This window comes from Lathamus discolor, chromosome 11 (assembly GCF_037157495.1).
Source record: "Lathamus discolor isolate bLatDis1 chromosome 11, bLatDis1.hap1, whole genome shotgun sequence".
Classification (NCBI taxonomy): domain Eukaryota; kingdom Metazoa; phylum Chordata; class Aves; order Psittaciformes; family Psittacidae; genus Lathamus; species Lathamus discolor.
Genome location: NC_088894.1, coordinates 10569064 through 10684629, shown reverse-complemented (window position 1 = coordinate 10684629; position 115566 = coordinate 10569064). Strand labels below are relative to the sequence as shown.

The following is a 115566-nucleotide window of genomic DNA, read 5'->3' as shown; positions in this document are numbered from 1 at the left end:
AGCTACCTAAATGTACTTGATACTTTTCTGATTTTTTTGAGCTTCTGGTTGATTTTTTTTTGGGGGGGGGGGAGGGGTGGGGGGGTGTTATTACATTTTTACCCTGTGATCACTGTTATCTCCACTAGATGGACCTCGTGAGATGGTAAACTTTTTTGTTCCTGGTCTAACTGATTTATCAGTATATGAGACAGTATATTTTTTTTTCTCCTAACTGTACAAAGTTTTAAAAAGTACACTGCAAGCCTGAGTTCTTTTCTCATAGTGAATGCTTATTGGAAAAACTAAAACAACTGCTAATCTTAGTGAGGACCTGTGATAAAATACACCTATGAAAGTTTACTGGCCTCCTGTCACTCTTCATCCAGCCCTGTTACCTTCTAAAAGCTTTGAGCAGGTACAAACAAATTTAAGCAGTGTTGCAAGGGAGCATTCACAAAGGCAACATTCAGCATTGGGAAATGTTTTTTTGTTTTGTTTTGCTTTGTTTTGGTTTTTTTTTTTTTTTGCATGTGGTCTGAAAACAACTCAGAGCTGCCCAGCAGCAAGCTGAGAGTGACCCCTGTGACTCCACAGTAGTCACAACCTGCTGGCTCTTACCAGACTGAAACCTGGGATGCTGGTGGTGGAAAGACAGCTGAGAACCTGGGGAAGAAGTAAAGCTTCTTGCCGCGTAATTACGAGATGGTTAAGTCATGTTAGTAATACCGTAGCCACTGTTAGACATTTCTAAAGCTGCTCCAAGTTACCCTAAAAATCTTTTTTCTGTCATATTTTTCAACATCCCTTTAATGTGTTTTATGCAGCTTTTTTATTACCAGTGAAAGCGCACATCACTGCTAAACAGGAGTGTTACTTTCATGGATTGTTAGCCAAGGCTGTAGTTAACAGCAGGTCATCTCCTGTTCTCAAACTAAGTGGTCATTCTGCTGAAGAAACTTTTCTATCCTTTCTGTTTACCCTTTTTGTATATTACACCTGGACTATCACTATGTTGTTGTATAGAATGAATAGTATTAATAATAAAATTATTGATCAATATAAATAACAGTATGTTATTAGTTACAGTGTTACATGAAACTGTGAAAAGCCAGCAAGTTATAAAATTGCAATAAATAGGGAAAAAAATATCCTTGGGTAATTCAGGTCTTCAACTGATAGTCACATAAGTCAAACATAAAAAGTTGTACAAAACTGCAGGTAGCTACAGCAAAGCCAGTGAGCTTCATTGGGCCTGGGCACCACACCTCTCAAGGTTCTTCTGTTTCTGACTTACATTTTAAGTGTTGCACCGTATGTACTTACCTTCTATTCTTAAATTTTAGTTTAGCCAAAAATGAGCTCTGTATTTACCTTACTCCATCCCAACACTGAGCAGCAGAAGAGAATGGAAAATTAGTGCATCCACTGTTTGCACTGATTCGTTCACCTCACAGTGATTTAGGAGTACTTTATACAAACAATTTTACATTGCTTGTTTTCTGTTATTTTCATGCTTTATGGAGATCATCTCAAGGAAGCTACAAGATCAAGAGCACCTTCTTCAAGTCTTTAATACTAAGCAACTTCCTAAAAGGATGTAATTTAAGACTCTTGCAGAGAAATTTTTGTCCTGTGAGTGGATGTGCCATTTTGTTGCTGTCTCAGCAGGCATGCTTTCCAGCTAGCACTTTTTTTTTTTCCCCTAAGCTTTTCCTTTTAGTAATATTTTGAGTAGAATTCTCAGATGCTCCAAGGTGCTGAGCATTAATGGAATGTCTGGCTTTACTTTCTCCCTCAAACAGTTCTGTTAGCCTTCTTACTGGTATCTAGTGACTTTTTTCTTACTGTCAAGAAAGCATAAGATTTGTTTGCCAAACATCAGAGCACATTGTTATGTATCTATCTATGCTTGTCCAGTTTACTGACTTTGAATAACAGTGACCTTAACTGTTGTTCTTTAGAGGACCAGAACCTCAACTAGTGTAAAATGACAGTCATATTCTGCTGGTTAGTATCTGGTCCAAAACACCAATTCCAGAAGATAGAAAACCTCAGCTTAATATCATCGGTTTGTAAAGATTCTGTCGTGATAAAAAAGCAATATGATCTGGTGTGTAATAACAGTGATCTCCTCCCTTCAAAGCTGTCCCTGGGGAAAAAAAAGCTTTAGGAACTACGTTCATTTCCTGCAATAAGTAGTCATTTAATTAAAGAACAAAAGTAACAGGAATCAAAAATGCTTGCAGCTGTGATTCTGTTAGACATTATATAAAAAAAGAATGAAATTATAATACATTAAATTAGTTTTTAGATCATGAACTTAAGTGTTTTACAAACTAATTGTGGTAAGTTCAAAATGTCTTGTCAACATAATACTGAATGACAGTGTGTCATGTCCATTTATGTCAGAGGCCTTGGAATGGTAAAGCCTGTACATGCACAACATCTCCTCTTCCAAGATAGACTGCAAAACAGTTTAAAACAAGTGTTGAAGGAGAGTAGTAGTTCTTTCAAGTAGCTTTACTTCAGTCTTTTTCAGCAGATCATCCCACTCCACAGGCCATCTCTCTTCTGACTTCAGAGCAGAGTACAGCTCTGGTGCTTCTTTCTGTCCGTAAGTGCTGCAGACTTCAGCTGCAGAGTCCTCCTTCCACATAAACATCAAGGTAGCCTGAACTGAACTTTAGGGAAAGACTTATATATTCCCTGATGTGAGTTCAGCAGCAATATCAAAAAGTAAAGACAGATTCTTCTCAGAAGAAAATTTCTATGGCCTGTGAAATCTAGGAGAAATAAGAGAGACATTTCAAACCACTTTGAATTTTCTAATATTGTATAATTTTAAAAAGATTTAAAAGATGTTTGAAGGTACAGTAACAGTACTGAAGAACAGCAACTTTAATTCTTAACATTCACCAGCACAGTTCCACAAGTGTGCCATGACTGTAGTGCAGTTACAGTCCTTAGGGCCCAGTCTGACTAGTTCGCAGGGAGTGCAAATGCAAATATAGGTATGGAGTTGATTTTGGTTTCTTTCCTTTTAGGAATTCAGCCACAGTTTGTCATTGGCAGAAATATTCTTTACTGTGCAGTGACTTTGTTATTTTCTAACAGGTAAGCAATGTTGAGCTGATGCTTTGGAAAATACAAAGGACATACGGTTGGTTTAATGTACGACGATATTAAAAGTCTGTCTGGAATAAATACACTCTTGTGCTTGTTCTTTGGTTGAGGTATGTAACTGAAGTCCCAATGATTTGTAATGCCTTAGCACTGATTGTAAAGTGTGAGCTTGTTTACTTCTAATATCCTGAACAAATTTTGAAATGTATCTTTACAACCTATTTAAATTCCGGAGGTACCTTCAGTGGGAGAATAGAATCATAGAATTGTAGAATAGTTAGGGTTGGAAAGGACCTCAAGATCATCTAGTTCCAACCCCCCTGCCATAGGCAGGGACACCTCACACTAAACCATGTCACCCAAGGCTTCATCCAACCTGGCCTTGAACACTGCCAGGGAGGGAGTACTCAACCCCCCCAGGCAACCCATTCCAGTGCTTCACCACCCTAACAGGAAAGAATTTCCTCCTTATATCCAATCTAAACTTCCCCTGTTTAAGTTTGAACCCGTTACCCCTTGTCCTGTCACTACAGTCCCTGACGAAGAGTCCCTCCCCAGCATCCCTACAGGCCCCCTTCAGGTACTGGAAGGCTGCTATGAGGTCCCCACGCAGCCTTCTCTTCTCCAGGCTGAACAGCCCCAATGTTCTCAGTCTCTCTTTGTACGGGAGGTGCTCCAGTCCCCTGATCATCCTCGTGGCCTCCTCTGGACTTGTTCCAGGAGTTCCATGTCCTTTTTATGTTGAGGACACCAGAACTGCACACAGTACTCCAGGTTTCAAACTTAAACTGCAGCCCTCCCGTTTCCTGCTCTCCGCCCATGTTTAATCCTGTCAATGCAGTGATGACTGTAATGTTAAAAGAACCCTGACAACTGCATGAACAGTCTAGAATTATACAGCTACAGCATGTAGATCAATGACCATCTTTTCACTGAGCATCCAAAGCTTACTAGAGCTGGAATTTGTTGCATTCAGAACTAAGTATGGCACCGTGGGCCCAGGCGTGGCTGAAGGGAGCCTTCCAGAACACCGGACTGCACATCAAGTTCCCTAGTATAGTGTTAAGCAACTTACTTTATCAGCAAGCACACCTGAGGATGCTTACAGCCATGGCAAGAGTACACTGTGCTCCCAGCAGCTCCAAAAACTGTGTTTTAAGGGCAATTGGACTTGCTCAAGGGATGTAATGGAAATTGTAGGAACCAACTGATTGCTGTTTCAATTTTCCTTTAAAAGGTCTTTTTGCAAGTAATGATGCCTGTGGAATCAGCCTCTCACATTTTTTCTCCACTTAGAAAAGGGAGACAAATGTTTTCATGCATGTTTAAGCATGGTGCCTGTCAGCAGTGCTGGCACATGAAGCAAGCACTGCAGTGACTAGGTTCATGTTGGCCTGACCGCTTGGACAGTGACAGGACTCAAAACCAGTCCTCTCTCCTGCGCTGTCCACTGCTATTAAGTATGCTTGAGGGGGCTGCCATCCTTGCAGTAGCAACTGGACCAGCATGCAAGGGATATTAAATCCATTAGAACAAATCCCACTGGAATTAATTGTTACTTCCAGCCATTATGTATGTCTTGTTACAGTGTGTAGAATTTGATATCTCTTAACAGGGAAGTTGCAGTGTGTATGATAATGAGGTTGCAGACTCCAGTACGTTTATGTCAAAAACCTTTCTATAGCATATTGTTTGTCTGTTTAAAAAATCCTTTTTTTTTTCCTTCGTACATTTAATTTTTTGTCATAGCTTTTGAATCTTCAATGCAAGGAATGCAAGCTGAGTGATGTTCTGGAGAAGCTCTGGGGGCTTCTCAGTACGTGCTAATCAAAGCAAAACTAAAATAGAGAAGCCAGGTTCAGAGCAGGAAAAGAAATATTTCCATTTTTATTTTAAAACAAAGCTTCCTTTGCATAGTCTTCCCCCACATCCAGCATATAAGAGCTTTGGGACTCAAGCAGACGGGGTTTAGCAGGCAATGGAAATAAATAGCTGGAAAACTGACCTTGTCAAGTGTTTGCTTGATGCATGTACCTCCATTTCATTACTTTTGTATTCATTTAGCTCTTTCCTAATTGCTGCCTAGGAATTGCAAATAGAAGAAAGTTAACAATTTTGTGAAGTGTGGTAAAATACCAGACTTGCAGAGCAGAACAGGAGTTTTTTAAGGCAGAACTAATAGGTCTTGGGTATAGCAAAGGAAGATGTCATTTTAATTATGTCAGTACCTTATCTGCTGCTGATAGTCTTGTCCATGGTTTATCTGCTCGCCTGTCATAGTCCTGTGCTTTTGCCACTTCCACATAATCACTGAATCGAATCAGGATCTTTCTGTCTCTTAGTTCATCAACTGTAGGTCTCTGGTTAAGCTGTATTAAGTAGTTTTGTAAAACAAACAGTGTTAATAACAAACATCTCAACAAAATGTGCACTGTTTTCTGCTTCCTGTCTTAGCTTAGTGTACTAAGTCCCAACCCTTGGAAATTCCAGGGAAATACTCAGTCCTTCGGAGAACTGTTAAAAGAGTAATAATGGTTTCAATGGAGTTGTGGGCTACAGCACAGTGGTTTTATAGTGAATAAAAGAGGAAAATATCTTGCCCTTGATTTTGATAAAGTGTATTTACAATATGTAAACGAATCGTGATGAATTTATTATGGTCTATGTATAACGCTGTAGGGGGTTTCTACTACAGTCAGCAGCAGAACGTGTGAGGTTTTCAGGACTGGATCCATTGTCAGAATTTTGATTTGGCTTTTCCAAGTTAACAGCATATTTGGCTTATCATTCCAGTAGGGATTCCTAAGAAGAGAATAGCAGATCTAGTTCTGATTCTGGGAATACCTTAAATGCAAAGAGAAATCTATTGTGGGAGCACACCTGGTGCTCAGTAGGGAGTCAGCTCTGCTTCTGATTGCTGCAGAAAGTGAAGTAGTCCTTTCCCAGCAGTATAGCTGCAAAATACCCAGTGTGCAAGCAAACATCCCTTTTCTGACTTAAACTTTATATGTAAATATTCTACTAAGTCTCGTGTAGCTGAGATAAGGTAAATACTTTTATAATTCATATTACCCAATGCTCAGACATTGCTGAGGAGGATGTCTGTTAAGGGAGGCTTTGTGCAGTAATGGCCTCTATGACTGGTTGATGCTATATCAGTTTTGGTAAGTTTCTAAAAACAACGGGAAGGTATCGCAAGATCTTACCTTTCTTGTCAGTCTCTGTTTGATTTCTCTCCTTTCTTCCTGTTCTGTTTGATCATTTCGTTCTGTGAAGAATATAAAAAACAGAGATGACTTTCCACGTGAGGAGGCTGGTATTTTCTAAAGTTCCAGGCAATAAAAAACGAAAGCACAGAAATATTAGTAGGTGATTCTTAGTTGTGTGTTTTGTTAGTTCAGTACATCTCTTTGGCTCTCTGTCAGAATATCTACTAACCTCTGTAGTGACAACATCCTGATGCCAGTATCAGCTTTTCCTAAAGTCAGCTCCAGTAAGATTTAATAAAACAACAGCAGCCGCACCAACTCCAGCTATATATACTTTAGAAGGAAAATCAAAATATTTCATAGTTAATCACAATTTTTTCCTTCTCCATATTGCTGGGGCCACTCATTGCTGTTACATGCTGAAAAGATTTATTGCAGCAGCTCCAGGGAAAGTGTGTTCTTTCCTGTATAACCTCATTCTGAGGTGACACCTATAGATGGTTGCGCTGTCACAGTAGTTATCTCGTGCTTGCATGCTTTTTCTCTTTGCTAATTGGGATGTGCCACTGACATTAAAACCTCTTTATCCTCGCGCCGTTTGCTTTTGTAGCATCGTTCCACTCTAACCTAAGGCAGACTGCTTTGTGTGTTGTGCCTATTAACATTCAGGCCATGATAACTCCTCCACCCAGGGTCTAAAAATAGACCAGAGTGCTGTAACACTGTGTGAAATATATCCTTTGCCTTAGGAAACGACTTAATGGCATCTCTATTTCTAGTACTATCTGTTACTAAATTAAGGTGTGAGTCTGTGACCTGAAAAAAGCTGAAGACCTAGAGAAAAATGTAGCCATTGTGGGATTCTCTAGATATGACTGTGACTGTGTAGATGTATACACCACTTGCATGAGATATTTCCAGTGTTAAAGCACACATATGATTTTTAATACGCCTTGAAAAAACACTAGAACTGCAGATGAGTTTCCAAAATGATATTTTTAGTAATGAAGGATTTTTCTGCCTTGTTTTTAGACTCAAGTGCAATTGTAAGTATCTATTTCAAATAACACAGCAGTGCATAGCTACAACTGGCTATAGTAGAAATGTAAATCAAATGAATCTAAAATGCTATAATGTGCTGTATTACAATTTGGTGGCAAGGCACACAAATGTAAAAGAGAATAGGATAGCTGAAATGAGTGCTTTGTCAGGGATGAGCAGCTATTGAAGTCTGGAATGTTTAAAAAGAGAACAGGCTTTAAAAAGTAGAGTGTATTTTACGATGCAAGAAATTACTAATATGCTTCATTCAGGTTTAATTCACCCCTTTTAAAACAGATATTCTTATCTATATATTTTATTCAGAGAACTTTCTGTGGTGTAGGTCATTTTTAAGGTTTGACTGTAATACGCCCTACAAGCAAACCTACAAGGACACATTTCTGATAAAAAATGCTTTTCCAAATAGAGTAAACATGTTTTAGTGACCTAATTTGATGAGAGATGCACCCAGGTTCAGTGCTTATACCCAGCTCCAAGAAGTAATAATAAGAAAAATAGTTCTTTTAGAAAAAAATAACCCCAAATTTGATAGGAAATGCTAGCGAGGGCATTATAAAATTTGGGTGTTATTACAGAGGCAAACCAGAGAGGTTTTTCCCATCAATATAATTCTGCCTGTGCTCGGAGGGCTGGTTTTGTAAATCTCGGTGGAGAGAGGCTCCCAGTCACGACATGTCATGTGCAGTGCTGTAACTCATTTTGCTGCTCTCTGAGTTACCCAGGGAACTCTTGGCTGTTCATGGCACTAAACCAGTTGCTGCTGTTAAGAAGGAACCAACGACTGTACAGTGTGAGTTACGAGATGCTGTCTTTATCCATGTGAACACAAGCTTTCTGATGAATGCAGGACAAACACATGTGACTACCTGGGCCATGACAGTTCATGTGCTTTTCATGTTTGTGGTAAACCAGTGGTAGTTAAAGGACTTAGAAGATCCGCAACATTGTAGGAAAGCAGTGGCTTTAAGTTTGCTTTTTAAGTATTACTTTTATCTGCAAAACATCTTCCTGAGGGAGATAAGAAGTCACTTCTTTTAATCTTCCCTTTAATCTTACTGTGTTTTAGAATAACACAGTAATTGCACTCAGGCACTTGGCAATGTGCTGCTTATTTGACAGAGTTGTTCAAATGTGAATTATTAGTCCTTACAACAGCTTTGGTGTACCATTGTTTCTGTTAGCAGTATGTATGGGGAACATCAAAGATGTTAGGAAACTAAGAACACAACTGTACAAACTTTTACAACCTGGAGGAGGTTGCAGTGATTTAACTGAAGGGCATTTCTACCCTACTTGCAATAAAAGGAAACTATTAATTTCTAAATTCACTCAAAACTGAGACTAGAGTTGTTGCATCTGTCCAGCCTTTTAAGATGACAGCTGACGTAAGTAAGTGATGGCTGTAGCTCTTTACAAGATCTTTCTATATAGTAGAAGGGGTAAATAAAATAGAAGTGTTTCTGATCTCAGCTGAACCTATGTAAAGCCTGAGCCTGGACTGAAGTCAGTAAATGTGCTCCATGCTGGGAGCTCTTTAAATGAGATACAAATCTAAACCAGCATGTTTAGCTGGCATTCAGGAAATATCTTTAATTCTGCTTTATCTTCTTTCTCTTTATCTCTCTCTCTAAGCTCATTATATGAATGTATTCAAACTTTTTTTATTATTAAATCTGGTCAGTGTAACCCAGATTAAGGATGTAACCAGCACACTTCCAAAAGTAAACAGACAGGAACAGATTTTTTCAGTGGAGATCAGCTCTTCCTTAGTCAGGAAAAAGCCCAAAGAAACAGGATTTCAGAGATCTTGGGTACTGACTTTTGAAAATCTGGCCCCACGTATTTCAGAATCTTGGGTTACTGCTGTTTCTTGTCTCTTGTGGTAGATGACAGATGAAGCTAGGCCAAGTTCCATTCACATTTGCAAAACATCTATCCTTTTTCCCATCTATCTGTGCACACATGAGACATCTAATTTTACCATATGCATTGTATGCATTGGAACAGTGCTGAAAATACCAATAGGTACACTGTGGAGCTCCTTTGTGTTAAAACTGAAATGAAATCTCCAATAACTTCAGTGGCAAGAGCATAAGGCTTTTACTATGAACTACCAAGAAAGTTCTGAGACACTAAATTTTAGGTGACAAAATGTGGATAACTTTTTTCCTAGTGAATTACAATCACATGAAATATGAATCAAATAGCACAGGCAGTACTGCTTGTAAGGCAAACTTATGTGGGTCTATGTTTTGTGCTTGTTTAATGAGAAACAAACTATTTACATTATTCTGGTTTTCATCTTTCAACGCTAAATAGACCATGAAAATAACAGAAGCAAGATAGTTTTCCTTTAAGCAGATGGTCTCCCCCTTCCTCCTGTCTGAGACCCATAATGGAGAAAATGCCAAAGCTCTCCCTCACCTTCTCCTCACAAGATTCCCAGCACTTGTGAGGAAAGGGATAATGCTCACCACTTGTTCGATCCCCAAGCCAGAACACAGATCTTTAGGAAGAGTTGCAAATTTCTGCCTTGTGTTTGAGAGATGTAGAGAACATTCCCCTGTGGCAGTATCTGTACAGGCCTGGAACTGTCCCTCTACTAATATCTCAGACTGAGTTGTCTTTGGGAAGCTCTCTAATGATATGAACAAATGTTAGGAGACGCGCACCTCTGCAGGGATGCTTTCCATATTCACTTCAGCCTTGGGGGTATTCACTGTACAGTTTGCCATGACTGTCCATGTCTTAAAAAACTGTCAGTCCAATTCCCTTTGTACTGTGTGACAGTAGGATTGTATTCCCCTCTCAGACATCCTCAACAGTGTAATCAGAAAGAAAATGGCTTGAAAGGCTACATTTGAACCAGTCACTCTTTTCTGTACTAAATTGCATGCCTTTATCAAGTTGTAAATTCTGAATCCTGCAGTATTTGAAACCCAGGACATGTGAAAACCTGAAACTTTTAGGTACAGAAAGTAATCCTAGTCAATTAATTTGTCTATTTAAAAATACTATGTTCTAGAAATGCAGCCACTGGTTCCAGCAAACACATATAAAATACTTTAGGAAAAAAAATAATACTCACGTTTAAGTATATTTCTTCTTTCTAGCTCCTCAACAGCAGGTCTTTGGCTGAGTCGCCTGCGGAAAAACACCAAAATCACATTTTGTACCATGCCTGTCCTTTGGAAAGTCTGCAGTATTCTGAGTTCTGGTTAGTGTATTCCTCAGGGAGGGGACTACAAAATCCCTCTCCAGTACTCAGGAAGGAAAAAAAAGCATAAGAGTCCTGACACCAGAATGCTTTCTTGTGTTATTTTCCCAAATGTCAGCAATGCAGGTAGAAGTTCTCCTCTAGTTTGCTCTGCTGTCAGTGAAGCGCTTCCTCAGAATGTGCATCCTTTTCACCATACTTTCCAGACAGTCAGTTGGAACCAGTTAAATTCACTCTTGAGAGGGTATTTAAGGTGGTTATCAAATGAGTTTCACAGTGATCTTCTGTAGCTATCACTGCCTCTCCCTTTTAATCTCAGGTAGCAGTGGGCTTCTTTTTTCCTAGTAACACCAGTGGTGCATCCTGACAAAATGCAGACTTGCCAGAATAAAGCTTTCCTGTGGTTTCCTGAGTACACATCTGACAGACCAATCCAGCAGCTCTCCTCCTGCTTGCTGAATAAAAATTCGTGTGCTGCTCACAGCCTCATGCTGTCTGAACGGAATGTCTTATGCAGTTTCACCTCCCCTTTTCAGTAGTGCTGCTTCAGGATTGAGTCTTCAAATCATATGACCAGTGCCACGGCGATTTTATTCTGCATACTAAATGAGACTTCCCCATGAGACACTGCTAATATCTGCAGAGAATCTCAGGTAATTGAACCCCTCCCTTTGGCAGACACACACACACACATGCTGCATTTGCCATCTTTCATGTAATAATCCAGCAAGCAGATCGGAAAGAGTTTATGATGCTTTCTGGCCCGCATCCTGGCAACGTTAAGGATTCTCATCCTCTCGCCTCCAGCAGATGTTGCCAAGCCAGAGATGGAGTTACAAAGAAATACTCAGGCAGGGACCACACTGCAAACCCCTGCTGCAGTAGTCAACCTTCTACTGAGTAAAGGAAATAAAGGAATGATTATAAGGTAATGCTATAACAAGATCTACATTTTACCTACACGGAGACACTGTTACCAGACTAAAAAAAACCATAAAAGCACCTGATTCTAATTTCTCCTTGTTCTGTAAGCCTTACCACATATATTCATTCAAAATAACTGTCTTTATTATCAGACCAACAGCCCAAATTATAAATGCAACTCCTTGCCCTTTTTAAATCAAGTTCCCTGAGATCCCTGGGAAAGCTTTCAGCTTTGGCAACAGGAAAGCATCACAACTGCTATACCAGATTCACACCAACAGAAAACTTACATGATGAGTTCTTGTGCTTAGAAACACCCACAGCCTAACTCTCGTTCTTCCTACCTAACATTTTGGATCACTTAAAGGTTTTCTTCTGGTCTCTGGATTTCTCTTTGGAGTAATGAGTCGGATACTCCAGCAGTGGATGTTGCAATAATCCAAAGTGAAACAAGAATGATACTAAAATGCCGTACTAAAGGCTTTAAACATGTATTTTCAATTCCTGTTGCCCTTGGACTGCTTCACTCATTCCCCTTTATGCCTCAGAAATGATACAAGTCTCTCTAGGTTTTGTCTGAAAGAGATTAACATGCATTTTATAATATAAATCAGAGAAGAATGACTTACTGGGAGAGCTTATCTGCAAATGAAAGGTCCACCCGACCTGCTGCTCACATGCCTCTCTCTCATACCATTCTTAATTACAGCCCTTCCATGTGAGATTTATAGATTCTCCCAGAATCTGTACATTAGACTTCAGAGACCCCTTTTAAACTGGGGGATTAAAAGCCTATAAGAAGTGATTAACGCAATATGAGAATGCCTATGTATATGAATGCTCTTTGCATATATATATATAGCTATAATATGTATGATGGTTAATTGTTTAAAACCTTGTTTCCCTTCTGGCTTTGATAAATACATGGTAGGTGCCCAGAGACAATATATGTCTGTGCACATCCTCAGCTTTACCCACAACAGAAGGAAAAGGTGCAGATACACACAGGCATATAAATACACACAGAGGACACTGGGGTTTTTCCCTAAGTTTTTCAGACATAGGGACCACACTTCCAAGGTTTTTGTCATAATCGTGAAACCAGATGCGGAATTTCTTCAGAACACATTTGTAACACGATCCGGAAGCTGGGAGCAGAGTCAGGATCAAACAACGGGAAGCGGCACCACTACTGACACTGTTGCTACCAAGGTGTTTCTGTTCACAAGAAGCCCCTCTGGCTCCAGAACCCTATTTGGTTCGCTTTCTCTGCTGTGAGAGCTGTGCTGCATGGTGGCTGGGCTCTGGGCAAAGGGCAAAGGGCACAGGTTGGTGAAGGACTCGTGGCCTCCACTGATGGCTGCTGGTGGTAGTGAGGGGAAGCAGCAGTGAGCAGAAGAGAGCCGGGGCAGGGGGGCACATCCCTGATAAGTAAATCAGGACATGAGAGGCCCTTTTGCAGGAGGGTCTCTCGCATGTCTGGAGAGCAGCGTGCCCGCTTGCAGAGCGTGCTGCCTCACCTGACTGTCCATCACAGCAAGAAGCCACTTGCTGCTGAGTGTTCAGTGTGGGAGCAGAGCCTGTCCTGCCCGAGCTGCTTTGGGTGGACGGAGGAAGGTGCTTCATCCCCCACGGGGGGTCAGCAGCCCTCAGCTTCCTCACAGGGGGACTCACAGTCCCCCTTGCCACCGCCAGCTTCCCTCAGGACGCCTGCAGGTGGGCTTGAAGCGACATAAAGACAGACCCGTCTCTGAGGGCTCCGGTCAGGTCAGTGGCTGAGCACAGCACAGGGGAAAGCGGCCCTGTCAAAAACGCCTGTGCCTCCTGAAGGGAGCTTGTGCATAAGAAGCTGTTTCAGGTGACTTCGTGCTTCTGCTTAGATGAGCTGTTTTCCGGGCACCACGGAGCTCTGCATGCTCTCCTGCATCTCTGTTTTGGATGTTTATTCTCTGAAGCTGTTAAACATGAACTCCCACCCGTGACAGAACCAGAGAGCACCCTGTGTGCATCGAGCTCAGTGTGTTCCCTCAGGAGGCGGCCGTCCGGCCCTGCAGAGGCAGCGCCATGGCCTCAGGAAGCGCGGCCTGGGGAAACCGGGGCTGCCCTCCTCACACTCTTGTTGGGGAGCACCGGCCGGGAAGCAGGGCCTGAGACACTGAGGCTCCAGGGAGGGGATGCTCAGCTCTCCTGTGCTTAAAGGAAACAAACTCCAGCTGAAGAATGATTATCGGCAGATTGCATGGCAGCAGGGGAGTTGGTGTGTGATCCCAGAGGATGAACCAGGCACCTGGTGTGAAGGAGCCTTTGTGAAAGCTAAAACATGAGCCCTCCATGGGCTGTGGGTGATCTCCGCAAGCTTCGCACAGGGAGGATTCTGTGTTTCAGAGCTGCAGGCCCTTCTGAAGCAGAGTCCTGGCTCCCTTCCTGTGGGTTCACAAAGCTCCTGTAGCTGAAGGTGGGTGGTGGCAGTGCTTGAAGGTCTGAGGTGGGCATGAGGCTCCAGCGCTGCCTGGATGTGGACATGGACATGGACAGGTGAGTGCTGTGCTTTCCATTTCTGTTCCTTTTTTCATCTAGAATCAGTCCAGTATGGGACTTAACCTCGGTAAAGTGACTGTACGCTCAGCTGGGAAGACTAACATAGTGCACAACTTCTGTTGTGTCACAGCAGTGGTTTCCTTTTAGTTGACTTTAATTTTTGGTATCTATTTCTTGCTTTGAGAAAAACATCCAGTTAATGCTGTTGTGTTCTTGGGTGATATGAAAATCTGGGTTTGGGTATTTTTGTACTATCTGCTGAGGTAGGAGTGTGCTTTCTGAGCACCTCTGCAAGGACAGCCATTTCTGAAAGGGTCTTGAAAACTCTGAAGTAACTTAAAGGCAAGTCCCACCTCTGTCTGGATTCCCTGTGGTGTAAATGCATGGACTGTGATTGATATTGCCAGGGTCTCATGTTAAGTGTATCCGCTCCAGGAATTCACTTCCCCATTAGCTTAAACCAAGAGATGCCAACAGCAGAAGTAAGCGGAGCTGGACTGGCAGCACCTCAGCCCAGGGAGAGGGACTCGGGGAAACCAAGCAGAAATTGAGGCACCATTGTGGCTTTCCTGTAAATAGCGTTTGGTACAGTTCAGAGAGAGTTTGCTGTACATGTGTCAGTGATGCCCCAAGACTTCATAGAGACCGAAGTCTGAATGTTTTCTCACAATGCTAAAGCAGTTGCCGTACATTGGTGGGGATGATACAACACTAACAGCTATTTTTAAGTTCAGAAAAATAAGATTTTGTGTTAATGTTATTCTGTGCAAAGCAAGCAAAAATTTTCAAGCGCAACATGTTCTTCAGCTGTTTGCAGTTTGGGGAGTGTGCTGGGGGTATTTTCAGATTACATTTAGAATGTTTTCTCCAGTAATTTGGGTTCAGAAAGACAACTGGATAAACTTACATGCTGCCATCTTTCAGAAGCCAAAGGCTTTGCCTGCTCCCGTGTCCTCTGCAGTGTTAGTCTGAGGGTTGGAGGCACAGGTCGCTGCAGGGTAGCTCAGTCACTCGTGGTTCGCCCCAAGAACACCCTGCAGGTATAGCCATGTGCGCTCTTGGTCTTGGAGTACTCCAGGTGCTGACCGTCTGCACATGGCCTCAAGGTTATTTTCTCCGTGCAGTGTGCACATGGGTATGCTGTGATGTGCACAGGGGCTCCATGCTGCCTCTGAGAGGGGCAATAAATCTATGTGTGTCTGGCGGTTTCCCTTGATGTACACGTGTGGTGTATAACTGTAGCAAAACAGGCTCCCTGGGGAATAATAAGTGCTGCTCCTACCAGCCCCATGGGTGGGGAGGTTTCTGCTGCCTGGTCTGGTGGAGCAAGCTGCAGCCCTCTGCCAGGAGGGCCTGGTTTGAGGTCCTGCTAACTAACATGTTTGACACCTGCACAAGTACACATGCCAGAGTCAGCTTCAAGGGGGAAACCACTAATTGCTCATCCCTCTGGAGCAAGGGCACATGCTGATGAGCCCAATGACTCTCACATGTGCCTGTGACTCCTGATCAATGGATCAATATTGACTTCACGCAGCCAGATTGTCTCCTTCACTTTTGAGGGAATTAATACTGTGGACCAGCATTACACCAAGGTTGATAGCACTAGGCTGTTACAGGTGACTCTGAGCCCTCAGCAGTCTGAGGATTTGCATGTCACCAGGATCTCAGGGTCTGCTATCAGACAGGCAATGCATCAATATGTCCTGCAAGCTAAGACGCTGCCAAGTTCTCTGTCCTCATAGTTCACCTTAGCAGTGTCTGCTTTGTCTGTCATGGGAACTGCATCTCAGCAAAGCCACAGCAAGCTGTGGGCTTGCAGGTATGGGCACAGAACAGCTGATGAGACACAAATTTGGAACAGCTCACCTATATGTATATGAGGCTAGGCTGATTTCCCACACCTCAGTCAGTCCTTCCTTTCAAGCTCCTCTTACCAGCCTGCAGTCTCACCTGCCTCCAGACTCTAGCTAGTGCTCAGCAGAATCCAGTGCAGAAAAGCTCATATTCTTGGTTCATGGGGTTTCTTATCTGTCCCCAAAATGTGTTCGTTTCCCAAATATTGCATAGATTCTGTTGCACAGTATCTGTATATATGATTGTCATAAAACTGGGTTTCTTATGTATTTGTAGCTGAAGCCAAAATACAGACTTTGGAGTCCTGTTTCTGCTTTTACTTAGTTAGATCCATGTGATTCTGATAATCTTCTGTGAAGAGAGGGATAGACTGGGTAGACTTGGACACGTGCATGTGCCTGTGGACTCTGGACTGACAAGTGAGCAATCAATCCGGCTTTCAGTAAATGAGCTGTAGCCAGCAGCAATTTCATTGATTGACTCTTGTGACAGGTAGTTTTGCAGTTAGAGTTGGGAAGGGGGTGAGGAGGATTCCTTTCACAGGAGAGCTCCAGTCTACACAAGGGGAGGAGAAATGGGAGTGCCTTGTGCTTGCTTCTCATAAACCAGCTTGTGTCGGCTGCCTGTCAGGAGGCAAAGCCTCTGTCTCTTAAATTGGCATTTCTATTACCAGAACATCATGTTCAATTCAACAAGAAGTTTATTTTCATCCTTCCTATAAGTAGCTGTGATGAGGACATGTGCCAGGGCTTTGAGTCACCCCCATGCTGCACTGTGGCAGTGCAGTACTGCTGGCAATGTACAATTATGGGTAGTAGTAAATTCTTGGTAGGAAGGACTTGCCTTTTACAGTCCATGCAAAATTAGAAGGCAGACACTGAGACACAAACCTGTTTTACCCCAAGGTAATTCTGGAGCATGTAAAAAGTGGTAGCTGAGTGATGTGCCAGCATTTCCCATAACAGGGAAGGAGTAGTTGCTGCCATTCTTTGATAGAGCAGTATGACAAAGGGGAGATAGTATGGTAGCTTTCGTGAGTTGCATGCAAAAACTTTTACTTTCATTGCCCAATATTTGTGTCTATGTTCCTCCATAGTCTATTTCTTGCATGCAGTTATGGAAACTGTCTTTGGGTGTCCAGTAAAAGATGCTGGATAAAGGCAGATGATATGTATGTTGCCTTAATTACATATCTTACTCATTTGTTTGGCCTTTAGTTCTGGCTGGATTTTCAAGGCTGGAAATCAGCAAGAGTTTCAGTTAATTATGTTGTCACTCATTTTCCAGGCAATTACAGTTGTCCATCATTATAATTTCTGTGATATAAGCCCTGCAATGAGGAGTTCAGATTTCAGCTGGAATAAATACTACATACTTGCCCAGGGTGACCCTTGTATCATAACCCACTGTCCATGAATGACCTACATCCTTGTGACAGGTTTGCTATTGCAGAGTGTTACTTGGCGATAATAACTGTGTGGGCTGAAATACACCAACAGAGCTAGGATCTAATTATGTGAGAGGATTCAGATGGAGAAGGCTTTACAGTAATGACTGTTTTCACCACCTGTGAAAGCCCTGCTGCATTTGACCTTTGGTTTCATAGTTTTCTCTATGTGTGAGGAAGAAAGGCCAGACACAGCTGGAGAGCAGAGCCTGCCTCTCAGTTCAAAGGCCTGCTGCAAATCTCAGTGAAGATACTGAGCATCCTTCCATCACCTTCAGGAGGCTTTTGCTTTCATATCTCTCTCAACATGCAGTTAAGAGCTCTTGTAAGATGTTGTGGTGCATTCCAGGACTGACATAACATAAGGGTTTCCCTTTTCAGTTGAGCTATTAGTTAATATACACCAGCTAACGTGTCTATATTAGAGTGTAAATGTAATAGCTGCTTACTTCAGAACAGGAGCTTTCTGCTCTCCCTTACATCTACTCCCCCACTCTGTGGTTTAACAGAGCTGTTACATAGTGGATCTCTCCTGTTTGTAGGCGAATTACAATATTTAGTCATTAGCGTGACAAAAGTACAATCAATTATTCAACCAAAGACAATGCTCTTTTGGTAGCGGTGTCAGCATGAGCAGCTCTACTATTTGCTCTTGCTTCTGCTTTGCCTTGCAGCTGGGCAAAGATCTGGTTTGGGGAATACATTCAAGCTAAAAATAGCTCAGCAAGAAAAACTGCTGAAAGAACATGTTCTTCAGATAACAGCACAAGTAGCGCAGGCTCCCAGTGCAGCTCCTCTGCTGAAGCCTGATGCGGGCTCAAGGCTGTGTATTAAAATATATGTTGAAAGGTCTCTTAGGTGAAACCATGTGCTGGTTATGACCTGGGTCACACTGTGCAGGCCACTGAAAATGGTTAATAATGTTTCATTACAAAGTAATAGATTATAATTTTATTATTTTTTTATTAATCTCTGAAGCAGGAGTAAAACTGGAGCCCTGTGCTCCCACAGGAAAAAACCCAGCAATGTTACATAGCTCTGGTTCGGGCAAATTGAGAACATTGTGGTCTTGATGCGTCAGGACAAGCAAACAGGAGGAATCATATCATTCCCATGGTTTTAATTCTATCCTATTGTGTATGTATTACCATTATATTATTTTAAATAAAGACATCTGCCACTGCTGAAATGATAGTAAAATCAACTCTGATAGAAACTGCTTCAGCAACAGCAGGGACTCTGCTAATTGACTAGCAGTCAATCTAGTCAAACTAGTAGACCAGAAGCAAACCTTTGCTCAGTGGTGGGGACTGCCACTTTACTGAGATGATACTCCTAGTGAAACAGTTGCATACTCCTGGGTAATGATATGTACAAGAAGAAACAAAAAAGAAGTTAGGTTTTAGCTTCACTGTACAAATGATGCTAATACAGTGCCTGTGTTTGATCTCCTGCAGGGAGCTGAGGCTGGCTTCCCAGCCAGCTCTGACCCTGTGAGAAATAAAGTGTCTGTAGGCTCATGACTCAACTTCCCGAGCAGCCAGGAACACAATTTCAGCCACTGCAGTCAGAGAGAACAGGGACAGGAGGACAGAAAGACATGCCAGTTGGACTGTAGCACTAGCTGCATTTCAGAGTCCCTCAAACAGAGATGCAGTACATGGATGGAAGCATCCAAAATGTCCCTGTTGCACAGCTAGCATTAAGATCCTGCAATACCATCCACTTAACCTATAAACAGTTGCTCCTACTAACAGATGCCACTGCAGTTGTACAACTGTGGGATTTGGGTCACTGGAAGAAACCACAGCTGGATTTGCAGAGAGCAGACAAAGAAATACTGATATGCATAGCTTGTCAGCCTGCCTCTGCTGGCTATATGTAAATTTTCCTCCACCCTCTCATTTAAAACAAAATAATTTGGGAATGGCTGTTCTTGCTCTGGATACAAACTGCTGAGAGTTTCCCCATGAGATGTGAGCTCTGGAGAAGTTACTTCTCTATTCCCTGTAACCTGTATTGGTATATAAAGGACCCTTTGGCAATCTGTGCAGTTACAAATAAACACCTGCTGTTTATTTGCATAAAGCATAGCAAGGATTTACCCCAGAGCTGGTGGTATCAAGCTGTGTGAGCCTACTAACCCAGCAGCATCAAACCCTAGCAGGAGAGGGCATGCTGCTGCACTTTGCAGACTGGTTGGAATGTCAGGCTTCATGCCAAAGGACAGCTTCTTAATTACTGAAGTCAGTCAAGGAAAGTGGAGCGCTTTCGTGGCTTTGTGTAATCCCTAACGAAAAAAAGAATCTAAATGACAGTGATTCCTAAAGTTGCAAATTCTTCTGGGATTGACAGTCCTGGCTGGGACCATATGTATGACTGCACACCTGCTATCAAATTGCAGGAATCTCTCTGGGAGCACTCTTCCTGGCAGCGCAAGTACTCTCTAGTTCTTGCCTGTCACTCACCCACACAGCATCTCCAAAAGGATGGGATATCCCTGCCTTCAGATAACATATCACCATCTGTTGTACTATTTTCTGTTTCTCTTGTGCATGCTATTGTTAGCCCTGTATTTTTCAGCACACAGCTAGACCAACAGTTTGCCCTCGTGCTGTCATTAACCAAGGCTGGCCAGGCTTTGCCCACAGCATGTTCTGAATCCTGCTTCTTTACTGCTTTCCTATTTAATTTTTTTAATCTTTTGGGTTATTTGTTGATTTTCAATGCAAAGAGAGTTCCTGCTATCAGCATTCAGAGTGAAATGAGAGATTTCACTGCCAACTTGGAAATGTGGCCCAGCACCATGCAGAAGTGCGAGTCTGCTGGTCACAACAGGGATAATCATCTGTGGTTTAGTTGTTTCACCAGCAGATCTCTGCAGGGGTGGTCTATACAGTTATCCCTATTGTTCAGAATAGGAAAATGTGGCAAAGTGTCTTGGCTGAAAAACCAGGCTTGCAGACACACCAGGGATTTATTAATTTCCCACCTCAAATAGTATTTCAGTGATTATGTTTTCCTTTGGTTTTAAATTGGGCTGGGAGAGGAGTATGATTTGTCACTTGATGCCACAAAGTGTGACACTGAGCGTTACCAACAGGCTGACCTACATGGAAATGCAGAGGGAATTTGAATTCAAAAACATCCTTGTATTCTGTTTAATCTTCCCCAAAGCTTTCTGTGACCCTCCTTAGTTCCATTTAGGATCCCGTGTTTAGTTCTGATGATGTAAATCCAAATAAGAGTTTGCTGGCAAATTTCAGTCAGGACAGAAAATTCTGACCTTTTGAAATCTGGGTTGAATAAACATAAGAATTTAATTACATAACATTTGCTGTTGACCTGAGCATTTGCTTTTGATATTACTGCTATGATTTGTTGTGGTACAACATACATTGTCTTTTACTGTCAAAGTGCAAGGCTGTGAAAACCTTTGTGAGCTCTCCATATTCTTGAGAAAGGATTCAATATTAAGGAGACGTGTGTCTCCTTAGAGTTGCTTTCTGACTGCTGGGATAAGAGTAATCCAAGCAGAGCAGTGTAAGGTGGGAGTAACTTCAAGGCTAGAACAGCCCTTAACTCTCTGCAGATGAGCTCCATCATACATTGCTTTTCTAAGCTTCGGAGCATTTTTTTTTCACCTCAGTTGTTGCACAGCAAGTTGCAGGTAATCCTGCATTTGAATGCTGGGGCTCCAGTCCACCAGCTAGTCCCTGCTAAACTGAGCTTCCCACTCTAATCATCCCTGTAGACCTAAGCTTGATATTTCCACATGCCTCTTGTTCACCATTATCTTTTTCCTGTACATTGTAAACAAGCTGCAAAAGTTTTCTTTAAACTTCATTGTGTGATGACTGTAAATATAACTTTACCACATTAGTAGTGGTTTGATCAACCTCTACTTAAGGAGGAGGATTTTTCCCCTGTTGGGTGGTATTTGGAAGTGCCGTAGCCACTCCCTGTGAGAATTACAGTACAAGGCTCAGTGTAGCCTGGCCAGAATATGGCCTTTGCAGACCCCCTCAAATGAGCCTGATCCCTTTGCAATAGACCAGCTGTTACCTGGAGATACTGTTGGGACATCCTGGCTTTTTAGTTGCTTTTAACATGATTTCCGAAAAACTAATGAAGTATTAATTCATTCAGAATTTAATTTGCTTAATGAGTATGATCATCTCAAGCAAATGACAATGGTTGCTCATCTGTGAGTCATGTAGTCTTGATTTCTGAGGGCTTTCTTCAACAGTGGTGCAGTGATGGTTTTATCCTGGTGTTTGCTCTTGGCCTAGTGGCATTTTACATAATTTTAACAAAATACCTGTCACATCTTTGTACAACAACAAACTAACTAGACTGAAGTAACCTGTTTCTAATGTGATTTAAGACTCAGATTTTACCAATACACTGGTTCTTTGAGAAGGTGTGTTACCTATTTGCCTTGATACACTTCTCTGCATAAGTGGACTTTGAACAGAAGGAGGTCTCCAGCCTCCAGAGGTGTCTGTATTTTTCCTTATTTCACTGCATAAATGCTCGAGCATGGCTTGATAAATCTGGAAGTCCTTTTTTGTCTTTTGATCTGTTACATGTGATAACTAAAGAAAAAGATAATAAATGAGAATGATTTCCAGGGTTAAAAAACCCCATTGTATAGTCTGGAGAGGTCAAAGAAGTGTGCTGACCACTGAAGGAAACTTGCCCTGCTCTGTTGGACCCAAGCAGCTTCCAAGCTACACAAATAACAGGAAAACCCCCACAAGACCTGATTATAGAACTGCAGCTTGCCAGGTGGGCACAGGCAACAGAATCACAAACGTATATCAATAATTAAAATGTAGTCCTAGCTAAGACTGTACAATAGCTATTAAACAGTGTTTGATTAAAACCAATGCCCTCCTGTTCTGACCATTTTTTCTTTCCTTCCCCTCCCTATTTTCTAAATATTTATTTCCTTCATTTTGCACCCCCTCTTGCATTCTCTAAGGTTATTTCAGCAAGGTAGAAACTGTGCTAGACTGACCCAGTTTTCCTCTATGAAAGCAGCAATCCCAAGGCTCTGATTCCTGGGAGGAATTAAGATCTTGAATGAACCAGGCTACAGAAGTTGTTCTCAGAGCCACAGGAAGAAACTGTAGTAACCCAAACAGTATTTGGAGCACCAGCAACTGCACTGTATGAATTGCAGTTTCTTTGGATCACATGTGATGAGCCAGTTCTTGGAAGAGAGTCCAAAAACATGCTCAGGTTCTTTATGCAAAGATGACTCCTGACAACACTACCCCATAAATCAGTGATAACATATTACTATGGTGCTCGCCATACGCCTCGAGATATGGCAAATGCAGATGTGACACCACACAATAGGAAAGGTTTTGTCTCTTCCCTTTCTCAGACTAAAAGCCACACTAGAAATTTTGTGGGAGAAGTGAATTCTGTCTACTCAAGTGCTCTGCTGACAATTCCCAGCAAGAGTTACAGTGAAACTCCTATATACCCAGTCTGCATATAAATTTGGCTAGGTTTAAAAGCGAGGGAAAGAACCAACCCAACACCAAAACTCCCCCTCTCTCTTTTTTGTTCTTATATGCTTTCACGTGGCAAGTCAGAAACTGGGTATGTTAAAACTGACAGACTTTCAGCTGAAGTAATTTCTGGCTGAGATTTTGCTCATACTAGTTCATAGCATTTTGGATGTACAGTGTCCATCCTGTCTTGCTTCTGTTTCAACTACAGTGAAGTAAGTGCTTGGCTTTAAGTGCATAAAACTTGCTTCCTGAATTTCATTAACAGGTCTAAACCAACACGAAAAAGTCAAATAATCTCAGTACCACAGTGACTATCCCCACAAATAGGAAGTGCTGCTACCATGAGTGCCTGAATCCCTGCTCAACACTGGGGTTATCGGGAGCTCACAACTGCTGCAGTGCCTTGTTCTGGTCAGGGTTTTGTCATAAAGCAGCACAAAGGGTTGTGACAGCCAGAGCAGCTTTACTGTGGTCCGTATCAATTCAGCTGCGCAAATTAAATTAAAGCAATTTGTTCCTGTAATTACTTGTGCTACAGATCCAAAGTAGCTTAAGGACCTGAATCACAATCCAGAGTAAGGTGAGGCATTACAGAGCATTATTGGCTTTCTGCAGATTTCCAGGTTGATTTATGGATGCTTGTCACTGGGCAGGGCTTGGGCTCAGCTTTTTAAGGCATTTGTAGGTGCCTCAGTTCTGAGAGAGGATTTGAGCCTGAACACATGCTGCTACTGGGAGGTGGTTTGGCAGGGCAAAACAAGTACAATTTGCTTCCCAAAAATGTTTTTTCCTTATTTAGTGATACCTGCTTTAGCAGTTTTCCTGTAAGTTTATTCACACAATTATGCTCCCTTGTGGCACCTTACAGCTTTCCGAACCCTGATGCTGTTTTCTATTTCTCTTTTCATATGTGCCACTTATCCCAGAAGATTTATTCCAGGAATTGACTCTGTGTCCCAGAAAAGGCCCTCCATATTCCTTTCTCTGTTTACACCTGCTGCTCTGCTCATCCCTTCCCTGCTGTGCATGACCTGCTGCCCTTGCCTTTGCTGTGCCTGGAAAACATGTTTGATTATGAATTCATGGCACTGGAGCCAGAGAAGTAGAACAGAGTTGTACAAAGACTTGGTGTTTTCCCAGAAGACAATCTCTCATCAGCTCTGCTCTGGACATGTGAAACTTCTACTTGTCCCCAGGCAGTTGTATCTGCCTTCTGCAATGGCACTTCCTGTGTTTGCACAAAGTGAATGCCCAATGTTTAACAGGAGATGCTCTCTGAATCCTCAGTGATACAAACCTGCACTGAGAGCAGCTTTGAGTCATGTGCATGTTGTTGAAATCCAAAGCCAACACACAGGACTAAGTCCTCCCTGTTGCAGTCTTTTATAAGTGAATTAGTGTGTTCAAAAAATCTTGCCAAACATGTTGTGGGCTGGTCCGAGACAGCAAATTGCTCTTTCTGGTTGAGCTGCAGATCATGGCTCTTCCCAGAGCTGCTGGGGTGCTCCATAATTAATTGTGCATGCACTGTGCTTCATTACTGAAGTAACAAGCAACTCTGGTTAAAGAGCTGCTGCCTGGAGGGTCTGTTACAACCAGGGTTTGTTACTTGCTGACAGGGATTCATTTTGGTGAACTTCATTCTATTTTGCAAGTGTAATACCTAAAGGGGAACAAAGGCTCTTCAGTCCTTAAGGGACAAGGTGGTCAAGGTAAAGCAAATTGAGATGTACTTGAACCTCTTTTAATACAAGTATTTGAGCTGTGCTGCAGCTCCCTTGGGCCTGAAAAGCCACGTAAACAGGAGGCTAAACTGATTAATTGCTTGGAGACATTAGCATAACTCGAGCTTTCTCTCTTTCCCCTCAATTTTTATCCTTGAAGACTGTCTCAGAGTACCTCTGGCAGCAGACACTAAATCTCAGCATCCTTAACTGGAAGACCAATACTGTTTGTCAGAGGGTACAAAACAGGGTTTCCAACAGTGTGTTGCTGCCTGACACCAAGGAATAGGGAGTAATAATGCCTGTGGAATCCAGACATCTAAATCCTGGAGGCAACTCTAAAAAATCGCAGCTATCACTTGAACCTCCCTCATTTTTCTAATCTTTCCCCCATCCCCTGCAATGTTTTTCTTTACTGTAGCCTGAAAAGCTGAGTCCATAACAGAAAAGGGACAAAAGATTAAGAAAATCCCAAATGCTCACACAGCACCAGGTTTCAAATGCACTTGGGCACTGTGCAAGCTGTTAATAAAATCTCACTGCCACATGAAAGTCTCCCACAGCAGCCCCCAGCCAGCCCTGCTGCCAGCATCTCCTCTTTCTGCTAGCACAGAGCAGGGAGAGCGGGAGACTCCCCTGGCTTGCGCACACCCCCATGAAATTAAATGCTAGCTCTATATATAGCTCCTGCCTCATGCAGGAGCTGAGGCTTTCACACACTCCCTTGCTGCACTTGCCAGGGTTATTTTTAGCATTAGTGACAAGGTTACCTGGATTATTCTGCCAAATCAGAATGAAATGCCTTGAATTGTATGCAGATAACATCAGAGATGACAGCTGATCTTTTCTTTGCGCCTGTCCCTGCCTTTCTGGCTCTGCAATAAATCTGTGCCAAATATTCCCAGCCTTGTGAAATCAGGGCAGTTCCCTGACTTCTAGTTCAGAAAAGTGGGAGTTTAAGCACAGTCAGAGCTTCATCAAAAAACCTTGATAATCTCCAGGTGAATATAGGCTTATCTCTAAACTGGGCTCACTTCAGTATCTACTTGATTTCTGCATTAGGGCTACTAGTAGTTTGTAGACATGCCTTCCCCCCTTTCTTGGTCAAAATCAAATCATATATTCCTCAAAGTTCAGTGGATTCAGTCCAGTTTCCCACTGAATCTCTCAGTCTGGAGGGCTGATGCCTTTTCAGTACAAAGCTGGACTGAGACATTTCCGTGAAGATGTGGTACTGGACGCGCTGTTCTTGAACCACGGCACAGCTTTTGTTTCGTTGATAGGTAGAATTTTCCTTTACGGCTGCTCAGTGTTGAGCTGTCACGCTTTCTGCTTTTAGGCTGCAAAATCTGAAGTGCTGTTTGCTTGGTATTGTTCAGTCTCTACTGTGAACTTCACGCTCTGTTACATGAGGCCAGGGTGCAGCCCAGGGTCTAATCTGGGTGTGCATTTAGCTACATCTGCAGTTTCTAGATAAGCCAACTCAAAATGCCTTTCCAAGAACCTTAGAGTAGCACTAGAACTACAGATTTCCAGATGTGGTAAAGTACTGAATAAGATACCTCCTTTTCACTTTACATTGCCAAGATACCTTTCCCCAGCATGATCCACTTACTCATGCCAACATTCTCAGTGTGGTAAAGATCAGTTTTAGGTAGTCGAGCTTTGGTTCCACCCTGTGTCCACAAAAGCATCATTCTTCCTGTCTGACGCCTTTGATGCCCACATTGCTGTACCTGAATTGCTCTCTCTGTAATCTTTTAAGTGCTGCTTAATGCATCGTGTCTACTTATGCAAATATCCAAGGAGGTGAAAAAGAACATGAAGTGAAAATTACAAGTGTAGTCTTTTCCGGGAATTCATGTTTTCATTGAAACACTAAGTAACAGTGGAGTGCCTTTAACTGTGGCTATACAAGGCATACTAGAGAAGCACCAGCCACCCAGGCAGTTCAAACATGAACTTTCTAAGCAGTCAGATACCAAATTTAATTAAACAACCTTTTCCTGTGTCACTCTTCAGTCTAGCAACTATTTTACTCCCCCAAGTTCCAGCTTCTAGAACAAAGTAAGCCTATAAGGCAGAAAACGGGTATTGCAAATAATCGTACTTGCAAATGTCTCTTCTGCCTCTTGACACAAAGAGCTCTCAATTCATGGAATTCCGTTGAGGGCTTGTTATCTGTGCACCCAGCACATACTAATGGGAACCAAGACCTGTTGAGAGCCCTGTTGCCTAATGCACAGTAGAATATTGCCAGTGTACACTATGCCTGGGGCACTGGGGAAGTGTGAATTAGTAAGAGAAACACTACTGGAAAGGCAAATCTGAGGAAAATGCTATCTTGCCATTTTGGATGGAGGAGGAGGGAGACATACTTGTTTCCATGGCAACAAGTGGGAGACTGAATTGGCTGGGAGCAGGAAATAGGGAAATACACTTTTCAAAAGCAGCAATGCACGTAAATGAATACTTGAATCTGTACCCACACTGCTGGCAGTCACTGGTAAATCTGAAGTCAGTGGACTTGCACTGCTGAAATGTAGAATCTGGCTCAAAAGATAAAACAGAATTCCTCAATCTCTCTTTTGTGATGTAATGAACGGGAAAGTGAAGAAAAATAAGGATTTTAGCCTTGACTGCATAAACACTTGTCAGCACAATAGCAGAAAGCTGGTTTTCCCAGCAGGTTCACAATTGCCATTGCAACATATTACAGCCAGAGCCATTTAAAAATACAACACTTTTGAGAAAACGTTGGGTTTTTTGTCTCTCCATTTTTGAAGTTACCTAGATACTATATGTATACTTTGCATATTACATATATGTATATATATGTATATATATGTATACTTTGCACATTATATACGTCAGCACAGCTTTCCCTCCAGAGTATATATACGTCAGCACAGCTTTCCCTCCAGAGTATAGGACTGTGGGACTGGGGCAATTTGCTAGTGAGCTTTCAAATATGTACAAATGTACCGAGAAATATTGATCTTGAAAACAACTGCCTATGTACTTGTCCTATGTACTTGCCATTCTCATGCAGCCAGCTGTTGAATTGCTACTCGCTAATCTGCCTGGACATTATTCTTTTGTGCTAAAGTACAGGTCTCTAGCATGATGATACATGGGGATTCAGAACCAAGCCAGCAAGTCCCATGGCTGTTATCAGTGTTACCAGTGCAGCAGCAGCAGCAATGTTCTCTTGTCTGCATAGGTAGTTGCAAAATCATCCAGAAAACAGACATTTCTATTGGATCCCATTTCCCAACCAGTACCTCACACTAGAACATTTAGGATTCCTTAGTGGTAGACTTCCAACTTGTCACAAAGAGATTTTGCTGCACAAGAATCAGTAAAATGAATGAATTTTAAGAGCATAAAATCTCATCCAAGAGTTTCTCTCTTTCCAGAGGGGTTATGTTTCAATGCTACTGCCAGTTTGTGCTCTGAGTGGGAACTCTGGGGTTGTCTGGATTTTGTGGAGTGAGACCTTGTCAGTCCCAATCAGAAACTCCAGAGGGATGTCACTAGGGCTTTGAGTCCTTGGCCTTTACCAGTACTCGCTTTTACTTTTTGTCTCTTTGGACACTTACTTTTACTGGTATAAATATTTTTCTGCATGCATCCACCACCTGAGCTTGTTTGCATGATCATGTTCTATTCTGTTGGATGATTTAAGAGCTGAGCTGAGCTCTGCCAATGCACATATGTGCTGGAAGTTGTATGGGAAATTGCTTCCAATCTGTTTTGCCATTCCTGGCTATTCTAGCAATCTCTGCACCGTCTGTTCCCCGAGATGCACTGAATCTCCCACAATCTGGGAGGAAGTTGCTAAATGAAAGCCTGTCTTCCTCTGCTTGGAACAAAGATGGCTTTTAGCCATCCTGTAGATATCACCAGTGAGACTAATGGCCTGTACCAAAGATTGCTTCATAGGGCCACAGCAGACACTACTAAGGCTTCTTTCACTGTATTTACCCATAGAGAATACATTTCTCAGCTTCTAGTAATGACCAACACTTTCCCTCACCAGCAGAGCAGTTCCCTTTTTAAGTCCTGGTACTAACACTTGACTTTACACATGCCTCCTTTAAAATAATTATTTAGGATTCTTGGTAAGCAAGAGAAATTGTAAATGAAAAGGCTAAAGCCCATAATTATGCTACTTGAAGCTGGTTTTAGCTGTGATTCCATTAGACATTCACACTAAGAGAAGTCAGACTGTATTGAAGAGAGATGTGACCTAGGCAGCTCAGTAATACAAGGTAGGCTGGATATATCAGTGAATACTCTGTGATGACTGAACTTGATTTTAAGGATGTAGTTGGGTGGAAACCATTTTTTGTATATTTTAGAAACATAAAATTAAGCTCCTGACCTATGAAGACATTTCAGGAGCAACTGACTGGCCATAATATTGGCATTCACAATATTGAAGTGCAGCTTGAAATATTTCCCTGACATGAATACAGAAAGTTTGCAAGGTCAAGATGGCCAAGGCCATGGTCAAGGTCTATTGCGTTTTCCTTCCTAAGACAATGGGTATTGATGTGGCATATCAATGATTTACTCTGCTTGTACTTCCTTGGAATATAATGGAAATCATAATGTGATATTCTCTACTTGTATGGGAAATACATGGGATTTTGTGACAGGGACTATCATCTCCTCTGTCTTGGGCAGTCACTGGCACAATGCACTGTTCTCCTTTGGGTATTAAGTACTACCATGCTGCAAAGAATAAACAGCAGTCACTGAGACTGGAGGAATGTGATTACTCATCTCCAGTGTTGCAAGGGCATTGTGAAGTGCACCCAAAATCCTGTCTGTGTTCACTCAGCAGTTCATTTCTTAGCTGAGGGCAAGTGTGCCTATGGCAGTGGTGTTTTCCTCCATAAACTCTGGCCTATTTGCTTTGATCCATATGCATACTTCTCATTCCCTGTCCCCTGCGGTAAAGTTTAATCAAATGCACACACATGAATGGAGCTAGTCTAAATATCAATAAATGTTTCTTTCAGGAGAGGCTTGAGTATTTAATATTTAATAAGCCTTGGAAATGAACTTTTATTCATGTTTCTCAATTTGATGGCAAGCATTTTGGCGGTGAGCAGTGCTCACTGTCCCAGTGTGGGCAAGCATGGCACAGATTATTTAACAAACCACTTTATCTCATCTAAAATATTCATGTCTGCAGATATCCAAATGTAACTCTCAAAAAAAACCACCACAAGCAAAACCCAAATGGTGCAGTCTGAGCCTCACAGTTACCTTAAGTCTTTGCTTTAGGCTACACGCCACAGTAATGGTCTTCTCTCTTGGCTCTCCCCTGTTGCCCTGGTTACTGATCAAAACCAACCGATCCCTGCTGTCCCTGCTGCTGGCCTTGCACAAGCACCTTGCTTGTATGAGGGCAGTGCTGCTGAACCTGCTTCTTCACTAAAGCAGAAATGTAGCTGCCATTGTGTACAGCAGCTTTCCTTTGTTCAAATAAATATGCAGCTATAACAATTGCCTTTATCCTCAAATACACCTAGCTCTGACAAAGCAAAATCAGGTTAATGAATAATTCCATTCTTATTTTTGTTAAAGCATCAGACTTTCTGGAGGACCTCAAAATCTTGATTACATCATAGAATCATAGAATAAACTAGGTTGGAAAAGACCTTTAAATTCATCAAGTCTATCCTTTACCACTATCCTTATCCACTGCCAAGGCCACCACTAACCTATGTTTTTTGAACGCTTCCTGGAATGGTGGTTCCCCAGCTGCCCTGGGCAGCCTGTTCCAAAGCCTGATCATCCTCTTGGGGAAGAAATTTTTCCTAATATCCAACCTAAATCTCCCCTGGTGCAGCTTTAGGCCGTTGCCTCTTGTCCTATCTCTTATTACTTGGGAGAAGAGACTGACCTTCACCTCATGACGACCTCCTTTCAGGTAGTTGTAGAGAGCAATAAGGTCTCCCCTGAACCTTGTCTTCTCCAGACTAAACACCCCAGTTCCCTCAGCTGTTCGTCATAAGACTTGCTCTCAAGAGCCTTCACCAGCTCCATTGCCCTTTGTTGCTGTGGAGCTACAAGTAGATATGGCAGAATTCTGTCTCCCACATTAACTTCTGAAGGGAATCATGACTGAAGAGGTACTTAAGATTTCTTTTTTTTTTTTTTTTAAAGTGGTTGATGTGCAGGAAATGGACTTGGGGGTGGGTGACAGTGTTTCATCTGGCAGTACCCACAGGATGCTTCATTGTAAAGGGAAGTTCCCCCCTCTTCTTAGAAGACTTACTTCGAGAGCTTCATTTCAATTTGTTGCCGGATTTCCTGTCTTTCCTCATCTGTCCTCCTTGGGAAAATATTCCTGTCTTCCAGCTCCTGCTTACTTGGTCTGTTTCGTAGTTTTACTGCCAGCAGTTCTTTCTTGCATTTTCTTGGCAAAGTACCTGGGACATGCATTGAAAAGAAAGTAATTAGAAAGACAGCTCCTGGAGAGGAGAGGTGAACATTAACAGAGCAGAAAACCTACAGAGCGATAGTGGTCTGTATGTCAGTGTGAAATGAGGAGCTCTGCAGGGCTCAGACACAAAACTGTGTACAAGTCCAGAAGGATCATATTCCTCTACTGCCATTATTATCCATTAGAAGCAAGCAGTGTTCTCAGGTGAAAATCTTTTGCAGCTGAGACATGACTCACATTGCTAGTTTAGAAGAGGCTGTGCCTCTTGCCTCAGTCCTCTGAGCATCACCATAGCCCAGAGCAATCCCTGTTTCCTGAACCTGTTAGTGGCTCCTTCACAGGAGGACTGAATCGCTCAGTGGCAGAAGTGGCTGGGACATGTACATCTTCCTCTCTGGGTCACAAGGTGTAACAAGGGATAGGTAATGGTAACTAAAACAAAGTTGTTGTGTGGCGTGTGTGTATATATGCACACAGGCATATCTATGTAAAAATATATACAGAGATATATATGAAGTATCATTCTGGTTTTCTGGCATTAGAAATTAGAGGATCAGAACTGTGACCAGACACTGTGTGTCACTCTAACACTAAATACAAGCCATGATGCATGTCTATATCCTGTCCAGTGTAACAGTGTGTCATAACAGAATTTCATCTATCAATCAGTATTGTTCTGTTGGCATTAGGCCTTTTCCTCTGAATGGAGCAGGGGCAAATATTGCAAGGAACGACAGAAAAAGGCCAGGTTTTATGATAACTTGCAGAATGCTGGCAACTTTATTAGATATTAGGCAGTAAGAGATACAAATGGTTACTGTGATTGCATGACTGGTTGTGCTTACTGTAAAAAATACAGCACATACTTTCCATCAAACCAGATAACCGGAAACACTGCCATTACAAAAACATGTTCATAGGAGAATATGCAGCAACTGTTTTGGGTAGGAGCCTATTGCTCCTCAGTGTGCTGGATGTTGAGTCCTTGATGCTGCCTCTCTGATGACAATAGAAATATCCTTTCACTCTTACTAGAGGGAATTGTGTTTGAGTTTTGGTGTTTCTGTATCTCTGGCAGAACTCTTTAGACTTCAGCAGGCTAAATAAATGAAAATTGGACTCCTGAGCTTAGAAAACCATTTTTCCATGTGTTAGGGAAGGTATGCAATAGAATAGAACACCATCTTTATTTTCAAATGCATACTGAAAGTCTGAGGCGATGTCGTATTGATAAACATCAAGTTTGCTTGTGATGGAGTGGGGAGGGGAAGAAAAGGGAAGTGATACTAAAACCAGTGAGCTGCTGAGTCATACTGGTAGGCCTGCAGTCTTCCAGCAATCGTGTCACAGGGAGGTTATAAGCAAGTAAATTTCCACAAGGTCCCTGCACACCTCCCGTGCTGTGCTGGCTTTTCTGCTGTCCAGTCCAGGGCTTCAGTGGAGTCTGAAAATCATCTTTGCAGAGCAGCATCAGGCAGATGGGGTTTAGGGTATTGTCAGGGTACACAGGATCTACAGTTAAGCCTTTGTATTTGCTTCGTCTTGTGAGGGCAGTGTGTAATAAGAGGTTATTTTGTTTTGGTTCTTTTTTACTTTAAAGGGTTTTAATTTAATGCTTCACCTTTTCTAGAAAAGGTCATGTAATTTTTAAAGAAAATTATATTTAATTGGTATTTTTGTTTGGCATTTGAGATAGGATTAAAGTCTATTTTTGAAGAATGCTCTGGAGGTTGGCAAGATTCTAAATCCTAAATAGATTCTCATTCCCAAATATTGTAGTTGTATTTGCTAGGGATCTGTACACCTACATTATTACTATTACTATTGCTGCAATTGTTTTTATTATTATCATCACTGTTGATCTCAAATTTCTTTATGCAGGGGGAAAGAGTCTACACCATACCTATGCATGTATCTTGGGAGGACTGGGGAAGAAAGTAGTTACAGTGTCCTTGTGTGAGCAGGAGCAAGTCTGTTAGCAGTTGCAGTGGTTTAAAATTAAACTTTTTAGAAACCAATCTCAGCTCAAAACCCCACTTAAAGTATAAAGCTGCACCCTCATTTATCACCTTCCTCTAATGCTTTCAAAGTCTGTTGCAAACATTAATTAAATTAAACCACGCAGCCCTCTGTGTAGTAGTAGGTATACATTTAACAGATGGGTAAAGAAGTTAAATGATTTGGCTGATGCCGCACACAGCCTTCTGCTAACTGAATATATGACTCCATCAGAAACATTTGGCTCATGAAGCCACAGACTTGGGATTCTGTCAAGGTTTTTCAAGCCTCCACCACACTGGAAGTGGGTGCAGAGTGGGTGCTTGCATTGCTAGATCCATACAGCTCAGAAACCAACCTTCTGGAAACGATCTGAAACACCTGGGGCTGGCAAACTCCCAGGTATCTCTGAACATGTTCTCATTTTCACCTGGAAATTTTAATGGGTTGGTAAGAGGAATTTGGCCATGTCAGGAGATTGCTGCAGAGAAGGCTGCACATGTACATTAAGCCCAGTGGCTCCAGAGCATGATAGTCTTACCACCCATGTGCTGGCCGTCTGCATAGTGCATTTGCAGACAGTTCAGTGCATCTTGGCTGCACTGAAAGCAGTAGATGTGCACATGCATATGTATGTGTCCAGACCTGCTTAGAAAGAATAAGGGAGCTCTACATGTGTAGTAAACACTTTTTGTTTGGAGATGCACCTTAAACAGTTATTCTCCCATCCACTGATGACAGTGAAGGTATGAGCATGCAGGACTATCCCTATTCCCTTCAGGCTGCTATAAAATTTCTTGCCATACCATACCTGATTATACCTGATTCTTGCCATACCATATTATACCTGATCTTTGAATAGTGGGAGAATCCCAGTGATTATTTGCTCACATGAGGTCAGAGCTCATTTTCTACTGTCCCTCATCTATGAGATGAAGGCCAGCTGAACCCAATGTTCTGCAGTTAAAAGACTGGGCCTTTTTTTAAGTCAGGTTTTGAAGCTGATGTGGAGGCACTGGCTAAAGCTAGCTCAGTGTATGCCCTAGAGGCTTCTGTTTCAAAGTGAGAGGGAACAATGAAAGACTTTGCTTGAGACAAAGCAAAATAAAGCTGCTCTTCAGAGTCTTGACTGCTCCCAGGCTGCTCTGCTGCATTTAGAAAGAGTCTACTACTTTGTGAAATTAAAAACACAAATCATATCTGAAAACATCTCAACTTTAACCCAAATCCTGCTGCGGTATTAGAGGAGTGGAGAGCATATAACTGACTCGGGATAAGCTGAGCTCACTTCATCCAGATGTCTGGATTTCTAAAAGGCTTATGCTATAACCACTCCCATGGTCCATATGCACCGGGCACTGATTAATCTTTAGGGTATTTCACCAAATAAAAATGCAAGAGATCTGGATTAAACTGATCTACAAGTCTAAGGAGCCATTCCCCAGGCCTGAGCAATTGGGTTAATTGCTGAAAAATGCCCCACAAAGCGAAAGTAGGGGATGATGTTCTCCCCCATCAGGAAGACATGCTGGGAACCACTGTGTAATTCATCTGGTTTCATCTTGATGAGCCCAATGATGGCCACTTCTGTTATTCCACCTGCTGCAGAAACCCAAATCTGAGGTTTCAGAATTAATAAACTAGTAAATAAACCAAAACCAGAGAATAAAGAGGGGAAAAAAGCCACAAACTAATTTTCCCCAGCCCATTTTCAGCACTCAGAGGTAAATTCCTTCCTGATAACAATCTCAGTAGAAAGTGAACTTGCAAATACCCTTGTTTAACTGTTCTTTTCCTAAGAGTTGTTTTTCCTAGTCAGAAAGGCACATTTAGTGCTGGTCTGCCCCATGACCAAACTATCTCAGCAGGATCTTGCCTGTGGCTCGTTTCATGGTTTATGGCAGCTCAGCCTGGTCACCAATAAATGTTATGAAAATTCACACCTTTTTCATGCTTGGTTTGCAGGTTCCTGTCTAAAGTTCCTGGTTTAATTCAGTTGAGTTATGACATTGAATTTCCTGTACGTTTACTGTTCTTTCTACCAAGCAACAGGCAAAACCTAATACAGCATGCTGATGGGAAAACCTTGCTTGCAAGTAGTTATCAGTTGTGGGCTACATGCTAGTTATGTTATTTTTTTAAGCTTGTGCACAAGACTACTGTCTTGGCTGGTGTTTTTAGAGGTTTCAGAGAATGATTTATTGAGGAAGGTGCTAGTGGAAAGCCAAGGTACAATTCCTCACTTCTTCCAGAGTTAGCTGTACCAATCTCCCTATAACCACAGGGCTGTTGCACTGTTCTGCATCGCAGTGGCAATGGCAAAGTTGATGACATACTAACGCAGGACACTATTTGTAAAGCAACTTTGGATTAATGGGTAGTTTCACCTCCTGACTTGCAAGCCAGCCCAGATTTTTTTGACCTAGAAAGAATGTGGATCTTTTCAGGGAATTATTCTGGTGCTACCCCTTTCACTTGTCACTAGCTCTCATTCCTCTCTGAAATGTAAACGGGTACCTTTGAACGAATGCTGGCGCAAGCAGTGCCACCCAGTGTCAAGATGGGAAATATCTTGCTTATGTCCAAGCTTGTGAGTAAATGGGCAGTGACCACACCCCCAGAGCTGTTGGGGGACTTCCATGGCTCAAGCAGCTGCGTTGCCCAGCTTGCCCGGTACCCATCCACAGACATCAAATAGTGAAACTTTGTGTGGCCTGCGGTTTTGTCATGTGCCTACAATGTGCCTGAACTTAAACACCGGTAGAGCAAGCACCAGGCTTGTACAGAGAATTAGGTGTTCTGTAAATGCACATTTATAACCTGCAAGAACAAGACAGTCCACAATGATCTTCAGCCATGTAAAGTAAACGATCTTACTGATAAAGCTCAAGCCTTGTAATGACTTGGGTAAGTTAAGGGGGTGTATGGAACAGTCATCTTCACACAGAGGCTGAAGTTTAGGTGTTGAAAGACTTGAATGGCAAAAAGTGAGACAAATGACAAGGAAAAAGCCTGCATAGCAACAGGCAAAGAAATGAAAGAAAATTCTTCCTAAAACTTAGTTTTGCTGAAGCTGGAAAGTGTTTTGCATGGAAAAAGGCATTGCGTTAATATGTGTCCTCTTTATGAAATGATAAACCACTTTTGTTTGCTCTCTTTGCCCCAGTGTACATCTGCAGGTAAATACTAATACGTACATAATCATTGCACTAAAAAAAATTACTGAGGAGAGCTGATTATTTTACTAAAGCCCACTTAAATAAGTGCTCAGGATTATATAGTACATTCCACATATGTCTCAAGAAAGGATAAAAGGACCAAATAGGGAATAACTTTCTCCTTTAAGATCTTTTCTCTGGATGTTTGTCCCTTCTACATTCACTGTGTCTTCTTTTTTGCTGTACCATCACTGCAGTGGAATAATAGTTGTAAAATGGGATGTTTCTAAACCATCCACAGCATTGGCACCAGCTGTACAGAAAGCTTTGCCTACTGATGGTGAGATGAGTCTGCAAGTGCTGCCATTCATATATAGTAGTAGAAAGGGACGTAACTGAAGGGGTGGAGCATACTGATATGTTGACGTGACTCTAAATGTCAGCTTAGTGTGCAGTACATACTGAGACAAACATGATCACAATCACCATGATTCACATTTAACTTCAGCTTTTCAGCAGGATTCCTTGACAAAGGTGATGTGACAATAGAGGAATTTACACTGCTCAGTATTTTCTGTGGCATGCTGCCTTGTTTAGAATATTCTGTTAGGCTGAAATAGTCTAATATGACTATTAATTATAATCTAATATAAGAAGTGACTTTCCTTACCAGAAATAATGGAGTCATTCAAAACTTCCTCATCCTGATAAAAAACAGAGTCTTCCTTGAGCTCTGAGTTCACGATCATGTTTTCTTTGTTCTCATCCGACTCTTTCACTGAGTTCCGCTTATTTTCTGAATCACTGCTGTAACTCAGGGAGTTCTCCTTTTCTTTGTTGCGCTCAATGCTAGATGTTCTGGATGGACGGACATCCACTCTTTTTTTTGGAGAGCCTTTGCTTTCTCTTCCATGGAAGCTGTGGGTGGAAGGTGCACAACCCATTTTTATTGCCATGGTAGGAATTTATCATTACATGAGAATGAGCAGAATGTCTTGTAAGTTAAAAGGCCAGGGCAGAGAATTCAACATGGGACAACATGGATGGCATTCTCAAAACTCTGTTGAGAATGGCTCCTGCAGATCTAGTTTCCTGTCTCTATCATAAAAATAAGGTACGGAAAGGTGCTAGTTAATTTCTTTGATATATAGCCACATGCTATACTGTACTGATTTTAAAAAGCCACACAGCACATCTTTCTAATGTAAAACATGCATGGCATGAAATATTACTGGTCTGTTAAGATCATGACAAAGGTTTAATGGGGCCTGGACATAATATTGTATGAATCTGTTCCCCATGGACATAGGTGTTATGGAATTAAGAAATATTACCAACATAACTCCAAAGCTGGAATGGAAAAGGTTATCTCTGTTCTCCTCTAATATACAGGAGGGCTTCTAAGGAAACCAGACAAAGGGCTCAACGTACTCCCACACAAGCATTTGTATTAAAAATGGATACCGTATGTGCTCATATATAAGCCAAGAGACATATACTGAAATAGTAGCATTTGCCACATGCAAAATGCTCATATTTAGAGCAGGATGTGTGTTACCTACTCTAATTTGCTATCTTGTGGGGAGATTTTCTTTTGCAATAGGTCAAGGATTATCAAATTATTCTAGCTGTTTGAAAACCTACTTCCATGTCACAGTAACCTTCTTATAAAGGAAGAACATGTTTTGGACGTAACTACCAAGTTAAGCACTTGGATCAGGGGTGGATGTTCAAAGTAGTGACATCAAGAGGAAGGCAAACTCAAGCTGTAGGAGTAAATAAAATGCTAATAATAGGGTAGGAACATTTACCAAGAAAAATGATTTAGTGGAATGGCTCTTCTCATGCACCCCTATAGCCAAGAGGCTGTAGGTACCTGTCCTGCCGGTGTTTGGTGGCCAGAGCCCTGTGGAGTTCTTCAATGACTCTGCTGGGAGGTAAAGGCAGGTGGACGGCAGCCAGGTGAGGGGAACCAGTTGGTGTTGTTACCTGTCCTCTGACATGGGGATCTGAACTTTTCTGGCCAGAGGGGTGGAAGAGGGCAGCTTGTCCTGAGATTTGGGAGGAACCAACAATGACATAATTCTTCAGGATGGTAGAAGGAGGAGATTTCATGGCAGGGTCATCTATTTCACTTCCTGCTGTCAAAACACAAGAGGGTAAGAGGCTGTGCAATGCTTGTTATTTTTTGGCACACATAGTTTGCACTTAAATTAATTTGTTGTGTTGAACAGATGAAATGGTCGTGTTTGTTCCAGCTAGGAGGTAACTGGTTAAGCTAAGTAACTCTCCCAATTCAAAAGGCTCATACAACACAGATCCAGATCTTTCATCTAGCAAAACAGGTGTCTCCCCCATTTCCTGTCCTTCCCACTTTATCAGATTCTCCCTTTCCCCAGCCCACCACTGAATTTTTGAGTGCCTGCACTGTTCCTCCTAGTCACCAATGGCTTGTGCTGCAGTAGGTTCCCAGTCTAGCACTTTCACTGCTGGACTCTGGCAAGACTGTATTAAAATTTATGCACTGTGGTTCTCAGTCAGGACAAAATGTACCAGTGTCTATTATCTGCTTCTCTGACTGCTGCACATCTTGGACCGCTGGCTTTCACATGCCAGCTGAGGAAATGCCAAAAGCATTATCATATGAGGATAATGTTTGCATAACAAAACTTGGCAAATGAAATCTGAAGGAAAGATATGGTATTGAGCACTAAGATGAAAAAGGAAAAGTGGGGCAATCTAATTTTTTTACCCCCATACTCAGATATTTTTTATGCAACCTGAGCATTTTATTGGAACTTAGACTTTGATATATGCCTTTCTCTAGCACCTGAGTCCAAAACACAGTTGACATTTCCCTGGTTGTAAATTGGGTATTTTCACGCTCTTAAGATAAGTGAACATCTGGCCTGAAAAAGATGCTGATTAGTTTTCCTGTTGTGCAGTTCTCTTCCCCTTTCCCCTACATCTCCAGCCAAAGCCTTTGGCACACAGCGTTGTTTACACCAGTAGCTCAGTCTGGGTGTAAAAAGGCAGCGCGGGTGCTTCATACAAGAGTATTACTTTTCTCTTGTTGCCACCTGGTGTTTAAAACAGGAATTTAAACTGACACGGCTTGAACAGCTGTTGTGCAAACTTGATTTCACAGCTAATCTTTACTTTTTTCACTTACTTTTGAGATAGATCCTTCAGTTCATAGCAGAGAAAAACTTCTGCTCAGGCCAGGACTATCCTGAAATACCTGTGTAAAGTGTCTTGGTTCCTATTAGCAGGAAAAATTACTAGAAAACTGATATACAAACGTAGGTTTGAGTATTAGCTTCAGTTACTAAATATTTCCTCCCAGACCCAGCATCCTGCATAATGGTTCCTAACTACATGTCTTTTCCTAAGTTCACTGCTAGAAATCTGGTCCAGCTCCATGAGGGCAGTGCTGCAAACAGAGCAGGCCATGGAGGCTGGGTGGCAGAATTACTGAGGACAACAGCAAAAGCACAAGTAGGAAGAAGAGCTCCTGTAGCCATAGCCAAAATCAAACATTTGAGAATGACAACACTAAGCCTGGTCTGTATTTCACATCTGTGGGGTGAGGAAGTGAGCATCCTTCAATGAGGAGAGTTGTATCCACAATAAAATCTTCTCCTTATGCTAAGCAAGGTCTAACTTTTTTTTTTTTTTACTTATTTTCAAAAGGCATTTTTGCACATTTCCCTCCCTCCAACCCGAATCCAAATCAATGGCCAGAGCTTCATTCATCTCTCTGTGTATCCAGGAGGCACTGGACAAGCTAATCCAAAAGTCACCCTGTTTAAAACCTGAAGTGTCTGAAAGCACAAGGGCATTTCTTCAAGAGTCTTGGTGCCCAACATGTAGTGTTGGCAATGAGCACCTTCCCACCCCAGAGTTTCTTCTGTGCTGACCAGGATGGCTGCTGTAGCCAGGAGACTGCCAACCTCTGCTGAGCAAATATGGGTTTCAGCACTCAAGGGGATTTTGATTATATGCTACTGTGGAGATGCAGAGGACATTTATGGTCAATCATTGCCCATTGAATCATGGCCTGAGGGGATGAAAATAAAACCCAAAACAAAAAAAAAAAACCCAACTAAACACCATAAGTCAGTTTATGCTGCTGCACAGTGGCCATGTTTTCTCAGAGCAAGAAACCTGGGTTCAGCTCAACCCTGACACAGGATGGGAGGAGACTTTATTTTATCTTTATACTGGCTTATTCCTGGAACAGGTCAAAGGCCTCATTGCATCTTGAGCCAGTATTGAGAATTTCCTTAGATCACACCTTATTTGTCCTGATGACAGCTGCTCAGTGAATAATCTTGCAAAGTGATGTCTTGGCACCTTGCCCTCTTCCCCCTCTCTGATTAATTGGTGCTTGGCTTATTTCTTACTCTAACAGCATCTCTAATATTGTTAAGGGGGCAAAAAACTAAACATAAAAGAGCTTTTCAACCTCAGCCTGTTCACGTTGCAAGGTGGAAGGGGCAGGCTAGGGCCTGCCCCATAGCACAGAATGTTGAAACGATCTGAACAGCAGCTCCCAAGGAGCATTCTGATACCGTTTTGAATCGAGCTCCCACTCAAGGTCTTACAGCTTTTAAGCATGGAGAAAATATGGATATTTTCCATGAGGAAACAAATACTTGTAATTTTCCTCAAAGAAGACCTAATCCATGATATTTTCTATGAACCCTAGGGGTCAGATCACAATGACCTTCTGGTATTTTATTTCCTGGTGACTTTGAAAACCCTACTATTGCTTGTTTGTATTGTATTTGTATTGTTTGAAAAACCCAATTTATTGTGCCAGTACATGACTGTGGATGCAAAACAGGGTTGAGATAATAGCTGTCATTTTAAAGTCTAAATATCCAAGAGGTCTGACATTTTGATGTAAGGACTTGATTATAATTACAATAAGGCCCTTTTAACTGCTTTTGCCATATGTAGGGGCCCTAAAATCATACTCATTTTAACACCCTTTCTGCAGTGCCAGAATGTTGGAAAATGTAGCAACATTGGCAATGCATTAGAAAATCAGGCCCAGAGGAATCACTCTTGAAGCATTCCATGAAGTCTGGCATGGAGGACTGCTTTGCGGGACCCAGGTGTATCACTTAGGTGTGTTCTGTGTAACTAGACCAGATTTCATAGCTGAAGGTTAGACCTACCCTAGAGAGCAAACCCTTCAGACAGAAACCTCTACAGAACCTGTTGACTTGAACTTGATTTTGGCTGTTGTACTGTTATCCAGCGGGAGTCTAGGTAATGAAAACATTTAAATCTTCCTTGTGTTTTATGGCATATCAATATGAGTATCTGATTTAGCATATGTTTGCAGTTGACTTGGTTTGTTTTACGTGTGTTTAGTGCAATACACTCACAACAAAGAATCCCCTAAGATATTCAGATGAATATGTGAAGTACAAAGACCAGTGCATTATTATCGTGCAACTGGACTGCTCAGTTCATGGAAATCATTAGTGTTCTGTTCACTTGATAGAAGTAGCCTGATTCACAGCAGCTTGTGGCAATAAGCTTAAAAAAGGATGTGAGAAAAAAATGATACACTGTGCTGTGTAGGTGAACAACACAGAAGGGATGGGAAAGTCTTTATTGACGAGTAATGACTGACCTGTTCCGCTTTTTGTGATTTTGGAGATTGCCTTCGGCAGTGGCGCTGGGAGCAGCGGAGGGCTGGGAAGCTGTGCTGGGTTTCTTTCCATCTGTTTCTGGGGGGAATCTGTGGATTCAGATACAAGTAAGGCTTGTGGACTGTCTTCAGATGCTGGCAGGCTGGCATCTTCTAATTCTTCTGTGGGTGCTGAAGGTTTCTTGGCTAGTAGGAAGATGAGTAAAATTAATGGAACATGAAGTTAATAATGATAGGCTGGGGGCCAATGCCAGAAACAGTCAGAAAAACAGAACACATGGCACACAGATAGAAACACTTCTCTTCCATAGTGAAAACTATTATTGTGTGAAATAGCCAACCGGCCAAGGCAGGTGAAGATTAAAATGGATGAGGATATTGAAGAAATGTTAGTTTTGATGTTACTAAGAAAACTGCTGAGCTTCCCTTACTTCCCTAAAGCCTTTTTCCCTGTCGTTATTTTTCTTTGTTAATAATGAAGACAGCAAGGCAAAGCAAGTTTTGAGAACTGCAATGAATTTTCTTACAGCATGCAGCTGCAGTGGCACAGTTACTGAATGAATACTCTTCTATGCTCTGAAAACACATTCATAGGGCAAAGAGTATCAAACTGGGAATGCTACACGAAAGCTGACTTTCCAATTGTTTATAGCACACATTTATTTTCACAGTTTAATTTTTGTCTTATTTCATACATGACTTCAGCTTGCATCCTAAGTCTCCTCTTACTGTATCTGACTCCAGAACAGTTGAATCTTTCCTGAGGTTAAAGCTGATAATCAAGAAAAGCCATGAAAAAGATTTGCCGTTGGATCTCAGCAGCTAGTGAGGAACAGAGAATTAGTGAAGTACTTAAGAAAAACTTCAATCACCAAAGAGATAGTGAAGCAGTAGCTCATCCTAAAAGATGGTAAAAGCACTTAGCTCTCAAAGTTAGTGCAGGCTGAGTCACTGAGCAGTTCATCAAATTGACCTGGCTGTGATGAGGGCACATGGGAGTAGGCCCAGAAAGGCATGAAACTGAAGCAGGACACAGGTAGGATTTCAGTGATGAAGTTCAGGATTAGCATCCTCAAATTCTGCTCAAATATCATCTGACTCTGGCAGTGCTTAAACTCACACAGTTCCTCACTATTTAACTTTCCCACCCTGTTACACATGCTGATCTCTGCCTTGTCATACCCACAGAGATTCTGGATGCTGACCCTGATCCAGGACCCCAGCCATGGCCAGGCTTTCCGCAAAATGCATTTCCAGTGACAACAGGCTCAGTAATAGCCATGAGGGTTATTTTTCCTACCCTAGCAGGTGAAGCACCTATCCAAATGGGGAGATCAGTGTTTAAGACTCTCCTCAGCGCAGAATCATAGAATACATTGGTTTGGAAGGAATCTTTAAAAGTCATTTAGTCAACCCCCTCTGCAATGAGGAGGGACATCTCCAACTAGACCAGGTTGCTCAAAGCCCTGTCCAGCCTGACCTTGAATGTTGCCAGGGATGAGACATCTGCCACCTCTCCGGGCAACCTGTGCCAGTGTTTCACCTTCATTGTAAAAAATTTCTACCTTATGCCCAGTCTAAATCTCCCCTCTTTTAGTTTGAAACCATTAACCCTTGTCCTGTCACAACAGGCCATGCTAAAAAGTTCACCTCCATCTTTCTTATAAGCTCCTTTAAGTACTCTAAAGGTCTCCCTGGAGCCTTCTCTTTTCCAGGCTGAACAAGCCCAGCTCTCTCAGCCTGTCTCCACAGCAGAGGTGCTCCAGTCCATGCAGCACTTTTGTGGCTCCTCTGGAAGCAATCCAACAGCTCTACAACTTTCCTGTGCTGAGGACTCTAGGGCTGGACACAGCACTCTAGGTAGGGTCTCATCAGTGCAGAGCATGACAGTGGTCCATACTGCTTGGGCTGAATAAATGGCAAATGCCAGTCCTAGCATTCTGGATTATCCAGACCAAGCGCCTTTCCTCCAATCCGTTTTAGGGCATCTCCTAAAAATTCACGGCAGTGAGCACCCACAACTGCCATGTCACAAAGTTTTTCTTGGCTCAGTTTTACGTCTTGTTTGGAATATAAACTCTCTCTATTAATGAACATTCAGCATCATCATGTTCAGAGTGCATGGGGAGGCACCAGAGCACTTAGGCAGTTGGAAACAATAGCACTGCAAGATAATAGCTTTTAATTTGTTGACAAACAGATTAATGAGTGTGCCTAGAAGAGGATGAATGAGTATTTATCATTCAAAAAAGACATGAAAGTAGAATAAATATGAATCATTACCAGGAATTCTTATGAAATTTGTCTTGACAGGAAAGCTGACATAAATGGTATATGCCTGAATTATAGGAAGAAGTAATTTTCTTTTAAATATACTTCTAGCAAAATGCTTTGTTCCAGGCTGACAACACTTTGTATTTTGTGCCTATTGCATAGAAGACAAGATGTGGAATAGAGGAAGAGAAAAATAAAGTCACTAATAGGTTACATTACAGAAAGATCAAGAGCTTCAGTAGACATTAGTAGCTTGATAGGAAAATTAGTCAGATTTGAGTGCATTCCCCTGAGTGGAGCAATACTTTCTTCTGGCAGTAACTTTGCTGAAATCAGTGACATGAAGTGCTGTTCAGCATGGATGTGGAGGAGCGTCGTATTGGGACCTTTCCTATAGAGAAGGTGGATCCAAAGCACACTCCGCCTCAGTCAAATAGATCTTTTTGATTCTGAACTCAGTCCTGTTCTGAGAGTGTATCATAAAACCAAACTGGAGTTGTGCACTCTTGTCCAAGGAATATCCACTTTACATTCCCCGCAAATAATGCTTTCCTTCTGTTTTTTTCTGTGGTTGTTTCTGCTAACAAAAACACGTTTGGCTCGGTCTGGAGGCAGACCTAAGTCTTGAGTACACAAACCTATTAATAGATTTCATACTGCAGAAAGAATATTATCCTGCTGAAAATATTCCAAGTGCTCGGCATAGACTCCTTGCTGGAGTTGCTAATTATTCATGGAGTGCACTTGTCAAAATGCCATCTCACTGCTAGGTAGAAACCCTCCCCTTGGGACTGCTCCCAAGCCCTTTGGCTAAATTAGGTGGGAAAAACTGCCCTCTTTCTGCCTAGGCTGTTCTTTTTCTGTGTATTAACCAAACATGAAGTCTACAAGTATTTCCTTGTTTTTCCTCCTCTTCCCCTCCCTGACCTTCATCCCACATCTTCAGGATGAAGTATGACATATTGGGTATGCAGCAAATAAATTCATTTTGTTTCTAGCTGGTCAAATATTCATATGAATTTGTGAAAAGACACCTCCTGCACTGGGCCTGGATTGAGCCCAAGGACAAATGTTGTGAAAGGCTCAACGTTATAATAAGCTTAACAATAGACTCTGAACGGGTTTTGCCTCAATTTTTAGGGTGATGCAAAACCAAACAAAGCCATAGAGTTTAAAGAGAAATAAAACAGCATTGCGGACATGTATTAAGAGAGGCTGTCTATGTCCAATTACCTATTTTTTGTCTCTATTTTAAGAGGCAAAAAATAGGATAAATCTTTAGAAGCCCATGTACTGTGCTTCAGGATATTTCATGATGAAATAACACGTGTAGTTGAAATTAAGAAGTTGATCGGTGACCGAATGGTGGTGTTAAGCTTACAAAAAAAAAAAAAAAAAGAATAATCCTTGTGATGGGCAAGCATGAGGAGAGGTACTTTTGGGGAGACAGAAAAGTTTCTGTTGTCAAAGCTATTCAGAGTGGAGTGGAGCTACAAATGGACCAGAAGAGCAGTATTATATGAAACCAAAAAGGAACAAAATTGCATGAGCCATGGGGATGGAAGGGGCAGAAGGAAAAGGAAGTGGGAAAGGATAATGCAAAGAAATGGAAAATGCTTCAAAAAATGGTTTCCCTTCTGAGCAGCTGAAGCTGACTGAGGGTGTAAGCAGGCAGCATTGCTCAGCAAACCACAGTGGGTAGGGGTGGGCTTGATGAAAACAAGGGGATCACAAAGAAATCAGGGCATGGGGGGCGGGTTGAAGAAGAAAAGGCAACCAGGGCAGATGGAGTTGGTGTAAAGATTGACCAGAGGGCAGGGAGATCTATAATCATGACATGGCACTCCTCACAAACTAGGACCAAATGTTACCTCTGCAGCTTTGCATTGCTTGATTGTCAGGAAGCGAATAGAAACCCTTCAGCTGCTGGATGGCACCTGGCTGTTCTGGTCCTAAGGAACTGCTGGCATGGATGAGTTCTGCTGGAGCACAGTTGCATGAAAGGAGCTTTGGTTAGCTTACTTGTGCTCCTGGTATTGAGCTTCACTGTTATTTGCAGCATATTGTAGACAGGGTGATGGTACGGACAGTGTGAGCTGTGTATTGACATTGTTCTCATAAGCCAGGACAAATCATTTCAGGATTGGCACTAAAGTTTAAGCAATATTTTTGAGAAGCTTGTTTCATCTTCTCAGCAGTCACTGCTAATACCAAAGGGGCACCACGCCAAGACTGGATTGTCTCATAATCAAACTAATCCCATTATGCCAAGCTTTGTGTGGTCCCTCAGTTTGGTACCAGTCTCAAATCACTAGTTTTAAGTACTGATTGATAACCTTGTATGGGCTGAGCTGAACCAGGTGCTCTGAGCCTTCAATGCGCTAACGTATTTGGCTCCTCATAAAGCAACTTAGCAGAGATATTTTTTAAGTATTTTATAGCATTTTGAAAACATTTTATATCCAATACCTGCATCTTCTTTCAGCTCATCCAAATGCAGCTCCTCACCAAACGAGGGCACAGTCGTCATGGCTGCTGCTGTACCGTCTTGCTGCTCCTCTTCAGAGGCAAGTGCCTGGCATGCAGGAGCTGGAGGGTCACTCTGTGTTGCTCTCGTGGCATCATCACCAGTGCAGGCTTTGCCTTCAGTATCTAAAACACAAAATAATTTAATCGTAACTAAACCATGAGCAGTGAAAGCTGAAACTCCCTGTTATCTGCTTGTGAAGAGTGAGTCTCAAAGCTGCTAGTGCTCAGGCAACTGAGATTTGTCTTAGAGCAGCACCTGATCTCTAACAGTGTTAATAACACCTGTAAGGCAAAACTTGTGGAGACCAGCCATCTGGATGCTAATATCCACACAGTTTTTCTCAACAGGACACCTTTTTCTGTGGGCATTCAGTAGCCTGGGCAGCTGGCCACTGTGCACTGTTCCTTCTGGAAGAAGGGAATTACTTGCACAAGCAGATCTCATGGTGCAGTGTTTTCCCAGGTTGGTCTGACGTGTCTGAGTGGTGTCAGGCTCTGTGAAAGACACACTGCCATTCAGCTGTAATGCTGAAGCCTTACCAGAGACAACGCTGCTAGTATACCCTATCAAGCTGTAGGTCTTGAACATAGTTTTAGTTACTCAGTTTTGAAAAGCATGTCCTGTGTGACTGAGCTGATCAGAAATTCAAATCCTTTCTCGTGTAGACCTAGAAACTGCTCCCTTTGCTAACTCTGAAAGATTTTTGTGCCAGTGATCCCTGCAGCTGTACGCATCTTGATGACTGAAGCTTTTCTAGTATTCTCCTAGTCAGGCAAGAGTCCTCAGAATACAAACTATCCTTTAATTCATGACTCTCTCAGAATTTGCAAGATCTACATCACTGCTGCAAACCAAAGCAAGCAATTACTTTCCACTGTATCCAGGCTCCGTGCCGATGGACATGTCTGTTGTCCACTCCTGACCTCCTCACTTGTATTTTTCAGCCCCAGACACTCCCTTCGGGAAGCTCCTGGCAGGGCTTATGTTTTCTTGCAATGATATCATGACAAGTTTCTTAAACATTGATTTAAAATAGCTAGCATTCATAGCTACCCCTTTTTAATACTATTTGGACAAATCTTCAGGGTAATTTATTGGGCTTTTGGGTAAGGGTATCAGGTTTTGGCCCAGGGATGCTGCGGAAGGGCTGCAGTATTTTTGTACGCTGAGCTCACTCAGTCTGCCTCATAATCACGTTTGGTGAAAAGTTACTGTTCTTAAAATAGTCCTTGCAGTAGCACAGTTGCTATGATACAGGGAAGGGGAGGGGGAAAAAGTTCATTGCCTACATTTCAGCTCATTGTGAAGGCAGCCTATACATAATCATGGGTGCATTAACAGCTGCCTGCACCATTTGACGGGCAGCCCTTATCTCTCGGCTATGTCTGACCAGTTTAGTGCTCCCAATGAGGAGAAATACTGGGGGAAGCATCCTAAATATTTTCAAGGTAACTCTACTTTGCAAGTTGCCCACATCCTCAGAAGGGCAAGCTGCTGGCAGCAGTGCTACAGCGAATCTGCAGTCTGAGACACAAATTCCTTCAGATCCCTGCCAATGGCAAGTGTAATGACTAATGAAGTAATGACAGGCAAAAACCAGCCTTGTTCAAGAATTCCTGTTGAGGAGCATCTGCGACTTACAGCAGTGATGTTGCTGCTCAGAAACGATCAGTTTCTACTTAGATCAAAGTTTGTGTGCTGCTTTGATTGGCAGTGGGCCCCAACACTGTATTTTAGAGGTTGTCTGGGGACAGGAGAAAGCACAGACCGTAGATCCACTGGTAAGGAAAGTAGCAGCATCATCAAAGTATTGTAAAGTAATCAGAACAAGTAGAGCTGTAATTTTATTGGGAATGAATCCCATGATATGCCAAACCCTGCAGCCTGTAACCTCTTAGAGTGCAAGTTGGTTCCCTAGAGTGAAGCTGTATTTCAGGTTCAGTTTTCAAGGGGCAGGTTGGCATTTGCCCCATGTGAGCAGAGCTGGTCCCTCCCAGCTGTGCCCGTGTGGTGTGTCTGGGCAGCCAGGCTTTGGGGTTGTGTGAGGAGAAACGGTGACGTGACCTGTCCAGATGACTCATCACCAAAGCAAGGATGCTGCAGTTTCACCCTGGGCTGCTCACAGATTGGTGCAGAGTCTGCACTAGCTTTCTGGTTTGCTCTGAGCCAAACGGTTCAACTCAAAATGCTGCTTGACAGACCCTGTGCTATGAACTGGAGTGTGACCCAGCTGTTGTAAATGCATAAAGCTGCTCTGGAGGTTTCTTGGACTGCAGCTGCATCACAGTTTTTGGACTATGCGTGAAAGTCAGCAGGAATCAGGTGCTCGGAAGTGGAATAGACCCTGGTGAAACAGAGGGATTTTAGGATTTTACTCTAGTCTTTTAGCACAGTAGTGCTGCTTTGACAGTTGCAACTTACTGCAAAATGAGGATTTAGCCTTGAAACTGCTGTCACTTCAACTCAGTCCAAGTAGGGCACTAATCACTGAGAATTATGTGGGTCAATTTTTTATTCCAGTTAATACGCTGCTTTTACTAATAATATAATAAAATAACCCTGGAGATTCACTACACTCTGTAAAGAAAAATAACTTGCAGGTGGCTACAGTGTCCTTCAGCTGGCTGTTGGCCGTTCTTTTCTTTCTAGGCAGCAGGGTGGTACTCAAAGGTTTGATGTTTCCAGGAGCTCTATGCAACTTTATTGGAGGCAGGTAAAGCAGTCTGTTTGCAAATGCCTTTTCTAAAAGCACAGCTTGTCATCACTCCTCACTGGACTATATGTATTTATTTAAACTATTTAAATTTTATTAAAATGATCTTGCAATTTAGGACTGTCTGTTTTCCTCCCAGATCTTTAGGCAGCAAGAGACTTATTGATTCAGTATTATTGACTTTTAATGTGCTCTATGGAGTTTTATTTTAGCGTTCTTTTCTTCAGATTAATGGAATACGGGGAACTTGCATACTTCTAGCAGAAATGGGGTGTATTTTTCTATCCAATAGTGCTGAAGTGCTAATAAGGCAAACAGTTACCTGGAAATATGAGACACACAAAGAGTTCAATGGACAGGAGTTAAAAGTGAGCTTTCTAAAAGCTTCCATTTTAGAGTAAGATGATGGTTTAATAATTATTTTTTTTTACTTGAACATAAACCTTATATTAAAATATCTCTAATAAACCAATGTAAAATTTGCTTTATGGCAATGAAAAAAAATTGTGTTTCAAATGCTCTTTTTCTGACGCTTCAGTTGCTCGGTTACACTCCAGCATAGCATCACTGAGTATTGTCCCACAGGCTATTTATAGTCATGGCATTTGTTTTATACAAAGAAACTCAATTATTAGTTTCAAAGAACATAATTTCTAGCTATCAGATTGGTCAAACTCAAAAGACCAGTCTTCCTTCATGACAGTACTTTCCACTATGAAATTTTCAAAGTGGAGGAATTTCTGCTGTATTTCTCTGTTTAGATGGAAATGGCAATTGGGATGTTGTCCATAGCACTGGCAGCTTGCTTGGTCTTGCAGAATAGTCACCCAGATCTCTGTCTCTCTTGAGCATCTGTCAGGGCTGTGGGGTATAAGGAACCAGAGCCCTTTGTGCATGTTTCTGACACTTTATCGTCTTTCATTCAGTGACTTCTGCTCAAACTGGTTTGTACTCAGGAAAGCTTTAAAACGACACTTTGAAATGCTTCCGTGTGAATGAAAACCAGGCAGAATGGTAATATGTTTTGTCACAAGCTTGGTTTGCCAGAAAGACAGCTGAAAACATCAGATTAGTATCATTTTATGAGATTAGGATTCATGAATTGTACATGTTAGCTGAATACATCTGTACATTAAGTTTATACCAGCTTTAGCTGACTTTCTGGCAGTAGGATTTAGCTTAAAATACATATCAGCTCAGCTTGCAACATGTATAAATCAAGCAAAGATGGAGTTGCATTCAAGATAATAAACTATCAAAAGTTAAACTAAATGGATTGATTGCAGCAGGGAGGAATTGGAAGATAGACATGCTTAACTCAGATACTCAATGTTCCTCTCTGTTCAGATTGAAGGTTTTCCTTTTGCAAATATGTGTTTCTTGAAAAACAATCCAATAAAAAAGATTAAGAAGTTTTACCTACCTTGTTCCATCATCTCCAGAAGACCTTTCTTAATGAGCTCATCCCGACCTTGTCGTGCTGTCATCTTCTTCTCCAGCACTGCACAAAGTAGTAGCATAACACAGCACCAGTTAACAACAGAGTACTCATATAATGGAGTGAGAAAGATGCAATGTGGAAAAAATTCCCTCTCGTCTCAGCTACTGTGTGCTTCGAAAAAAGAGCAAGGATTTTGTTTTGGGGAGCATGGACTGATCAGCCTGTTTGTGCCTTTTCCTTTGTTAAAACAGTTGTAAAATCACACACAGGTAGAGCTGAGTTTTGTGATCTAACCCACTGTCTGATCACACTAAGTGAAGAGTAATGGGAATATTAGAGCCTTCATGCTGTTTAATATGGCACGTTGGAGCTGCATCAGGAAGCAGTGTCCTTTACTCTGACACTCCATGGGATACTGGGGCAAGTGAAGGGAATTGCACATCCTACCTTAGGAAAAGACAATGAGTTTGTCTCCTTCCTGATCTCCTGGGACATCCCTGGAGACTAGTGAGAAGATGCAGTGCTGTGGGCTGGGCTCCTTCACTGCAGAGACAACTGCCTGAGGGAAGGTATTTTGCATGCTGTAGTTCCCTCCTGTCACTTTGCATAATGTTCCTGTGACCTATATACTCTTCTTACCTCAAATAAAAGGGGTGATGATACATAGGGCCATAAATGTAGCCTATTTTAGTGAAAGGACAGTCCATGAAAAGCAGCTTGTATTGAGGCTTGGGCTTCACTCTTGTATTTTGACCTTTTCTTCTAAATGTACTGTATCACATTATAGAGGAAGTCAGCCTATATGGACTCCTTCTAGCCTTAAGCATTATTAATCTGTAACATGCGGAAATCTGTGAATTAGGTTTAGATTAAGCCACTATTAACACTCCCTATATAAACCAATCTCACCCAAGCTAGGCTTTGCTGTGTGCAGCATCACTCTCCTGTTCCCATCCTACCTGCAGATGTCTGCTTTAACTTCTCGTTTTTCTTTTTCCGCCACTTCCATGGTTTGAAGATCCTGCCCAGTGTTGCCAGCTTGCTGTTCCTCCTCACTGGTGGAGTTCGAATCCCTGAGACCAAGTAGTCAGAACGCACTGCAGGGGACTGCTCCATCTCATCTGAGAGGGGAAGAAAGGAAAGCCAGCTGTTAGACAAAAAACTTCAGCAGAGACTTCAAAAGGGGAGGCAAATGGAGGCTCACCAGCTACTAAGCATTCAGTCTAGTCACCGAGATTAGCAATGCAAGAGTCTGAAAGTCTCTGCATTGCTGGAGCCAATAGCCAGGCTGAGAGGTGTTCAACATCACTGTGCCAGCCCGGTGCTTCCTACCATCTGCTCTCTTGACTCAGCCCTTGCACAGTACCTGTCTGGATGCCAAATATTTCAGTACCATCTCCACTGCTGCCATCCCTCAGGGATTAATCAGGCCCACAGAGAAGAGGATGTGCTGAATTCGCGCACCCTATGCTTTACTCCATCACTTTCCTACTTTTGCCCATACATGGTACTCTTCCTCCCAAGGGCTGTGTGTAACTGTGTTACAGCTTTCTGAAACATGGAGAGCTGAGATCTCCCAACAGCTTTCACAGAAGCAGTAGAAATTTAGCACATCTGTAAATCAGGCCCATGTGGCTCCACTTAATCACGTAAATGTAATGTTCATTTGGAAAAATTTAGACCTTTCTGCAAAGCTGAGAGCAAGTGTGAGAAAGCTCAGGTCCCTTCTGGATTCCCAGCTTCCAGTTCTGCTCTCAGGCCACAGGATATTGCTGCCTTTTAAATGAACTTTATTCACGTAAGTTAACACAGAGCACACTGACTGGTGTGAGCTCATGCAAATCTTCTACATAAGAATAGTCTGTTTGATACATGATACGTAAGTAAAATCTTAGAACTGTTGTGCAAATGTGTTCCTTGAGGAAGCTAAAGGGAAAATTCTTTCCCTTTTTTTTCCATCCAATCCACAGGAATTCAGAGATAATGCTTCAGCTCGAAAAGCAATTTAGGCATTCTTAATATTTTGTCTTGAAAACACACTATAAGTTTTTCTTGCACAAAACAATGCATAGTGACTATTCACAGTTGTGTGCTAGCCAGTACCATGAAAGTAGTACAGTTCCATAAATGGGGTTATTGATGTCTCTACTGAGATTTGTATTTGAGCAGCACGTTGATTGTTAGTAGAGAAGCTGCCATCAGGCATCAGACGTGCTACATGAATAAAATCTCAATGGCAATTTGTGTTTTTTTCCACAATCAGTTATGACTTAAATGAGCAAAGTGGAGCTATGTACATGTACATTCCCGAGTAATTTCTCACTGGAACAACAACATATATCACAAATTGCTGTATGATTGCAAGATAAAAACTGTATGGCATCTTCTAGGCTTTGTTTTTAAGTGATCAGGGTGAAAATGCTTAAATTGCAGCATGGAGGTGGGAATTTCCAAGTAAACAGGAAACAATTTCTGGAACATTATTAAACAGCAGGGGAATGAAAACATTCCTCCTCTTCCATTTAATTTTGAAAATGCTGATAATAGAGATGAATCATTCAGTGGAGACAAACTAAAAACTTGGCCACGTGAGCCATCAGAACAAAGACTGTACCAATTCCCTCCCTGCACTGTACCTGCCCAGTAGATTTCTCTTTCAATGTACTGAATTTAGGGCATCATTTGTCTCGTTCCACAGAGTTTATCCCTGGGTTTACTTTAAAAAAGATTTAAAGTGTATGTAAAAATAAGTTTTGCCTTTGAAAGAATAGTGTCTACCCAAGGTGATATTTATGATTTATGGTTTGGAGGTCAATATAGAGAGCAGAAATGAGCAGTGAGCCTAGCACAGAAGAAGGGCAGAAGCCTACAGACCACAGCTGGAGTGTCAAGATATCACACTCCTTTCCTAACTGCGTATTCAGAAATGAGAAGTATTGCAGAAACAAGCTTTGAAGAAATAGAGCTACTCTTGATTGCCAGAGATGGCAATGAGAATGGAAAATAGCAGAGTAGATCTGCTATTAATTTGCCATTATGATTACTTTAAAGCTGTAATAGAAGCCTCAGAAAATAGCATTTGGTCATTTCTTGTGACATCCTTTGAATGGGAGTGGAAATGTTCACAAAATTAGCTTGTCTCAAAAGAGCTGTAGATCAGACTGTAAATCAGACCCTTGCCCCTGGAAGCAACAGTGGAGTAGGAGAGTCTCAGCTGAGCCATCCCGGTCCTTGCTATGAGGCTGCACTGCTACTCAAACACTTCCTACCATTCCAGGAATTTCTCAAGCATGCAAGTGAAGATTAAGTAAGAAGCTGATTTAAAGCAGTACCTTGGCAAGTTACTGTTCCTACCACATTTCATTCAGGATGTAGGTATCTGCAAAATGGTTTAGGCATCATCCACGTTTTGTTTAACACTGGTGGCATGAGATCATTTTATCTTTTTGGCCAGATAGCAGGAGATGTAGACAGAACCAGGAAGCCGTTTAATCCCAAACCTGTGTGTCTCTAGCACTTTCTTATCACAGATATTCCCCTAAGAAAGAGAATGGGGAGATACTGAAAAGTCACTAAGAATTCCCTGAGTGCCCTGTAGTGATCAGTGCTTCTGTGGTTTCTACCAGCCCTGTCAACTGGGTTTCTTCCGTCCCCTTCTGCCTTCTTAGTTGTGGAAATGTAAGGATTTTATGTCTTAGACTTTGGTTACAGGTAAAATACAGATAGAAATTGAATGTCTAAGAAGGAATAGTAGCTAAAACAAATGCTCTGGTGGAGATTTTCTTGGTCTTTTAAACTTTATTAATGCTTCTCATACGGTACAGACAGTTCTTAAGCAAATGGTTTTATCACCTGGTATATTCTCACCATACGCAGTTCCTACAGTGTGCATTTGGAAAGATGGACACAAATAAAAATAGATAGAGACTCAGTAAGACAGATGTCCTGAAGTCATAAATAACGCGGAAGTGGTCTCACTGGCAATAAGAATCCCAAGAAAGCCCTTGGAGCTCCTCATTTCCAGTCAGTTCATTATCCTTTTTTCTTGGTTGTGGGTTGGCTGCTTGGGAGATAAGAAGTTGACAGCACAAAAAGCAGTTCCCACGTACAGCAATGAATACCGAAGGAGAAGGAGTGCCTAAATATCAGCCAGTTCCTGAAGCCAGAAAGCTGCCAAGACTTGCCAACCCTCCAACCACTTGTGAAATATTCAGCACATTTTTGTAATCTGCAGTCAATATTTTAATGATGGCAACTGCTCTGTTACTGCGGTTATTCCTCCCAGAGCCTGACAGCCCGGGGCCAGGCCGTGCAATCACATAGATGATGTCTGCAAAATATAAACAGCCAAGAGCCGAATCAAGACTCTCCAAATCCACAGGGAGAAATGAGCAGCAGCTTAACCAGCTGTGTAAATGGAGAAGGAAGAGGGACAGTCATTATACAGGGTCAAGTGAGCACAAGCTTAAACCACAGCACAGCAACATCACCCTACCCAACGCAGGGAGGCCAGGCTCTGCATGGCCATCACTGCTGAGACAGAGTTGGTCCCACACTGTCCCACATGGAGCCAGTTGTTAGCCCTGTGGGGCCAGAGGATTTGGCTCTGACAGAAGGTTGGTGGCTGTTTATATTGGAATTACTTTCATGTCCCTACTGTACCCTAGAGGCCAAAGTCTGTGCTGGAGCTCCAGATCCAAACCAAACTCCTCATCTATCACACAGTTTTCAACTGCTCTGTGTGTCAAAGGGGTGGAAATTAGTATGGCTGTGCCCCTACTGAAGATGCTGGGCAAGAGCTTCTTACAGCTAGTGGGGTAACTTCTAGAGCTCCTAAAAATGCTCAACAGTGTGAACTGTTTGATGTCTGAGACATCCCAAACTAGATAAGGGGAGAGGTTCTGCCCCGGTGGATATTGCTCTGCAGTACTGCTCTGAGCTGTAGAATAAACCAGGCAACAAAGATGAAGGAAACAAACCACAATATTCATTACATTTGGCTGGAGGGTATGACCCCTCAGAAAGTCTGGGCATCTGCAGCTCTTGTTTACATCAGGAGTAGTTGTGGTGATCAGTGTTTCTGAAAAATGCCCCATTGCTTGCTTCTTTAGAATACTGCGGTGACATAAATAGACTTCCTGTTAGTGCCTGCTCTGTAGGAACTGTGCATGGATTGTGAAGTTCTTCTGCACACAGAAGCTCTTCCGTATACAGATGTCAAATTCTGGCTGTTTTGTCCAGCTCCTCCTAAGGAGTGGGACAGGTTTGCTAATGGGTTAAAACTTAAACAGGGGAAGTTTAGATTGGATGTAAGGAGGAAATTCTTTCCTGTTAGGGTGGTGAGGCACTGGAATGGGTTGCCCAGGGAGGCTGTGAATGATCCATCCCTGGCGGTGTTCAAGGCCAGGTTGGACGAAGCCTTGTGTGGGATGATTTAGTGTGAGGTGTCCCTGCCCATGGCAGGGGGGTTGGAACTGGATGATCTTGAGATCCTTTCCAACCCTAACTATTCTATGATTCTATGATTCTAAGTTTGTGTCCTGGATGTGTGATGGAAGAGTGCCCTATGCCTGCACGTAGCCTTCGTTTGTACAGCAGATGGTCTTGGTGCTGAGGTGATCATGTCTGAGTGATCACAGTTTGTGAACTTGAGCATTGGGTTCAGTCAGTTGGGTCTGTTTTCTTGGGTTGCTCATGATGACCAAGAGGCTTCATGCTTCGGTTACTGATTATAGCAACTGTGGGCTGCACTCTGCAGGCTGACGTACGGCAGTTGGGAACATCAGGTATGCAGAGCTGAATTATACTGACCTTGCCATGGAGGGAGGCTTTAAGAGATTTAGGATACTCTCGTGTGAATACGTGAATTGCAGCAAGGAGTTTATGGGAAGATGAAAGATGCTGAATTTTAATGTGCTGCGGATTTTGGTAACTTAAATTCACAGTAATAGAAGTTGTGCCTTGCTCAATCCTCTCTGTATGCTGGTCGGAGAAGGACCACTGAAAAATCTGCAGCCTGCAGGCAGTTTAAAAATAACACAGCAGACAAGAGCTGCAGGCAAATATGTAAGGCAGGCGTGCTCTGTTTCCTGATGAATTAGTTTGTAATGCAGCTCTGCATGTTTTCCCCTTTATTGTCATTGTGTCTCTCTGTGCAACTTAGATACAGAGTTAAAAAAGGAATAAAGGTTCCCTCTGGTCCACTCCAGAGGGTATTGACAGTGAGAGGAATCAAAATGACCTTTCTGGCTTTTGGGAGAGAGGTGCCTTTCCTACTACTAACTTTCATTGCTGCCTAGAATTATTGCCTACCGCTAACAAGGACAGTAAGGAGGATGTGACAGCAAGAGCTGAGCTGTGAAAGCATTCATGTCTAGTACTGCTCAGTCCTGAATCATGCAAAGCCAGACATGTGTGAGGTGAGCCAAGAAACGGCACTTCTCTGCAAAGGGTGCTCTATACAGATGGGGTGGTACTTATCTAGTGAGAAAAACTGCAGAGGAAAGAAGGAAGATTGTCTTGGGTATAGAGTAAGGACTATCCTGAGCTTTGGGAAGGAGAATTGGCAGCAGGATCAAAGCCCTTTTCTCTCCCTTTCAGCATCCTGAAAGAGGACAAACTGATCACAATGATTGAATCTGCAGGGTAGGGGTAAATTGTTTGTGTCTAGGAGCCTTCGAATGCTTCTGTTTTGCTCCAGAGAAGCAGAATTCAAACTCAAAAGCCTTTTTATTGCACTAGTTAGACGTTTCCTGTGATGGAGCTCTTCCTTGGTTTAAAAATGTTTTCTGTCAACTGCATTTCTGCAAAGATGCTCTGTTTCTTGACTCTTTTTATAAGAAAATTGTAGGGGAATGTTCCAGTTTAAGTTTCCATTTCAGTTTTTTGAACATACAGTATTTTGAATGACTATTAGAAATCAGAAATTAAAATGAGAAATGAGATAAAAAGCTTTTGATGAACTCAAATATATTTAATTTTTGAAGGACTTTGTGTTTGAAGCTGGAAATATTTCAACACTGTTTTGGGTTGGATTGGAAATATTTAGAGAGTCCTTTGTAAAACAGAAAACCTATCTCCTAACAGTTACCTAAAAAAGGCAAGGTTCCTGTACTGAATGTAGTTATAAATTAATTTATGTAATATGGCATAGATTTGCACTCTGACACATCATATTGTTACATCAGAAAACTATTGAAACAAAATAGGGAAAATTACAGGATTGAGGTGCAAATTCAGATATTTACCTATACAAGTGTTTAGGTTTCGTATGGTCGATAGTGTAGGTAAAAATGGTTTGAATTCTTATTTCTCTGTTCTCAAAATTGTAACCCTTAATATCCATAATTTCCCGCCATGGATTTCATCTCACCTAATAGTTTAAACTTATAAGAAGCAGACGGATTGTGGGCCAGGTTCATCCACATGAACTGAGTCTCCTTAGGGGGGAAAATCTGGCACTGTAAATTTGTGCAGACTTTCGACTCATGGAGATACATGAAGGCAGGGTGAAAACACTAAGAAATGACAAAATGACGAAGGGGAATAGAGGCCTTTATGAGCACTATACCCCAAAACTACTCTAGGTTCAGCTTCCACCGAGCACAGGCTGTTTTTGAGCTGTATTACCTTTCCTTTAGCTGGGTGGTATGAATTCTGATTAGGTTTATATACTTCCCTGCATGAAAATGCAAGTTACTGTGCTTTCCTTTCTACCTCATGCGGTCTCCAAAGCCTGAGCTTCTATTTTCACTTCACACTCAAATGTTTGCCATGTGTCTTTGTTCTATAATTTCCACTGCTCTTTAGTACGTTAAATTATGATTTAACATTTTTCTTTAATTGAAGGAGAAAAAAACCCAACAACCTAAAACATAATTTGTGGGTGGCAGGAGGGGGCCGTACTTGCTAGGGAAGTTTATTTCCATTCTGTCATGCTGAGCCTTCCTTCAAAGTATTTGGATTTTAAAACCAGCTTTAGCTGAAATGAACAGGGAAAGAGATTATAGATATCAAAGGAAAGAGAGCAGGGAAGCAGCAACTCCAGCTAAATCTCTTAGGTAAAAATACTCTTTATATGCTTGAGATTTGTCATGTCTTCCAGAAAATGTTCCTTCCGGAAGTTGACATATCACCTAACATCATTACTGTAGTATGAACCAGGGTGTAAAGAAATTAATCAGGAACCTTTCATGCTTTTGGATCATTGTGTCAAGTCCCAGTAGCACTTCCTGTGCTTTACAATGCACAGTGTGACAGTAGCAATTCATTAACAAAACAAGTTTTTCCGTGTTTGCATGAATGAACCCACAACATGCTTTACCTTTGTAAGGAAGAACTAGATAACAGTAAGAAAATTAGGCTAATGAAGGATTGCTGTATAAGCACAGTTAATTCAGTTACCTGAGCCTGTACATTATCTTCTTTGGAGAAGGGAAACTTGACATTTGCATGCTTCTTCCCCAGCGTGAGCTTGCTCAGGCAGCAGACAGTGCAGCGTTTCCAGAGAGCCACCAAAAATCTATCCAAATGAAGTCAAACGAGCACTGCCTCTGCAGAGGGCCAGAAGCCAGACTGTGCATCAAGCCTTGTCCATCCTGCATCTGTAAAGGGGTTTGTACCGCATGCGTGTTACAAATTCCCAGGAATGGGCACTTTCACCAATCCTCTTGGAGAGATGCTGTTCTGCAGGACACAGGGAGGCCCATTCCCACAGGAATGGCTTGATTTAGGCTTTCCTTGCACTTGTAGTAGGAAAGCTGTTGTCTGCACTGCAGGACCAGTGTTTCGGCACCTGCAGTTGTTTAATTAGCTGTAGCCTTGCTGCAAACCTGTTGAAAAGATGTTTTTTTATAGCTTCCTCTGGGAGTCTGCAGACTGAAACACACCCTGTGCTGTCTCCAAAAGGCACCTTCAATTCCATTTCAGTGCAGCTTATCCCTGATAGCAGTTACTTTTAGAAGGACATATAACATCCAGGGAAGTCATCAGTGTGAGAGCACGATACTTGTTGATAGGAAACCATGCACCACTTTTTCTGGGATTCATGCTCCAGAATTGATCTATTTGGATTTTTTTCTGTTTATGGGAGTGTATGTCTGTCAGGTGTACAATCAGCTCTCACTTTATATCCAGCCCAAACTTATATGTTAGAGAAATAATCAATCCTCATGGCCTGTGCACTTTTATGCCCTTGTAATTTAATGCATAATTTCCTTCTTCCCTCAAATGCACTGCAGATCTCTGCTGGTCCTCTGTCACTGTTCAACGCTACTGCTGCCATAGAAAATGTTCTTTCTGCTTTGTGAAACACAGAGCATCTGCCTTTTTTATTTTCTTTTTTTCCCCTTTATCATTCCTGCTGCTTTGCACTTTCACTTTCCTTACATCTATTGGCAACAATCACACATGAGTCAACAGTCTTTGGTGCATACTCCAGGCCCACTGTCCAGAACAAGGCAGAGATTTGGAAGAAAAAAATACTTGAACAATGAAAATAGGACATAAACCAGAACAGCTACAGAGAAAGGTAGATAGAAAACAGGCACCGTGACTGAATTAGACTTTTGTCTAAAGGTTATGTATCCTATTTGGCTCCTTGTAAAACTGCTGTAAAGCTGCCAGTAACGTCTACATTTGGTTGGTATGTAAATTGTGATGAAACCCTTCTTAGGAGGTCATATCACTTGAATGAATGGTTAAATACTGTCTAGAGATGGCTTTGTCTGCTGCGCATAACATTCTGTAAATATGAGACGCGTGTAGGAAATACTTTGAGGGGAGCATTGTTTGTAAAGTTCTATTTATCCCACTATCCACTGGTATTTTCCAAAGAGGCAATTATACTAACTCCTCATCAGCCTTCAAAAGACGGCATGGTACCACAAACTCTCTGTTGTCCTCAGCATCACTGGAAGGACACACACATACATGCATGAACACAGAGTCGCATCAGAGGTTGCAGCATCCCCATGGGCCATGGCACTTCTTAAGTGCTAGATCTTGTGTTAAAAGTGTTAAAGTTAACATTATCTGTTTCTTATCATGGCACTATTTTAAGGTTCTGATAAGGACTTTAAAGCAATGTGGTTAACTGTAGAGATCTGGGTATCCTTAGAAAATAATGAGTTTCTGGGAGGTCCCTACTGTTAAAAACTGAGATTCTGCTTCCAAATGATGGGCTCTGGTTAACAATCTTTGAAATGCTAACGGAACAGTATGCCTTCTAAAAGGAAATTCTTTACTGGTTGAGGACCAAGAGAAATAATTGCTTATCAAATTTACTCTAATGTTTGTCACTGTTTCTTTGAAACAAGACCACAATCTATTCCTAGTTGAAACTGCAGAATCTTCAGGGCAAGAAATGAAAATGGAAATTACTCAAAATATATAAAACTATCTCCTCTGCAGCTCTTGGAATGACTGCATTCCAGATTGTTTTCTTCTTGTATTGTAGGAGCTAGGAAAAATAAACTACTTCGTTTTACCCTTGCCCTGTGTAGGAAATAAAAGGATAGAGACAATATCCCACATGGCAACAACAAAATGAGAATTTGGCAGGAGAACAGTGATCTCTGTCCATTAACTCTCCATGTCACCCAGCAGCCAAGCAGGGAGAACAGCTGAAAGTAGCTGCTGTTCCTTTTGCTACTGCAGTGTATAGCCCGTGTCTACATAAGCAAGTAGTGCAGCCCATTAGAAGTGGGTCTGTGAACAGCTGGTGCTCAGGACTCAACATCTTCTGGCATGCATTTGTTAAGTAGTGCGAACTTGTGATCTCCAACTTGATAGAGAACGAGCTCTTTCCTTACAGTGTGCAAAGGAAACAAGATTCTTCTTTAAAACAAAAATGCCAACCAAACTAAACAACTATCCTTCCAAAAATGAACTATGCATTCCTGTATTTTCTTTCCAGAGGAAGGATAAAGGTCATTACTTCTCTTACTAAATTACAAAATGCAAAAGCCCCTAAACACACATGCAAATTCCTGAGTTGTTGGTATCAAAAGCCCCTAACTTTCATCAAGTCTTTGGCTCTTAAATTTTTGGTAAAGTAAAAATTCCCTTGTACCGTATTTTAGCCCATATTACAGCTTTTCTGAAATGTCCATGTATACTACACTTCTCTGTTACATACCCCTATGCCCAGTGTGGGCTATATCTTCCTAGAGCCCTCCAGCAAGATATTTTAGCATCAATGAAACTGCTATATATAAATGAACAAATTAGATAAAATAACAATTTCAGACTTGCTAGAATGATGCTGTAGTTGTGACAGAAAAAGAAAATTTGCTCTACTACACAGATGGATTAATTTAACTTGTTCTAAGGTTTATAGTGCACTGAATTTATAGAGAAAGGGCTTTATGCTTAACCCGAGTTCTGATTTCATCAACTGGAGTGAGGTTTTCTCAACTGCAAGACCTGAGTTTTATATTAACTTTTGGCTTCATAAAACATTCTTGCTACACAAACTAGACAATTGTTGCTAAAAACAAGGCAGAAAATACATCGTAATAATTCCATGCAATGGTTACATTTGAAAGAAGGGGAGGGAAATGCCTTAAATACAATTTTAATATTCATGTTCTCTTCAAGGAGAAACTTTGTGGGTTAGTATAGGTTGTACTACTTAGAACAACTGCAGAAGTCACATAATCAACCTCAACAATATGTTTACAGATAGCTACTATAGCTAGAAGTATTAGGTAATAGTATGTACAAGCATGATGTTTAATGACTACAGTACTTACACCATCTTGGAAAGAGCTACCTTAAACTGAAATAAACAGAGGAGGAAGGCACTAGCATGCAAACATATTCAAAGTAGGGTCAAAGAATGCCATCAGCTAAACTAGAATGAAAATGGCACTGCTGAGAAATGGGGTTTTTTGATAGATTTAAACTCTACTAGCAGCACTTGCATTTAAAAGTGCATAGCAGTATTGGTAACTGATCCTTACATCTGCCTTTAAGATCCTTGAAGGTTTCTGTAAGTCACCACGTGGCTAATGCATCAAGCATTGTCTTGCTCAACCTAGATGAGCCTGAAGATGAATCAGGAGAGGCTCTGTAGCAACTCTGAGTTGCACAAGATTTTCCTACTAATAAATTTTCCCATGGCTTTGTCAAGGCAACTTAGTGGTGGCAGCCAGGATGGTGGATACTGAGCAGCTTGAATTGGCCTTGCTAAAACAACTCTTCTCTTTATCATCTTTCACGTACACACCAATTGCTGATTAGAATCCTGCTCTGCGCATTTTGTCTGAGCAGGTAAGATTGCCTCGGTTCTGCATTAACGCCTTAATTTATAGTGTCAGGGTGTAAAAAAATGTATGTGCTTCTACAACAGTGAGAGGTGTCTATGGAGCACATGCTGGCACTCCTGTTCTGCTGGGGCAGTGCTTATGCACAAGAACAAAAAATACTGCTTTCAAAATACCAAGCGTGTCAGGAGACTTTGTCTTTGTACCAACAAGTTTTGTTAATTTTACTGGCAACAGGTTCTAAGCTCACGTTAAGACTAACAATCCTAGGTATTTCTTTGGTCTCCAGCTCTTGCTTCTCATTTGCATTGTGTTTTTGAGAAGGAACCATCTAAGGAATGTTTTTTCTAACATTTGCCTTTCATCAGATAGAAAATTTGGCCTTTTCCCTCTCGTTTCCTTCTGGTTCTTTATTTTTTTTTTATTCAAAAGGGATAAGCATATCTGTGACAAAACTCTCATTTTAAACCCACCATAGAATATGAACTAAAGGCCTGAGGTTTTTATTAAACAAGTAACTGATAGTCGTGTTACTTCAACCATATCCTGGCCTGGTTTTATAAGCCTCACAAAGCCCAAATAGCATGGAAGGAAAACCAGCATGGAATATTTTTACCCTGTCTGACCTAAATTTATGTATTTTTTAGTTTTTCCAAGAGAAAGAGAAGTGGAATAACTACTCCCTCTTCTCAGTTTCTTTTCAGCTTTCATATTTTAACTGTGTTCTCAGCTGCTTGCATGAGTCATGGAGAGCTGGAAACAGGATCTTCCCCCCCCCCCCCTCCACCCCGTATTATTATAACTGCTTCCTCATGAGGAAGCCTCTGTGTGTTTTGAAGGATACCACTAGAAAGCCACAAAAATCTCCTGAAAACTTCCTGGTGCCAGAAACCTACCTGGGACCTGATAGAGGAAGTGACAATACCTCACCTGCAAAATCTGATTAGTGCAATGAAAAGCAAGATATTTAAAGGTTCCCATATTGCTTTGTCTGGAAATTTATGCCATTGTTCTTTGGCACTTGCAGACATTTCAGACTGCTGTTGACTTAGTGGATTGTTTTGTGTAATGATGGTATGGAGTTTCACTAGTCTAGGCATAATTTGGATTTGATTCTGTGATGTTCCAAGAAACTCTCAAATCCACAGGCTTTTATGAGAACTGGATGTTCAGTGCTTGCCACGCTGATCCACGCTATTCTAAGATAACATGCTCATCATTGCCTGTTCCTTCCTATGCAGTGGAAGTTATATCCAACCCAAATCTCTGTTTGAAACTACCTATAATACTATATTTAGAAACAGGGGAAGCTCACGGCAGAAAACCATTCTTCATTCTGAAACTTCATTTAGAGTAAGTCAGATCCCTCGTATTTTGGCTTCTGTCTAGACTGAGCAGAATATATCAAACAGGTCAGGTATTGGTATCAATTGTGCCTGTCAGCTCTATAGCATTTGTAGGCATTATTATGCCTTATGCTGCCCTGTTTCAGTCATGTTAGCTCAAGCTCATCTGCCTCTAAATAGAACTTCAGTCCTAAATTCCTGAATGTAAGGTCAGACAAGAAGTTTGTCACATTGAAATTGCATCTCCCCATCAGAGACTATTCCCTTTCTCACTATGCTCTCCTTCCTCTTCTCTACACACATTCTGCTTTTACAGGAACTCTGGTTTTTGCTATCATTTCACCATTTGTACAGATCTGACTTCTTATCCTCCAGGCAGCCTTCTCTTCCTGCTCAGCTCAGTTTATTGATCCTCTGGACAATAACAGCCTGACTTTAATCAAGACTATGCAGGAAAAGCTTTTTTTCTCAGAGAAAGCTTTTAGATGTTACAAGTATTCATGATTCGTTTACCACATTGGGTAATGAAGCAGAGCTAAAAATACCATATGTTCCTTTGACATTGCCCATTCATTACAATAAATGACTGAAATTTCTGTGACTGCAGAACAAAACATGTTTTATGTTTTTGCTTCTAAGTGAAGCTGTGTATAAAGCGCTTTGCCACTTGGAATATCCTCTTAGTGTTTTACATAAGAGGATAACAAAGTTTATTTGGAGAAAGCAGAGAAGCCTGCGGCTTGTTTTCCTCTCATTTTCTTAAATGAATGAGGAGATATCTTAGAATGTGAGATCATGGAAATGTATCTGGCCAGATTTTCTCCGTTATGAAAAGATATGGCGAGGAACATTATTGAGACTGCCCTTTGGAACATCACCTCTTATTGGCAATTCACAGCACCAGATAAGCAGAAGTCCTTTCAATCATCTTCAAACATCCTATGCAATCTGTGTAAGTCTGTTTCAACAACTGAGATGAGATTATCAAAGAATAAGAAACAGCTGACACATAGGACCAGATTGTTTGAAGATGTTTATTTTAAGCCATTTCACATAGTCTCAGTCACTATTTTTGGGGTTTTGAATTCAGAGAAAGATAAAATTTTTCTTCCCCAGCAATGAAAGCTGTGCGGGCGGATGCTCTTGCTTGCACGAGAAAAGAACTTACAGTATTTTTGAAAGTACTTTAAAATAAAAAGTTAAAAAAAAACCCTCAACTAATTTCTTCCTTTCAAGTGCTGAAATGATCTAATGCTATTAATAGAAGATTCTTTCCCTGCGGAAAATTTATTCTTCTATTTAAAGCTACTGGGGAAAAGCTTGAAAGAAGAAAAAATGATGATTCTGACATCTGGCTGTTGGTATAGCCTTTGAATGATGAGTTCAGACTATGGCTCTAATGTTTATTTAGAAATAAGTCAGAGTAATTGACAAGACACCCTTTTTCCACACAGTTGCATGCAATGGTACACACTTGCTAGAAGCCCACCCAGCTTGTCCCTTAGTGCCGAGGGAAGCAAATTTGAGGATACTGCATTGACATCAGTGAAAAACAGGTTTTTCTTCATGCAGAGAAACAGGCACAGCTAATGAAGCAGCAGAACTTCCCCATGCTGCTGAGCAGTGAAGCCTGATCCTGGCCCAACTGGCCCATGATTAGCAGAGCAGGTGTTAGCCTGTCCCCATGATCTTCCTGCAGAGGTACGAAAGTGATACTAGCTGTGATGACATTTTGTGTGGGCACAGGACTAGAAATTCCTGTCACAATAAATCAGCAAACAGAATACCTCCCCAGGAGTTTAAAGAGGACATTTTATACTGAATAGCTCATATCTTGCTTCCAGGCACCTGATCCATTAGGCTTTACTGTTCTGACATGTGCTGGCACTCAGAGATTTCCTTCACAGGCTGACCGCACAGCCCAGGTGCTGTTCCAGTTACTCTGGAGTTATGTGAGTTCTGTGCCTTGTGCGTTTCTGGTGGGATCACTCAGAGATCATATTTGCGAAAAAACAAGGGCGTATTACCCAAAACATGTGATTCACAGTAAAACCACCAGAACCAATACAGAATGCTGAAAGCTGAATATAAACCACATCTTATGATTTTGTTCTTTCTTTTGTTTAGGAAGGAAAAGGAAACAAGAGATATTTGTAAAATGTACACTGAAGTGTTTTGCTAAAGGTCTCTGAGCAACCTAAACAAAACAGGGTGCTTAAATATCACTGTAGCATTTGTATTAGTAGGTGCTCTAAATGAACTGCCATCTTAGGAGGGGGCTGGATAGGAGTTATGTATTTCTATGATCTGTGCATGGCACTGCATTAGGTACAGCAACTCAGATTCCCTAACACAACTTTTCTTCCACAAGGTAGGTTAACCCTTAGAAGATACAGGCACTAAGTAGGCCTTGGTTTACAGTCTTCGGCTGGCACCCACTCTATCTAGTTTTAGGTCATTTAATATCATGGTCCAATGATACAAAGTGCAGATCCAGTAGAAGTTCACTCTGCCATGTTAAGCATGTTCAGAAAATGCTGATCAATCAGCTTTGTTCCTGCAAGCTTTTTGCTGGATCAGGTATCATTTGTCTGTGCCACTTGTACTTCATGCCATATCAAGCTTTGTCTGCCTTCCCACAGTTGGCATCAATCTGACACAAAAAAGCACAGAGCTGGCATAAACTGTTTCACAGCTCTGGCTGATTTGACAGAAATATGATCATTTGCCCATGCCTGAGCTGGATGAAACCTGCACTGCTGTTAAAAGCCATGGTGCACAGATCTGGTGTTGCCATCAATCTCTTGTACGATGGCAGTGCCTGTCAGTGCCAGAAAGTGATGTGAAACTAATGGAACATTTCTGTCTGCTGCCCCAGCACAGGGGTCTGGGTGGCAAGAAGCAAAATGAGACATCACGTGGTGGCTCTTGCCTCTGTACACATCACTTCTGCTCAGTGACCTCAACTTTCAACAGCAGCTACGTGCTACACGAACAGCAAGAAGAGAGTTTTCACGGGGTATGAGCCTGTGCTGGGCAGCTGCATCCAGCAAGGCAGCAGGGTAATGCAGAACAGCTCAATTTTTGGAGCAAAACAGACCATCCTTTTCCTGTTTGGTTTTGGCTTTGGCCTTTTTCTTATGCACTACAAACGCATGCATGCTCCACCTTCCCCAGAATCAGTAGATATTCCGTATGTGTCTGTATTCTACATAATACATCTATCCAGTATATGTGTATGCATGCAATATTATACATTATATTACACAATCACATATTGAAAAAAAAAATTATCAGGAAGTCTGCTGGTAATATGGATTTGATTATAAAATAACTACTTCTCATGTAGGTCAGAGTGAGAGAGGTTTGGGAGCTTGATTTTAGGGTGGCATAGTCAGCATCAGAGATCTTGTAAATCCAGCTAAGCTACCTGCCAGATGTGCCCTTGCAGAACCCACTGCAGTGTTTGACTAGTTCAGCCATGCTGTTTCCAACCTGTTCTCAGTAATGAACCTGTATGTTGACTTTCAAATAAAATTAGTTAAGGTACAAGTTACACGTTAAATTTTGGTATCTGTTACAGTGCTGCCTTGAATGTTCATATTTCTAATGCTAAATATAGGGTGAAAGGATTGTAAGCAGAGTTGAACTGCAGTTCCCACTGAAGGGCTCTTGAGTTCTCTTTTCCTGCTATTTTTTTCTTTGATTTTTATTCTTCTGATTTGTGTTTCCTCTTTTTTTTTCTTTTTTTCCTCTCTTCTCATTCCTTTTTGATTCCCCTGGAGTTGGCAGAAGGGCAAGGGGAGAAGGGCAGTGCATTTGGTACTTAGTAAATATTAAAAATTAAAAGCTTTGGCAGTTAAGCATCTCCCAAGCCGAAACTGGCAAAACTAGCTGAAAAACCCCAAATGTTCCTGTTTCAAATTGCTAACTTGTATTTGCTGAAAATGGCTAGCTGCAGGGTTTAACTTGTGTTTTGACCATTTAAGAAGGAAAACAGCTCTCTAACTCCATGATGCACTTTGGCACTCAGCAAATTCATTTTACCATGGCAACTGTAAAGCCACTTTGAGATGTACAAACTCTTCAGTAAAGTGGTCCTTGGCATCTTGTTCTGCAAACTAACCTGGATACTCCATCGTCATTAAAAACATAAAAAAAACCCTACTTAGCTTAGTATCATGTATTAGTATTATGTTTTCCAATTGTTGTGTTAATATAACAGCTGAGTTATACAGATACATACACAAAAGCTCTACAAAAGAGGAAAGCTAAAATAAGATGTGTGGTGTGACCTATCTCAGATTGAGCCAGTGCTGGAAGGAGAACCTTCATGTCTGAATAGTGGTCCAGCACTCTGCCTTTTAGCTTCTTTAGCTAAATCTTGCAGCCCAGCAAATTCTGACTGCAGTCACAGGCCAAGGAAATTCCACAGAGCTGCCCAGTGGCCTAATGTATCTTATCTTGCTACGAACATGAAAGAATCCAGAAACCGTGAGGTCAGTACTGTCTGGAATGAGTGGAAGCTGAAGGTGCACGAGTGGATAATGTAGCTGTTGGTTTTCTAAACAGACCTGACTGGCGTGGAGAATGACTGCACTGGCAGTCACAGGAAAGTACTTTCAATGATTGTAGTGTGTAGCTGTACATGAAGTGTGTGCGTATTTAGACCTCATTTGATCAGTAGTTGCCACAGCGTATGTATGAATCATGTAATGCCTGTATTCTTGGCTAGTTCTGACTACATACATGTAACCTCTCAGTTACAAAGGAAAAGCCGAGGATTGCCAATATACGCATTTTTGCAGGCTCATTTAATCATCTCTTTGACACCATGGCCTTAGATTCGTGCAAACAGAAGGACAACTTCACAGCTCTCACAATTTGCAGAATGAGACCTTGCTATATAAGCATAATTTCTTGCCGTGATTTTTCTCTAAATAGATTAATCTTTGTAGAAAATGAGCAGAGGCTAATGAGGGTTGAGGCACAGATGGGATGGCACCAGTAGCTACTTCATGCAAATGCAGCAAAGTAATAGTTTTTAGCATGACATTTAATACGATCAAGCTCTGCTAGGATGCACAGTTATAGGGGACTTGATTTTGAAGTCAAATATGATGCTGCCTGGCTGTCTTCAGTGGAAATACATGACACATGGTCTATCTCATCTTGCCTTCTTCAATTTAATCGCACTTTTAATGAGCAGAAACATAAAAGGTAAACAGTTCGTTTCTCCTCTACAATAACACTAATTTTCTTACTACACTCTTTTACTCTGAATAACTAGAGTTCATTTTTAGACCCCTGTTCAATATTTAATTTGAAGAACTTCACAAGCATCTTCCAAGCATTGTTTTGGACCTTTAGCAATGTTCACTTGTGTACTGATAAGCAATGCAAATTTCCTGGGATTTTCTCCCCTCTCAAACAGGGTTCTGTTATGCAGGGCAGATGGAAGGTCTGTTTCTTGGTTTGCTGGTGAATCTAGCTCCATTCCCAGTTGAGAGAAAAGCAAGAGCTATGTCTACAAGAATACAGTTGCATTGTGGGTCATTTATATATTAGCCCCTCATTTACAGAAGGTCCCTAAAATCCAAATGTTATTCAGGGATGTGTTGCCCACTATTATGAATTCTGAATACTGAATAACGAACTACTCCACAAAAAAAGAGTAACCCGGTGAGAGAAGCTTCAAACTGTGTTTCAGTAGTTATGGAATGACAGATACATGTTTACGTGTTGCTATACGTGCAAATGACAGTTAACTTCAGTTACTTCAGTGCATTCATAATGGCATTTGGTAAGTTGCTATGCTATTGAATGCATGCAATAATATAATACAGTGTGTCTTTTGGCATAAATTGCTTCTGAATAATCACAGAAATGCATATTCACAGTAAACATCTGACTAAGGAAGGCCAAACCCAATTTCTTTGCTTCAACCTATTTATAATCATGAGTCAGAGATCCAGAATACCAAGACTGATTAACTGATGGATTGACTTTGGCTTTTGTTTTGCCATCAAGGACTCTCTAGCCTCATGGCTGCCTCCTCATTCCTTGTCTGCAGCCAGGAAGAGTAAGAAAAGGTTCAGCTTTCTGCATGAAAACTGAAGATTTTTTTGCAACTTCCTGATTCTAGAATTTTATAATCCCCAGTTCCAAATGTGATGCGCACTATAGTGACAGTTGACAGCTCTGCAGATCCAAAGGCTTTTTACCTATGCCATCAGTTCATTTAAGACAGCAAAAGCTAGAGCTGGAGAAAATATTTGGGATAAAATTTCTCAGTGACACCTTTGAGTTGAAGAGTATCCTTACCCTCCACCACCAGAAAAACTCTGATTCATATTTCTATTATGAAACAATTTGTTTCAACTTCCTTCAGTTTCTCAAAGTATGAAATGCTGAACGTTTCCTTCAAATGGAAAATTCTAAAACAGTTTCTCAGAACTGCCAGCCTAGTAAAATATCAGTTATTCACACAGCTCCAAGGATCTCTGGGCTTTCAGATTGTCGCACTGCTGTCTCATTTTATACATTATAATTAGGTTTCACTTTGCAAATCTCCCTGGAGTACAGCGTTTATCGCTTTCCAGATGATTGTTAAATGCTGTATTGAAAGGGAATTATCACCTATCTTCCATCTTTCTGAAAGGGACATGAAAAACAGGGAAAAATTGTCCTTATCTAAGGTAATGGGAGAGCTGGGAGGCTCCTTCTGTTTTTCTCCACTGTGGGCAGCTGTTTGTAGCAGTGCAGGTGGTACACGCCAGGTACAGCTTACAAAGGGCACCAGGCCTGTGCCATGCAAATAGGCCCAGTTCTTGTTCTCTGGCACTGAAAATAAGGGAGAAGACTTGTGGCTTCCTGATGTAGGGACAGAAAGAGTCCCTTGCCTGTATTACCATTGAGTGAAAATCAGAAATTTGCATTCTTGAAGTTTCTAATACTTTAGATCTGTCCATCTTCCAAAGTGCTGCCTGGGTGCTACGCTTGGTGCTTGTGCCTGGATAATCTTGCAATAACCTGAGATCTACTTTTAGGTAAAAATAGAGTGCTGCAAAAATAACATTAAGGTCTGCTAGCTCAGTTTTCTGTGAGTGACAGAGCTTATTTCTTCTTAAGAGCCATTAATAGATTTTGCAAATAGACAATAGAAATTAATTAATTTTCTGGCCCACATGATTATTCCGAAGAGGTTGGTAAAGTGAGTCATAAAGGCTCAATAACCCATGGTTTCTTTTCATTTACATGACTTCTAAGAAAATCTCAAGATTTTCTGGGGAGGGAGGTGAACTTTCTGTAGAAAGAATCAAAGAACAGGGATCTGAAGGACTTTGGTGCACAAAATGTGTGGAGAAAGCTGGCACAAGCAGCCTCATGGGAAGATGGGATGGCAGTGACCTATGCTTTGTATGAATGAATCGTGTCCTTTGTTTTAGTTTTGAACTAATAGTTAGCAGCAGAGTTATAAATCACAGACTTACAGAATGGTTCAGGTTGAAAAGGACCTGAAGATCATCCAGTTCCAACACCCTGCCATGGGCAGGGACAACTTACACTAAACTGTGTCACCCAAGGCTCTGTCCAGCCTGGTCTTGAACACTGCCAGGGATGGAGCATTTACCATTTCTTTGGGCAACCTCTGCCAGTGCCCCACCACCCTCACAGGGAAGAACTTCTTCCTCATATCTAACCTGAACTTCCCTTGTCTAAGTTTTAAACCCATTTCCCCTTGTCCTATCGCTACAGTCAGATTAACCAGAAGCAGAAGGCTAAGAGGGGGCTGGCTGCATTAAATATGACAAGAAACTGTCAGATTAGTCACATGTGGCAACTTCTGTTTCAACCATTGCATAATGGGAGAACCTGAGCATTTGTTGTACAATTAACAATTCATGGGATGTTTAAACAAATCACTGCTTTCATCAGGTCAAGTTTCTACCATTTCATTACATTGCATTTGAAATTGACTCCAATTTTATATTGTAGGCCTATGTATTCCCTGAAACACATTTGTTTGTATATGTGGAGCATGAAAAATTTATTCCATTAACAGGTATTCTTTAACTAGGTTTCCAGAGTTCTGCAAAACTGAATTATGCTGCATTTTCTAGTATCATTTTAATTTTGCGTGTTCTAGATAAAAAACAGTTTCCTTTAAAAATCATTGCCCTCTTCTCTGTAATGGTGACAAAAGGGGAAGAGGATATTGAAAAGTTTCTCATCAGCATAAATAAGTTAAAATCCCCACTTCATAGAAGCCAAGAGGAATGAAGCTGCTAGTAAATGTTTTAAGAGGAAGCTAGAGGCAGAGATGACCACAATGAAGCTCCCCAGTCTAATATATTAGCAACTCTCTTCACTTGTATTTTTAAAACGTTAGATAATCTATTAAACCTGAACCATCTCTGAAGGTAATGTGGTTGGGGAAGGGATGGTGATACGATGTGTTTAAATGCTGGGAGATAGCATTTGCAGTTCCGAATTTGCAGGTTAAAATTCAGCTTCCTGTCCATAAGGCCAGTCTCATATCTCTGTCACAACTGTCTCTACTCATGTTCCTCCTCTCTTTGTCATCTCCTTCTATCCTTGCTGATGACTCCTCATTTTGAAGGGATTTCAAAGGCTTACAGCAATTTCACAGCAGTAATCCTGTGTCATCCAGCAAGGGAGAGCTGTGGGCACTATTTATATACTCATACAGTTCTACTTGCTGCATAATAGCAAATTCATGTTTAATTAGATATTTTTGTTCTTTCATTATCAGCTTGCATGCATAATTGTCATAACTGTGCCCATGGGGTAGATTCACAGCTGTATTATATATAAACTGGCCTGACACATCTGCATGCACAGCTTCTCTGTAAATCAGGAGCTGGATATATAAGGGCAAGTACATTACAGACACCCTGAATAGGTGTAATAAAGCACCACATGCACCTACATTGCAGAATGGAGAGCAAGAATTCCTCTGCTCTGGCCCCATTATGAGCTAAGGGACCCTGAGTAGTATAATGCAAGTAAGAGCCCAGGGCAAGTGCAAAGCAAAGAAGCAAAGAGGTGCTTCCAGGAGCTGCTGTGGCACAAGGTACATTGATTCCCTTTCTCAGAGCTTAGTGGTTTTGCATTGTGTAAGAGTCAGACAGGATGTGGTGAAACTGCCCTGACCTTCCAGCAACTTATTCTAGAATATACCAGCACTGTAGCTCCCCCAGCTTGTGTGGCTTAGTCATGACCAGTTGAGAAATAGCTCTTTAGGGTGGGGAATGGCTATGGTGATGTCTTCACAAGCAATGGGCCTCCCCAGGCATCATGGCTATTGAAAGAGCAGTGTTATGAGCCAAAGAGAGCCTGTGGGGGGACAAATCTGTAATTCAGGCTGCTGAAATCGTGTGTGCAGGGACCCCTGCTCTGCCCTGCTCACCTGTCCTACCTGGTAATGTCAGGCTGTTCTCAGCTGATGTGCTGAAGTCTACCAATATCTATGTTATTTCCCTAATAAGATAATGAACCAGTTTTTTCTTTGCTGGATGCTGTTGTACTATAAGGTTTGTGTTGCTCATTTGGCTTTTGATAAGCAAAAGCTCTCTGACAAAGTTAATCATCATTCAGCGTATTCTGGGCTTTGTTTATGACGGTCCCCAGTGACAGCTTGGAGCACCCACACCCAGGCTGGTTGTTCTGTCAACCAGGTGAAATGATTCTAACCAGCTCCTCATTCACACCCTTCCTTGTCTCTTCAAAAATGCATTATTTATTTGTGATGACATACAGCAACACAGTTGCTAAATGCTTAGCAAATATAATTATGGTGTTGCTATGACTGAGAGTAGTTCATTGCAGAGCTAGCTTTGGTGGATATATCAGGAAAAAATGTTGCTAAGGGGCAGCTCACTTGTTTTTCAGCAAATGCTTATCAGGAAACATTAGTTATTCCTCCAACACACCCAGTGTTCCAGCTTAGAATTCTACCCCAAGTTTTATGGTATTTGCACTTCAGCGTGTGTAGGGGAGGGGGGTTCAGACAATTATCCATACATTGGACACTATTTGCACTTCTTGCCTCACTTTTCATAAAGACCATCTGTGTGTTTGGACCAAGATATTCCAAACCTAAGAGTACCATTGATTTATATTTTCTTAGTGCAGTCCTGCCACTGACTTGTCTGGTGGCCTTGATCAACCCATTTCCTCCCTCTGGGCTTCATTTATCTTCTTAGAGTAAAAGAGATGCAAGTAATTTAATTCACTGTGAAAGGTATGGCTATCTTTTGCAATGTCCATTGGATTCGTCAGATAATGGATGGATGTCTGTGTAAAAGAGAGGACGTTCCTGGCAATCGCTTTGGCAGGAGGATGCCTTCGCTGCGACAGGAGCTATTCAGCATTGTTTTAGGCAAAGAGTTGTGCAGCGCTAGTGAGCAGGAAATGAGACAGATGCACAGAGTTTCTTATGTGATGCTGTTCTCATTTGGGCAAGCTTTAATTTTGGAATACCAACATTTTCCCTACAGTATCCTAGAATCATAGAATCATAGAATAGTCAGGGTTGGAAAGGACCTCAAGATCATCTAGTTCCAACCCCCCTGCCATGGGCAGGGACACCTCACACTAAACCATCTCACCCAAGGCTTCGTCCAACCTTTCCTTGGACACTGCCAGTGGATGTTGCACTCACAACCTCCCTGGGCAACCCATTCCAGTGCCTCACCACCCTAACAGGAAAGAATTTCCTCCTTATATCCAATCTAAACTTCCCCTGTTTAAGTTTTAACCCATTACCCCTTGTCCTGTCACTACAGTCCCTAACAAATAGTCCCTCCCCAGCATCCCTATAGGCCCCCTTCAGATACTGGAAGGCTGCTCTGAGGTCTCCATGCAGCCTTCTCTTCTCCAGGCTGAACAGCCCCAACTTCCTCAGCCTGTCTTCATACGGGAGGTGCTCCAGTCCCCTGATCATCCTCGTGGCCTCCTCTGGACTTGTTCCAACAGTTCCATGTCCTTTTTATGCTGAGGACACCAGAACTGCACACAATGCTCCAAGTGAGGTCTCACGAGAGCAGAGTAAAGGGGCAGGATCACCTCCTTCGACCTGCTGGTCACGCTTCTTTTGATGCAGCCCAGGATATGGTTGGCTTTCTGGGCTGCAAGCGCACATCCTCTTAACTTTCCCATTGCCGTCCATGGCATTTTAGGACAGCTTTATCCTGAGTTAGCCATATATTTCACCTGGGTTTCAAACATACTATCTTTTTATCAACTCATGGGCAACTTGTAGGATTTTGGACTAATTTAGGGTTTCCTTTTTTCCTAATCACCACATTTTTATATAATCTCTTTTCTAGAAGCAAAGTACCCTATGCTGGGTGCACTGCGCCTGCTGTCCCCCACAACTGTATTTTGGCTGTTATCCACTTAAAACCTTTTGAATTGAGTGCTGAGCAGAATGGTGTCTTTTTTGGTGGGTTCTGAGGTTAGCTGTTTGATGAAGCAGTCATTTACTGCATCTAACATTATTTATCCCTATGACTTGTACTGAAGAGGCAGTGATCCAGGCTGTATTAGGGCAGTTTATACTTTGTAATTTACAGCTGTTCCTTAAAACTTCATCTCCTCAAGTCTTGCAAGTTGCTTTCACTGAAAACTGACATTTCTAGAGTCACATTTAAGTCTATTTTACTTGCTCAACATATTTTTTTCACTGAGATGGTTATGCAAATATTAACAACCTCTGAAAACAAGCACAAACCACACAGGAGAAACACTGCCTTAACCTGGTCCCTGAAGAGCCATTTGGAGCAAACGCCTGTGTGCATAATACAGTTCTTTCTAATTAGCATCTCTGGCAATAAGCCACTTGGGTATATTTGATATGCTTTTATCTTAAGATTAAATTTACATTTGCTGCTAGGTAGCTCTGACATCTTCATTCTTGTTTTAGATCTCTGACTTAACGTGATTATTGTGTGATCACTACTCACAGCAAAGCAGCCCTTATTGGTATATGGCTCATGATTATCTACAGTGATGGGACCTGTGATCATGCCAATAAAGAATAACTTTTTTATAAACTAGCCTCCTAGAATTCAAGAATGATTTCTGTAAAAGCTGCAGATCTGCAACTTGCTGTAGAAACTACCAAGAAAATAATTGATAAATTAGTGTCTTTCTGGAGATTGCAATTTAAATAGTCAAGAAGGCATCAGTCAAACTTTAGGAAACAGACTGAGGCACAGATTTTAATGATTTTTCCAAGGTTTTGAAGAATTGGTTATAGAAGAGATCCTTTTCTTAGCCCAGTGTTGTAACCACAAAACTTTCCTACCACAGAGAACTAAGCACTTTTAAAAAATACTTTTTCAAGGGCAGATTCACAATCAGTGTTATAAATTGTTACAGGTCTTATGAAATCAATTTATTAGTGATTATATCTACTGAGCATCTGCCACAGGACTCACCAGTAAAAAACAAGGAAAAAATATATCAAATGGAAGTGCATTCATAAACATTAGAAATACACAGTAACAGGATTTCTTGTGCCATGAAAAAAAACGTAATTGTCAAAATTTTTATGTTAAAATAAAACCTTCTTCAATTCATGGAAACAATGAGGAAATTTTCCCAGGTCACAGTAGGAACTGTTGTCTAAATCAGATCAGTCAGTCATCTAATTCAGTTAAAGCATTTTCACTATTAGGTTCCTTATCAGCTGCTTCAGTGAAAAGTGAGTCTTTATTCAGAAGTGCAAAAGAGGATGTAAAATGTCAAACCACTGCAGAGTTACCTCTCTCAGACATCTCTTGTGGAGATTAGAAATAACAAAGGCAAACTGCAATAAACTGCAATAATAAGGTAAAGTGACTGCTGCAAATCAAAAAGCAATCTAATCCAGTTCACCACATGGGCCTTTGGGATTTTCATACCTCATGTACTTAATTAGATTTCAGATTATGTCCATTCACTAAGAAAAACATTTCTACTTCCCCAGGTTACAGAATCACAGAATCACAGAATCCCAAGGGTTGGAAGGGACCTAAAAAGATCATCTAGTCCAACCCCCCTGCAAGAGCAGGGTAACCTACAGTACATCACACAGGAACTTGTCCAGGCGGGCCTTGAATATCTCCAGTGTAGGAGACTCCACAACCCCCCTGGGCAGCCTGTTCCAGTGCTCTGTCACTCTTACAGTAAAGAAGTTCTTCCTGATGTTAACGTGGAACTTCCTATGTTCCAGTTTACACCCATTGCCCCTTGTCCTATCACTGGATATCACTGAAAAAAGCCTAGCTCCATCATCCTGACACCTACCCTTCACATATTTGTAAACATTGATGAGGTCACCCCTCAGTCTCCTCTTTTGCAAGCTAAAGAGACCCAGCTCCCTCAGCCTCTCCTCATAAGGGAGATGTTCCGCTCCCTTAATCATCTTTGTGGCTCTGCGCTGGACTCCTTCAAGCAATTCCCTGTCCTTCTTGAACAGAGGGGCCCAGAACTGGACGCAATATTCCAGATGCGGCCTCACCAAGGCTGAGTAGAGGGGGAGGAGAACCTCTCTTGACCTACTAACCACTCCCTTTCTAATGCACCCTAAGATGCCATTTGCCTTCTTGGCCACAAGAGCACATTGCTGGCTCATGGTCATCCTCCTATCCACCAGGACCCCCAGGTCCCTTTCCCCTTCACTACTTTCCAGCAGGTCAACCCCCAACCTGTACTGGTACATGGGGTTGTTCTTCCCCAGATGCAAGACTCTACACTTGCCCTTGTTAAATTTCATCAAGTTTCTCCCCGCCCAACTCTCCAGCCTGTCCAGGTCTCGCTGAACGGCAGCACAGTCCTCTGGTGTGTCAGCCACTCCTCCCAGTTTTGTGTCATCAGCAAACTTGCTGAGGGTGCACTCAGTTCCCTCATCCAGGTCATTGATGAAAATATTAAACAGCACCGGTCCCAGCACCGACCCCTGAGGAACTCCACTAGTCACAGACCTCCAGCTAGATTCTGCGCCATTGACCACAACTCTCTGCCTTCTTCCTTTCAACCAGTTCTCGATCCACCTCACTACTTGATCGTCAAGCCCACACTTCCTCAGCTTATCTATGAGGATGCTGTGGGAGACAGTATCAAATGCCTTACTGAAATCAAGAAAAACCACATCTACCGCTCTACCATCATCCCTCCACCTAGTCACTTCCTCATAGAAGGCTATAAGGTTGGTCATACATGACTTCCCCCTCATAAAACCATGTTGGCTGTTCTTAATGACCCCCTCATCCTTGATATGCCTAGTGATGGAGTCAAGAATAAGTTGTTCCATCATCTTTCCAGGGTAGATTTCTTCCTCCAAACAGCTTTGTACTCCATTCTCTTTACCACAGATGCCTGTTAAGTGTTTAGGTCAAAACCACAGACCAGGAAAATGTTAACACAAAACTGAAAGTCTTCTCCCCACTCTCAGCTGAGATTTGTTCACCTCTAACACCACAAGGACAGTGAGGAGAAGTGTTCCAGTCACTCAAGCCTGAAGTTGTATTGGGCAATTGTCTCTGTGACAGGACCACACTGAAGTAAATAGTATGATGTTACCTGTATGAGGTCTACTATAAATCAGCTCCTTTTCAACCCTCTAAAAACTACATAACTCACATTTTGCTAACTCGGGGTTGCTTTATAATTGCAAAATAGTGGTGGATTGCCAACAGAACAAGGGGTTGGTGGTGGACAAAATACTTCCACACATTTGAGATCCATAAATTAATCAAGTATAATTTATCAACTCATAATATCAACAATAATATAGCAGTCATAGCATGCACTTGTGTATAACATTTCATGCTTGCAACATAGCCACTATAGATTTTTTACGGGTATGAAGATTGGTGCTACTAGGAATTACACATCATAGATTCAATCTATTGACTAACTCTAAATCTAATGGCAAACCCCATATTGTTCATTTAAAGGGAGATTAAAATATTTTACCTAGGTTTACTTTTTACAAAAGGCACAGAGAGTCTCCTTAACCCTTTAATATGTAAATTTAGTTCTTTTTTAAAGAATAAATAAATAAGATGGGTTATTTCAGTGCTACACCTCACAATATTGCCTCAGAAACCATTCGGTGAACAAAAATTTAGGACAAGCAGCTGAGTGCAGGATGATAAACTACGTGTGGGAATGGAAACAAATAGCTAAAGGCAGAACAACTTCTTAATTAGCTTTGACTTTGCAGCACATGTCCTAAAACTTCATCTCAGTCTTGGATTTAAGAGGAGAAAAATTGTGCCTGGGAATGGTGAAATGTAGGATTAGAAGTAAGAAAGAGAGAAAGATCTGGAGCCAAAATTTCAATAGAGACAAAACTCAGCTGGAAAGATTTAAAAGGAAAGAAAAGAAGTTAAACTGAAGCATGCTTTTGCCCAGAGCTTCAAACGGAATCCAGGATTTTGGATTACTGTTTCTCTATTGGAAAACACTGATGGGTGATGGTAAAAGTTTCATATTCATTCCTATCTGTTGGCTCAGTTCAGTTACGCTGTTGTTCTCTGAAGTAGTTCTACTGGCTGAAATGCTGCTGCTGAAACAGTGATGTTGATCTGTGTGGCAAAAGGTCTGGGGCTGACTTATATTCTGAAGTCTTTTCTAGAACACACACATGCACACCACTGGCAACATCATCTTAATGCAATATTCTACAGTAATTCACTGAGAAACTGTATGATGGCTTTGCTGCAAAAGTTGTGAATGGGTCAGTGAAATGTGGGAAAAAGTAGATAGAGAAGGCCTTGGAAAAGTGGGTTTTCTCCTTACCCCTGCCAGATTGCTCATGGGGGAATGGAACAAGTCATTTAAACAGGGTGCTCATCTTTAAACTACAGTTGACATGCAAATCTTTAGATAGGCAAATATCCACAACAGAATTTAGTAGACAGTATTTTCTAAGCGTATAAAATGCTGCCTTGTTTATTGGTTCTGGAAGATGATAGTATGCACGTCTCAAGTGAGGCAGTCAAAATTAGTAGTTTTAAACCTCTCTCTGATGCTCTGCACACTCATTAACTATGTAAGGTGGACACACTAGCCCCACACTGCTCAGAGCTTTTGTAGAGCAGGTACTGTAGTGATAGGCACTAGATAAAAGCTGCTGAATATAGTAATACTTCTGCCTGGAGAAAAATGTGTGTGAACATGCATTTCAAGGCTGCATCATAAAGCACATGCACAAGGAGCCAAATGAAGGTTGCACAGGCAACCAGAATTCCAGCATTTCCTTATTTTTTAGTGTTTGCCTTTAAAATCTTAATATGCTCTTAATATAGTTGCTTACCGGTATAGAACATGTAATTATCTGAAACTAGAGATATGTTTTCTCAGTATCTGGAGAGCATTTTGTTTTGTGCTTTAAAAGGATCCTGAACAAGAATGGTTATTTAACTAAAACATCTTTGGATTTCTTTTCACTATGCCTTTGTGCGGAAGCCACAGAACAGCTTTTCACTGTGTCAGATGAATAATGTGTAGGAAGAGTGAGAGAGGAAGGGAATTGTTGACTTTATTTTAAAGTATGTGAATTTAATTTCACCAGGCACGAGAAATCTCCCTCTGAACACTTCAAAATGTTGATTTACACATTAGTGAAAAAGTTCCTATTTTGTAAAATTATACCTTGCTTTTCAGCTGTTTGGGTTCTTTGGGTTTGGCTTTTTTTTTCCATTATAGGTTGACAATGAATATACATCAATATCTTAAGCACTGGGTAGTATAAAAACATTTGGCATCCTCAAACTATACCGCAAAATGCAATCATAGGCATTCTGGACAACTGTTAGATTACCTGAGCAGATCTAAAGCTTTCGTAGAAATAAACTTTCTTACACTGTTGGCTTTTTTAGAGAAACTCTTTTTCAGAGCAGTGGCAGGAGGAAAGAGACCAGCTGCCCAAATCATGTCCCAAATAAAAGCACGGGGACACTTGCAGTGGAAAACATTCCCTCTTCCCTGCCCCACCCCCACCTTCTCCACAGCATAACTGTGACATAAATCCCTCTCTTTACTGAAAAAGCAGGTATATCAATATTGAAATGAAGCCTGTGTAACAGACAGTTATGAAATTAATCTGCCACCATCACCGATTCCTAGTTTTGGGGGAATACCTTCATGGTTATGAAATGTATGATCTGCGAGCACCAAATATGAAAGAAGAATCCTACTTTTTCAGCTAAAGATAGCCAGTGGATTTTTTTTCCTATATTCCTAATGATCACAGACAGAACACATTCTGGCATATCGTATCACAAGCAAAATATCATAGGACTCCTAATTTCTTCATGTTAAAAACTAGCTGTACAGCCTCAGTATAGAATCTGAGAAATACCTCAAAAATCCCCAAAGCTTTAGGGTAAATAATATCCCTAATATTATCATAAATAAATATAATAACTCACCTCAGTTAAAACTCCAAGTAAATACAATAGATCAAGTTAACAAAATAAGGCATCAGTAGCTGGAAGTACTTATCCATTTCTCTATTCATGTCTTCCATTCCTTGCTACTTACCCCTGAGTGCTGCTGTTGGTTGGTGCACACAGAATGCAGCAGCTCAATCCGAGGAAGAAAACAGTTATTTCCTTTCAGCTTCTGTTACTGCTCTCCCTTGAAACTCCTTCACTTTTTTCTTTTCAAGCTGCATAGGAATACAAGGATGGACCCTTTGGGCTCTATCCAGGTCTGTTTGTATTATGTAAAACAGATGAATGCATTTCCTATTTTAACCATGAAAATCATATCTTCACTGACAGGCGCCTGGATCATTAATAGTATCTGTATGCAACTGTGAAAACCCACGTAATGCTCAGAATTGGACTCAGTTTTCTAAATGAAGAACCAGATGAATATCTGCAAATCAGCTTCTCTCTGTGGCAAAGGTTTCTTTTTTTTTTTTTCCTTTCCTGTAGAAGAAGCTTCCAATACAGGTTTTTAATTGGAAATGCTGGAGGAGACCTCTAGACACCAGAAACAAATACACTGGAGATGTTTTGCTCATTAAAGTGCCTCTAACACCACTGTAACTTTCGGTCAGCTACCACATCAAACCTGTGATTCCTTTCTCCCAAGACAATTTTGTCTTCTAGCACTGTCAGCAAACTGCTTCAGCACTGGTTGAAAAGATTCCAGCTTAAATTACAGTAATGAAAGCCTGTTCTGGGCTTTTCCCTTACTATTTTTTTCGTAGAATATTCAAATTTCACATTGTTCCCCACCCAGTCTTAACCATACTTCCCAGAATGCAGGAAAAGTCTTTTCTTCCTGCAATCCTAAATGCCTTCATTAGGGAGACTTAACACTGAAGTGTTTTAGAAAGGCAGATGCTCTAGATTTAAAAGAAACGAGAGGACTCTCAGTGAACAGCTGCATTGCTGTCAGCTTCAAGCAAGCCATATTTCACAATGGTTTTGTACATTATTTTGTCACAGGGAACATATTATTACCATCTAAATTTAAAAACACTGGCTTTCTTGCATGAAGGCAAAAGCAGACTTAAAACCACAATGACTGCTCTGTTCAAGTATTCTATGCCGATGATGCAGGAAATAAGACCAAAGTGAAAGCCAGCTCTTGTTTTGGAAGGTCTTTCAGGTGTCTGCACAGGGTTGGCCAAAAGCACAGGTACAGGAATTCTTGTACTCTTTCAAATTGATCACTAGTCATAGTTCTTTGTTGGAATCTCGTTCTACAGCTGCTTCAGCATTTTGTTGGCTGCTCAGAAATACATTTTCTCTGCTAACAGGCAGTATTATTCTGCATCTGTAGTAGATTGAAATGTTGGACATTAAACTCATGTTCCAAAGTTCTAGTTTTTCAGTTCTAAAGGGAAATATTTTTTTAAATAATTGAGCACTGTCTGCTTCTGTAGGTCATATAATTCTTGAAATAGTGTTGTGGCAAACAGTTCCACTTCAGAGCACTGAGAATACCTCTTGCTCTTCAAAATGTTAGTGAACTTCCAAAATCCAAGGAGAAAATCTAAACAAATTTTCAGAAAGATCTTATGAATTTAAACTAATTCATAGTCTTTTTTTGCCCCACAAAATATACATTAACAGTTTTTTTTCTCTTATTGAGTCTTCTTAGGCATCTTCTACAGCTGCCCACATTTATTTTCCATCATAGTCTAGTCAGTGACTGAATGACCCACTGCAACTCAGGTAAACTGCTTGTTTTGATAAAAGTGCACTAGGCACGTGGATAATACAAGATTGATTTATTTTAATTCAATGAACATATGTAAAACAGAGGCATAGACTTTCAGTCATACACAAGACTTCAATGGATAGCCTGTTACTCCCTGAGGAATACTTTAAGGAACAAGTTGAATGAAGCACTGTTTCAATGACTATTAACATCACTGGGACTCTTCTAATTAGTGTCAATGGCATAATATAGGTCAAAAATTTTCTATCCATATATATACCATATATACATACACACCATACATATATATACATCTGTTCAAGCTAAGGACTTCTTACATTTTCTGAGTATTACTTTTTCATTTCAGAAGCATCTGATTCTCTTCTAAAGCCCTGAAATTTGGGAACTTTACTTTCTGATGACTGTGAATGTTATTACATCTGTAAAGTGACAAAAGATTAAATATCTTAGAGAATTAAATGCAATGACAAGCTGAAAAAAAAGTATTAATTTTTTTTCAGTATTTAGTAGAAGTTTTCTAGTGAGTGTATCCTGACCCATCAATCAGTATTTGGCCATTAATCTAATTGTTATTCAATAAGTTCTTCCTGTTATAATCTCTCAGGCATGTGCTGCAAAGTCTAATGATCTGTCTGTGTTGTATCATAACAGAAAGAAGGATCTTGAGACATTTTGTAAGTCTCTTCAGCTTGTTACTGGAAAGGCTGGCCTTTCTCTGAATGATTCCTCAATAGAGGAATGCTAAAATTGGGCAAATAAATACGGTGAAGTGGGGAAAAGTGTAAGATGAAGTCAAACAAGGAAAAGTATCTAAAAGCGTGCTTCCTTGCTTATATTAAAGTTCTTGGCTAATAAAAAGAGAAATGACAATGATTGTCTCATCACTCTGAGTACAGAACTCATCCCTACTACTCACTCGTGTTCTGGGAACAGCTATGACAACCAAAGACCTAACTTTCACTTGTAAATAAAAACATTAAGCAAAATATCTATTAAAACTTAAAGACTCTGATGCAGCAAAGCTCCCAAACATATGCTTAAATGTAAGTCGTTGTTCTTAACAAGGTTGATAGGATTCATCTGTCAGTGAGATCCCTTATGCACAAACGCACTGCTTTGAGTTTTAAAACCACATTTGCTAAAGCTTCTAAATACTTGAAATTTAGACACACAAGATTGAAAATCTGGCAAAAGCTTCTTAAATGTTTTGCTGAAAAATAAAAAATATAGTTTAGAAGTTTACATGAATCATTACTCTTTAGGACAACAGAACTGGTTGGTAACCAGTCAAAGGGTTGTGTCATGGCCACACAGGTAATGTTGGAGGACTTCTGAGGCTGACTGCAGTGACTGAGGCAAGTTAAATCTTTTGGTACGGAACTGAGCAAACAAATGAAGGAACATACTGAGAAAGTCAATGTTTTGTATTCTTGCTGATGGGCAAAATTCCCCAAAAGCTTGGAATGGCTCAACTTCACATTTTTCAAAGCCATAAATAGAATAGAACTTTTCATCCTCAGCAGGACCCAGACTTCAAGCTTGCCCTTTTGCCTGAGTCTCAGAACTCTCAATTTTATGTTTTCATATGTGAAGCATCTCCAGTAACTTACACTGCAGGAATAAATAATCTCTACAGTGAATTCATGTCTTTTTAAAATATCTCTTTAAGGATCTGAGCTCACTTCATACACTTTGGTCTTCTGTATTTACTAGAGAACAAAGGTTTTTTCAAGCTTTCCTTAGCAAACGCGCTTCAAGTAAAGCATTGTAAATGTTTCCTGTAAAATTGTGTGCACGTGGTAACAGTTTTGGATATAATGGTCTACATTTCAGCTGCCAATGTACTTCTGTGTTAGAAGACATTAATTTTTTTATGAGATCATAGATCATCTTTGGATTACATCTAAAATATAAGATTTTCTTTGGTGGTACAAAATGGTAACCCCTTTCATTAAAGCTGGGCAACATTCTGTCTTCCAATGTTTTATTGTTCAGTTTATGCAAAAGTCTTCCAATAACAGACAAAATTGTCAAAGTTCCAAGGTAATGACTTGAGCAGTTGACAAAGCATGAACTTGGCATAAAAAAATGAAAATGTTGTTTCCCCATTGAGGAAGGGATGGGCAGGGGCAAACGGGCTAGGGCACCTCTTGAAAATCCAAGGTGTTCTGCTTCCAATTCCTGGTTTTTAACAAAAAAAGAGATGGTATTAAAAGTCTGTCTATGTATCAGAATGCTGAGTGCTAATTTTAGAACTCTTCAGGTAGAGTCAGTAGACTTTTTGAAACACACTGAAGAGAAAATGACATTTGAGGAATGTCTCTTTAACAGTTTTTAAATTATTCAGTATTTCTTAAATACCCATACAATGTGCTTGCACTCAGTTTTGAGACTTTCTTCTATTAGATTCTATGAATACCTATAGACAAGGTATATTCATAAAAATTGGAAACCACTAGTCTTTAACCCAGAAACTTTGAGATTGGGTTTAGAAGAACTGTAGAATGAAACATTTGTTCTCCTATTGTCATGAACTTGAAGGAATCCCTCTTTTTATGAAAGCCTTTTCATTTGAATAATGGCAAGTACTTTATTACTACTTCAATAATTAATATTTGTAACTTTTTCAAATTTGGAATTGATTTTATAGTTAGTAGAGAAAGACATACCAGATATTCCGATATATTCCTGGAAGTAGAATCATAGAATAGTTTGGGTTGGAACCAACCCTTCTGCAACAAGCAGGGACATCTTTAACTTAGGTTGCCCAGAACCACATCCAGTCTGGCCTTGAATGTAGCATCCACCAACTCTTCGGGCAACCTGTGACAGTGTTTTACCACCTCCATTGTAAATAATTTTTTCCTCACATCCAGCCTGAATCTCCCCTTTCAATTTAAATTAGGTTTGAAATGGCCTAAGGAGTATTTTTAAAATATACAAAATTCATATGCCACTATCCCCATGTCTCTTGATCAGTCTTAATTAGGATAATTTGGGGATTTAAATGTGGCAATAAATCCTTTTCATTTCCTCAATAAGGTCTTTTGTCATTTTTTATTTTTATCATCTGTCATAAAAATCTGTGGTATGTGTAAGCAATTTAATGGTTCACTGAAAGGCTGTTATGCAACTGAATTCTGTAAAATCTGTCCAAGCCCAGAAATTACAGTAAGAGGGAAACAGCAAAATGGTGAAAGGCTGAGAATTTTAATATGTTTTCTGTTTGTACTTACATCTTATATATGTGAATTTGTGTAACTACTCTCTTTGTTACCCTGTGAGTGTAAGAGGGAAGACAAGATTAGGTACCTTGTGTTGAGAGGTCAGGAATATATAGCTGCTGCCTGTTCCCAGAACGGTCAAGACTCTAGAGTCATAATTTAGTCAGTGGGGAATATGTAGTTACAATAACTGTTCTACATGGGTCTGAAATGATCATTTCAACAGTATGCCATTGCTAGCACCACTTCACAGTTTGTCAAACAGAAGCCACTCAGTGTAATGTTGGGCTATTACTGAAATCATTATGCCTGGTCTTAACAGTGTTAGTGAAGAATGATAAATGTAGCATTCCAACTGCACTAATGTCAGAACTCAAGGTCTTCCTATCAATACTCATTATAACCCTGTAAATGAATACAGTGGATGGGAAATATTATCAATTGGTAAAGCTGGCGTTGATACAGCTCGTCAGCTGCTGTGACAATATATTCAGCTATTCTGAGTCTGAGGGTGCGGTTAATGCAAAGGACAGATTCTGCCAGTACTACTTACTCATGTCACTAAATCATTCATATTTCTGTTGACTGTGGCTGTGATTATCTACAAAGCAAACCATTACTGTATGAATGAAGGCTGGATAATTTGACTCTAAACTGATTATACCATAAGGACTACTCCAAAAGCAGTGGAAAACATTGCGGTTTTTTATTTCACTGGCACTGATTTCCAGAGGACTAAGAGCTCATCCTAAGGTGTTTGACAGAACAAAGAAACATAATCATGCTGTACACTTGTTTCTTCAATCACAAGATATAACTTCATAATTCAGTTTATTTTCTAACCATAGCATCCTCTGAGAGTCTAGAAACTCTTCCTTGCAAAAAACCTATGCATCGGACTAGATGATCTTCTGCGACCCCTGCCAACCTGAATCACACTGTGATCCTATGATCTGTTTATGTAACTCTAACAAATAAAATCCATGTCCACATCCATCAATTATTTACCTATATTTTTACAGATGTCCCAAATGTATGATTTTGATCTTCAGGCAGAAACATTGAAACACAATAGAAAATTCCACCTGACCAAGGTTCAAAAAGCTTAGAAGCCCATGGATTATCCACTACTCTACACTGCTAGGGTAACTTTTGTAAAATAAGTAGTAGTAAGTCAGATTAATTTTTTTTTTTTTTTGCTTCTGTACAAAAATACAACCAACAAAAGTGGAACAGTTGTTGATAACCAGAAGCTTGCATTACTTAAATTCTTGGGAAGAATTTCTGAATTTGTAATTGAAATTTTTAGTTTGAGCTCCAAAGAAATTTTTGAGGGAAGCTTTATGGATATTACCTAATACACATACAACATGTATTTCTCCTCTTACCTGTTTAAATAAGATCCTTGTAACTAATAACATTCATCACCATAGAGCTTATCCCTTGAAACATGGATGACCATTTTTTCAACAGCCAACATAAAGGAAATTGAAAAGAGCGATGTCAAAAAGCAGAATCATTGCATTGCAATTCCCTTTGAGATTTTCCCCTATCCCTTCTCACTTTGTAAGAGCCTTTATTCACAATCTCTTCTGCCTTTTCACCTGAAATCATGATCTTTCAAGAGAAAAATCAATGAGAAGACAATTTACACACTGTAAAAGTACATCTTTCGCTTGCTGTCAGTTCTGTAAATATGGACTTCTGTCCTCCCTATACAGGATAAATCATTAAACAAATGAATATAAGCATATTGCATGTTGCACAGGCCTTGACAACTTGTTTTCGTTGCTCTGAGGAGTAAAAGTGGCTAATATTTCTGTGCATATACATAGATCCAAATCAGCATGTCATGAACTCAAGGCCAGGTTGGACAGATTTTAAGCAACCTGGTCTAGTGGAAGGTGTCCCTACCCATGGCAGGGGGTTGGAACTGAATGAGCTTTATTTTCCCTCCCAATCCAAACCATTCTAACTTTTTGTCTAATACTGCTTTCCTGGACTATCCTTTTGGGCCTCCCTTCATCAGCCTCCCTCAAAAATTACTAGAATAATTTGAGACTGGCTCTACATTAATCACTTAATGAGGGTAAGATATACCAACATGATACATGTCCTCAGAAAGATACATCTCTCTATAGTGCTGCAAGCACCACTGACAGCTTAACTCGTGGCAGGGAAGATCCCAGTGTTGTTCAGCACCAAGGCCAGCTCCGGACTGCGCAACCAACAGGAAAGGGCCTTTGCTCCTTCCAAAGTCAAAACTTCATCAAAAATATAGAGCACCCTTGAATTAATAATTTCCAACAAAACACTTGCTGGAAATAGAAATCCTGATATGGAAGATTTTACCAAAATGAAAACCTAAGCCTTAAATTTTATTCATTAACTACACTATTTGTAGAGCATTCTGTGTGGAATATAATGGAAATGGTTAGACGTGAGATATAGTTCGTAACATTATTAACTCTTAGTAATGCACAATGCAGCTACCTGTATGTGTGGTGAAGGAAAAGGCTGATGGACTGTGAGCTGCACTTGCATCTGCTTTTCACTGAATTGACAGCGCGCTAAATATGAGCTAAATTGTGCTTCAAGGCACAGTCTTGAACATAGATCATAAATTGCACAATCTCAGAACACATAATACTGTAGCACAACTCCCTCTTTGCCTCATGATAAGCCAGCCACAAAGTAACTTTTTCAGAAGCTGCTTTCTGCATGTCTGCAACATCTCAGGCTCACTAACTGGGGCACTGCCTTGTTACAGCAAAAGCACAATTCTCATTCCACTTCTCCTCATCTGCTCCTCAACTTCATCTTCCAGAGAAGAAAGATATCAGAGGTAACAGACTGTCATATGCAGACTGAGACAAACAGACATTGTCACACCCTTAATCAGATGTATGTAGTCTTTCACGGACCTATAGGTTCTTTCTGTGTATGTTTACCTGACTTATATGTCCTTTGAGTATGGATTTGAAACATGGAGATGCATTGGGTAGTATTAGGTGTATTTATTCCTGTCCTTGAATTGATCTAGATGCATAAGAAATGCTAATTCAGAAAGCCTCTTTATTTTTTATACATGGAAAAAAGGCAAATGAGATCTCAGATTTATCACATATAAGACAAAGAATGCTTTAATTTTCAGAGAATGAATTGTCATAGGTTCTGAACAAGACTTTGGAAATCCACTAGTGACAACAAAGCTACACTGACAGTATAAAACTTAGAAAACTTCAAAGTAGTTACGTAGATTACCATGTCCTGGTAGTAGGCAATTGTGGTATAACTATGAATATAGTTCAAAAAACCAGAACTGCATTAAGGTTAGAAAATGTTCCCAGTGCAGTAGCCTAGAATATGTAGCATCACTGGAGAGAATGTGGCAATGATGCATACAGGAAATAAGAAAAAAAAAAAGCAAGAAGTCAATCACTGTACAATTACTGAAGTAAGCAGACTGATACTGTACTACACACACAGACACTTCAGCCTAAAAGTTGTCCTTTATACGCATCCTAAGGGCTTGTTTACATGGCAATGCTTAGAAACTCTAATCCAAATTATCTAACTGTGTGTGCACGGAATATCTTAATTAAACTGCACTAAATTTCATGAATACTATCTCATAGAATTAAAGTAATCTTAATTCAATTTAGGTTCATTTACTTTGGAAAAGAATAAAGCTAAATTAAATTGAGATCACTTTAATTCTCAACATAAGTGTCCACATAGATTTTAATAGTGAATTAATCCACTGTACTTTCATAAATTAAACTGCATGGATTTTCATAGCCCTTGTTTATGTAAACAAGCTCTAAACACACTCTTCTGTTATTTCAAGGCTGTTCTATTTTCTATTACACTCCATATGGGCTAATTTAATAGTCACTAGGAGGAGCCAAGTATTAGTGGATTGTTCTTAACTGAGACTATTTTCCATCACTGTATGTAAAGACAATTTTTTATATATTCTCTGACTTGCAGTCCTTAGTGTAGCCCTTTAGGCCTTAAAGTATACTGATGACAAAGAAGCTAGATAAAATTCTCTAGAAAAAAAAAAAAAGAGTATTTATTTAAATTCCAAGTCTAGAAATCATATGCTTAAAGATGTTCCTTTGCAAAATAGCTTATAGCATAAGAAATGGATTTCTAGATAACAGATGCACTAAATCGTCTATTTGAAACAATTTTTGGACTGTGTCCCAGTACAAATCAATCTTATGGATTCTGAAAATGTTAAGACAGATCTTGAAATGGTAATTAATTTGATCTCATGATTTTGATGTCAAAGAAGAAACTCTGATTTAGCTGTTACGGCTCCAACTCAACAACTATAAACAACATTTTTTTAAGTTTCCAAACTTGTTGGGTCCCCTCATTAGTTTCAATTTTTAAAATGTTCTCCTGTTCATGGGGTGAGAAACTCTATCTTTGGCTGCAACTCTGTTCAAATCACAGCTTGTTAGGCATGGTTCGTGTTAACTGTGATTTCAGTTGGCAGGACACTAGATTAGCTGTTGACATCAAGCCAACATTTAATTTTGTTTTCTTGAGTCATCTGTTGCCAGTTGCCATGACAACTGATCTTCTAGCTTCAGATTTACTAGAGAGAACCATTAAAATGGCCAGGAGTACATTCAGAGATTCTCTGAAGAAAGTGAAAGTTCAACTGTTTTCTTCAATGAAAACTGAAAGATCTTTTCAGCTTTCATTTTAGCAACATGTAACTTCTATTAAAAAAAACAAAACCAAACAAAAACCAGCAAACCACACATGTTCTTGTATTAGGGAAAGAGAGTGAACAATAGTTTTTATCAAGAAATCTGTTTTAGTACCTTTCTACTACCATCTACAGAATGAAGGTCTTTATGTCTAAAATCAGGTGACGAAGTGGACAGGCAAAGACACTTTCCTATTCTCACTTGCACAGCAGTACTGAAAGATGAAATTTAAGACATTGATTCTTTTGATCTTTGTTAGATTCTCTGTACATTTCAATTTCTCGCTTCACAAATGTGTGACTTAGGTAAAAGAAGTATCTCAGGAAAGACATCATCAGTGCATTAAGTCAACCCAGCGGCTGTAAGAGGAACCGAGAGGAAAAGGCCAATCACTAACCTATGGAAGCTTCTTGAAGCAAAAATACTTTTGACTAAAAATAGTAGTTAGTGTGTATAAATTATGTAAAACCCATATACCTATAGGTCATGAAAACTCAAGAAAAGATTAGTAGCCTATTGGATCACAAGTAGTCCTTCTAGTAGAATGTTAACATACAGTGGTTATTTCTAAGACTGTCTCTTGCTGAGTTTCACAAGACTCTGTGCAGGACTGGTTACCAAAGTCTGAATTGCACATTCCTTTTACGTACTGTGTTCAAAACATTTCAAAGCACTAAGCACCCCAAAATTCCTTTGAAATAAATATAAGTACAAACAGAGTAGAAAAAGGTGCCCAAGTGGTTCAAATACTGATAGAGACATCAGGAAAAAGAAAAAAAAATCAAGGCATCTCTACCTCTTCATTAGGTAAACATTTGCTTCTAGTAGATGGAAAGAAAATAAGCAGCTAGGCAAGTCTGTCATTGATGTGGGTATTCCCCATTGCTTAGGAGCTTGTACTAAACAGCATTATTTGTACGAGGATGTCCTATTGCCCCAGACCTCCACAGAAAGTGCAGCAGGCATTGCAGTGTTTGCAGGCTCAGAGGTGGACACCATACCACGACTGTGGCCTAAGAATGAATGGCTCTCTGCAAAGGCAATAGACTGGAGGGTTTTTTCATTTATGTTTCATTATATATATTTGGATGACTCTTTGAGGCTGGTTCTTCAACAGCAATTCTAGGTTGCCTTCCTAAATGTGAGGGTACATAGTCCTACCATCTGAGTTAAAACAGAGAACAAGGCAATTATTCTGACAACAATATACCTTGCTTCTCATCTCCTCCTCTGCCCAGTAGAAGCAGTTAAAACACTTTAAAGATAATGGGGGTGTATGTGGGAGAAAGTGAAAGATAAGAAAAGAGAACACACCAGTTCCTCCACTTGAGTTAACCCCTGATTCCACTGATGAGAGCCACTTCCCACCAGATAAAAATCCAGCCATTACACATCACAGGTGGTCAAGTACATTCAGTACCATGCATGTAACTAAGGGGCTTCCCCCTACAACAACTCTCCCCATTTGAGTGTAAAGCCACCCTTTGTTCTAGACTGTTGTGACTGGTAAAAGCTGGTGACTAATGACAAACTGAAGCACTGTGGCCAGGATGTACGATTGCCATCCTTCAGGACTACAATGGAGATTAAACAACTGCATACATTAAATCTGGCAGGGTTTTGTTGTGATGGTTCAGGCTGTGAATTCAGGCTCTGCGTGATTGTTTTAGAATGCAGTTGGCTCATGAATGTCATTGAGGCAGATGCTGGCATACATTCAAAATGCTGCATTTCATGTTTTGCTTTTATCTTTAAATATATTTGAGTAGGTTTTTCATTCTTCTAAAACACCTCACATAATAGGTAGAACTAAAAATGATCTAATATCTTCAATGCCTTAGAGCTGCTGCCATGCATGAAATTCAAACTGTAACTATAAAAAGAAGTCAGGAGGGCTTTCTCTCCAATTCTCATTTTTAGCTATTTCTGCGTTTTTTGTGTGAAGGATAGAACTTGTTCATGTTTCAAGTCAGCAGCAGCTAAATGAAATGCAATCCGAAAGTTATTACAGGTCATCTGGGGAACGGGAGGCCAAAGTTTGAGGGGTTTGGACTACTTGAGAAGACAGTGAATTTAGGAAGATTAGTATTTACTAATTAAGGTTATAGGCAGACCCAAAGTTATTTTTACAGCCATACTGTTTTAGTTGGATGCAATGATATCCTTTATAGCTGAGCAAATAATTCCCAACGAGTGATAAATTTGTGCTTTCCATCAGCATATTCCCTTTAATTGCATTACAGTTTTCTTGACACTATTATCAGCTCGCACTTTCTAGATTATTTCTGCAGTGTTCAAAATGTGCGTTGTATGAGTTCAGCAGCCAAGCACACATGGCATTGCTCAGTTCTGGTCCAATACCTTATGTCAGTTCACTCTGTGACTGAGTGCAACTCTTAATTAAGTTTATTTGCATGTGTGCAAAACATATGCTCAGTCATTCAAACCTTGCTTTGTGCAGATGTTGCCTAATTTTGTTAAATGGGGAGAGACCATTATAATTTTTAGGAGAAATTAGCCAGATTAGAATAGATTGGACCATTTGAGTGAGTTCCCAGACTAACACGACCATTTGGTACCTTGCTTGTGAGAATATCAATGTTTTATCTATCTGAAAATGCTCTGAAGTAAGAACTTGTGATTTTAGCAAACACGGACTGTTGGTGGGTTTTATGACTTGCTTCATTCTAGCACAGTTGACTCAGTGTGTTCCAAGACACACGCATATAGAGACACTCCTGGGGGGTGTATATTGAGACACTGCTGGAGACTGATTTGAGATTGAACCATAACCATTATGACTTTGGATGAGACCACTGAGGATTCACATTGTGGGTAGCTGGTCTGTCCATTGGAACATTAGTTAATTCTCTCATGGGAGCCTTAGGTCACACTGTGAAGAGACAGACTATGTTGTATCCTCTAAACCTGTTCAATGATTGAAGCATTTAATCAGAGACTGATGTATTTATTATGAATAGAAAAAAATAATACTAAGAATTTCTTTAGAGAGGCTTGACTGATAATGCAGTGGATAATGAATGACTAATTAGTAAAATGAAAGCAGAATATAATACATTTGTATTTTGTTTGTACACAAAAGGCATCATTAGAACTTTTCAACCATCATTAGCTCTGCCTCTTCTGCAGTGAGTCATTCTGCCCCCTGAAAAAACTCTAGCTGCCTTATAAGACTGCCAAACCACACAACTGATACAGCTAAAACTTTCTGGATTGCCCTCCTATGTAAGCTGGTTTTCTGAATTTAGAGGATTCTTTCTCATTTCTTTTTTTCCATTTCATGGGGAAATGGGTTATGTAGATACCTCAAGGCTAATCTCACTAGAATTTTCCAAGAGTGGAATATACAGAGAAAAACCCTTACCCTATCAAACAAACCATCACCTCATCTGTGGTCTCTTGGAGGACTTTACCTGGGTTACTCTTAAAAGGAAATGTCATGACTTTGGTTTGGAGAAACCCGGAGCAAGTGAAAGTGAATAAAGCTTAATGACAGCTCCTGTGCCTCTGGTTCATTCAGGCAGCCTGGGTGTTAGACTAAAATTTAGCTCTTTGTAAATGGTAATGAGAAGATTTTCTTCTCTTCTGCCTCTGAGAAGATGATCACACCCTGGAGGTATGCAGCTGCAGAACAAGCCCTCCCTGTCTTAACCAACACATAATAACCTATCTGTACCAATTCATTTTAACCCATTGTGATAAGATTAAATAAGGTGACTGCTGATAAGCTGAAAACTGAACTTAAAGAGTAGGGATGGGGTAATCATTTAGTAGCATTAGTTAGTCTTAAAAAAGAAAAAAAATAAAGGAAAAAATAAGATAAAATAAAATAGGAATAGGAAGATAGAAGTAATGACATAAAACCAAAGGGAAGAAAGCAGTCTGCCAAACTCTGGCATCTGTGCTATCAACTTTTCAGTAAGTAGGTTCTTCCACAAGTAGACGCTCAAGAAAGGGCCCAAAGATACATAAAAGGACTGTTTCAAAGTTCAGTTACAAAACCACGTTTCTAACATTCGTATATTTCTGGTATATAAGACAGTCCTTGATCTACCAGAGAACCAGACAAACACATGAGAATCAGTCTTTCATTTAAAAAAACAACAGCATTCATCTAGTCTGGTTCAGCAGTCAATTACAGTCACTTGCTTGAAGTACGTATCAGTGGTAATTGTGTGCTTAAATGCTTTGAACGTTTAGTATAATATATTGTGCAAGATGAAATAGGCATGGCAACAACATAGAAAAGCAAATTCTTTACATACAACAATGAAGAAAATTTGTAAAATCAAATGCTAAAATGTACAGATCATTTGTATGCACAAAAATCCCATGAATGCGTATGCAAACCACTTAATTATGCCTGTAGTTATTGTAATTGCTATTAACATGTGCAATCACTTGCTCTGCATCACAATTCGAGGTGAATGGTTAAATCAGCTACAAAATAATGAATAGCTGAAAAATTCTGTTTCAGTCCCCAAGCTATTTCATTAAATCTCTCATAGGACAGTAAACAAAGTGCATATCATGAACTAACAAATTGCAAACCGTATTTTTCCTGAAGTGACTGCAGTGTTCCCAGAAGGACTGAGGTTCTCTTGTTTACAGAACAAGAATTCTGCATGCAATCTCATTGAATTTGTCCTTCCAGTCCTTCCCATCAGGGATGAGTCACATCACTAGGATGGGTTATTTGGGCCCCTTCAAACCTTGAGTGTTCTGTTAAGGCTTATATTTATTTTTACTATTTTTTTTTAATGCTGTCTGTGATCTGAGTATCTGAGCACTTTCTGCATAAAAGCATTAGTAATAACTATGTTACTTACAGACATATCTGCCTGACTCTTCTCCATTGTAAGAGGCCAAACTTTGGTTGGACTTGGGTTTACTGAGTCTTTTTCAGGGAGGTTAAGGTAAGAATATTCTGGAAATAGAATGGGTATTAAAACTGTAAATGTAATTTTTGGTGGTAAAAATTGGAAAATGAAGATGGTTATGTAATATTTCTTAAGGACTGTCAGACCAGATTTGCCCAAGCACTTCTACAGCACTGTTCCGCTTGAATCTAAAAGCTTTGCTCTCATCTCTTATGATAGCCAAATGGCTTCAGCCTTGGCTCTACATTCTACATTATTTTAGAGAAACAGCTCTTATAGTAGTACTTCATCAGCTGGAATTTATTCCTAAATATAGCTGAATAGTGAGCCACCTCTCAGACACGGATACTAGGGCTAAGGCTGGTGCTCTGAGCTGGCGTCCCCTAAGCTCACCAGAGCTAGTTTGAGGATGTGACTGCAGGCTTGATGGATTTAAAGTGACATGAAATACAAAGAAAGGAAGTGTGGGAAATCCAGATGACCCTTTGGGTTGTGCTTTTCACCTAATATTTTGACAGGAAAACACATGAAAATATAAAGGTAAAAAGGTGACAGCTCCCATCACCTCCTTACCCCTCCTTTTCCCACCTCCCCCCAATAGTAAAGGCTGTCATTATTATTTTTTTTCAGCAACAATGGTAAAAGCTGAAAAATGAATAAAACCTGATGGCTTCCCTTCCTCATCCTAGAGCTTCACCAACAAAATCCCAAGCCCCTTCCCCTCCCATAAGGCCCTGGACTTACATGTAGAATGCAGTTACCAGAGGAGAGATGATCCAGAATGCAATTATGCTATTATTTTCATTTATATAAAATAACCTTTTTAGGAGATACTACAATTGAACAGTGATTCTACACATCAAATCAATTTTCAGTGCATATAGTTTATATGATGGCACAAGACCTGAAAGAGGATCACAATTTTGTGTCCATGCATTCAAACAGTGAAAATAATAGTTTTGCAGTGATGCAGTGGTTTAGATGTGCTACTGTGAGTTTCCATTATCCTCAGTCAAACAAAATGATAGACAGTCATATCAAACATAGACAGGAAATGCCCATTAAAAACGTATATTAGAACTGTTACATTTCAGACAAAACTCTAAAAAGAAGAATATAATTACTATTCAAACATCACTGTTATTGGAATTTGATGTTGGAGCTACTTTGAATTTCCCTCTTTGCAGATAAATGGGTAAGACTAAACAAATACACCGTGATATTTGGGATCCCAACACTGCCAACAATTTATGAAAATGATACTATGTACATCTTTGGGAAACAATTGCTGTAAATAAACCCATCTGTTATGAGAAGTAATCCTAAATAATAAGGTTGTCAGCTCAAGTAGACTTAGGTGGCAGTGGAATAGATGAAGCCTTCTTCACATCTTGAAGCCGAGTGTGTTATTGCAGAACAACAATGAAATAAAGCAGCTACTTAAAACCACTCCAGACATACTATTTTGGAGCAGTTTCTTTGAAGTCATACCTTCTGAAAGCTATCAAAATGACAAGATGAGAGCAGGAGCACTGGGTCGGTCAGGCTTGTTGCAATGGTAAAATGCCTACAAAAGAATCTCAGTGCTATTTCTGGAGAATACAAAACCTCCAAATTATCAATGACTTTGTTTTGTGCACAGATGTAGGCTATGTGGGACATGAGGGAATAAAAACATGATTTTGAAATGGTAGAATTAAGAATTTCACAATAACGGTTAGGATTTTAAAGTCTGGAACATGACTTGGATGTTTCATGATGTGATATGACTTCAGCATTTTAGTGGCCCCTCTGAATGTGGAATGACTGATTTGTGGTATCAAGTCACTGTAAGATCTGACTTGGAAGCTATAAGCCAGGAAATACAGTCCTGTCATTAGCATACAAAACAAACTTTGCAGATTTCAGTAGGTAGTATTTGTTACTGTTATGGGAATCTTCCAGTACCACTTTTTGACCTCTTCTACACAATTTACTTAAGCTGTGAGATCTGAGCACGCTTGAAATTGGGCCCTCTAGCACTTGCCCTTGCTTGTCAGAGGCTCACAGCTCTCTGATATTGCAAGAGGCACAAACGAGCCCATGGACACGAACCAAGTTACCCAAAATTTTTGTGAGTCAATACCAACACCTGTAGGGCTAATACAGGCTCCTTGGAAAAGCCTTTAAGAGTTACATAATGTAAAAACAGGATTTATGAGGTAAAACAGCTTCCAAAAAGTTGCCAACCACAGCAATGTGGAGAAAAAAACCTACCACTTACTATAGCCATATAGACCTTGCCTAGTAGCTGTTCTTTCAACAACTTACGCATGCAATTACACATCTATTCACCATCATTGCAGGTGCAAGCTGAGCAACAGCATGTGTATAAATGTGTGTGGGTGTGCAAATGCTTCATTATGGTGATTTGTCAGCACAGTGAGTGAAGCTTTGTGCCCAATGAATGTGTAAATTAGGTGCTTAGCATACTTCAGTGAAAAACAGTTCACTTCCCTCCTTAGCCCATCCCTCTCAACAGACATTGGGAAAGAAAGTAGTTAGATAGTTTCATTCCTTGCCAAAGTAGCAGCTTCTGTCTCAAATCTAACTCCATTTTCTTCTGCCATCCTCAGGTTTCTAACAATGAAGAGAAGTGAACCTTGAAGAATTAGTCATGTTGAATGTTATTTTAATCATATGCATGACATTCTCTTATGTAGCATTGAAATAAGAGGTGTCACATCTTGTGTTGTCATTTCTGGGACAGAAAACTGGGACTGTTAGCTGGCTTTAAATCATTTCTGGCATTAACAAGATTCTGACCAGAGGCTCTCTTTCATGTTCAGGATATGCACTGCATTATTTCTTATTATATCACAATACGTTGCAAAGGAACAGCTAAGTTACCAAGACTAATCCTTTAAGTCTTTCTTTCTTTACAGTGTCAGACAAAATAAGACTATGCCGTATTTCCGTAATCTCTCTTGTATTACGTGAATATTATGATCTATAACAACAACAAAATCCCTAAACTGCATGCATTCCCGTTGGTTCTGATACGCTTAGGCTTGACTCTTCCTGTCAGAAGAGGTATTTCTAAGTCTGTGTGATTTCATTTTAACAGACATATCAGACTAAAAATCAGCTGCTTAACATAAAGCAGTAAAAAAAGAGTTTTCTGGTGTTTAAGAATTAGTATTTCTGAGAAACCATGATGCAATACCTGAGGCTGTCCCCTTTCCTCAAGAAACAACATAAATGAAAGTCAATTTGGAAGATCTGGGGTATCTACTTCTGCTTTTTGACTTGGATACGTATAGTTAGATCAATCTGTTCAAAAGTAGTTTTGTTCTCAGACAACCTCACAGCAGCTACCAAGATCTAAAAAAGATTTCTGCAATGCTGTGATGGCAAATTGCAGGGGAATTTCTTGAGGGAGGATGGAAGGGGAATTTGAATTAAGAACTAATCAGTTAAACGCAGCAGAAGTAGCCTTCCATTTCTGTTCATAGGATGAGATAAAAAAAAGGTGTGTGGGGGGGAATATATATAAAAAAGTGTATTCACCTTCTGAGAGCTCCTATCCTTTTGGACCAAGTGAAAACGTCATTCCCTGCATACCTGCTCAAAAAATCAGGGTATAATTCTATGCTGCTATCTGTATGATGTTTAAGCAGCCAAGAGAATATTCAGTAACTTAACCCTTTTAAAATCACTTCATAAGAGCAGCCAAACAAACAAACCATGATCTCAAAACGCATAACCTCTTGGTAGTGTGCTGTTTATTTGGCTTGAGGGTGGTGGTGCTGTTCAGGGAGTTTGGGGCTTTATAGTTTGGGGTAGATTTTTTTAATAAGCTACTATAGTGCTCAACAGGCAAAAGAAATAGAGGAATAGATAAATACTAAATTCCAGGATAGGAAGTGGAATGCATTTTCTGCAGGTGCAGGACACATGAGAGCTGATTTTATATAACCTTCTCTCCCAAATAAGATAGACGGCTCATGTCCCGGGTCATAGCTCAGGTTTTTCAAAGAGATTGGTAGAAACAGACATTTGATGTGTTGGAATAAATCCTAAACACAGCCTAGAAGTAGTGTTATGAGAGCAAGAGGGAGGAAAATATAAATGGAACCAGAAGTTACGGAAAACAGCTTCTACTTTTTACTCCCAGGTTCTTCTTTCAGAAACAAGGGTTATTTAATCACTTTTCATCTCACGTTGCCCACAGTAATTTTGGAGCTTACTGGAAACTTTCAACAAAGGATATACATATAGTTCCTGAAAAAAAGTGACCCTATTGAGTATTACCTGTAGGAAAAGCCTCAGTGTGAGGTCAGTTCTGCTTACACACCAAAGCATCCACACAGGAGAGTCACTGTACATGCCCTAAGGGAATAGTTTTCAGTGAGACTTACTCTTCATTGGAAAACAGAGGATCTAATCTTGTCATGCGTCATAAATGAGATTTCTGACAGATCAAGATCAAATTGAGGATTGAAAATACTAGAATATAGGATGACAGACTTTGCTGGCTTCTCTGGTGTTACAGTAGTAACAACCATTCTGTTTCCAGAAGAATAATTCAGAAGACAGGCATCTGGAGCAGGGGGCTCCTGCATTTCCTAAAGCAGAAGAAAAGTGCTAGCAACAGAATGAACTCAGATGGCAGAAAAGTGGAAAAAAAAGTATAGAGAAAACAAATTGAAAAGTATAAACAAACAAGCAACAAGCTCTACTCTTTCACAAGAGACCAAGAAAATGTAAGAAAGCACTAACTCCATGAGATAAGAGGAAAGAGTTTTCCAGATCAGACTGTGTTGCCTTCAAAGATACTTTATTGGACTAAAGAAGTGAGATACAGGATACATTTCTACTACAGGGTAAGGCCCCTTCTTAACAGGTTTCCATTCATGCACAACATTACAGATTTTGGAGGACGTTTCTTTGTACTTGTTAAAATAATCTTTGTTACTTGGCTTCCTTTCAGTTTATTCTTCTGATTGAATTTCAGCAGAAAATGTACACCATAACACCGTGAAGTCTATTTGCTATCTGTCTTGACAGCTGTCGTTCACATACCCTATGTTTGCCCTAAGAAAATACGCAAAAGTTAACCAGTACTGCACAGGTTCAAGTAAACTAGCTTCAGGCAAGGGTTGATACCTGCTTCCAATAAAAATCTAGTAGAATCGTGGGGTTACTTAGGATGTAATTATTTTATATCATTCACTTTCGAATTAGCATCAGGAGTTTACAGTAAAATAGCATGTTCATCAGGACTTCTGTTATCATTAGAGGTGACTGGAACACTGTTGAGTGAGTGGGATTTTCTCTTGTATTGTCATTTTCTTTGTGCTGCTGAAACAATTTGGGATGGTCCAGATTTAAGGTTCTCGATCCAGCCATCTCGCTCTGCCATGCCCATTCAAAATGCAGGGAACAAGTCATTGCAATTGACTGATCAGCAGTGAATGATCAGCAGTGACTGATTAGCAGTGGCCATTATTTAGCTGCCCGGAAAGTATACTGGTTGAGAAGAAATCTTTTAGCTACTTCCTTTCCCTGTTCTCTCACTGCATTTCTCAAATCCAACTGAAATAATGCTGTAACACTGAATATTGTGTTGAAAACTTCCCCAGCTCCAGTCTTCAACTTGCTGTCATCTTCCCCACTCTGCCCATCATACACAACTGAAAGCATTTTAATTCTGAAGGCTGAGGTATTCTGGCTTTGACAGTTACAAAGCAGTCTCATAACATCTCTTACGCAGCAAGACCTGGAAACAGGGAAGAGTGTCTAATTCTTAAGTAGAATAGGAGCTAACCTATCTGTTGAGAATGTTAGGTCTATCTAAATACGCCACTCAGATTCATATCATCCATGATGAAAGAATGAAAAAGTACTTGCAGGAGCCAAGGAACTCTCTTAGAAACTGATTTCTCCTGCTGTTCCTCTGAGTCTCACAAGAAAGCAGGGCTGGTTCTAGATGCTGAGCAACTTGCCCAAAGTATCAACACTTATGTGTGTTATTTGCAGTCACACACAAAAGGCTGACCCTCAATATTTCATTTGGTGTTCCCACGTGTTCATTTAGTCACCCTCAGTTTGACTTCCAGCCTGTCTCAATCTTCAAGGCTAAGCAAGGATGCTCTCCCTAAATAGCATCTCCTACTGCCCCTGTGAAGAACACTGTCCTAGACTTGAATGACCACAGTTCTGACCCAGTAGAGCATTTCTTTGTTCTTATAGGATAAAAAACCCCAAATCTGGGTACATGTTATTTAGTTAAGAGGTGAGATGCCAACTTCTGTGAGCAACTGAATGAAATGTGACAGACATTCCCAGCAGCTCAATATGGGCCAGGCACAGGGAAGACTGCATGGCCTGAGGGATGCAGCAGCCTTCAGAAAGGGTTGAAGGCTTCACTGGCTTGATGTGATGCAGTGTTTTATGTCCAGCTGCTGGTTATGCAGCAACAGAACAGTCTGATGTTAAAAAATATATATATATTATATATATAAAAAGATATATTATTGATATATCTTATATATAATATACAGATATAAGTATATAAATTATATTTAATAATATAATATATAAATATATTTTTATATGATATAAATGTATATTATATATCTAAAAATATATAATAACGAAGTTAACACATGAACTGTCTCTTCATTATATGCAACAATCATGAAGTACTTTATGCAGAGGGAGCTGCCTTTCTTTAGCTATAATCACAGGTCTGCATGCATGAACCATGTGTGATTACAGGATATTACTGTACTACAGAGCACAAGATAAGATATCCTTTGATTAAGATCATCTTACTGAAATATTCATGCAGATTCAAGCATGAAGCCATTGACCTGCGTCGAGTAGTTATATGACGTTCTCTCAAGGGCATGTATCAATTGTGTATACATTAGACCATAAATGAACTTGAATTTCAACAAAAAAGGGCATTTTATTTAGTGGGCACAAAGAATCCATTGTGTTAGCATAAAAAATCCAGCTACATTGCGAAGGAAAGTGAAGGCATCATATTTAGCTTTACTTGCTCTTTGGTATTTATAGATCTGACCTACTTAGAGAGGACAGGGTAATTAATGCTACATATTAAATTTTAAAAATACCAAGCCACAAAGTTGGCTAGAAAATGCCATTATGTTATAAACGAAGAGTTTAGCCCTATTATCCATTACAGCATGAACTGGGCAGTTCCAAAACCAAAGACTGTGAAAGGTTAATACTGTTACTTAGCTATTCACTGTTTATTCAAATAAACAGTTCCAGTTCCAGATTAACGTGCCTCCAAGCGTTGTGAGACTCCCATTTTCAGTGTGGCACAAGCATTAACTGACTGAATCATCTTGAACCATCTTCATTCTTAGCCAAAGTGTGAAGTTTTTTAGTATTTGACAGCCATATGAGTTTATCTTATTTGCACAGAGACGCAACTCATCGAGTGCAGAAATTATTATATGTGCACATTAATTCTGAGTAGTTGTACTCAATGTATGCAGTCAGATTTGGAGTTTACTTTTGCTTTAAAATAAAGCTTGTAACATTAAAGAAAGATAAGACAGGGGTTCAGGACTCTGTAGATTAACTGAACCCTTTCCACTCTGTGCAGGTGCCCATTCTGGCTAACTTTGGAGAGGGATGCTTGTTACTGCTCTTTTTTCCTTTTTTAGTTTAAATTCTGTCCTTAATGAAGCTGGTACAGATATACCTGCCCAAGGGTGGGTGGAAAAGTGTGAACAAACACATATTTTGTGATTTAACTTTTCTCTATCAAGTTCCCGACTACCTCTATTTCATATCTGAAAAGGTCATTAGATGGTAAATTAATTGCAAACCAGAAGGAGAAGTAGTAAACAGTAATTAGAAATCCTTGTCCATCTTCTATCAAAAAGACCATGGTTTCCCCTTTTTTCCTGTTAGGTGAAACAATATTCAGCTCAAAGACTGAATCTCTGAAGACTTAACAAATAAAAATTCTTGTCCTAAATCTCCAAGCAAGAGACCAGACTCACCTATGATTTTGAATAAACTGTCCCAATCTAACATTATCCAAAAAGAAGAGTTTCAGATTTATTTTTTCTTCACCCAATTTCCAATATGTACTTGCCTAAACTGTTTTCTCCATTATTAGTAATATGAAACCCTGGAAGCTATAGGACAAGAAACTGCAGCTACATTTAAATAACTAACTAACTAAATAAATCTGAGGTCTCTAACCTTGCAATGAGAACAGATCTCATTTTCCACACAAAATATTTTTTCTTATCCCTTCCAATTTTTTTCCATAAGTTGACTGTAGACTGAAACACCTGGATACACAAGCACCATTTACCACAACAATAGTACTGCTATAGATAATTTCTGTGGTTAAGGTATGGGGCTGAGCCTTACAAAATCCAGAGTCAACTTCCAGTGGTGTCACTGGCTTCCTACAAAAACCCAGCAAAGTCAGTTAATTAAAGCTCAATTCCCCATTTGTAAACTATAAGAAACACTTGGGGTTTTTCATTGTTTTCTGTGATTTTGGAGAATGTGAGCCTGAATCTTTTTTGTGATCTGTGATAGTTTTTTTTTATGATGCATGGAAACATCTGAAGAGTTAAGGATGAAAATAGAAACCCTTTGTAAAGCATATACAAGAGATCAGTAATAGTTCTGTGGGATGTACAAGTCTGAAAAAAGCCCCTTTTCACTTATACAGCTTGCTTTGGTGGTTGTATACTTAAGACCTGAAAATTTCTTCAGTAAGATTCAAAAGCTTTATTTAGATATCAATATAAAAATACAAAAATCAATCCTGCATGTTTTGCACAGTGTGCAATGTCATCCCTGCTGCTTTTAATGCCAGAGTACAGTTGCTGCAACCAAACATAAGTGTGACGAAAGAACTTGTGTGCACATAACAAGGTTCCCTCTGGTGCATGAGAAAGGATTCCCAGGGACCAGGGGGGATATAATGTTTAAGACATTCTAGAACTAATACTTCTGATTCAACAAGGGATAATAGAAACTATTAAATCAGATAACCTGTGAAAAAGCTTTTCACTGATGTGAACCTACCTACTCTGACTCTGATACTCAAGTTTAGACCAAATCCTTCACATGTCTCAGGGGTTTTGCTAGTAGCACTGAGAATAAGAGAACCAGCAAGTGCCTGGAATATCAGTGCAGTGTGTTGGGTCTCCGTGACATGGGAGCAGAGCACACATTTGCTCTGTGTGACGTTTCCTTAAACTTCTGCATTTCAAAGTGAGATTCTGACCAAACTTTCTGCTCAGAAGGCAATGACTGTAAAGCTAAGAGGAAAAAGAGGACCTTCAGTTATTACTCAAGGATGCAGAAGTAACTATAGGTACAAAAAAATTTCATGAAACACCACCAGGTATTTCCCATATGATGACCTCACTCTCATGAATCCAGTCTAGGTTATGGTGGTCTGTCATCAGTATTTCCACTTCTTGGATAAAAAGGTTTAAATGGTTTAAATGTCTTTTCAGCATCATTCGAAGTACCTGCCAACTTGGGATTTAGGAGAAAACAGAACTGTAAAATACCTTTTTTCCTCCCCATTAAAGGTCTCTATTTAATTTAAGTAACTCTAATACTTAGCTAATTATAAACCTCCAAACACCGGGAACAGTCAAACCTTGGAAAAGCCTAAAAACAGCCCTCAACATGAGTAGCATACTTATGAACTGATTTAATTTAACGGCTGTAAGAGTAGCATTGAAAGAGGACCTCACCAAGCTCTCCCTTGAATCCCCCAAAAATAAACTAAGTAGAGTTTCAGTAAGTACAATACAGAGGCAACCAGCATAAACTCTACATTCCCACAAATAATAAAGGTTTTGGGGACCCTTACAGGACTGAAATTTGGATTTTAATGTAAAAGGAAATGGGACATTAAGTAAACTAATACCCTGCATATTTCCTGTCTCTTCTGAGCATTCCTTAATATACTCCCCATTATGTGTGGAACTGCAGTTTTCAGCTGGAGGCCTTTGCATAGATCTGAACAGAAGCATTCTGACTCTGAGTGAGAGAATTTAGAATATCCCAAAGCTTTATATACATGAAACATAGGATTAGGTCATAAACTTGAGCAAAAGCATTGATCAGCTTATTTTATTTTAGTCGTAAGTTAAGAGTGCTGGGAAAAGATTTAGAGACCTGGTACATTTCTTGTTTCAGAAGAAATAGGATGTAGGCTAAACCATCTCCGTTAACAGAACAGACTGATACAGGAAAAGGAAATGGAAATCAAAATCTTTCTGGTGCTAAAAAAAAAGGAAATGTTTAATAGGGGTGGCCTGGCTCGAGTGTTAGTGTCACATCTGAAAATCCGTGCAATGACTAAAGGCAACACAGATAAGCCTACAAGTCCCTGGTTTAAGTTGCAGTAATCTAAGTGACTGCAAAAGGATGAGAGCAGCAGCCAGCTGACAGGCAGAGCATCAACAGCATCTTCTTCTGGCCTGGCACCCACTCTGCTATCCATTTACTTTAGAATAGAAGGAAAAGGAAAAAGAGGAAAAGCCCTAGCATAGAGCATTCCTAAACTTGATGTTTTATTGCATTACAACATTCCCTAAGCATTACCAGTGAATGCTGTCCTTATATTAAAGCTTTGCTGTGTTACAGGTCATCCTTTAGCTCAGAGGGACAGTGTAAAAGGAACAAAACACTTCAACTCTCTCCTTGGCATCCTAGAAGAACACTTACAAGAATGCTTCCTGCTACAAAACTTGTGAATTATGATAACTAGAAGCAGTGATGAAGGAGCTTTAAATTTTATTCGGTTCTTCTCTTCTCGAGTTAATTCAGTGCACAGTGCTGCTGATTAGAAGTGGTATTAGTATTTGGTAGCAACATACTTGTACATCTCTGGAACTATTCTGAAGTAGCTTTAACTTGTCAGATCTGGAAGCACACTGCAGCAAACAGTGTAGAGGCTGAGAAACCCCTTCATCAGTCTTCTCCAATGAGAATGATAAGAAATTATGTTAATATAGCTGTTAACAACATCTAACAATACTGCATGCACCACAACAGCTCCTTGCCTTGGTACAGATCCTACACTGGAGGAGAAGGACCACTAGCAAGGTCTGCTGAAGAACTCAGTAACACCCATCCTGAACAATTATTCTTTAACTGCATTGTGCCAGGGAGGAAAAGTAGCAGCATAAAGAGCAAACTGGGATGGCACCAATGTATACTTCTACAAATTAAAATAGATTTAATCCATCCATCACAAAATTAAGGGGGGGAAGGATGGGAGGGTGTGGTGTGATATTTTCACACATTGTCATGGCTGTCTATATCTCCTCAAGTAATACTGAGTTTTGACATGGTGTGCTCTTCTTCAGTCTGTGGAGCCCTGTCTTCTATGACTACAAATCAAATACGCTTGTCAATCTTTTCTATGCCCTGTGACTGGCATTTAACGAGAGCAATATTTTGGCTTCCTGCAACTGCCTCTCAAATAGATTGTGATACTGAAACCTGTTCTGAATTTCATACCCATGCTCTCTTTAGACTCTCCTTTCTCTCTTGATCCTTACCTGGAAAGACGGAGGAGGGGAAAGAAAAAGGGGAAAGGAAAACATTACGATCACTGGAATGAATGAAATCCCTCTTTGCATTATGTGTTCTTAAGCGACTGCTGTTTTTTACCATCTACATAATCTTCCACAACCTTTTAATTTTTTAAATTAGAACTTAACCAGTATTTTACCTAAAACTTCCTTAACTGTGTCAAAAAAATTACCCTTGATGTTATGGCAGGATAAGATATTTTCTAGACTAGTTCTTCAGCTAAGAGCTAACCCCAGAGCTACAATCAATTAGGCTGTGTCTTTATACACACAATCTGATACAACTTCATATTCTGGCTTTCTCCCAAACTCAGTGGAAACAATGGGACTTTGAACCATCTTAATGGCAGCAGGGAAGGATGCTACTGGTTTTAGAGCCCTTTCCTATGGGGATTTCCAAACGAAACTTGTGTTAATTGTGATGCTTCCCTGAAGCTGGCATTAAGTCATGGTGCGATAAGAAAAACAAAATTCACTTTAACAAGAGCACAGTCTAGAGACCGTCTATAGTTAAGCAAGGCCTAAGTATTTTGATGTGTGCCTTTCAAATTCAGGACATTCCTTCTTAAGGCTTGCTCACTCAGCATCACAGTGTGCTTCAATAAAGACTGGAATATGAAGTCCAGCATTCACTGGACAGTGATTCTCATAAACTATTGCTCAGTGGCCAGAAAATAGTTCACTTAAGTCACAGGCTGAAATGCACTGTTTTGTCTTAAAGGAGTGTCATGGTTTAAACAAAGTCAGCCATAAACCACACAGCCCGTCCACTCACTCCCTCCCTTCTTGCCCTCCCCCTATTTGTACTTCAGCCATCGTCTTCCATACCAAAGAGGCTTTAACCGTTGGTGGAGATGCCAGGGAGTGAACCTGGGGCCTCATACAGGACAAGGAGAAAAGAACTGATTCAACTAAAACAAATAAACATTCACTCTTTCTTATCTTTCTTCTGCTATTTCCAGTATTGTCTACCAATAAGAACTATATTCACCATTTAAATGCTGGAGGGAATTACCTATTTGTCAGTAGAGCCTGCACAGATAACTGAAGTCCATATTTTCTTCGAAGACCATGACTGTGACATCTCAATTGATCACTGTGAGGAGCCACTGTTTAATTAAAGTTGCATGTGAAGGATCTAAATCAGTGAATTTGTACCTCTGTTTTTGAATAAATAGCTATTAACTCTCTAGTCTAGGTTACTGAACACCATGTTTATCTTATTTACCACAGGAATATTTATTAAATATGTATTAGTTTTTAAAGTCATTTAGATGTGATAAAGTTTACTGAAGTCTGTAAAGATTACATCTGTTCTAGGAAATCAAGGTTATAAAATAACTTTTAATAAATTAAAATAGCTTTTTATTTCTACAGTGAATGCTTTGTGAAGAACAGCACACTGATAAGAAGCTTTGTCATGAAGCCCTGATTGTTCAAGGAGTAATTGCAGCTTCTGCTGGCATCAGGGTTGTGAGTGTCCAGAACTTCTCAAAAACCAACATCTAAGACTATCTGACCCAGCTTGTTACTTAGTTGTTCTATGCTCTTGCTCCCTTGAAGAAGAGGGAGTCCCCTTAAAACAAACAAACAAGCAAAAAAAAAACCAACAAAAAAACCCCTGACAAGACCCCAAACTAGTGAACACACACACACACACCCAGCCAAACTTCAGCTTTATTCTCACATGGGAAACTCCCTTCAAGATTTGACCTCCAGCAATAGTTCATCAAAAACAAATTGCAGATGAAAGCAATATGAAGGTGAATACTTGCTATCTGCGGTCTGGTCATCCTGAATTCCTTAAATCTGTTCACATTACTCAGCGACAGGTAAAAAGAGATAATATGGTCCAGTCATAGAAGGTTGTAAACTTGTGCAGGACAGCCAGCAAGGCTTGTCACCATGCTGTGTACAGTCAATGTACATTCAGCTGTGGCTCAAGAGAGAAAGGAAAATGAAGCATTGCATCGGAGAATTTTCTTAGGTAAATACAGGAAAAGCTACATGCTGGCACCTCTACATTCTTAGCTATGCCACTGACATATCCAGTATAAAGCTGGGCTAAAAAACCCTAACTGTATAGGTCAAGAAAAGAAATATGAATTATGTCTTTAAACAAACCCACAGAAACTCCAGAAAAATCTTCAGAATATAGGTTGGCTTCATCTATTACCACATCTGCTACGTACTTTCCTCTAAACAGACACAGGCAAATGAATTGATACAAAATGATCCTTCATCACATCATGCATTTCAGAAAATGTTGCAAAATGGGAGTGCATTTCTGGTAGGAATGTAGTATCATTCAAATGCCATATAAAAGTAGGAATGTTTTTGTAGGGATCCTTCAGTTTTATCCATTTTTTTTTTGTTATTGGTTTGGGTTTTTTGTTTGGTTTTGTCTGTACAATTTCAATGCATGACTTAAATGTTAATGAAAATTAATTCAGTTTTTAAATTAACAAAGAATTCTGAATGTTCCAGCTTACTTCTCTACATGGTTTGTCTGCATGTCTACATGGTTGGGATGTAAACACAAACTCGCTATGTGTCATTTAGCACTCCTAAGACTTTCTTTTGACTGGAGTCCATAGACAGCTATGTTGGTATTATAATGATAAAATTATTTTCCACAATAAGATAAAACTATTTTCCACAATAAGATAAATTACAATTATGTCTTCTAGTGTACATAATTCTTACAGTAGTGTAAAATGTACTTCAGGATTTTGGATAACCAATTGTATGAAATTGCTCACAATAAGTGGTTACTTACAGCACTGTAGGGTAAAATATTATTTAAATTAAGTCATTTATGTTCACTTTATTATAATTTTGAAGCATATGAATGTTCAGTACTATTTGATGAGCAAATTAAAGACCTGAAAAGCTTACCAAATGTGCTAACTCTACTACTATCTATACGCACCTGGATGAAACCCATCACCTTTTGTTTCTTTCCACATACTGTATGTTTAACGCAATACCATCAAAAACATATTTTCTTGCTTATTAGTATAGCTTCTGCCATGCAATGGGACACTTATCTGATGAAGTCTGTATCGGGGGAAAAAATGCTACTTAGTATAAATAGTTCTTTCTCCTTACAAAACACATCATAATGTTTATATCTTTGTCTGTCAGACATGTTGCTACTTTCTTTGTTGTATATCTCACAAAGGCCAAAATAATTAATTAGCAGAAAATACTATAGAGGTATTAAACCCGAGACTGCATATTAGTCCTTTCATTAGTCACTTCTGCTTCCAGAAATCAAATGGCAGAAACATACATTCCTCTTTCAGCCAAGATTGCCCCTCTGGGAGTGAGTCGAGCAGTTCATGTTAGAAGAGTCCTTTGTTCCCTTCACTTAGGGTATCGGAGCAGTTGGGCATCAGAGATAAATCATTTACTGTTTGCCTTAATTTAATTTGTATTTCACTCTTGAGCAAGGTGATCAGAATTGCTTGATAAGACAAATAAATAGAACTTAAAATAGTTACAGATATTAATATCCTCATGGTCTCAGAAGGAAGCAGCATAGCAGGTGTATGAAAACAGCCTGGAATATTTCACTCAGTAGTCTGAAAAAGGCTGGAACTGAAGTCCAGCCCAAAATTGCATTCAATGACTGTCTCTTCCAGGCTGACAGTGCCTGACCCAAAGCCCAGAGCTATTTCTAGCTTCAGAATTCAGTGTAACGGGCAGCAGCGATAAACACCCCCTGCATTGTCTCACGCTGGTTTGATTACTCCTGTCCTCATAAAGAAACCTTCCCATTCTTGTATGACCACCTCTTCAGAGAAACCAAGACTAAACTGGCTCTTAGCCTTTGCCTCCAGCTTGTTGTTGTGCCTTTCCACGCAGTCACATCACATCAAAGTGATGGAGTTGTTTCCTTTTTTTATTTTTTTCTCTAGGGGTCATTGCTTGCATTCTGGATGCTGATAGCCTGAAATGACTGAGTCACCCTCAACAGACATTTAGGATTATTCCTCAAAGTGAAGTTAAGCTCAAAACACCATTAGCCATTGTTAAAGAAAATCTAATCACAATATTATATCTATATTCCGGTGCCAAGGCTGTGCCCCCCTGTACCTCGCCCTGTGCCCACACCCCATAAGAAGCTCACGCTTCTCCTTGGAAGTGACAATTACCTTCTGGCGCGGAGAAAGCCTTTAATTATGACCCTATGTCCCCATGTCTCCATGGAGATCCCATGCAAACCGCCTGCCTCATTAGACTTTATTCCCCCAGCACCCCACGTAAGTAACCAGCCGGCTCTCCCGAGCCTCACCGGAGGGTTCCGCCGGGCCCCGCCGCCCAGCGCCAGCCGCGCCCCCCGCCCGCTCGCTCGGTTCAGGATCGAGGGGATCGCAAAGCCGCGGGAATTACTCCTCTGCAGCCCCGCTCCGAGCACCGCCGCTGCACCATTCCGGCACTCGCTGCGGAAAAAGCGCTCCCTGTGCCCTGCCTGGCCGCGCTGCTAGTCGGAGGATGGTCTCGGCGCGCCCCTGCCCGCCCCCCGCCCGGGCGCTGCCGGTACCTGGGCGCTCTCCGGCGCCGGGGCCCGCGGGGTCGGTGAGGATGCTGGGGTCACTCTGAGACCTGCCTCTCGGGAGAAAGCAGCCGGTCCCTTCTTCCGATGCAGCCATGAGGTGGAGGGCGGGAAGCTTAGAGGCGGGGGGAGGAGGAAGCGCTCATGGAGCCGCCGGCGGCAGGGGGACAATGGGGACGGGGGTGCGGCGGCGGCGGGGCGTCAGCCGGGCAAGACCAGCCGCGGCAGCAGCATCTTCCCCGGCACCGTCTGCAGGCTGCGGCGGGGCGCTCCGCCGGCGCCGGGCGCTCAGGGGGCAGCTCCGGGCGCCTCACGGGGGTGGGCCATGCTGCCTGGCGGGGTGGGGAAGAGCCGGGGCGCGGAGCACCGGCCCGGCCCCCCGCCGCCACAGCCGCCGCCGCCCCCTCCCGGGACGTGTCCCCCCCTCGCCCCGAGCGTCGCTCCCGGAATCGCCTCAAGCCGCCACACTGCTGAGCGCATCCGTCGGAAAACATCGGGATTCTCCCATGGTGCCCCGCGAGCGGCCGCGTGACGTCACGGGGGGATGGGGGGGCGGACGCTGCACCTGCACTGCACAAAGGCGGGGGCCGCAGGTGCCTCGGAGCTCCTCCCGCACCGGGAACATGTGACTGGCGGCATGGGGAGGGACCTCCCATTCCCATTCCCATTCCCATTCCCATTCCCACTCCCACCCTGTCCGGTCGCGGGGCTCAGTGTGCGAAGCCTGTCCCCGCCCAGCGCTGAGGGAGCGTGTCCGGGCGGTGGGGGTGTCCCGTCGCGTCCCAAAGCGCCAGTTCCCCCCGGCAGGACGCGCGGCTCGCCGGGGCACACGCGCATCCCGGCAGCAGGTTCCGCGGCGGCTGTGTCGCCTCTCACACGAGGGTGAGCTCCTGGCAGAGGAAGCCCCGGAAAACTGGGGGGGTCCGACTCAGACTCAGTAGTTTGGTTTGGGAATTCGGGACGTGGAATAGCTGTTTTGTGGAATATTTACTTCAATTTCCACTGTCCCGCGGGGCAGTGGCTTGTGAGTGCCCAGGGCTCTGGCAGATCTCCAGGGAGTCCTGACCTGCAAAATCCGGGAAAGCTCCTTAACCTCTCTCCTGGTGCAGTCCCGGGGAGCCCTCGGCACCCGCAGGGATCTGGTGGGCAGCGTTGAGGAGCACAGCAAACACTGCCTCTGGCATCAAGGCGTGCACAAATCTACAAGTGGGTTTCTTGGGCTGCCTCGGGAGCAGTGTTTACACGTGGGGTGGTTGAGATTCTTCACTAGATGGGTATAACTGTGTCAAATATTAGGGGTGAAACTGTGTCAGAAAATTTTTCATTAATCATAGAATCACAGTCTGGATTGGGTTGGAAGAGACCTCAAAGCTCATCCAATTCCAACCCCCTGCCACGGGCAGGGACACCTTCCACTAGAGCAGCTTGCTCCAAGCCTCGTCCAACCTGGCCTTGAGCACTGGTAGGAATGGGGTAGCCACAGCTTTTCTGGGCACCCTGTGCCAGTGCCTCAGCACCCTCACAGGGAAGAACTTCTGCCTAAGAGCTCATCTCAGTCTCCTCTCTGTCAGCTTAAAGCCATTCCCCTTGTCCTGTGACTACATGCCCTTGTAAAAATGCAGTCATTCTTTCACATATATATTTTTCTTTACAGAAATATATGGAAAACATTTTGCATATCTCACATTAAGCAAATGTGGTTTAATGGTTTAATCACTTCTGAAAGCAGGAGCAAACAAAGCAGTTCTGTGGGTTTGTGTCTTTGTTGAATTTTGGGTGATTTATCCCAAAATTCATCACACCTATTACACTGAGAAGTGTATTTGCCTATTTTCTTTAAGCAAAGTTAACCACGTGCACACATCTCATTTGGAGTCACCTTTGGGCTACACATGCCCTGCGACTTGGTCAACTTGGTGACCTTTTGGGGAAAAGCACTCCATGGGTCTGCATTCAGCGTACAGCTCGATAGGAAAACTCTTCAAAGACTCCATTTGAACAGGCCTGATTGCAGCTGTTGGGCAGAGCCTGTCCATGGCTTGGAGGGGAGCTGCTGCATCTGATGGGGAGCTTCAATATCCATACAAGAACAGGGATTGAACAAAGGGTTTAAAGCAAAATATCAATAAGGTTTGCATTCAGCATGAGCTTTCCCTTCTTCCTGTTAGTAAGGTAAATCCTAAGGGAAAAGTAGCACGTGATGGTGCAGTCTCAGTTGTAGTGTAATGCAATGGAATAAATTAATGTATCAAGAGTCTTCTGTAAATTGGTTGCTTTTTGAGGGCTCAACATTCTCATCTTGACACATTTTCAGTGTCAGTCTTTGTAACTTCTTCTAAGCCTTGCCAGTCAAACAGCTCATCATAATTCTGAAAAGACAGCTAAATGAACCATTTCTATTATGCTATAAAACATTTCCAAGGAAACAAACAAATGCAAAACCCTTGTTTAAGGGATGGTTTAAAGAGATCAGGGTGTATTTTATACTGCTTTCCCCCTCCAGCCAAGTTTTTGAGTTGCCAAAATTGTCAACTTCGAGTTATCCATGAACTCTAGAAATTCCTCTATCTGCATGCAGATAGCACTGCCTGGCATAGGTACTCGGCCCAGTTTTCAAACAAGAAATCTCTCCTTTATAGTGAAATAATAACCCAAATCTACTTTTAGTAGTGAGTTTTAAATGTTTTTTCTCTATATAGCTTTTAGGTCATGCTAGAAAATGCTGATGGTTTCTAGTGAATTCTGTGGAAGTCTGTTTGTACTAATTGATACACCTGCCTTCTGCAATGAAGAATTATACTTATTTCTTGCATGAAATGTATAGTTGAAAAGTTTTTCATCAGATTTAAGCATTC

The 115566-nt window shown here is 40.8% G+C and overlaps 1 protein-coding gene across 2 annotated transcripts; it reads right to left on the bottom strand.

Annotated features, from left to right (window-relative positions):
• Positions 1–2125: 2125 nt before the first annotated feature.
• Positions 2126–112907, bottom strand: PHACTR3 (phosphatase and actin regulator 3). 2 transcript variants are annotated; one of them, XM_065691690.1, is made up of 13 exons: positions 112700–112907; positions 51816–51977; positions 50839–50916; positions 46642–46824; positions 41881–42084; positions 38107–38371; positions 36901–37148; positions 30907–31060; positions 10465–10520; positions 6312–6373; positions 5334–5474; positions 5111–5187; positions 2126–2765 (listed from the first exon to the last, which is right to left on the bottom strand). In XM_065691690.1, the coding sequence occupies exons 1-13, from the start codon at positions 112806–112808 to the stop codon at positions 2750–2752; spliced, it is 1755 nt and encodes a 584-aa protein (XP_065547762.1). In that variant the 5' UTR covers positions 112809–112907; the 3' UTR covers positions 2126–2749. The 2 variants fall into 2 exon arrangements, with proteins under 2 accessions (XP_065547762.1, XP_065547763.1); XM_065691691.1 differs by having other exon boundaries at positions 38107–38368.
• Between the last annotated feature and the right edge of the window lie 2659 nt (positions 112908–115566).

Bases quoted from the DNA above. Each gene is read 5' to 3' on its own strand.
- PHACTR3 (XM_065691690.1), bottom strand. From the start codon at position 112,808: ATGGCTGCATCGGAAGAAGGGACCGGCTGCTTTCTCCCGAGAGGCAGG. The intron at 46,825-50,838 runs GTAGGTAAAACT...TTTGTGTTTTAG, and splicing joins TCTGGAGATGATGGAACAAG to ATACTGAAGGCAAAGCCTGC. The intron at 10,521-30,906 runs GTAAGTCTTCTA...GTTTTTCCGCAG, and splicing joins ATTGAAATGAAGCTCTCGAA to GCGACTCAGCCAAAGACCTG.